This window comes from Coturnix japonica, chromosome 1 (genome assembly GCF_001577835.2).
Source record: "Coturnix japonica isolate 7356 chromosome 1, Coturnix japonica 2.1, whole genome shotgun sequence".
Taxonomy (NCBI): Eukaryota; Metazoa; Chordata; class Aves; order Galliformes; family Phasianidae; genus Coturnix; species Coturnix japonica.
In genome coordinates this window covers 157351503-157494837 of record NC_029516.1, presented here as the reverse complement: position 1 = coordinate 157494837, position 143335 = coordinate 157351503, and the positions used below count along the sequence as shown (strand labels likewise).

The 143335-nt window shown below is 42.2% G+C and overlaps 4 protein-coding genes across 16 annotated transcripts; 2 read left to right on the top strand and 2 right to left on the bottom strand.

The window, feature by feature from the left end:
* Positions 1 to 11033: 11033 nt before the first annotated feature.
* Positions 11034 to 14301, top strand: PDX1 (pancreatic and duodenal homeobox 1). The gene is made up of 2 exons (XM_015852078.2): positions 11034 to 11550; positions 13608 to 14301. The coding sequence occupies exons 1-2, from the start codon at positions 11034 to 11036 to the stop codon at positions 13910 to 13912; spliced, it is 822 nt and encodes a 273-aa protein (XP_015707564.1). The 3' UTR covers positions 13913 to 14301.
* Positions 14302 to 23646: 9345 nt separating this feature from the next.
* On the bottom strand, positions 23647 to 26809 carry CDX2 (caudal type homeobox 2). The gene is made up of 3 exons (XM_015852057.2): positions 26198 to 26809; positions 24386 to 24531; positions 23647 to 24208 (listed from the first exon to the last, which is right to left on the bottom strand). The coding sequence occupies exons 1-3, from the start codon at positions 26721 to 26723 to the stop codon at positions 24038 to 24040; spliced, it is 843 nt and encodes a 280-aa protein (XP_015707543.1). The 5' UTR covers positions 26724 to 26809; the 3' UTR covers positions 23647 to 24037.
* A 5932-nt stretch (positions 26810 to 32741) lies between these two features.
* Positions 32742 to 63559, bottom strand: FLT3 (fms related receptor tyrosine kinase 3). 6 transcript variants are annotated; one of them, XM_015852060.2, is made up of 25 exons: positions 58315 to 63559; positions 58105 to 58205; positions 56896 to 57020; positions 55915 to 56117; positions 55326 to 55441; positions 53278 to 53395; positions 52230 to 52381; positions 51506 to 51645; positions 51273 to 51426; positions 47202 to 47367; positions 43684 to 43790; positions 41382 to 41493; positions 39848 to 40026; positions 38530 to 38642; positions 38302 to 38434; positions 38107 to 38211; positions 37144 to 37254; positions 36033 to 36186; positions 35563 to 35693; positions 35079 to 35203; positions 34578 to 34700; positions 34154 to 34265; positions 33932 to 34031; positions 33685 to 33790; positions 32742 to 33286 (listed from the first exon to the last, which is right to left on the bottom strand). In XM_015852060.2, exons 2-25 carry the CDS (start codon positions 58136 to 58138, stop codon positions 33152 to 33154), a joined length of 3054 nt encoding a protein of 1017 aa, XP_015707546.1. In that variant the 5' UTR covers positions 58139 to 58205; positions 58315 to 63559; the 3' UTR covers positions 32742 to 33151. The 6 variants fall into 6 exon arrangements, with proteins under 6 accessions (XP_015707546.1, XP_032298040.1, XP_015707547.1 ...); XM_032442149.1 differs by having other exon boundaries at positions 58105 to 58445; positions 61490 to 63559; XM_015852061.2 differs by having other exon boundaries at positions 58105 to 63559.
* Positions 63560 to 68228: 4669 nt separating this feature from the next.
* PAN3 (poly(A) specific ribonuclease subunit PAN3) lies at positions 68229 to 139273 on the top strand. Of its 8 annotated transcripts, XM_015852071.2 has the most exons (21): positions 68229 to 68743; positions 80803 to 80924; positions 89824 to 89890; positions 91490 to 91560; positions 93376 to 93438; positions 102053 to 102214; positions 109990 to 110140; positions 114861 to 115108; positions 115659 to 115763; positions 116291 to 116348; positions 117478 to 117639; positions 117983 to 118099; positions 118199 to 118300; positions 123952 to 124117; positions 124576 to 124663; positions 130322 to 130461; positions 131354 to 131483; positions 134470 to 134534; positions 135216 to 135354; positions 137766 to 137836; positions 138523 to 138632. In XM_015852071.2, the coding sequence occupies exons 1-20, from the start codon at positions 68293 to 68295 to the stop codon at positions 137787 to 137789; spliced, it is 2631 nt and encodes an 876-aa protein (XP_015707557.1). In that variant the 5' UTR covers positions 68229 to 68292; the 3' UTR covers positions 137790 to 137836; positions 138523 to 138632. The 8 variants fall into 8 exon arrangements, 6 of the variants coding, with proteins under 6 accessions (XP_015707557.1, XP_015707553.1, XP_015707552.1 ...); XM_015852067.2 differs by lacking the exon at positions 137766 to 137836 and having other exon boundaries at positions 117481 to 117639; positions 138523 to 139273; XM_015852066.2 differs by lacking the exon at positions 137766 to 137836 and having other exon boundaries at positions 138523 to 139273.
* The last annotated feature ends 4062 nt before the right edge of the window (positions 139274 to 143335 follow it).

Below are 143335 nucleotides of genomic sequence, written 5' to 3'. Positions count from 1 at the left end.
CACCTCAGGAAAACATGCTGACCCCCAGCCTGGTTCTCTTTGCACAGGTGGCAGAAAGAACTCTTGGCTTTATCAGAAAAACAACAAAGATAAACCCAACAAAACCCATGGTAGAAAACAGTAGGGATTTCATATCATGTTACTCCAGGTGTCAATGAGATCTGAAGTAGTTGTCCTGGATCTCAGGACAACATTCACCTGAAAATGTCAGGAATTGTATCCCACGTAGCTGCTTCTCTCTGTTGGGTCTGAAGAAGCAAATAGAGCTTAGACTGTGCACATCTTCTGGTCAGATGAATCCCAAGAGATTCATCTGGACAGCTGGTATTACACTTATTTTTTTGGACCCGCAGAAGAAGATGGGCTGTTAAACAGGTAGACAGGACTCAATTATTGCAGTTATACCACTTAGTGTTTCTCTATTTTCAAAATATATACACATATATGTATATATCCATACACACATACGTAAACATCAGTGGTGTGATCGTACATACATAAATATATATATATTGGTAGTACAACTTGTTCCTGCTTTTCATCATCTGTGTCACAGAATAACTGAACTGGCTGTTAGTATTAGTGCCTTCTTTTTTCTTTTCCTAGCAAAAGGGAATTCTTTAGATTCCATAGAGACAACATCTACAGACTGAGCTTTGAACAGCAACGACCACACATTTCTACAATGCAGAATAGTGCCTGGAGGTGTCCCAGATGGCTTCTAGCAAATCTAACCAGGCACACTGAGACCCTCTGCTTTGCCTCTCCAACAAGGATTTTGGAGCACCATGAGCATAAAAATCATAGAAACACAGTCATTGGAGTTAGAAGGGACCTTTAAAGGCCATCTAGTCCAACTCTGCAATGAACAAAGACAAATACAGCTCTATCTTGTTGCTCAGAACCACATCCAGCCTTACCTTGAATGTCTCCAAGACATCATGCCTGCTCCTCGTATGCCCACGTGAACTTCTGGTGACAATGCACTTGCAATTATGGTGCCCACCAAGGCCACATCCCCTTCTTATTATCTTTACTGGAGGCAAACAGCTGAGGGAACTTGTGCAGGTAGCTGATGAGGGATGTGAGCTGAGCAATTCACTGCAGCTCTGGACATCTGGGTGAAAGCCCCCAACACCCCAGATGTTCAGGGTCTGGAGCACAAGTCTTATGAGGAAGGTTGAGGGAGCTGAGATTGTTTAGCGTGGAGGAGGCTCAGGGGACTTCATTGCACTCTACAGCTTCCTAAAGGGAATCCCAATTATTTCCAACTTGTGGTTTGGTGTTCTCCTGGAATCAAAGACATGAGATTTTGGTCTTGTTCCAATTGGCCTGCAGGCCAAGTCTCTGACATCCTTTCTGCAAAGACAGGGAAGGAAGTTAGTATGTCAGTATGGCCCATTCCCTTGGGATCCCACCACTAGCAGGAAACAGGAGTAAGCAGCATGTGTAGCCCTGCCCAAAATGGACTGAAAGAGAATGAGGTTTAGTGGGCTTGATGTGTCTGTAGCAACAGATCAAGGGAAACATCAAATATATGTATGCTCCTGTCTTAAAATAGCATGTGCAAGTAAGTGTTGGATGTAACACTGGAAAGCAAAAGGCTGCAGATGGTGTCCATTTTTCATGGCTAGAGAGAGGATTCTTCTGGTATCTAAATCTTCAGCTGTTTTCTTCTTCCTCTCAAGGGAAGCTGCGACCAGTGAACTGGGACATGGGACTGCATGTCTTGGTGGGATCAGACCCAGACACCTGTAATAGGCATCAGATTGAGCATGGAACAGACTGGCCATGGGTGGAAATAGCCATGGAGTGGACTGGCCATTGGATGGGCTGGCCATGGGTAGGAATGGCCATGGGTGGGACTGGCCATGGGATGGAGTATTTTAGCTTCCCTCCTACTCTGGAAATAGGTGTTATGGGTGTCCCAGAACAGTCTCAGGATCAGCCACCATGTTCTGTACAAACGGTGCCTCCCAAAGAGTTTTGTAAGCAGGGCTGTTCATTTAGAGTCAGTCCAAATAATCTCCAGCCCTTCCTTAGAGAGGAATCTGCTTTACAGGCTATTTTCCTATAACACCTCCAGGTTGACCTCCCTGTCACCTGCAGACACTCAGCCACACTTTCTGCCCTGGCAGTGGCAATTTCATGGGCAACCCTGATGTGTTCATCCTTACTGACAGAACTGAGAACACTCACCTGCCCACCACCTGCAGCCTTCACATTACAGCCCCAGCGTTAGAAATCTCTTGGAGCATTATTGAATCCATGCATCCAAGTACAGTCTTTGCTCTTCTTTGGTCATTAAACACTTTGCAAAAGCATATCTATAATCACTGAGTGGTAATTTCCATTGCCCAACTGGGGATGGATGTTTGAGTGCTAGGCTGCTCATGCTCATGCTGGCGTAGTGTTACATTTGTTGGAAGCATCTTGGAGCATGGGAAGAGCTGCCCAAGTGCTGGTGGCAGACAGCAGAGCAGTGGAGGGGCTGCTGTCAGTAGAGAGCTGGCTCTCCCTGCTCCCACCTCAGTAGCCATGCACTGCAGTATCTGTCAGCTTACACACAGGGATGTTTGCTCTGTAACAGATACAGGAGGTTACCTGGGAGCAATGACCTAAATGAGGGGCTGAAGGAGCATCTGTGCATCACAGCCCAGCCTGCAGCGCAAACACATTCTGCAAAGACCATCCAGATCTGAAGGGAAACTTGTGGTTGAATGCAGTGGGTGATGCCCAACAGATGCCCTGTCTCCAGCAGCATTCTAGGTTGGACTGGACTGGGCTCTGAGCATCTTAATCCAGCTGTAGGTGTCCCTGATCATTTCAGGGGAGTTAGAATAGATGACCTTTAAGGTCCCGTCCAACTCACAGAATTATATGATTCTATGGTCAGAGTCTGGGCTTGATCCCAGAAGCCCATGGGATGGAAACCAGGCAAGACACACAAGGGACACCTGGTCCCAACAAAAAAAGAAAACATGGGCAAATCCTCTGGGAAGAGACAGGGAATGCCTACATCCTCTCCTCCATACGACAGGGTGTCCTTTAATATCCCATCCTTAATTCAGCTCCCAGGGGCACCAGAGAAGAGTGGAACCATGGAAGCCATTTCCACATCCACCTGTAATGCTTCATCTTGGGAAAAGCGTTCAGTCCATCTAGGCTCTGAGAGCACAGTAATATCAAAACCGAATTTGAACCAATTAACACACAGACCATCATAACATTATAATGGGGAAAAATACACAGCCGTTTCAAGCTTGAAGAGTCTAAGTAGTGTTGTTCTGTATAAATGGCTGATATGCTATTTGTTTATTGGGCAATCTACTTCTTTATATTGTTTGTCAGGCTATATAATTTTAGGTGAAAGCTTTTTACCATGGTGCACCTGCCAGAAGAACTTCCTTTATATACAGGCGTCTGCTCCAATGTACATAGAAAATAGACCAATAATTGCCTTCGTACCCCGTCCTGCTCCGCTAACTAGAACCTGACTACTCAGTAAATTAGATGACCATATTAACGCTGCTGTTGCACAAATGAGTTGAACACTAACACAGTTGATTTCATTTGGGACTCACAAGAGGATCATTTAGCTTAAGAGGCTGATTTTGGTAGTTCCTCTCTGTCGAAACCATTTGTTCAATTGGAATCTTCCTAATCTCTATGAGAGGAGTGAATTCTTCATAGAATACCAGACTAAGATGAGAGGCCTGGATTATTTCACTGGGGTTGTTCTGGGGATGGCATATTCCCACCCTTGGTCTGCTATGGGTTTTGCAGCTCTGAGAGGAGGAACCTCCCAGGGTGAGCTGATCCCAGGGCAGTGTGGTCCTGATGGCTCTGGGCTCCTGAAAGCTTCTCTATCAAAGCACTGCCTCCCTCCCCTCGTTGCTATGAAGTTACTCTTGCCAAGGTTTTTGCAGTACCATGCAGTTTTATGGACCATGAAAACTGCTGCAGATGTAACATCTGAGAGCAGCCTTAAATAAAAAGACCTCATGATGATGCCTGGCTACAAACCGGTGGGCTGGTGATGCAACTGAAGCCCATCAGGTTGGCATTTTGAAGTCTGAAGCCCAGCAGGACTCTCACCTCTGGCTGGAGTATTAATCTGCTTCCTGGCAGTGAAGCACCACCTGTGTCAGGAGCCAGGCAGGATACACAGACTCAGGTGAGCTCAGAGCAGACAGACCAGAACTTCTCTTTATTTGTCCATTTCTCAAGCTTACCCATCTCAGCCCTCAGCCCTGGACCGAGGGGGTCCTGTCACTAAACCCCTAACAAATGCAGTGCCATCATGGACTCTTCCCACTTGCCTATCCCAGAGGGCAAGACCAAGCAGTCTGTTGAATTCACCCAGTGTGATTTAACTGCTCCTTCTTCGAAGCCACCTGTTACTCCTAGAGCTTGAATCAAATGTTGAGTTAATGATTGCTGGTGGGTGTTCCACTGACCATTTGGAGGAGACAGACTTCTCCAGCCTCCTGGACACCCCAAGCAGGACATTTAATCAATCTTTATGTCCTTCTCAGCTGATGAATTAAATCAGGTGGTGCTTAGGTACATAAAATCATTTCATGCTCTGACAATGTGCTTTCCAGTGATCAGGGAAGGACCAATAAAACCTGCACGTATCTTTAGGAGACTGAAAATCTAGCTGGGCTTTCTGTGAAACGTACAAATTTGTGCCTGTTGTGTATACAGTTCATTATGGCTCTGTAAAGACATTGATTTTTTGTCAAATCTGTTACGTAACTGTGCTTTTAAATCACAGCTTTTCAAACTTGGGCTGCACATTACCTTCAGGTACAATATAAATGCACAATTACAGAATGGAAATGCCATAAAAATGTATATAAATAGAGGTAAGGAAGTGAAAAATAGCAACCAGGTGGAAATACAGTTTAAAATATTAAGATGGAGAAAGCAAAAGAGAAAGCAAAAGAGAAATAAAGTGAAAGAGAAAGTGGGAAAGAAGGAGAGGAGAGGAGAGGAGAGGAGAGGAGAGGAGAGGAGAGGAGAGGAGAGGAGGGAGGAGAGGAGAGGAGAGGAGAGGAGAGGAGAGGAGAGGAGAGGAGAGGAGAGGAGAGGAGACGATCAGCTCCTCCAGTGGTGAAATTAAGTGCATGCCTCTTTGATATAACCCACTACGAACATGAAGGGAGATGGACAGCACCGATAAGTGAGAGCGATGGAGATTGGAGCGCGACAAGGAGATAGAAGCTAAGCAGGAATCAGGTCCCTCCACGAGAAGGCCGAGAGGACCCCATGACATCAAATCGACCGACGGACCGAGCACGCCACCGGGAGACGCCGGAAGGAGAGGAGAGGAGAGCGCAGAGGCCTAGCAGGGGAAGAGAGAGCCAGCGCGAGAGGGCGACGAGGAGAACGGCAGGACGGCGCAGAACCCGCGAGCGACGACAAGCCGAGGGCAGAGAGAGGAGCAGAGACCAGCAGGCGAGGAGGTGCAGTCTAGGTTCCACTCCCAGCGTAAGACCGCCTGCGTGTTGCCGCTTCCTGAGTCCCAGAGGAAGCGTCTCCCTAACCGTCACCAGCCCGTTTTGAGGGCCATCAACCCCGTCCTCAAAGGCTGATGTTATATTGTTTTTTTCTTGAAAGGAAAACATTCATGCTCTGATTTTAAACTCCTTGCATAATTTCAGGGGAAGGTAAGCATGTAAAGCCCTTCTGAAATCCATACTGAAATAAGCAGGATTGAGTTTACGTTATCTGCTAATCCCAAGTGCCCAGCTGGGGTGGGCAGAAATGCTGCCAGTCCCACCTCCAGGAAAAGCTGACTCAGCCCCTGAATGCCTGGGGAGAGACAGAGGTACAGAATGGAAAATTTCAGCCCAAATGGTTGAAGCCTGGCAAAGCTGTAGTGGACAAACAAGAGGGAGGGCCATGGTGAGAACCACCAGGTGAGCCAACAGCAGCCTGAGCAGCACCTGCATGGCTTGGCCCTACCAGCCAAGGAGTCCAAGGGGGAAATGTGACTAGCAGCGGTTGTGGGGTGTAGAAACCAGATAGATGCACATGTGGGTGTACATGTAGATGTACATGTCAGTGTCAACACGAATGTACTTATCAATGTATATGCAGACAATGCAGATGTTAGTGTTGGTCAACATCAGTGTTGATGTTGATATCAGTGTAGATGTGGATATCACTGTTGATGTCCACACTGATGTCGATGTCAGTGTAGATGTAGATGCAAAAATTAGTGTAGACATACTCCCACATCTCTCCAGCATTCTAACCACAAAGTGGCAAAAAACTGTGCAGAGCAGACAGTGTGAACATGCTTTATTTTCAGTAGAAATGTTAACAGTGTTTGGAAGCAACTGTTCAACTCTTCCTGCATGGCAATGAGGTTGTACTGCTCCCTAGCAGTATTTCCACCAGAAAATGCAATTATGGTAATGAAAAAAATAGGAATTATGAGATGTAAAAGAGAAGATCTAAAATGACAGAAGGCTCTCCTACTCTCAACCTTTGGTAAGACGGATATCCCACATATAATGACCTCAAGTTGTGCCAGGGCAAGTTTAGGTTGGATATTAAGAAACACTTCTTTACAGAAAGGGTAGTTAAGTACTGGAATAGGCTGCCCAGGGAGGTGGTTGAATCGCCATCCCTGGATGTGTTTAAGAGCCGTTTGGATGTGGTGCTCAGGGATATGATTTAGCAGAGGGTTGTTAGAGGGTACTGGTTAGGCTGCGGCCGGACTTGATGATCTTCAAGGTCTTTTCCAACTGGATAATTCTATGATTCTATGATTTTATTTCATGGACAAGCTCTGATTCAAGCTGGCTTACATGAATGTGTACAGGTATACTTCAAGATGCAGCCCATATCCATCATGAAGGAGCTATGTGTGCTGGACAGAGAAAGATTCAGGAGCACTGTGTAAATGTAGAACCTCTCAGAGACTAAAACAGCTTCTCACAAATGAAAATAGAAAAAAAAAAAAAAAGAAAAGCTGGCAAACCAGTGTTGCTTGAAGGCAGCTGGAATAGTTCATGCTCTTGTTTTTATCATCAGTGCTCCGAGGAAAAGACAGCTTTGTTTTCACATGGTTATAGATTATTAACCAGCCCTGTGAAAGGTTACCTTTCTGCTAGATACATGGTGTGGGGGTTTAACAGTCAGGCCCTGGGAACGCTGTTTTGCTGACAGCTCTTCCTTCTCCTGCTGTGGCCCTTGCCATGGGGACAGCTTCACAGTGCTGCTCTGAGTGTGCTCTAGCCACCTTTCACTGCAAAAGATGCAGCTGGACACCGAGAAATCACTGCCCTGGTCAGGCAGCAGGGAGGGGGGTGGTGGAACTGCTTTTGGTCACAGAAGGAAAGTGGGGAAAATTTAGTGGGGGCTCACAATTATTTACACTGAAAGGCAAACAAAATGTTCCTGCCACTTTTCCAAGGGAAAAAAACATCATGTCCAGATGGTTCTATAACCCACTGATCCCAGCAGTGTCTGTTGGACATCACTGGGGAGGAAGCACACAGCACACATGACTTTTAAACTAAGCTCCTAAATTAAGTACTTAAGGTAAAAGCTTTGAAAATTCCACTGAATTTCAGGAGGGTGCCATGTCACTTCTGATGGTACATATATTAAGGCAGATATTTTAAAACCACACAGATACAACATCAGGTACATAGATCACAGTTCACAGGGCACTCAATCCCATTCACAATGCATTGTAAAATGTTTTGGGCTTTGTACTGTAAGGAAAACCATTCCACTGTACAGACAACCTCTTCTTCTCTGGGCAAACACCCAGTAAGGGAATGGCATCAAACCTCAACAAGTTCTTGAAAGACACTTGAATCTGATATAGTGATCCAGGTATTACAGTGTGGTTATTGCATATCTTACAGCATCCATTACCAATATTGGGTAATATGAATCCCTGTTCTGGTGGTGAAGATAATTATGGCACGCCTGCACTGCTTAGTATCGCTATGGTTGCTGTCATCCTTCAAGTGCTTTAAATTAATCTCTTGGAATAACCAACTCACCAAAAGGAATTAACTTCTAGGTGGATCATGGGGATACTCTAGAAAACCACCTTGGAGGAGTGAGGTGCCATCAGAGGAAACTCTTGGACCTGCCAAAATGGTTCTCAGCATAAGCTGTGACTGTGCTATTGATAGTGAGACTACGCTCATGGATCAGACACAACACAGAGCTGAAAGCATGAGCACTCTGTCTTCATGCTGAGGCTGTACAATGTTCCCCAAAGGAGTAAAACCCAGGGTCTCCAGCTGGCCTGCAGCACATGTCCAGCCAGCTGTTAAGATAAAGCAATGGAACCATAGAATATCTGAAGTTGGAAGGGGACCAAAAGGATCATCAAGCACAACACTTGGCTCCACATGTGACCACCCAAAATCAGACCATGACTGAGAGCACTGTCCAGACTCAGTGCCATGAAGTACTGAGTTGAAGGTGAAACCAAGCATCCTCTTTATTCTAGTATCAATGCATCCTTCGCTTTTACTTTCAGTTTTCATTTCTTAGACACAAAATGCTGTTATACACTTATGAGCTGGAATACATATGCTCCCTTTACCAGCAGTCTTTTATTTGCCCAGTTACCTATAGACAGGATGGCCAATATTCTCATCAAGTCACAAACTTGACAAAGCCTTGGGCCTGGGCTATTGGGCATCTTCCTGCTGGGAGATGCCAACAGGTATGCAGGAGTCCTGAAAACCAGTAAGAAACATTTAGGTAAGAAAAGACCTCTAGATCATCCAGTCCAACTGTTGACCCATCCCCTCTACGTCCGTTAACCATGTCCCTCAGTTCTTCATTTCCATGTTTCTTTTGCGGTTTTGGACTTTGTCATCTCTTGAGGTGTCTTCCAACCTCTTCAGTTCTGTGATTCTTGAACACCTCTGGTGATGGTGACTCTACCATCTCCTTGGGCAGCACTTCCCTGGGTTCACTGTACCAAGTATTCAAGAGTCATTTGTACTTTGAGGTCATGTGTCTATACAGGATCAATGCTTCACCTTCTAATTCCTTGCATCATGCCTACACATCTCAAAGCTCTCCCAGCCGGAGAATTAAGGATGATGTTTTAATGTAAGTTTTAGAAGCAAATTGTTGCAGTTCTCACAGGGTAGCAGACAGAATGGGCTCTGGGTGGGTTCAGCTCCCACTGCTACCGGGCGTCACCCCCCCAGGCACAAGCAGGGACCCCATCACAGGCCCTGTTCCTGCACTGCAGCTCTTTGCCTTGTTGTTAGCACGACAAAGCATGCCCTTATCGCCTGCTCACGCAGGCAGAATGAAAGAGAATTAGCTCTAAATTATACGAAATTCATTTGCTTTGGAGGGGCGAAATGTTTGCTCTATTTAGAAATGTTCGTTATAGAGAGAGGACCGCATTAAGACGCCGGGTAATGGTCCTACCTGGAGATGAAATCAATTTGCTCTGGTTTTTATGGCCACGCATTTGTTTGTCCTCTCCGGTTCCCCGTGGAAAATGTGGGGCTGTAAATGCTGTGGGGAGCAGTGTGGAGCCGGGCTCCCTGTGGGCATGAGGATGGAGCTGTGGGGAGCCCCCACCTGCCCCATACCACCACCCAGGATGGGCCCCATCATGCTCTACCCACCACATACCCCCACCCCAAGGTGATTCCCCATGCAACAGGGACAGGCTGAACCCCACTTTCATCACAGAGCTCTGGGTGCTTCCAACCCCACAGCTTCCAGCCAAGGGGAAGATGTGTGAGTAGTCTTCAGAAGGACCGAAGTACACCTGAAGACAACTACACATCCTCTCGGTGGGGGTGGGCACAGAGCTGTGTCCCAAGCATGGTGTGTACCCCGGCCCAACATGCCTGGGGATGTGGGGGAGGGCTCCAGGTTGGGGGGGAGCCGGAGGAGCAGTGATGCCTATCGGTAATTCCCACTAATAAAATACTTTTTCACTATCCGCACTATAATTGGTTTACAGCCTTTTTTGTTTATTTATCCATAAGAGCTGCTGTTAAATGGCTTGGGAAAGCAATTGCTTAATGGCTCAATATTGAATCAAAGGCTCGGTGTGCTTTCTGAGAGATGGGGGGCCCGAATGCATTCATAGCGGAAACTCATTTTCCATGTAATGGACTGGGCGCTTTTATGATCCCGGCTTCTGAGCCAGGTACCGGGGAACCTCCTTCCTCTCCTGGCCACGGACGCATCACCTCCACCGAGCCGGGCCGGGCCGGCCGAACCCTCGGAGACGGAGCGTCCAGTGCGCGCCCCGACGGCTGTAGCCGGCGACAGGCACGGAGCGCCCGGAACCCGGCATGGAGCCGTGGGAAAGGGCGGTGAGAGGAGAAGGAGGAAAGCCGGTCAAAAGAGGAAACGTGCCTGCCTCTGAACCCGAGAAAGCGGCCTGCGGGCCGAGATCAGGGAGGCAGGGAAATGATCTTTGTCCCTTTCGGTAGCTCTCCGCCTCCCCATAGCCTCGTCACCAAGTCAACCGGCACCGACTTGGAGCACATTATCTCCGAGGGTCAACACATTGCAGCCCGGACCGCGGGGAAGGCTCCAAAATTTCCCCTTTCGGCAAACAATCCGCTGCCTATCGCTCGCTCTGCCGATAGCATTGTGGTCCCCCACGGCCGCATCCCCCGGGCAGGGGGCACAGAGAGCTTTTGGCGCACCTCTACTGCGTGGGGTCCCCCCGCGGCTCCCACTTCACATCCCTCCCCGAGAAGCCCCGGCCTCACCTCGAAGCCAGGTCCCCCAGGAGCCTTTAACCACTCCCGAATGTATCTTGGCCCTAGAAAGGATGAGCAGCCCTTGTGCAAAATGGGGGGCACGCGGTTGGGTTTGGGGGCCACCCTGCACTCCGGAGCCCCATCACGGGGCTCATCGAGTTGGGTCAGAGGTATTTGTCCAGCGGGGCGAAAACGGGGAAAACGGTTCTGTGAGGCCGGGGCCACCCCGGTGGCCTCTTATGGGTCCCGCCCCGCCCCGGAGGGCTGCGGGAGGGCTCACGTGGGGGTGCGGCGCCTATGGGGAGGCGGCGGGAGCCGGGCAGGGCGGCGGGGCCCGACGGGGCGGCGAGCTGTCAAAGAGGGATCCCGGCGGCGGGAGCAGCCCGATGTGCCCCTAGCTGCAGGACCCCCCGGCCCGCCGCCATGAACACCGAGGAGCAGTACTACGCCTCGGCGCAGCTCTACAAGGAGCCGTGCGCCTTCCAGAGAGCGCAGGATTACAGCCCCAGCCCCCCCGCCTGCCTCTACGTGGGCAGGCAGCAGCAGGCTCCGTACCCCGGCTCTCTGGGGACGCTGGAACAGGGCAGCCCGTCGGACATCTCTCCCTACGAAGTGCCCCCCATCAGCGAAGATGCCGGGGTCTCCCACCTGCATCACCACCACCACCACCACCCTCACCTTCCTCCCCCCCACCAGGACGCTCTGCCTTTCGCCGACGGGGCGGACCCGGGAGCGATGGAGGAGCCCCGGGTGCAGGTGCCTTTCGCCTGGATGAAGTCCACCAAGTCTCACGCCTGGAAGGGCCAGTGGGCAGGTAAGCCCCGCCGCCTCCTCCCTCTCTGGAGGGACCGAAGGGGCTCCGGTCGCGGGGGTCCCGCAACAGTCTGGCCGCCGGGTCCCCGCCGTCGGGTTGAGCCCGCCCGGGTTAAAGTCCCGTTCACATCAGTCGGGGAGGGGTGGAGGTGCCCAAACTCGGCGCGGATCCCCAGGAATCCCCTTTCCTCAACGAACCTTTCATCGGAATGGGGCAGTCAAAGACTCGCCGTCGGGGAGCTCGGGGGGCTCCCGCGGGGTCCCCGTCCCACGGCGTGCGGGAACGGGGCAGCCTCCGCAGCCCAACGAGGAAACCCCCCCTTACCACTGGCTCCCCGCAGCCCTCCGCCGTGGCTCGGTCGGGATCGCACCTTTACAACCCAGAGCCCGGGGCAGGGGGAACAATGCACAAACGAATCGGAGGTGCCAGCGAGGGGAAGAAACTCTATCGAGGCAGAAAGTTCCGCTGCGGAACAATATTTCTGTCTCTGCCTGCACAATGTTATCGTGTCCTGCGCTTTTGTCACGCCTATACGGCAAATATTATATTAATGGCTTTGTTCAAATAGACAGTTGAAAAGGGACTGGAGGGCTGAAATCACCGTGAAATAGTCTGGGAAGTCCCATTCTCAAAATATGTGTATATATGTATTATTTTTCCCCCCCCCTTATACCCGAAGAATGACCAAAAACTCGACAAAACGAAGCTTTCCACTCTGAAGTCCCAAACCCTTCTTCACTGCTCCCAGTGGAGCTCCAGGCAGCTCTGAGCAGCACATGGCACTGGGGATGAGCTGTGGCCACCCGCATACTCCCCACAAGCATTATTAGGGTTGGAAAAGACCTCTAAGATCACCAAGTCCAACTGCCAGCCCACCCCACCATGCCCACTGACCACGTCCCTCAGTGCCACATCCACACAGCTCTTGAACACATCCAGGGACGGTGACTGCACCACCTCCCTGGCAGCTGTGCCACTGCCTCACCTCTTTTGGAGACGAAATGTTTCCTAGTATCCAACCTGAACCTCCCCTGGCACAACCCGAGGCTGTCACTTCTCGCCCATCTCTGTGCCCCTCACACCCGTGGGGTGCCTGCAGCCAAACCCCGCTGTCAGCACTTAAAATCCTGACCCAAAACATTAATTTTTCAGACCAACAGCGGGGTTCCTCCTTCAGTGCTGCTCGATTGCTTTACCCCAACAGCGCGACTCCTTAATGATAGAGACAAACGTTCGTTTTTACTTAATTTTTCTCTACAATTTTACATATTCTACATATTTTTTTCTGTATTTCTATATATTTTCATACGGATGCGTCCCGGGGACGAAGGGTCAGGCGGCCTTTTCCACATCTAGCCGACCCAATCACTGTTTCAATTGCGACGACCCCGGTCGCACTGCCACCACTCCGACGTGTCCCCTGGGGCTCTGGGGCGCGGATGTCCGCGCTCTGACACCTCCCCCGACTCCCGACCCCTCCAGGCCACAGTAGAAGCCGAGCTGGGAACGGTGTTGTCGCCGCTGTCACCGTTTCCAGGATCACGGAACCAAAGGTCTTTCAGAGCCGGGCGCTCTGGCTGCCCCCGAACGGGGCTCTGTGCTCCCATCCCACATCCCCACTGCCCAATATCGGGACGGAGCCTGTGCAGACCTGAGTGGGTTTTTTCCACTCATTTAACATAGAGAGGTCAGGTTTGATTCTAACTTTTATTATTATTACTATTTTCCTTTTTTTTCCTTTTTTTTTTTTACCCTTTCCCCCTTTATTTTATTTTTCTTTTTATGTATATATATACATATATAAATTATATATATATGTATAAATTATTTTTACCCTTTCGGGCGATTTAGTTCAGTGGATCGATATATTTCCACGTCGATTCATTGAATACTTTGCCCAAACATTTACTAACCGAACCATCAGCGGCCTCAGGAGCCGCACACAGCGTAGCGCAGCCCGGAGCGGCGGGGGGTGATTCGGCTCCTGCCTCTTTCGTCGCCCCCTGCGCTTCCCCGACGGGGCGGCCGCGACCGTGTCTGACAGTGGCTTTTCGCAGGGGGTTCCTACGTGGTGGAGCCGGAGGAGAACAAGAGGACGCGGACGGCCTATACGAGCGCGCAGCTGCTGGAGCTGGAGAAGGAGTTCCACTTCAACAAGTACCTCTGCCGGCCCCGCCGGGTGGAGATGGCCGTCATGCTGAACCTGACCGAGAGGCAGATCAAGATCTGGTTCCAGAACCGGCGGATGAAATGGAAGAAAGAAGAAGACAAAAAGAGGGGGACGGCCAACAGCGCTGATCCCGAGCAGGACTGCGTGGTGTCCTCCGGGAAGCTGCAGAGCAAAGAGGATCTGCAGCCGTGACCGCGGCCTCCAGCAACCCCTCCATATCAGCCCCGGCTTCGCCCCTGGACAGCGGAGGGACCCTCAGGGCCTCGGGGCAGCGCTTCGGGCCCCTTTCTCGGAGGATTCGCTGTTCCTCTCCCCCCGGAGCTCCCCGAGCAGAAGCGGTTTGCGAGGCCGGGACTGCGGTGCCCTGGGGGAGGCGGATCGCGGGTGGCCGACACCGACGGCGGCCGCAGCCCCGGGCACAGCGCGAATGGGAGCGGGGCCGGGAACGGGGCTCTGCGGGCCGCCCCGCCGCTCCGAGGGGCTCCGAGACACCGTTTCTGCAGGGGACTTCCGAAAGGAATCGGACTCGTGCTCGGCTCTTTGGCAGTTTGGTTTGTTTCGTTTTCTTCTGACTTTGGGAAAGGGGGAAAAAAAAGGGGGGGTGGGAGGGAGATGGGAATAAAAACAATTAAAAGAGAAGAAAATAATAGTAATAATAATAAAGCCCGAGCTTCCTGCGGGCAGGATATGGAAGATTTCTCTCCCCGATGACACCGGGCACGCAGGCGGCCGTCGGGGCCCGGCGATGTGGGGCCGCGCTCCTACCCGGGGCTCGTCCCGGGGGTCAGAGACAGCGGCGAGAGGGGATATTTTCCTTCGGAGGAAAAACTCCTTCCCTTCTCCACCGTCTCCCCACCTCCGGACGTAGGGCAGAAGCCTCCACAGCACCGTTTCTTTCCTGCGTGGCTCCGCGCTCGGCGCTGCGCGGTTTTGCTTTCTCGGCGGACAGCGCGTTACATCTCGGAGGGATTCGGGGCCGCGGCTGTTCGGGGCTTCTTTTGGAGCCCGACAGATACGGTTTGGAGCGGGGAAAGGTGACATTTCTCCCTCGTTCCTCAGCCGCTGAGGAAAACCTTCCCTACGCCGACAGCGGAACCGATGGGGATTTCATTGACGCAAAACGAACGGTCCCTAAAACAGCGCTGGAAATCGAATTCGGAGGGAGGAAGGCGGCTCTTAGCATTTTTTCCCCCCATCTTTCATGAAGCGTTTGACTGTAAGCTCCTTACAGGTGGACACCGCTCTGCTGGTGTCATTCTACTGCTTTTCTTTGCTTGGGGGCATTAATACGTGTGCACAACCCAGAACGTTCCTGTACTTTTCCCTTGCACGTTGCATGGGAAGTGCAGCACCAGGCCTGGATCTCTTCGGTCACCCAAATGCCATCAACGAGTGAGAACTTTGCTAATGATTCTACGAGACAACTTGCAATAAAGCTGCTCTGCTGAAGAACCAAACCCAGCAAAGCAATCCAAGTAACACCACCCAGACTTTGCGGAGACCATTTTATACCCCAACACTTCTCCTCACCATTAGTTTCACATCAGCTCACCACTAGAAACACTCCCTGGAACTATTTCCAAATGCCTTCTGTGCTGGTTACTCTAAAGCGGCACTCAGGGAGCTGCTACGAAGGCGGATTCAGCTGCCAACAGGTGATCCTTCATACCGAGGGATGGGGTTTCCTACTAAGATCCCTATGGAGCATTTTGCTGGGTGAGCAGCAGATGTGCCCGTCCATTTCACAGTACAACGCATTTGGTTTCAGTTTTCTCCGGGCGCTGCTGTAAAGATGGAGACTTTCGGAACTGGGCCGGGTTTGCTCCACCTGACCGCGAGGCCAAAGTATTTCTACAAGTGAAAGTAGAACCAGCCCTGCATGATTTAGTTGTAAGGAATAAAATCTTTTTCTTTAACGAATTGACATAGCTGATGGGTTTGGTGCTTCCTTTTTTCCTATCCATCTTTCTTACATATGAACCTATATATATAGTGTTAACTGAGTCTGGACAGCTTTGGGACCATGCAGAGGTAAATATACAGCAACCCTGGCACCACACTCAGCAGGCAGGAGGTAAGAGATGGGAGGTTCATGTGTTGCTTATTTCCTTCTCAGCAGTACTCAGCTCCTTCAGCCATTGCTCTGTGTGCGTTGCTGCTGCCATAGATGAATAACGATGCCCATAAATCAAAACCCAAATCCGCAATTTAACACAAAGTGTGAAAGTTTTTCTGCTGCTGCATCCCATGCTGTGCTCACTGCTGCTGCCGTGGATGTGGCAGAGCATGGCTGAGAGGGGACACAGTGCTTAGGAGGGCTGTGGTGCTTGGAGGGTGCCAGCCCTGCAGCCACCAGCATGGCACTGGGCAATGGTTGGGAGCCAAGCACTGGGTTCAGGGCTGTGCACATTGCTTGCCTTGTGAGCAGAAATACCACTGGGTATGGCTGCTCTCAGATCTGCAACAGCGGTCTATTTTAAAGCCAAGGGAGGACAAGGAAATGTGGAAAACTCTGCATCTCTCTTGTTGGAAGCAGTGGATATCACTGACTTTCATTCACCCACAGCTGATCCCTCTCTGAGGCTTCCCACACCTGGTGCAGTCATGTACTGCATTGGCTGTGAGCATGAGGAATGGGGCAGCAAAGTGCATGCACAGCAGCAGTTTCCCCTGCTCTCTGCCCTTCCACACCTCTTTTCCTCCACCACGCACTGTCTCAATCCTCAGCCCCTTCACACCCAGGTATACCTGGGAGCTCAGTGCGGACTCAAACAGAGGAAAGAAGCTCAGTGCCTCCCTCCCAGTGTACTGCAGGGCTGAGTCATCACAGGGCAGCCCGATGGTGGAGCAGGAAGCCCATGCACGTGGTTCCCCTGTAGCTTGGTCTGACACTCACTACCTTCTACCTTGCTCCAGCAGCAGCACTGCAAGCAGGGGAGGCTGAGGTGGGGCTGCTGCCAACTGCATGCCCACTGATGGAACATCACCTTCACAGGAGCCCTCGGCCTGGCTCCATTTGTCAGCATCCACAGGAGGCAGGTTCCTTTGGGAAACATCCGTAGCCATCAGAAATGACCCAAGCATACACTGTGAATGGCTAAGCTGGAGGGTGAGCTGGAGGTTTCAGCCAAGAGAAGAAGCATCCCAAGCAGGAATGATACATATGAAAGCACAGGCAGTGAAGGGGTTGCAGGGCTTTGTTTCATGGCAGAGATGGACCAGATGCGATAAGCTCAGCTCCTCCATGTCCCTTTCTTCTCAACAAGACCAGGTAGGAAAGGGAGCACACCAAGGCTCATGCCAGCAGACCAGACTGTGCCAGCACCAGGGCTGAGCCAGGGCAGAGACACCCAGTCCTGGCCCATGTTTGAACACTGCTTCCTTGCATTTGAACCCTTCTGCAGGCAAAAAAAAACAGCCACCTGCTTGGAGCACAGGCTGCAGAGCTCCTGCAGAAGGGCTGTGCTGCCCTGTAGCATGGCACTCAGCCTTGAACCACCCTTCAGGATGGCTGCTCGGGTCCACCTGGTTCCAAACATGCATCTTTCGCAGCACTGTGCTGGGCTGTCAACCTCTGTTGTTCTCTCCCTGCTGGTGAGTCAGTATTTGGCCAAAGGTGAGACTGCAGGAGGTGGCATTGCCTGAGATAAGCTGGCAGAAAGGCCAGCTCTGATTTATTTTCCTTCATGATATAGGCTGGATTTTTTGATCCCAAGAATGGAAATCAGGGGAAAAAGAAAAGGAAAAAAAAAAAAAAAAAGGGATTGGGGATAACCCCCTCTGCTTTGAAGGCATCAAATCCACTGCTGCTGCTTCATTGAGGGCTTGGTAATATTCAACCCACTGCCCTTAGTGAGGCAGTTTAACTGCAGATAGAAAGAGGTCTGGCTGCCCTGGGGCAGAGGGAGGGACTGTGGCGAGGATGAGGATGAGGAAGGCTGAGGAAGGGATGGAGGAGAGGAAGCAGAGACTGAAGCTGTTTGCCATGGTGGAGAAGACAGAGAGGCATTTGCAGAGGAAGTGAAGGGAAAGGTAAGTGATGCTGTGCCAGGAGCTCTGCTGCTATGGGACTGTGGTGCCAATGAGCTCATTAGCTGGGAATGCGGCTCTGCTTGGAGGGAGAAAGTCACCGAACAGAAACTTGTGCTCTGTGTGTTTTAGCGAGCTGCTAATTAATTGCAGCTTGCACCTCTCCTGCTGAAGCTTAATCCCTTTGCGATGCAAGGGAGTTGGCTCTCCCACCTCCACAGCCTTCCTGCTCCATGCACTAAGGGAAAGTGATGGGATTCCAGCAGAGATCGCCATGTCTGTGGGTTTCGCTGGGCTGGCACTGAACCCTATTGGGTGCGTGGTGTGTTTCCTGGTCAGCTCACCTCAGGCACACCCACTGCATTTACCCAGGGCTCTACAGAAAGATGTTTTTGGCAAAGCTTCTCACAAAGCTGCCTCACCACGCCTGGAAAATGTCGTCCCAATTGGTTTGGATTCAGGCACTGGAAATCATCAGCAAAACTGCAGAGATGCAGGAGATAACACTCCAGCTGGGTGGCAGATTTATGTCTCACTCCAGCGAAGTCCCATTTACTCCCGTACTTGCTTTCATTCCACCCTCTCTGTTCGGCTCTGGGATGTGCAGTGAGCCACACACCCAAGGAGCTGCTCGGCCAGCCAAGCCCTGGTGATGAGATGCTGGGAGCAGCAATAGTTCCTTGGGAAATCTTCATCTGACTCTATAGAAATCTCACTTCTGGGGTGGCACCACCCTGGGTTTGACACAGGAGATGCACTGGGTGCTCCCATAGGGGAAGCTGCAGGTACGTAGGACTAAAATAGCCACCATCTGGGCTCTCCAGATAGAGCCAGGGACATCTGAAGGGTCTGCTCTATGGAGCTGTTTTACGTAGTGTGCTCTGAAAGTAATGCCTCCTATTTATTTCTATGGAAACTGCAACAGTTAAAAAAGAGCATAATAATAGCGAGTGTGGTTCCATTTCCCCAGTGGGAAGGGGAAGGGGAAGGGGAAGGGGAAGCAGGGGAGGGAAGGGAAGGAAGGGGAAGGAAGGGAAGGTGAAGGGAATGGGGGTAAGGACAGGAAGGGAAGAGGGAAGGGAAGTGGAAGGAAGGGGTAGGAAGGAAGGGCAAGGTAACGACAGGAAGGAGGGAGTGCAAAGGGAAGGAGGTAGGCGAGTGCGGGAGGAAGGAGGAGGGAAGGGAAGGGAAGGGAAGGGAAGGGAAGGGAAGGGAAGACCGTCCGGTCCCTCCCCGTTCCTCCTGCGGCGATGCTGTCACCTACCGGCTGTACCGTGCAGCACAACCCCGAGCCACGGCAGGAGAGCTGGGTGATGCAGGCAGTGAACAGAAGGCATTTGCAGTGTAGGATTGGATGGTGCCCATAGCCAGGTTCTGCTGAGGGCTGGGAATGGCCAGCTGTAACCCCAGACCTTCCCAAATCCCCATGCTTGCTGTTAATGCCTCCCCTCCGGGGGAAAGAAGTGAGGAGCAGCTCTGCTGAGTGCGTGCACAGCTTCGGCTGCACAGCGCTCCTTGCCGATGGAAAGAGGAATGTCCTTGCTGAACCGGCTTTACTTACACTATTCTAATGGTACTAATCTGAACTTGTGCCCACACTGGTTAGCAGAGGGTGGTTCAAAGCACTTCTCAGCAGTGGGGCTGTCACCAAAAGCCTCATATGCAGACACTTGTCTGCTATCCCCAGGACAGGATGGCTGCACCCAAACCCCACTCTGGGGAATGGCCCCTTGCTTGCACTGTCTCTGTGTTAAGCAGTTCCTTGGACAAACAATTGTTGGTCCAAGCCAAGGGCTAGCTGTGCACCATGGCACAATTATATTAGCTCAGCACCCAGGAATAGCCCTTGGCACATTGTAATTAGACAGTTGTAGGAACACAGCTCACCCTTTATGTACTTGGCACAGCAAGCAGGGAACAATCATCTGAGCTGGATGCCACCAAAAAGAATCTGCTGGGAGAGATGCCATGTTGCAGCAAGGCTTTGTGAATCCTGGCTCCTGGCTGCTGGCTCCTGGTGCCATGGTGTAGGGACAGTGCTGGGACAGTGCCAGGAGCTTCTGAGCTCCTGAACTAAATGTAACACTCCTGCAGTGATTCAGCCATGCGCTGCTGGCTTAATCATGTGGGGCCACAGGACTTTGGGCGGCACAGGCTTGAAGATGGCTGTGATGGAACCAAGGGCTGTCCTACTGCCCCAGGCCAGCAGCGTGTCCACAGGCAAGGAGATAACACAGGGCATGTTCTACCAGCAGAGCCACCAGCAGAGATCATGCTCATAAGGATGGAAAACACCTCTGGAGCTGCAATGGGAGCTTCCAAGAGGTCAAAAACTAAGCTGCGGTTCTGAAGCGATGCTGCAGTTTTGTAGTTGTGTCATTGCTGGGAAATGTGCTTAAGTCCTGGAGGAAGGAATATGCTTCTGATAAGAGAAAGTCACCTTTTGTTCTGAGTCACTGCATTCCTGGGAATGGTTGTGCAAGATGTTTTTAGAGACTTCGCTTCAGCTCCCTGTGATTACCTATCCACAAATAGGTGCATATAGGCACAATGGTGAGAATCAGAGTAGATCAAAATAGGAGCTTTTTTGCCTCAGAAACAGCATCCCACATTTACTGTACCAAGAAGAGGAGTGGATTAAGTTTTCTTCTATTCATGTTTCATGTACAGCAGCAATTCTTTATTTTAAGCTAGAACAAAAGCTCTTTGGCATTGCTGATGGGAAGTGATTTTTATTAAGACCTGTGCAAATTTCATCTCATATTCACTAATTTTACACATTTCCTCAGATCAGATTCTACCACTCCTTGATTTCACCTCAATTTGGGAACCCAAACACCTTCGAATGCTGAGGACTCTGGTGTCTGGGTGCTGCCTATCTTCCATGTCAGATGCAACGAAGGCAGAACTGGGACCTTGTGAACCCCGAACCCTGCCTCAAGGTACAGACACCTGGACCATGATCCCAGCTCACAAGGTTTGAGCTTTAGAGCACAATGAACATCGGTCTGCAGTGCTGAGAGCTTGCAGTGTTTGCCCAAGGAGGAAGGGAGGTCCCATGGCAGGAGCATCCCCTCCCAAAGGGGATAATGCTGGAGATAAGGCAGCTTTTCTCCTACAAAAGGTCTTTGAAGGCTCTATGAAAGCTATCCGAGCTTGGAAGCCAACAAGACGTGCCAGGGGAGCAGGATCTGACTCAAAGACAGAACTACTTGCAACAGCTGCCAGAAAATACCTAGGTGACTAAGGAGGCAAGAATGCCTCAAGCAGGACAGGTCCGTGTGCTCCGCTCTTATCCCTCTGCAGCAGTATTTGCTGTTGCAATGCATTCTGTTCGGCTTGGTCTCTTCTTTTGGATTAGTGCTGTGGGAAGGGCTTTTCTTTCCTCCCTGCCCATGTTAGTGGGGTACAGATGTGAGCCCTGGTGTCCTATTGGGCGTATGGCTGACTGGTCTCTATCCAACCCAGCAGGATGGAAATGGGACGTTTGAGAAATAATGATGCTCTTGTTGGAGGAATTGGACCTTAGTCAATGGGTTAGATATTATGTTTCAATATGAGGAAACGCAGAATCAGTCATTGAGTCCCATAATCGTTAAGATGAAGACCTCTTAGATCACCTAGTCCAACCACCAGCCCATCCCATAGGTCGCGCCCACACCTCCCACCCCACTCCTCCCATCCCTCACCCACACCATACTGCACTGTGTGCCCTTCTTTCATCCCACGCTGTCTCCACCCTCCTCGCACTCTGCTGCCTTCCTGGCCATCCTCCAGCCCTGCTCTGCTGGCAGCAGCTCCACTTTTGCTTTCGGCTCCAACCACCTCAGCCTTCAGCACAGAGCCCCACCAATGGGCTGCAGTGTGCTGGGATCTGAGTGAAGAATTGTCACGCATTTGGGGGTGCATCATTTGCACTGATGCATGCAGCAGGGCAGGTTTCTGCAGGCTGCTGCTTGAGGAGATGGACACAATGATCCTTATGGGGTCTCTTCCAACTCTAGATATTCTATGATTCTATGCTTACTGCTGATTTTAAGCTTTTCCCCTCTTTCTATAAAGCTTTGTGGTGCAGACTCCGGGTGCTTTGCTACTGTGCTGAGGACATGCAATGTGCCCTCAGGGGATGCTCTGAGTTAGGTATTTCCCTTAGATCTCATCTGAGCCCTCCGTCTGTGGGCCTTATATCTCCATCCATGGTGTCCTGTGGCATATATGGCCACTTCTTACCCAGAACCCAGAGAACTTGCTTAAGGAAGATCCATTTATGGACAAGCTAAGCCAAGAGAAGGAACTCCAGGTGCTTTCTTATTGTGCTGTGCCAAGAGAGGGCGGCAGGGGACTGAGTTTTCTTTCCACCCTCCTGCACTTTGAGGCCAACCCTTTGGATTCCATGGCTTTTACACAGAGGGGTGGGCAGGGTGGAAATACCACCCCAAATAAACACAATATCCAGTTTGTGCCTTTGCTCACTCCTTTATGGCACACGGGCAATATCAAGGAAGCGGAAGTTTGGAGGATTATTTGCTTGGGGATGGGAGGGGGGAGATGTTTGGAATGGGGTGTGGGTACAATGTGCACAGTTGGTTCCTTTTTAAACCAAGAATTGTGAGTTCTGCATTGCCATCATCAGGGGCTGGAGGGGAGCCCAGAACACGAACATCCACTGGCAAAAAGGGGCAGAGATTGGTTATGGAACTGGACTGGAATGACTGGAACACACCTGGCTGGCTTCTGTCTCTAACAACCATTGGGAGGCATGGGAGTTTTGTACAAGCACATTATGCTGGGCACCTCAAGAGGAGCAATGCTCCTTCTTGAAAATCCTGAGGGCTGCAAAACCTGATGCTTTCAGCACTGGAAACAGTGTATATTACCATCACAGTGTGCCACCTCCATACAGTGTCCTTGGGTTCTGTCACTCCAGCTCCAGAGGCATAAGGACATGCCAGCAAAACCCCATTCTAACACCCACATATCCCCTGTGATCAACATACTCACTGATGGCCCTTCATAACTCTGTGGTCATCCTTTTTCTTTTCCCCTTTCTTTTTTTTTTTTTTCACTGCCATTAATTATTCCTGGAAGCAAATAAAAGGGCCCACCGATATCGCTCCCTCCTGGCCACAGCCGGCTTTTCCTTCGGGAGAAAAAAACTTGTGCTCGTTTGCAGTGGGACAATGCCGACTTTTGAACCTCTAACCACTAACCAAACAAACCTTGCGCTCCGCTCCACAATCCAAACAGCCTTTATTGACAGGCGTATCACAGCAACGCACCACAGCTCGGGCAGCAGCCGGGCTGGGATCGATGTTGCAGGGTGGCCCTGAGCGCCAGAGGGCATCCTCCAAGGGACAGCCCCTCGGACCCATTTGGTGCCTGCAAAGCCCTGCGGATGGGCATCATTGGGGGTGCAGATTGGAATCCTTTAGATGCCACCACTGGGGCATGGTGCATACCAAGCCCAATGAGCACAGACTGAGTGCTGCCCACCCAGCATGAAACCCACATGTGTCACCCCACAATGTGTCTGGGGATGGGCGCAGAGCTCGAGCTGGGACATCCAAAGAGACTTTGAAAACTGAACTCTGGCACGAACTCCAAGCAAGGCAGGCAGCAGGAGGAGTGACAATTAATCAGTGCTGGGACACAGGGGGTGCCTGGCAGCTCTCTGAATGCACGGGATCCTCGCCACAGCACGGCTGGATGCAATTCGAGGCTCCACTCTGCCCATCTCCTTATGGTGACGCTCAGCACTGGGTGTACAGAACTTAGGAGTGTCTGACACCAAACCATTCATTGCTGCGCCCCTAAAACCACCTCACCCGCTCTGCTCTGATCCTTCATGAATTTTGCATATTCACAGTTATGACCAATAATAAAAAGTAAAATATAAATTTAAGAAAAAAATGTGCTTTAATTTTTTCTTCCCCCCCCCTCCTCCCCCCGGATAAAATTCATCGTCAGCCCAAAAAGCATCACTCAGACCTTCACGTCGATCCCTGAGATTCACTGAGGAGTGCCACGCTCCCCTCACACCGAAGGGTAAAAAAAAAAAAAAAAAAAGAAAAGGTAAAATAACAACAAAAGAAAACCATAATAATATTAATAACACCAAAGCCGCGGCCGCGGTTCCCCGAACGAGACGCGCTCACTGTACATCTGTACACACGGCGCTGCAGTGCATTGGGGCCGCTCCCGCTGTGCCCACCGGGTCCCACCGGTCCCGGCCCGGCCCGGCCGTCCCTCCGCGGTCCGTGCAGTCCCTGCGCTCGGCCGGGGTCGCTGTCACTGCGGGGCGGTGGGGCCCAGCCCGGCGGGTGGAGGGGCGGCAGCGGGGCCAGGCAGCGGAGGGGCGGCTGGACTGAGAGGCTCCGCGGCTCCGGGCTGCGCCTGCTGCAGCTTCTTCTTGTTGATCTTCCTCTCCTTCGCCCGACGGTTCTGGAACCAGATTTTCACCTGCCGGGTCGTGGGAGAGTGAAAAAAGGGCAGTAAGTCTCAAAGCTCGGGGATCCGCGGGTGGCCGCGCAACCCGATCCGCGCTTCTCAATCCGCGCGTCCCAACCTGCGCAGCCCGACCCGCGCAACTCAATCCGCGCATCCCAATCCCTCACCAGCCCCCGCCGGACCACAGACCTGCCTCTCCGACAGCCCCAGACTGGAGGCCAGCTCAGCTTTCCTCCGGATGGTGATGTAGCGGCTGTAGTGGAACTCCTTCTCCAGCTCCAGGCGCTGGTGGTCTGTGTAAACCACCCGGTACTTGTCCTTTGTCCTCGTCTTGCCTGCGGAGGACAAAGGCGAGTTGGGAAAGCAAAAGAGAAAGGGCCGAGAGGGGCGAGAAGGACGGGGCCTCTTTCAGACCCTGGACCGCGAACGGCAGACGGAGGGGAGCACCGTCCCTCGGCCCCGGGGCTGTGAAAGCAGCGGGGATGGTGTGACGGCCGCCCCCACCCCGCTGCACCGCCGTTCGTTTTGCTGACGACAACTTTGGTTTGAATTTCTGGTGGCATTCCGGTTCGCTTTGTAGCGAGAATAACGTATTGAGACTTTGGAAGAAGCAAATGTAATAAGAAAGGGGGGAAAATAAGAAGAAAATAGTAAAAATAAATGTGGGAGGAGAGGGGGGGGAAGGGGGAAATATAGGGGAAGAGTGAAGCCCCGCTCAGGGCAGCGCGGATAGGACGGGAGCTCCGTTTCAGAAGGAGAAGGGAGCTGAGATATAGAAAACACCGCGCAGAAATAAAGGCCCGAGGGACTCGAGTGGACGGCGCGGCCCTTCCGTGCTTCCCTCTCTCGCAGAGCTCCGATTGAAGCGCTGCTTCCCGGCCCCTTCCCACGGAGCGGAGCCGCGGGCAGCCCCTACGCCTCCCCCCCCCCCATCCCCCCAGGTGCTCGGGCCGACTCCGTGCAGGTGAAGTACCGCAGAGCACAACAAAAGCACCCCGCGAAGAGACAAGGGTGATCAGAGAGAGCTCCCAGAGCCTCTGAATGGAGAACACAACCCCGAACAATGCGGGACAAGGAGATCTTATCAAAGAAAAACCCTTCTCAAAGCCTTAATGACAGCCACATTCTGTTTGAATTACCACTACTGAGCAAATGGCGGCGGACCCTTTCATCCCCCTGCCCCTCGCATTACCATACGCGCTGTTCCAAAGGCGCAATTTGAATGCGGAGGGCCCGGCCGAGCAGCACCGACCCAGCGAGGGGAAAGCCGCAGCCCCGAGGGCAGCGCCGGGCACAGGGCCGGGGGATGGGGGTGGGGAAGGCACAGTCGGTGGTGGCTGCGGAAGTCACCGCTCCTTTTTAATTTTCATTATTATTATTATTATTATTATTTTCGGCCATAAACTTATCTGGAAATAGAAATGAGAAGGAAAAAAGGAGAAAAAGACAATGGGAGAGGAAGGTGTATATCAAAGCGGGCAGCGCGCTGCTCTGCTCATATAAAAGGGAGAGGGCTCGGCCGGGCCGTGGGGGGATTAACATCACAACGGAGAGCGGCGCCGGCCCAGGGGTACAGGGGTTGGGGGGAACGCCCTCGCACCTCCGGGTCCCACGGAGCGGCCCGTGGGGGCCGCAGCTTCCTCAACGCCCGGTTTCTCGGGCTGAAGCCCAGCGAGCCAGAAGCGAATGCGAAGCGACAGCGGCCGATGATTTATATGACTGTAATTGGTTATAAAAATCTTTTAAGTGGCTCTAAGTGGCCGAGCGGAACGGAGAGCGACGCCGTCCTCTGCATTCCGGATGAGCCCGACGGCGAATCGGTTGCCCACCCGACGGCGCGCCCCGCAGCCCGGCTGGCCCCCGGCCCCGCAGCTCCTCTCCTGGCTGGGGCCCTGCCCTGTTCCCCGTAATACCTCGGGGACGCCGCGGAGGAGCAGCCCCCGAGAGAGCCGGTTTCGGGCCGCCGCCCCCCGCCGCTCCCGTCCAATACTCCCCGCTTACCTTGGCTACCGAGCGGGGCCTGCGCCGGTTTCCTCACCCACTCGCAGAGGCCGCGGCGCTGCCCGCCGGGGGACAGGGACTCGGGGGCGGCGGAGGCGGCGGAGGAGGCGGCGGGGGCGGCGCCGAGAGGCTGCATCCCCCCGGCGGAGCAGTGCGGCGCGGGGCCGGCGTGGTGGTGGGCGTGCGGGTGGTGGTGGTGGTGGTGGTGGTGGAAGTCGGCGGGGCTGTAGGCCATCGCTGCGGCCGGGGAGCCGCCGTTGAGGCCATGCACGGCGGCGGCTGCGGCGGCGGGCGGCGGGGCTCCCTGCCCGTAGGCCCCCCAGTCGTCGCGGAGCGGAGCTGCGTAGGGCGCGGGCCAGGCCGGCCCGGGGGATTGAGCGCCGTCGAGGTTCACATGGTAGCCGCCGTAGTCCGCGTATTGCGCGGCGCCCACGAAGTTCTGCGCCGCCAGGTTGAGCCCCCCCGAGTGGCGAACGGGGCCGGGGTACATGGGCCCGTCCTTGTCCAGGAGGTAGCTCACGTACATGCTGGCGGGGCCCCGGCGGCCGCTCTCGGCATGCTGCTGGGGCCGTCGGAGCGCCGCTGCCGGGGCCGTCGGAGCGCCGCCGCCCGGGGCCGGGCTCCCGCGGCGGGGAGGGGGCAGGCGGAGGGGCCGCGGCCCCGCGCAGTTCGCCGCCGCCGAGCGCTCCCGGTCCGAAGGCGATGGCCGGCAGCGCTTACATGATTAACGATTGTTTACAAGGCTCTATTAGTAATGGCCCAGACACACCAAAGGCAGGTGACGTGGAGAGGCGCTGGGTATATAGCTACTACCCCTAAAAGACGATTTGCATTTAAAAAGATAAGGAGAGGGCAGCGACCTGATCACAGCTAAATATTCAAGCCTTTATTGTTTAAGAGCTTCCTCCTTCCATTGCAACCTGGTGCACTTTAACCTCCAATCACAGGTTCAAAGGATGAAATCGAGAGACTTGCAAAAGACAGAGAAGGAGATCTAAGGGCGAGGGTGGGAAGATGGGAACCGCGGATCGGGCAGCGCCTTCTTCGCCCCTTCGCCTTGTTGGCTCTGGGGGCGAGGAGGGAGGTTTTGATTAAAAATCCCAAAAGCCGTTTTGTCGTCGTCGTTGTTTTAAGCCGCAAACCTCACGGTCGCTTGTCTTTCTAGCGCGATTCCCACCCGCTCCCACTCGATGAACGAGAGGTAAGAGGAGAAACCCCAGCCGAGGGCACGGCTTATTTCGCTGGCAGGCCCGGCGCTGCCCGCCCCGTCCGGGCCTCGACGTGAGCCTTCACCGGCAGCACCCGCAGCCCCTGAGGGACACGGCGGAGATGAGTGTGGACAGCGGGACCCACACGAGACCCACTCTATGCCCGCTTCTCTCCCATCCTCCTCGGTCCACCCTGGGGCCGAGCCGTGCCCTCTCGGCACCCCCGGATTTTCCCACCCCGACGCCTCGGGAACCCTCCCCGGGGAGCATGAGGGCGGCAGCCGGCTCCCCCCGGCCGGGAGCCCCCTTTGAAGAGTCGCCCCCCCCTCAACCTCGGCTCCCTCCGCCGCTTTTATGCTTTAACTTTTCACCCTGAGAGGGGACAATGCCCGAAAACGTTTGCATATTTGCATCTTTTCCCATGGCACAGCGAGGAAACCTTTCACCCTCCGAGAGAGGTGGATGCGGACGGCAGCGTTACCCCGTTTTCCCAGTGCAGCCCCGGCCCAATTCGACGGCTCTCCCGGGAGCTACGGTGCCGTCAGGCAGGACAGGACCCACCAGGGTTTGCCCACGGACCCCACACTCAAGTCCGTGTCCTCCATGTATCTCCCTTTCCCCGGGGTGTGTGACCGTTTTGCAGCCTTCCTCCCGTTTCGACGGGGCGGTCCACATCTCCAAATCCTCAGATCCCTCCAAATTATCTTCTTATCCCTCTTCTGACTGTAGCTCCGGTGCCGAGAGTGGGGCTGCCTCAGAGCTACGGGAATAACTCCTCGAGGCCTCCCGACGTGTCCCCTTTCGCTGCCCGCGGGGATCGAGGCTCTCGGGGAAGGATGGAACCCCGCTCCCGGCCCACCTCTGTAGGGGCACATTTGCTGTGTGCATTGTTCAGTGCCCACGCAGTAAATCCCATTGCCCACGCGCTCTCTTGGCCGTCGCTCATGGCCACGGTTGCGACCCTACAACAACAACAGCACAACGGGACTCGGGGTGGTCGCCTCCTCTCTATGGGATTTCTCTATCCCCTAGTGCTGCTCTGCCCCGGAGAAACAGTGCCGCGTCCCCCCTCGGTGTCACGGCCGGGCTGCCCCGACGGAGTTTGATGGTGCCATAAACGAGAAAGGGGCCATTAAAACGACACAACTCGGAACACAGAGCATTAAAATGCACCGAACTCCGCACAGACCCTCACCCCAATGGGACGCGGTGCTGATTGAAGGTGACCCTCCTGATCCCGGGCTCTCTGCGGGATCCCCGCCCGACCCGGGTCCGGGTGCCTTCCCCTGTCCCACTGCTTCCTGATCTAGGCAGGAGTTTGTGACCCCCCTACAAAGCGACTGAGGCTTCGAGAGGGGCCGGGGCCGCAGGACTGTGTTTCCCAGGCGGTTTTCCCCTCTTCTCTCTCCTCGAGGTTTTGGGGAGGGTACGTGGGGCACGGCCAAGGTGGCAGTCTTGGCTGGAGGGGAGGTTCTCCCTCTTCGTTTCTTTCATTATAGAAGTATTGTTGTTATTTTATCTTTTTATTTCCCTAGATCGTGAACTAGGAAAAGAGACCCTGTCCCTCCCAAGGTGACAAGTGCCGAACAAGCTCCGTTGGGAGTGAAATATCAGCTGGGGGTTTGGGGCTTTGTTTTCATTTTATTGTATTTTTTACACTGTTATTATATATATTTTATTTTATTTTATTTTATTTTATTTTATTTTATTTTATTTTATTTTATTTTATTTTATTTTATTTTATTTTATTTTATTTTATTTTATTTTNTATTTTATTTTATTTTATTTTATTTTATTTTATTTTATTTTATTTTATTTTATTTTATTTTATTTTATTTTTTTTTATTTTATTTTATTTTATTTTATTTTATTTTATTTTATTTTATTTTATTTTATTTATTTTAACCCCGTGTTTCCCCGCCGTGCCGTTTGTTTCTCCCCTCTTTCTTTACATGCAGATCGCCTCTTTCCCCGCTCGGTTCCACCAGCGGCTTTGCCTCAGCTGCTCCCGTGGCCGTGCTCCCTTCGGGCTGCGGCCCTTCGCAGCACCCGCTCCCTTCCACCAGCCCTGACGCTACTTGGATCAGAACATCAACAGTTCCGAGTGGATCCGTCTTAGCACTGTCAGGCAGAAACAGTGACCCTCGACGGCTCTCCTGCTGCTCGTTGGAACGGGGTCCCCGTCGGGGAGCGGCCCTGGAGCTGGATCGTGGGACAACACGGCACGGGGACCCCGTCCGAGCAGCCCATAGGAGCCCCGGGAAAGGCCGAACTTGGCCACCTCTGTCGAGGGGCAGCGGGTGCATTTTTGTTGGGCTCCGACTGCGTTCAGGTTTTCACGGAGCGATTTTTCTGTCTCTCGGGAGAAGATCAGGGTGAGGTGGGTGGGTCCTCCCCTCTCCCCCACCGTAACGGCGCGGCACCGGGAGCTTTGTTTGCAATGGTGAAGAAAAAAAAACCTTCTTGAAATCCCTTTGGTGGCCGAGGAGAGGGAAGGGAAGGAGGAACCGAGGGTTGGTGTGTCCGAGCTGTGGAATTTATGGCTCCCCCTAAGCACAGACATGATAAGGACTTAGAAAACATCTTGGATCTTTTCAAGCCGGCAGCCCCCGAGGCTTTGATGTAGATTACGTTGCAGAATAACCCAATACTTTTATCGTGGGGTTGATACCCGGCTTGTTTAAGCACATGCCTGCAGGAGCGGGCTGGATGCGGAACGCTGCTCTGAGCAGAGCGGTTGCTGGAAAGGAGTGGGGCTGGGGGAGGGGGCACGGAACAGCACGACTCAGCTCGGCACAGCTCTGCCCTTCGGACAGGTGCCATCGGGCCTGAGTTTGGATGGCTGCTGTCATCCCCAGACAAGAAAACACAGCTCATAGAACGGCCACCGCTGCCCATGTTCGTGCTGTGCCCCGAGGAAGGTGCCCAGTCGTGGCTGCAGTATGATCAGCACGTATCCGCCAGCAGCAAGCCCTGTGGCTATCCTTGGTCCTCGGGCAATACAGAGGCCAATGGCCCCTTCAACCTCATAACCATCTCATTCCCTACATGTTGCTTTGAGATGTGCCCTTTGCAAGGCAGCCCACGGCTGTGTCTCACCACGTGCGGTCCATCTCTCCCCCTCAGGGGCTCCATCTCCTCACCCCGCAGCAGCCCGGTGCTGCAGGGCTGTGCACTCAGCCCAGGCATCGTGGGGACACTGTTGTTTACAAGGTCGAAGGTTTCAAAGGCATGGACTGCACACCTTCTTTCAGGGCCCTGAGGCTCTGGGGGTGATGTTATGTACAGGTGGCAATAGCTGTTCTGAGGGGGTGGATGGGGCTCCTGCATGCATGATGGGGCTCCTGCTCCTGCATGGGGTTCCCCCAGCGACTGTCCCAAAAGCCTTCACCAGAGCCAGAGCTTCCCATGCCCCCTCCCCACTGCCATCTCTGAGAACTGGGACTGTAAAGAAGGGAGGAGACAGCGCTTCTGCCAGGGACAAACCCATTCCCTCCAAAGCAAACAAAGCCCAGGGCTCTGGCTCCGAGGAGGAGCTGAGTCTGACTGCTCCCCTCACCGCCCATTCACTCCCAGATCCACCTCCAGGAGATGAGTGAGGCCTCACCCCATGTTCCAGATCACAGAAGTCCCAGGAGCAGGACCCTACCTGGGGCCACACCACCCTCCTCAGACCGCTCCCACCTGGCTGAGCCCGGGGACAATGGGACACTTCAGGCTGTGACAGCTGGTCCTGGTGGCACTCAGGGTTTGGCTCTCTTTCAGATCTCCCATCCCTCTCATACACAGTGGTTTGGCTTCTGTTAGGGAAGCACATCCAGAACCAGGAGAAAGGTCTCCCAGACAGGCAGAGCAGTGTGCCCAAGAGAACCTCATGAGGTTTTGCAAATCCAAGTGCAACATCTTGCACCTGGCTCACAACAACCCTCACTGTTAATACAAAATAGGGGACAAAAGGATAGAGCATAGCCCTGCTGAAAAAGACCTCAGGGTAGTGGTGGATGGCAGTTAGACATGAGCAGCAATGTGCCCTTGCAGCCCGGAAAGCCAACCATATCCTGGGCTGCACGCAAAGCAGCATGGCCAGAAGGGTGAGGGAGTGATCCTGCCCCTCTGCTCTGGGCCGGTGAGGCCTCACCTGGAGCACTGCATCCAGATGTGGAGTCCTCAGTACAGGAGAGACATGGAGCTGTTGGAGTGCATCCAGAGGAGGGTCACAAAATGATCCAAGGGAGGGAGCAGCTCCCTATGAGGACAGGCTGAGAGAGATGGGGATGTTCAGCTTGGAGAAGAGAAGGTTCTGGGGAGACCTGAGAGCAGCCTTTTAGTATCTAAAGGGGAGCTGTAAGAAAGAAGGGAATGGACTCCAGGGGAAATAGTTTCAAACTAAAAGAGGAGAGATTTAGACTGGGAGGAAAACTCTCTAACAAGAATACAAGGAAATAATTTTTTACTATAAGGGTGGTGAGGCACTGGCACAGGCTGCACAGAGAGGTGTTTGTCCCATCCCTGGGGACACTCAAGGTCAGGCTGGACGGGGCTCTGAGCACCCGATGGAGCTGTAGGTGTCCCTGCTCATCACCGGGAGTTGGACTAGATGGCCCTTAAAGGTCACTTCCAGCTCAAACGATTTTATAATCGTGTAGTTTGGTGAGCGCTGCTGGCGACTCAGGGCACAGATTTGGCGGAGAACTCATTACGGGAGGGGCTGCCAACTCGCTGCGCACAGAGCTCCCCGCACCCCGCCGTGCCGTCGGAGCGATCCCCGAGCAGCGCAGGGCGGTCCCCGAGCTCCCCCTAGTGCCGCCGCCAGTCGCCGGGGACGGGGGAAGAAACTTCGGGCCGCTTCTTAGTGTCAGCCTCTTCATTTCTTTCTATAATAAAGGTAGTGAAGCGCTGGAACAGGTTGCCCAGAGAGGTGATGGATGCCCCGTCCATGGAGACTCTCAAGGCAAGGTTGGATCGGGACTAGGGAAACCTGATTGAGCAGCGGCGTCCCTGCTCATTGCAAGGGAGTTGGACTAGGCAGCCTTTAAAGGTCCCTTCCAACACTAAGGACTCTATGATTCTATAAATATACAGTTCATAATTGCTGTATTAAAACATGAATTCTTTCCAGGCAGTGTTAGTAAAGAGCAGCTCAGTTTACATGACATCACATTCTATCCAAACACTCATTAGTTTATAACACTGGAAACCCTATTTGCAGTTGACACTTTGTAAGATATTAAAGAGAGCAAGACTATTAACCAGTATATTCTGACCTTGATTCACTGAGGTACAGACAAATGTATCTCATTAGACACCATGAAAGGCACGTTTACAAATCCCCAGACCCCATCATGACAATAATGTGTATTTTTAGCTGTGTTAACAAAATACTGAGCCTCTTCTTATTGCCCTGGGAATCTGAAGGCAAGTTAAAGAGATGTGCTCTCATCTTAGGCAGCCAAGTTTATGCAGTCAGGCTGGGAGCTGGGTGTTAGATACTGCTTACATAAAACCAGTGAAGACATATCTGGTCACAGAGGGATGGCTAAAAGACAGCTGTACCTGTTTTATTACAGACGTGCTTGTTGAAGTGAAAGAAATGAACTGCTGTGTCTTCTCCTCAAGACAACATGAACATGGACTGTCCCATCAGAAATGTGAATAGAGCAGCAGGTGATAACATCTTAGTGGTGATGTGAAGCACTTATGCTACATGGAGTTCAGGAGAATACTGAGATCAAGTCCAGGACCCAGTTCATTTCTCAGCATGAGAGTTTTCATGTTGGAGCAGAGCTGGGGACAGAAGAGATTCTTCATCCTTACTTGTACGTGGGTTAGTTTTGTTGTTGGATTTGGGTGGAGAAACAGTTTTCTCCATGTTCTGGTAAACCTAGAGATTGGAAAGAGGAAACAAAGGATACCTTCTATTAGAATGCATTGTTCTCAAAGAACTGCTTTTCTCGTGCTGAAGCAGGCACTGGTAGGGTGCAGACCTCCTCCTAGAAGAGACATCCCTGCACACCATGGGAGAGCCATGCTCAGGTCTGTCACATCTCACTGAATCATAGAATCATTACTGTTGGAAAAGACCTCTAAGATCATATAGTCCAACCATCACCACCATGTCCACTAACTATGTCCTTCGGTGCCACATCTACGTGCTTCTTGAACACCTCAAGGACTCCACTGCTTCCCAGGGCAGCCTGTTCCACCACAAAAAGAGAAAACAGATTGTAATCTATAGGGCCCCCCCAAAATAAAGCTTTTCTTCTTCCTGTGTTTACTTACTGCTCCCTCTGCCTCTACCAGCTGACAGGCAAGAGAAGAAACCAGCTGGGAAAATGTGGGTCTTCTTCTGGAGTCCAGTGCCCAGCAGGACTGCATCACATAATAGCTGTGGGAGCAAGGAGATGATAGAAAACATGTGAGCTGTTGGAGTCTGGTAAGGGCCTTCATGGAAATGGACCCCCATTTCCATGAAGGCCACTCAGTGCATGATCCGGAGAAGGAAAAAAGAGCCAACAAGCCCACTTACATGTGTCTTGTGGCATAATAAGGTCGGTCCATTTTAAATCCGCTTTTAATTAGTTTGTAGAAGTTTGCATCAACTTGAATGCCAGGGTAGGGGTTTACACCTGGGAAAATATGGCAGAAAAACTGCACTCAGGACTATGGAGTACACAGAGAGCAGATCCAGCTCAAGTCTGATGAACAGCCAAAGGCAAGCAGTGTTCTTTTGCTACATTACAGAACACACCCAGAGAGAATATTTCCCACAGCAGTATTCCGTAAGACCAAACATCACTCTTCAAGGTGTACATCCCCTCAAATAAGCTTTCAGGAGCCATCCATTTGACGGGTAAGCGAACCTGTGCAGTTGCAGAAAGGAAGGCAGGTCATGCCATGATATAGGCTCACTATGTGCATTGCTGTAGCTCTCACTGCTTAGCTAGAAACAATTCATGTCTGTTAAGTTAAAAGCTTGACCTCTCTCTGAACTACTACCTTATTTTAGCTAACTGCAAACTAAGAATCTGCATTTCTCAAGGGCAGACAAAGTGAGACTTCTGCACTGTTTATGCAGTTATCTACAGTGTTAAAAAGAATCTGAAAATGTAAGGCTTCCCTTTCTTGGTTCCTTATAATTCTTAAAATATCATGAAAAACACTCATGAACTCACATTGCCCCGGACAATGTAATTGGAATCATTCACGACATCTCTGGCAAGGCCAAAATCACATATTTTCATGACTTTCCCATGGGTCACCAGTATATTGCGGGCAGCGAGGTCTCTGTGAATGCACTAAGAGGGATAGGATGGGTTAACACTGCAGCATTCGATATCAGAGGGAAAAATATACCTGGTTTGTGGCTTCACACAGGGCTTGGTGAATTGCTGCCCCTTTCCTCTAAAACTCTATGCAGGGTGAGCAAGCTGGGCAGTCCCTGGTTTGTCCTGGCTGAGGACAGTGTCAGGGTAGGCAGAAGCGTGTGGTGCAGCCTCTGCTTCTTACTCAGGGCTATGCCTACAAGTGCGGGCCAGTTTTTGGTACAGAGCTGGGGAAGGAGGTTTACTTCAAGTCTGCCACTGTGTGGCTCTCTTCCTCTGTCTGTATTTTAATAGGCTGACATGTTTTTGCTGTCTTTTCTATCTAAACGATTTGCTGCCCTTCACCAATACCGATTTGGACTCAAGAAACTCCATTCCTTTGGCAACTTGACAAGCGAAGCATAAAAGGTCTTCAAAAGTGAGCACATTAAAATCCTCTTCTTCATCCATCTGTCTGCTTGCACACTTCATTTCATCTGTAAAAAATAACCAGAATACGTACTTTCCATAGACTCCCTTACTACCTGATTAACACTATTGGCTGTTATAGGGGTTTTCACCTCTCCTACCAGAAACAACATTAAGAAGAGCATTCATCTTTTGCATTCTTTGCTCAGACACAAAATATTTTCACACCGTGTATAGTATGACCAGAAACATAAGCCTGAGCTATTAAATGTTAAATCCTTCTCCAGCAAAATACATTTCTGACAGGAGGGAAGAGAGGCAACAGAGAAGGACCCCTTGTGTTGCTAAGTCTAGCCAAGCTAGATCAATAATATAATAAATACAAGAGTAACAGAATTACTAGAGATAAGAGTGATTAATCTTTTACCCTCCTTAGAACAGAGTGCAATCCCATTTGGTCCAGAGGTCATATTTATGTTTTGGCTTATCTGTGTGACTTTGAGTTCATCCTCTCCATACAGATCCATGTTCACACCATATTTCAGGTGGGTTCCCTTCCTGGCAAGGGTGATAGATTTTTCATGGTTACGCAGTGGAAAACATGATCTACTAAATGCAAACTGTTTTACAGGGAAATATCCTGTTCCATTATGACTAATAAAAACCTGAGCACAGACATGGTTTTCTCAAAACTTAAAGCAGAAACAAGAGATTTCTGGTCCTTTGATAAGTGATAGGAACATTTTAGGCACAATCAAATTTCAGGTCTTTCCAAGGCCTTACTTCTTAAAGGGTGCAGACTCTCAAGAGTTCAGTCATTACACCTGTTCACAGTACAGCTAAGAATGCAGCTAAAAAGAGCTTTACAAAGTATTAAACTATTGCTGAATGTCTTACCTGGAATTTTGGTCCGAACAGATATTGTGATAGAAACTGAAGTTGTGTTGTTTAAAAATATCAGTCAGAGTCCAGTGAAATTTTTCTCTCTTGCTCCTTAAGTAGTTGAGAAGGTCACCATAGCAACAGTATTCAAAAATCAAGTAGATTGGTCCTGAAATATTTGAAATGTAAACATCTTCTGCTATCTATAGCAGTGTTCCCATTAAGCTCTTAGGGATGTCCTATCTTTCCAGGATTGATTTATATTAATTATCCCAATCATCTCCCCTACTTAGGTAAATGAACTGTAGACACGGTGGAAATCCCTTTGGAAAGTGTACGCAACTGAACTTCCCCTGTGGTCCATCTCTCAAGGTGGACTTCAACTCCTGATGAAGACCGTTCCCCATGCCAACAGCACTGGGGCTGGGGGCACAAGTTATAAAGGTGCGCTAGTTCTCAGCAATAAAATGTGACCCCTGCTAATCATCGTGTTAATGAGTATTATGACTTACGGCCTTTCATTTATCTACAAAGAAAGGAAAAATACATTCAATCCCTGGCCCAGGCAGGCCAAGAGGAAAGCCCTTACAAGACTGCAGGAGCAGAATGAATGATGCTTGGAGTAGCCTCGCATCACCCCTGAAGTCTTACACTGGCTCAGAAGGAATGAATACGAATTTATGGACATTTTAATGCCCATATATTTCTATTACGAGCCGTTTGGATGTGGTGCTCAGGGATATGATTTAGTGGAGGGTTTTTAGAGTTAGGGTACTGGTTAGGCTGCAGTTGGACTTGATGATCAAGGTCTTTTCCAACCTGGGTAATTCTATGATTCTGACATGGACAGGTAAAACCCTGAACTTTCTCCTGAGGGGATCTGTCTTCAGCTCCTGTCTATCCTCTGCTCTTCACTGCTGGATTGGCCACAGCTGGACTTCTTGGGACAACAATATCCTTAGCGATATCACTAGCCACTCATTAACTAATTAGTGATAATATAAGTAATTAAATAAGGCTTGGATTTTTTAATACTGCCACCAATTATCAGATTTTAATCTTTCTTTTCTGTTCAGGAGCCTTCATTAGTCTAACAGTTTTAATTGGTACCACAAGAGCAAGTTACCTGACACAGTGCAGGCTCCTAGCAGGTTCACAATATTCTCATGGCTTCCAATGTGAGTCATCATCTTCAGCTCAGACATCAGAGCATCTTTTTCTGAAGTGTCAGACTTTTCTGAGAGAGTAATTACACATATCTGTAAACCTCCAGCCAAGAAGTATAAATGCAAATGGTTGTGATGCTCTGTCACATTCAAATATTCATTTTAAAAGAATTGTATTCAGTTTATTTGAGGACATGCTAAAAAAGTATGGCACGGCAGAGCTAAGCAGGCCATAGTGTATTTCAGCAGGACCTTTAGGTTTGCTTTTCAGGAAGTATTCAGTCCTTGTGGCATCAGAGAATTGGAGATAAGAGCTGGAATAATCAAGACAGATTCCCATAAAGACATCAATAAAGCAGTGGATGGAGCAAACAAAGCAGGTGCATGGATGCAAAGAAGGGACAATGGGCTGGGAGACTGCACTGGCTGTGCAGGCCCATTGGTGAGCTCTGTTGGCTGCCAGGGATACTCACTTCTGGACTCTGCTTTTATGGGAGGAGAGAATAGCCAGAGTAAGCAGCAAGAAGAACCTGAAGTTTAAGATTCTTGTCCTATAGGGAAGGATGAAAATAAGTGGTTTTGTGTCCTCAAGAATGGGTTACAGGAAGATTTGCTGGAGATGTTCTGCAAACAAGCTTGCTCTGATACAGGAGGCAAAGCATATGCAACAGCTCCATTCTTCCCCATACAATACAGATCTTCTCTGCTGTGTTGTACTAAATACAACATGCTGCAGGAAGAAAGCTCCTCAGCAACACCTTCCAAAGATGAAACGTGCTTTTAGAAAGCATTATAGAAAGGTTTAGGAACCAAGCATTTGTGAGGTCTAACTGCTGAAAGTCCATTTAAAGGGATTCCATGCTGCTTCTGCTTTGGAGTCAATAGAATCACTGCTTGCAAAAATCTCCCAGAGTTTATTGTACCTTTTAGCATTTTGACTGCAACCTGCACCGAGTCTCCTGCTTTGCTTATTCCATAAGCTGTAGCATTTACCACTTTCCCAAAAGCCCCAGAGCCGAGAACCTGTCCTACAAGACACAATAGACCCAGTGTTATGAGTAGGTGGTACAGCATGGGCTGCCACTCCAACAGTACGGTTTGCCTTGCAGACTACTCACCAAATTCCAGGTTTTCCCTGGGAAATTCCCATTTGAGGTCATATTCATATTCACGGAAGTCAACGTAGATGTACTCATTATCCAACGGTCCAGTCACCTGAATCATTTGCAACTGGCTTTCATATCTAAATTGCTTGGGAAGGAAAAAAAATGGAGAAAAAGTCTTAGAGAAGAAGAAAGAGCGTGGTAAGAACAAAAGAAGGAGCAGGTACTGATGTTCATTTTTACCTTGTTGTATTTATGACAAATGAGTACACACACAAAAGTGATCAACAGGAAGATAAACCCAGCAAAGACATAGAGTGCAGCGTTGTCTGGCAGAGAAGAAACAGTTCCTGCAACTTTAAAAGAGAAATGTTACTACCAGAGACTGTGATTAGGGCACAAGGAGAGCCGGCAGCAGTTCAGCTTTTACTGTTTGCAGCCATTTCACATCTGAGCTTCCTCTGTGCTGGGAGTGAAATGGAGCCACAAGTAGAGCAAGGAGCTGAGCAGGGAGCTGTGGGTAGTTCTGATATCTGCTTTAATTTAAAGAAACATAGTACATGAACCAATGCATCTCAGGGTGCTGGTATCTTCCATGGGCTGGACTTTGTGAGTATAAGCAGAAGTAAGAAATTCCTTTTCTAGTCTTCCCTCCTCTTTCCTTGCACCTTCCTCCAGCCAGCATCAGTGGATGGACTGCACAAAAACTGCTTCAAAAATTGTTCTGCTGCTCAGAAAGAAACTCCCTTACCTAGCCAAGGTCATACAAATAAGCACTGTTGAGTGAGGAAGTGCTACATGAGGTCTGCCTTCATATTATGGTAGTTTCTAAGAGCACAAGGATTAGGCTTACTTCCTACTGCCATTTCAACAGAAATGCTCAACTTCTATCAGTGGTCACAGCTTATGTCAGCTGTGATCAAAAGCAGCAAACAACTTGCTTGTCCCCAACAAAGGAAATCTTTGTGCTGAGAATACCTGGGTGCTTCAAAACATTCCTCAGATGCCAGAGCATGCTTCCTGGAACTGAAATATTTTGCCCTATGGGATGTGCATGGAGTAACAAATGTTAAGTGGATGGACAAATAATCATATTGATTTCCTTGGTCAATAAGGGAGCAATTTTGCATGGGACCTACATGAAGAGAGATGGCACAGCAGATCCCAAACCAGGGATCTGTTCCTCATGTGCCTGCTCTAGGACAGGAGCAAGAGCCAGCAGCTGCCCCCAGCTACCAGCGTGGCTTCAGCTCTTCCCAAAGCTGATGGTCCAGTTTCAAGGTGGAGGTTACTAAGAGGAAATAAAGAAAGCAGATTCCAACATTGTCATGATTCCATCCTGCACTTCTGATTCTTGTAGGATTTCTGCTCTTTTTAATGGAGGGGGTCTATGCTTTGGGATTAGAGAAGAGACATATGTCTCCCTTTCACCCACCACTCCCCATACAGCATACACACAGTGTTTGTGTTTTCCCTCTTAGTGCTGTTACAGAACAGTCATTTAGCCAGATAAAAAATATCACAGGTGCTACCATGACACTAAAACACTCAGTTCTGGTACCTGACATATTAATGAAGCTCTTTCTGCAGCTGGAGCCAACCAAATTGCTTGCACAGCATTCAACAGAGAACGTTCTTGCTGTCTCCTTTACATCTAGAATACTGCTCGAAATCCATGACCCCAGAGATCTCCTTTCTGGCAGGAAGTTCTGGATCCCTTCCTTGATTTCTTCAGTACAGCTGGAAAACAAAGGAGTCCAGTTCTGATTTTTGGCTTGCACGTACTTTTCCCAGTGGAGAAGCTGGGATGTTTCAAAACAAGTCTTACATCTGCATTGGAAAGGAGGAATATAAGGACAGATGAATTGCTTTATTATTTTTATTTTTATATTTTTGTCACTGCTAGAGAAAGGTTTTCAGTGTCATGTATTTGTGATAAATGTGGCAAGGTAGGCAGGAGATTAAACGGGTCCTCTGCTTCCACACTGGGTTCACACTTTCCTTCTGTTCCTATTGCTTGTGCTTTTACTTTGCCACTTGAGCTGCTACTAAAACAGCCAGTACAGCATGAACTCAAAGCAAAAGTTCTGACTCCTTCCATTCAGAAGATGCAATTTCAGCCACAAGTTTCTCTCACTCAAGGCCTAAAATGGAGAACATCCATTCTACACAAATGGCTTATTTAAGATACAACATGTAGAAATACAGAACCTTATACCTGAGTGAAAGGATAGTCTCCACTTATTACTTTTCTGTCATTCACCAACTCACTGCTTAACTTCCTGTCCACATAAAAGAATAGGTGAGTTAATAAAGCTCAGCATATAGGATTATTTTCTGCTTGTGGAAGTTCTCAAGAAAAGAAAAAACCACAGCACTTTCTTTTTCCAGAAAGCTGTTTTAAGGGGAATCTGAAACTCTCTAGCTGGATGTTTTCTTTCTTCTTCAGTTTCTACACAAACAGATTGATGTTCAGAAGCCTTTGCAGAGATATGGATGAGAAAGTTGTCTACGTAATTCTTTCTTATCTATTTGAAATGCTCAGAGTTTTACACATAATCTTCCAAAAGATGATTTGACCTGGTGCTTTTCTACAACTGTGGGATTATTGGTTTTTGGCACATCCAAAATAAAAGCTACAGAATTCATTAAACAGCTCAATGCTGTCTCAGCTTCTCATGAAATTTTAGGGCCTGACTCATTGCCCTGAATAAATAGAGGAAATGGAAACACTCTCACTGACTTTACTGGAAACACTCACACTGACTTTAGTGGCTACAGGTCATTGCAACAGCTGTATTAACCAAAGCTTAACCAATTAATCAAACCCATACTAACTAGCACATTCTTTGAATGCCCCCCAGCTTTGACTGTAGATATGTGTTTGAGGAGATGGGGGGATTTATTTCAGTATGAAGAGTCTGGGATACATATCCTTACAGATTTTATTCAGTGCCAACAACAACACTGAAAATTCTCCCTAGTTTTGGTGACTGTGATTCCCCTGGAGTGGGCCACAATATCTCATTTTCTTCATTTAAGAATCACTCAGATATACTCTTTGCAACTAATTGAAAAGAGGGAGAACTATTTACTTGGATGAGTTCAGGTCAGGACAGTTCCTCCAAACCCAGGATGAGGCCGGATAGCTGTCAGCAATGCAGTAGATCTGCTTGAACAACAACTGCATTGTTACTTCAGGTTTTCCTGCAACCAGATGACACAAGACAACTGTCAATGGTCTGGTAACTAAAAACTTCATGTGATAAAACTACATCTGCTGAGACCCCAATCTGCTTCTGTGGCTGCAAAATAGCCCACCTGGATGACATCATGGGAGCTCGCTGCAGCCCTCAGCTCTTCCCTTTCCTCTAGCCCCTTCGCCTTGGTGCTGTGGGCAAGGGCAGTAGCCACTTCTCTACATGTGCACAGCCAGACCAAAGCAACAGCAGAGCCAAAACTGGAAATCTTAACTTCTTCTTTTCTTACTAAGAACAAGCATTCAGCCCCAGCATTGCCCTGGCAGCCCACTTCTGGTTCTCTGGCTCAGACAAAATGTGCATGAAGTTGGCTGCTCTGCAGTTTTCCAGTATGGAGCAGTGGTTGAAGCTACAACCAAGGCTCAGAATAGAGATAACCATGTACACCAACCAAGACTGTGCACGCATTTCAGCTGCAGGCAGGTATGTCTGAGGTGCTTCAGCCTTCATGAACCTCTCTAACTCACAAATGTCTTCAGTAAAACAAAACAAAACAAAAAGAAAGACATAAACTAACCACAAAAAGCTACCACCTAATGAGTGTTTCTGGCACTCTCCAGGAGTCATGTATGTTCTGTCTCTGTAGGGTTAAAATACAGCCACTGTATTTCAAAGGGTTCCTAGGTTTTGTGGTTTTCTTTAGAAATGTTGTTCTTTTTTATTTTTTTTTATTTTTTATTTTTAGTATATGACTAATTTCTCTTATTTTGTCCCTTCTGTTGACAGTAAACTAAGCGGAGAAGAAGAGAATAACTTCCTTCTCTGATTTGATTAGTGGACTCTTGGTATTTACCATTTCATTTCCACAGCTTTATTACTAAAAATGGAAGAAAACAAAGCAAAATCATGATCCAGGCACTGAGTGTGGAGAATGTGGAGAAAGGACATATCTTCTCTGTGAGCCTGTATGACCCCAGCATGGTGCTCATGGCTAAGAGGAAATGTAATGGAGAATTCGTCCATCCTTTATGTGAAGATATTTAACTCCACACAATATGTCCACTTGGACTAAAGCTGGGACAAAGCTATCCCCAAGCTGGATGTTCTTTCACCAGCCCTGCAGAACTTAACACTGACCTTTCCTGCTGGTAGTCACCTTTTGCTATGTTGGCTGTGGGGATATTATCAGTGGTTCACTTCTACCCATTAAATTAAGACTCAGGTCATCTTGCGCTCTGTCATGAAATAAAGGAGGCCAAAAACTCTCCCAGATAGTTATTATGGAGAACATGAGGTCGAAATATCTAACTCAAAGCATCTAAATAAGAGACGTACTCTGGCTTTGTGGATCTTGAAATCAGATATTCAAAGACATGCTCAAGTACTCAAGTATATTGATTTCTTTGAAAAGCAAAATACAGTTTAATTCATAGAATCATAGAAGCACCAAGGTTGAAAGAGACCTCAAAGATCATCCAGTCCAACCATCCACCTGCCACCAATATTTCCCACTAACCATATCCCTTAGTATAACATCTTAATATTTCTTGGACACCTCCAGGGGCATTGACTTCACGACCTCCCTGGGCAACCCATTCCAGTGCCTGACCAGTCTCTCTGAGAAGTATTTCCTAATGTCCAACCTGAATCACTTCTGGCACAACTCAAGGCCATTCCCTCTATCCCTATTACTAGTTACATGGGAGAGGAGATCAACACCCACATCACCACAGCATCCCTTCAGATAGTTGTAAAGAGTGATAAGCTTACTCCTGAGCCTCCTCTTCTCCAGACTGAACAATCCCAGCTCTGTCAGCTGCTCCTTATCAGGCCTGTTTTCCAGATCCCTCAGCTTTTTTACCCAGCAAAGAGTGTACCTGTCCAAGCTGTGGGCTGCCAGCTCTCCAGAAGAATACTGTGGGAGACACTGTCAATGGGCTATCCCTCATTCACTAGGAGATCACTAGATCATAGAATTCAATATCTAGGCAGAGATCACTCTGGAATTTAAGCCACCTAAGCTCAAAATGGATGGAGACAATGAATATTTAGTTGTATCTCTTCTACTGTATGCCACAGCAAAAGTGAAAAACAGCATGTAACCTCCATTTGCATCAGTGATAAACCCTGATTGAGAGATCAATGTTCTCCCTCTCAGATTTGGCCACATCGTTACAGGGATTATTTTCTCACTTACTTCTCACGTACAAAGTGAATTTTTTCGTCATGACCGTATCATCATTTTCAGCATAAAATATATAGATCCCAGAACGGTGATGATGGTTGCAGAACTTCGATGAAATGCTGTGGAGCAAAGAAAAGGGGGGAAAAGGACAAAAGGCTGTCTTGAAAACAGGTTCTAGATGCAGCTAATATTAAAAAATATACATCTTTGAAACAATTCAACACCTTCTAATGATGAATACAGACTAAATTGTTTAAATTAATCCAGAAAGAATGTAAATGTCTTGGAATTTCTTTCTCCTTGCAGTACTAATTTCACCTTGCAATTTTTTTTTCACATTTCCTTGTGTGCATCTGGGCTGTAGGGTTGTAATTTTGTGACCATTGGAAGACAAGCTGTATGACACATCCTGGTGCAGATGCTAAGATCAGCAAAGATTCAAGTTCTCTGCTCTCTGAAGGATTTCCATGTGAGTGTTTAGCTGATACAATAAGAACTATTATGAAAGAGAAGTGAGATAGTTAGGATCATACAAGATAAACCTCCCCACACCAGAATGTCTAATGGAAACTCGGAAATGAGTTCATCATCTGAAACTCGGTTTCAATGAGAGAAAGAGTCAAGAAATTTGTGCAGACTTCTGCTAACCACTATGGCCTGTGGCCCAATGGATGGTAAGAAACCAAGACCCAAGACCCAGACCTGCAGGAAAATGCTTGTGACAGTGGAAACAGTGAAGGAGAGCTCTAAGAAGTCCCTGAGAAGAAATTATTAGCAGAGGACTACAGTGAAATAAAGACTGAGGCATGACTGACCAATTGAGTGAGGAAGAGACAGGGAGAGGGGAATATATCACCTTACAATGTTAGTGTCCTATTTTTGTCCTTTTGGTTAGGTTATTTTTATCAGAATGATTGGTAGATTTAAATGTCATCTTTTGCAGATCATCCACATTTGGACAGTGCCCTCAGACACAGAGTTTGGATTTGGGGTGGTGCTGTGTGGAGCCAGTGGTTGATCTCAGTGATTGTGTGGGTTTCTTCCAACTCAGGATATTCTATGATTCTATTTTTCCAGGGAGTTGGAAGTAAACATTAAAAGACCATACTGGCAATAGAAAAAGCAAGACAAAGCAAGATCTTGCTCATTAAACATGATATCAAGCAAGAACTAAGACACCAAGTATCATCACATAATTCTAATGCAAGAAAACTGACACAGAAACTACCAGGAATTTTGCCTTCTGATGAATGCAACATGTCCATATCAAGTTACTGGATTTTGAATGTCTTCATCTGAAATGGCCTCAATGATGTCCCTGGAACTCAAGGGATTTTTCTGAGCTCAGATCCCTTTTAAGCTGCCTCAACGGCAGGTCAAACCACAAACCATTTGGTGCTTTTGAAATCCTAGGTCTGAAGGATTAAACCCTAATGAAATAATGAGAAAATCATTAGAAAAGAATGACTTAGATATCTGAGAGTCTATGGGGACGTGAAATAAATAATATAAATCTAACAGAAGTTATTATGTATGTGAAAACTCATTTGCTCTTAGGAGGGAAGTGAAAATCATCAGTGTGATAGAACACAGGCAACAAAAGCAGATAGAAAATGGGAATTCTGAAGCAATCAGTGAAAACATAAGGGCATTGACAGAGAGATGAATCACTGGGACTTGAAATCAAAAGCTAAAGAAGGGGTCAGAGTTAATTAATACAATTTAATACGGTTTGTAATCAGGAAGAACAGCTTGATAAGGAAATGACAGAAATCAGAAAAGGGAAAAACAGGAAATGAAAAAGGATATGAAAGGAGTAAAGTAGAAGTGTGGGATGGGATTACACAGGAGTTGACTAAAATGAGCAAAGTTAGACTCAGAATACGTTAAGGTATGTGTTGATGTTTTTCATGCTGTTTTGAGAGATCTTCTGCTTTGAAATTACGTTCAGACCTATGGTGTTACAGCTTGTAGGCAGAATTCCCTCACTTCATTCCCCTTACTGCTTCTAGAGACACCAAGCTGAACAAAACCCTCAGCTCTTCCTGGGCAAGCTCCAATGGTGTGGGGCCACAGGTGGGAGCAGTCCCCTAGCCCCACTGGGCCTAGACAACAGAGGTTGTCTGAGGTGACGCATGCATGGAGGCCACCAGCAGCTGCTCTCTTCTGATTAATGGGTTACCTAAGCTACGTCAAATCTCTCAAAGTTGTTATTGTTGGCTCATGCCATAGCACCTTCTTATCTGGATCAAGTTGCACTAGCTGCCAAGAGTCTAAGGAAAAATGAATCCTACTCCTAACAAGTCCATGAGAGCCACTAAGCAAGTAAATCTGGTATTATCGGGCAAAGATGAGCAAATTCTCACGGCTGTCCCATGAGACCTCATTTCCAAAATCAGACCACAAAGAACAGACCTGCCTAGCCCACATCAGGCATGCAGATTAGTCACCGGCATTATCAAAGTTTGATGACAGTCCTCACTTTATCAGCAGGGACAGAGTTCCTGTGGTCACTGCCAGGATATGACAGTTTACTGATCTCCACTGAACTATCTCTGAAACATGCAGAGATCTGACTCCAATATCCTTCTGATGCAACAAATAGGTCAGTCTGTTGTGAAGATGACTTGAGAAGCTAGTGGATATGATCAGATGTATCAAAAATACTTTGGGAATGAAGCAAAAAAAAGGTGAAAATCAAGGCTGTGACAAGGTTTTTAGGAGACGATAGGAATATGTAAGGAAATTGGTGTGGGTAGATTAACATCTGCCTACATCTTGCTTTGTTTTAAAGCTAATGCTTTACAAAGGCAGCGTGGCTTTATTTTCAGTAAGGTGAATAAGAGCTGTTACCTTGAAAGTATGGGACTACTTTGAAAGAAACTCTGAAGGAAATTAGATAATCTTATCAAGAGATTTGAAAGCCTGGGGAATTGAGAAAACATTAGCCTTAAACGGGACTTGTGCCAGAACTTCATTTTAGGAAATAACAGAAAAGGTAGATAAATAACGGGTTTATTCACAACATGTTTTGCAACAATGGAAGAATACATGACCTAGGTAATTAGCAGAACAGTGTGTTTCTGTGGCACAGACAGAGCTGAACAGATCTAAAGGCAGCTTGGGAAACTACAGGGCCCCAGGCTCGATTTGAGCAATAGCAAAGATACTGGGAACATCATTAAGGACAGGATGACAAAAGGGGAACATACAGAACTTGAGATCCAGTGTGAGTACCGCAAAGGTGTTGTAACTGAGAAATTATGTCAGAGAGGAGAATGGCAAAATGTATATAATCTGAAAAGATGCATAACTTACCAATGTGTTTATTATCTCATGGATAATAAGGAGATTCTATAGGTTATCTAAACAAATAGCTGTTGGAAGCCAAATTACCATTGGACTACCATTAGTTAACATGGCTTTATCGCCTGAGAAAGCATATAAAAAATACAAAGAGAGCACAAAATATGGATGATAATAAGACACGAAATGAAAACATTTGAAATGATATCGAAACATTTCAGTACCTTCGTCCATCCTCACTGTAACTTTGCCTACATGGAAATGTTCTCTGGGAAAAAAGCCACACGCATTTAACTGGTGGATACGCTGTGAAGTTAACCTCAAAGCAAAACTCTTCATCACCGATTTCAAAATCTTCTTTAGAATCGGTAATATTTATAAAGCCCTTTTCTGAAAAAAAAACCAAACAAGATAATATTGATACTGTGTTAAAAAGATTGAACTGTTCAATGAATGAGTTCTGACATCTGTGTTTTTGCTTCAGTTGTCACAAGTGAAAAATAAAGTACCCTGTTACATCACAGAAGGCATCCTGTTAATCAAAGGAAGATAAAGCTTCAAAAGTGAAGTGGTGCGGTGATGTCACTGCATTCTGCTCTGAGACTGTGTGATATCTGCTGGAGTTGTGGATATGGTCAGACGAGACCATTTCTGCTCTACCCACCCTACAGAACCTCAGGTCCAGTAACTCCACTATTGTTTCTTTGTTTGCCTTAGTTGTGTGTTACGGGTGCTAACAGCTGTGTCTAACAGAATAAAACCATGTGGCACCACCAGCATAAACAGATGTTAGTAGTTTCTGTGAAATGAGCAGAAAGTTTTGTAAATAAGTCTTATAACTGCTCACTTATTTCTCCATCTAAATTAAAATTATTTTTTAACATGTGAAAGCATTGTGAAGGTGTGCACTGAACATGTACTGCAGGTGCTTTCCTTGCTTGCGTGGGATTGGTCTCACCTAATGGAGCTATCTGAAGTTCAGTGACCCTCCTAAGCGACTTTGGACCTCTGATACATTCAGTGGAAGGGGGTGGGCATTTCTGCATATATCCCATCCTAGAACGGAAGATAACAAAGATATCTTGAAGTGTTCTCTGCAAATACTTGCCTCATGCCACTATCTGCTGGAGGAACCTAAGTCACTGCTGGGGCTAGATGTCTCATGAGCTGCATTGATTTCAACCCCAAGAGACTGAACAGCAGGAATATGTGGGAGGCAACAGTCCAAATGGCATCAGCAGAGCTAGGATCAGCTCTGTGAATATCACAGAATCATAGGCGTTAGTGAGCTCTGGAGATGCTCAGAGGAGGTCCAACAAGACAAGGCTGTCTAGACCTGTGTCCGGTTGAGTTCGGACTTATGGGAAACTCATGCCAGTGTTAAATCATCCACATGGTGAAAAAACTGCACTGTAGAAGTATTAGTCATTAATTATTAGCTTACTACTACTACTACTACTACTATTATTATTATTATTATTATTATTATTATTATTATTATTATTATGGTACATTTAAGGGTATTTCTGCCAGAGAAATAATGAACATGATTTTTAATGATAGAGAGGTGAGCTGACATTTTGGGGGCTGGAATCAAAGTTTTCGTGCCACAGCCTTTATTATGTTTGTTTGTTGCTACTTGAAACTTCATAAGTGTTATAAAACATCTTGCATATTCCCAAATTCAGATTGCATGCTGCTAAAAGTTCTTTACTCAGCACTGGTTGAAACTGAAGATAAGACCTGCAGGAACACAAAGCCTTGCAGCTGCAGCTGTTGGCACAATCTCTGTTTAGCTTTTAGTGTCTAAGCACCCTGCCTGATTTGACCAACTGAGGAGGATGAGATAAGCTGCTGAAGTATCAAGTAGCAAAGAACAAGCAAGATGTGTCTGGCTATGAGGTGTTGGAGACCAGAAGGCCATCCATCAGTATAGTTGTATTAGACAAAATCCCTAGGCAAAAGTGTCCCAACTGCTTGGTAAAGTTACATCACCACCAATCCTAGTGTAGCTATAGGTGCAGATTCATGAGCAGTGACGGTCTGAAAGTAGGACACCAGGCATTTCAGAGGTTGCTACCCTGTCACACATACATGAAATTTCTTTATGTATAACTGCTGAAATTGAACTTGGTGTGCCAGCACCGACCCGCTCTGGCAATGGCTGTCATTAATATATTAAGCTAAAAGCTGTGACACATCAGAAGTGCTACATGTGATGTCCATGTATAACCTTGGAAAGGGAAGTGTGAGGTAAGTAACATCTCCTCTCATTAATCCAACAGATATTTTCAAAGCAAAGCCAAGGAGTCTGCAGAGGTTTCACAAGTATAAAGTGATATTAAGCAGGGTACAACCCCCATAGTTGGGCATACTGGGGTCAAAATGAAATAAAAACAAAATTCAAGTTACAAATTTACAACCTTGAATGGAGAGTGACTCACGTGTTTCCTATCATATGATGCTTAGACCTAAGAGTTTAGGGATCAAAGCTGATATTTCTGAAATGAGCACTGGTACTAGAAAAAGAGGAGAATTTTACCCTACCCAGGTATCACACTCAGTTATTGTAAATCATTGCAGAACTTCCTGTTCAAAAGTAGGCAGAAGCTGAAAAGGGGATATTACACTGGAAAAGACATTTATGAAGACACCAGGGCAAGTAGTCTCACTTCCTACCACCCCAAGCTTAGGCATTGCAAACTCTGACAGTAGCTACATCTAAGATCAGTTATGATGTGTGCTTTGGGGAGTCTGAATCTTGGGGGTGGAGAGCCCAACTCCACACATAGCTGTCACAAAATGGCTCACAGCATTGACTTCAGCAGCACTGCCCAGGCTACAGCTTTCCTTTTTATGCCTTATTTCCAGACCTATGCCTAGTTAGCATATTATCTCCACCTGAGAAATAGGTTTGCTGCTGGAACTGTTATGGGATAATGTCAAGACTGTTGGCTTTTAGATTAACATGTTGCCTAAGTAGGATGAATTTTCCTTTGGTATATTTGAGATTTTTTGAATGTTCAGGCCTTGGGTAGCTCGGTGTTAGGAGAATGGTTCACTTCAGTGCCTGAGAAGCAGAAGACAAACCAGCCAGTAACAAAGCAGCAGTTGTCTCTGGAGCTTCAGGTTTCCCTTCCTACCACCACAGCTGCAGCATGTCTCTTGTGAGGCATTTTGCCAGCTCTGTCATAATGGGTTGTTCATGATCTCTTTGCACACTGTTCACACTTCATGCAAAAGTTTTCATTCTGCTACTAGTTCCACAGGTAACTGAACTAGAATTCTTTTGCAAATTTTCTTTTCCCTAAATAGTTTAGCAAACTGAAATGGCCATTTGTCAGTCATTCCCTTGCCAGAAAATGAAATAGATTTTTCTCTTTTGTTCTGTGTCTTGGGTGAGAATGTCACCTCCAAGAGACTTGCAATTGTTTGGTTGCTTCCTATCAGACCCAGGTCAGACCTGATGCAAACTTTCTATTTGCTTTTTTTCTGTGTTGCAGCAATGAGCCCCTGAAGGGACTGTGCTTGCAGATGAAGTAAGAGACTCCATACCAGGCAGATGCAGATGGAGGATGTGGTGAGGAGACCGAGGTTATGGCTACAACTTTCCAAAACTCAGGATGGAGTCATAATAGAACAATTCTATATCACAGTAGTTAAGACCGTAGTAGTTGAGTAGTTGAGCTGGTGGTCTTCAGACTGTGGCCAAACTCATATACAGAGCACTAATACCTAAACACCGGGACAGGTCATGCTCGTAATACTCTTTGCCAGCTCCAGAAATGGTGTGTTCTGAAAGGCTTTTCTTCTAGTTGTATGCTCTGTATCTGCCTTACTCTGACTTGGTAGCATAAAAGTTCCTATGCCCAGAAGCCCCGGGGGCAAAGCTGCCAGTAGCTTAGTGTCCCCACAAAAAGCTGCCATGGCTTTCTGTCACACTGGTTTGGAGTCTCCTACAACATCATGAGTTGACCCTCAGCCTGTGCATAAAGAAATAACCACGAAACTTCCCAACAGTGCCTGTTCATTTCACCTCTAAAAGTGCTGTCTTTTAATGAGAGTTATTTGGAAAGCAATTTGGAAAGAAAAAAGTATGTTATCGTCAGGGTCCTGAATGACTCAGTTCAGATTAATCTCTTGGCTCTCCTAATCTGTTGCTAAGTGTAAACAGGATTTGTTCTTAGAAATCACCAGGAACATGTGTTACACACCTGCAAGCAAGGAACTACTATACTGAAAACAAAGCAAAACAGCCAGCCCAGGGACAAAATTAACACTGGGGTTAGCATTACCTAAAACAGTAACCAAAGCAGTTTGATTTGGATGAGCTGTAGAAGAGCAGGTATAACGTCCGCTGTCTCCTTTTCTCGCTGCTGAAGTAAACATGTACTGGATCCGAATGGCTGAGCGGTCTGTTTGGTACTCCAACCCCTCAAACCGGTGCTTCTGGATGTCAACAGAGATTTCCTTTTAATCAGTTGATGGTGCCTAGTATTGCTTGTTTTAAAACATACCGGTTTCTTACCTGCTGTGCTTCTTTGTTTTCAGAAGATAAATTGATTCTGAATTTGTAATTCTGATAAGCAGCTCTGCATCTGATCAGCAGTGGCTCCCCAATTTTGAGAAATAACTCAGCTGAAGGTGCTGCTGGTCTTTGACTTAAATCTACAAAACGAAGCATGGTCACAAAACAATGGCTATGATTCTGCCTAGAAAAACACTCATTTAAATCTATATTTGTTCTTCTAATGCTGCATAGACATCCATTATCATATTAGAATGATCATTAGAATTTGAGAAAATTACTCATTAACCATGAAATCAGGAAATCTGGTAGATTAGATATCTCAAACCAAATGCTTGTCATGATCTACAAGCTGTATATATATAGCATGGTTCAGCATGGCGTTTAGCACAAGTCAGGCTTATTAAAAAAAAAAACAAAAGACTAACAAACAAAAATTTTATGCTTTAAGGATATTTTGAAGCACATCCACAACAACAGAGCCTTAAAAGCATGCAGAAATGGATGATAGCTCTTTAGAAAAGGCAAGAGGCTGTTTACAGAGACCACAAAATAGCTGTAATGATTTAGGATTAAATACAAGACAGAGCAATTGCATTCACTGATAGATTTGTTCCAGTGGTTACAAACAACTTAGTCCAGAAAGTGAATTCAGGCAAGCTGTGCAACCAACTCCAGCAGCAGGATCCAGCTCACACATACAAAAACCCTCTGGGAAAGTTACCTATAGTGAAGAGACTGGAGCATTCTCTGCCCAGGTCATTAGCTGCACAGCACCATATGTAAGTTTCAAACAATTCACTCTGATATAATTCATATTGTACCTTCTGTATGCCATCTATTTCTCCATTTTCTTCATGCATTTTATTAAGGCAGCTGTAATTACAAGCACAATTATTCACTGACTTATTTGGTTAACCTCAAGCGAATAAATCTGATAAATCTCCAAGCCATGAGAATATGCAAACAATGGTGGGAAAATTTGATCTTACACAGCAAAATAAAAGGAACTAGGAAAGGCAAAGATAAGAAAATAAAAATGTCACAGCCTAGGCATAAGAATGATCTGAAATCCCCCAAATACTCTGAAAATGGTGCATGAATGGGTAATTCAATAGCTAAACAGAGAAATCATATAGGTTGGGCTTTCACATCACATCCCTGTATTCATGATGATGGAAACTGCTGTAAATCCAGCAGAAATGAAATCCCAGATCCCACATTGCCACACAGCAGAGAAAGGTATTCCCTATGGCCAGGGTACGAGACACACTGAGGTCTGTTTGCTTTGAGCTTATGTGCTGCTTACTTGAGCACATTCATACAGTTGAGGAATCAATCAAATATGTTAATAGAATGAGAAAAAATCATCTAGATAGGAAATGATACGATCCCTTATGACTTCTTCCCAGCTTTAATGCAAGCATATTTCTTTTTAAAGTGAAAAAAAACTAGAGGGAAAGGAGATACTTTAGATTTGTTCTGGTAACATTAAGATGCCAAAATCTGGAACAACATTTCCAAGCCAAGTGCTGGAGGTTTCCAAAAGAGTGCAACAGCCAACATTTCTACGAAATATGTGCTCCAAAGTTCCAACAGTGAGTCATGCAGACACATGGGTGTGCAGCTCTGCAAACATGAACCAAAGTTCTTCTTCATTCTACAGCCAACTCTCCAGGCAGACCCAGCAGAACAAAGCTTCTCCTTTCCTCATCAGAAATTGGTAAGCTCTCAGTCTAGAGGTTCATTATACATAAAAACCTGTGTCATACCTCTTTCCACGTGCTTTGCAAAATGTCCACTTCACAGAGGGCTGGGGGTAGCTCTCTGATACGCACTCTATTACACCCAGTTTTTCAGATATCCTGAAATAGGGTTTGCCCGGTTTACCTGTTAAAAATCATGCAACGGTTTAAAAATGCTGAAATAATTATTATCGAGCAGACATTGCCTTGCTTATCTCACAGTACATGAAGTCACAGAGATGAAACTTACTCCGTGAGGTTTCACTGCTGGGGGAGAATGAAATGATTCAACCCTGAGCATATGGAGGGTTGGTCTCAGGGGCTTTTCTGTCTTTATTTGCTAAATGAACAGATTATTATCAGAGACCTGCACCAGATAATGACCCTGAGGCTGACACCTTGCTGTTATGTTGGTGTTAATGTGCTGGTGTTAATTGGATGTGGCTACCAGTCATCCCATGGGAAGGAGCACAGACACCTTTGGAAACCACATCCCAAGCCCCTGGCCTTTGGTGGAGCAGCTGTTGAGACTACAAAATCTCAGTCCCAGATAGGATTGTTGCATGCAAGTCAGACACAGTGGAGGAACAGCAGGGGACCACGACTCCTTATCAGCAGCAGGGTTCTCCACATAGGTCATCTTACATTACAACTTCCAACCGAGAGACTGACATTTTCTTTAGAGCCATGCTTTCATTTCCGGTAAGGTGACACATTAAGGCGAAACTAATAATTTTGGCTTTTTAATATCTTGTTCATTTCTCTCTTACAAGCTTGGCCCAGAGGGCTTTTTCTTTACCTATAGAGAGTCACATCTCAGTTGAAGGGTTCACATCTAGCGTGAAGGATCTTATGAGAAGTAATTATAGCACTAGGTTCACAGGAGCAGATAGCGCAATCCAAGCCATTGATATGGAAAAGATCTTTACTGAGACAGTTTTGAACTGCTCTCGCTTGTGCAAGTAATAACATTTTTTACCTCTAAAGCCTAATTGACGTGGTACTGAAAGTAAATTTTAATCAAAGTTTAATACCCTGTCCTTTCAATGAAGCTCTTAAAATTATAATTGGGACACCCAATAGGTCTTCAGATAAAATAAGGAGAAACTGGAGGTGACAATTCAGGCATCTGAGAGTGAAAAAAAGAAATATTTTTAAATCAAATAAAGAAGGCATAAAAATGTTGATTAAATGTTGACTAGTCACAGTTTATTAGAAACAAGGCAAGTAATAATGCTTGCTATTTAATCATCCTCTAAAGGGGCTTAGTCTTAACAACTCTGTCAGAGTTTCAGCTCTTTGGATTGATTTTTTTTGCTTTCTTTTCCTTAACACCTTTAAAATCTGTGAGTTTTGCATTTAGATGTGGGCCCTTCCAGACAAAACAAAATGTCATTTCCTGTCTGTTAGAAAAGAAAGAGAAATCATTTCAAGTCTTGAAAAATATTTTCTCGGACAACTCTATTAGGAAATGGAAAACTGAATTCTGTTCCATCCTCGGGGATGTCCCCTGTGTGGACCTTGGGGAAATTCAACCAAATCTGCAAAGCTGCAGCTTGTTTGAGCTCTGCCATGTCTTGCTGGTCTCAGCAGTTACAGTGCCAGCATCTCTGTGCTGAGCAGCTGTAGGGCTGGTGTATCTTACTCTGAGACCACTAAGAACAAATAAATCCACATACAAGAAAAAGGCAGCCCACAAGCTTTGGGAGCACACAACAACCACCCTTTATCCAACTCTTTTGGCACAGAGGGAAATCTCTCAGAGCAGAGAAGAGGGCTGTTGCACATTTACATCTTCATTTGCTCATCTGCTTGTTATCAGCTAGTGAAAGTTAACTTGCATGCAGTAAAGCAGTCTGTGGTTTTGACTTCAACCACTGAAGACAGCTACAAGTTCTGTGCAGACCTCAGAAGGTGCTTGAAACACGTAACGTGAGAGAAGTGGCACCCAGCATGAGCTCAGCAGATGAAAAGAGGCGTTTGGGAAGAGAGATGCCTCCATGCTTTGGGTGATCTCAAGCCTCTCCTCTGAGACCTGCTGATGGAGTGAATCTTGTTGTCTGAGACATACTTACTTCGGATGAGAATAGGAACAATGATGGTGTAATTGCTGTTTTTACTGATGACTGAGATAGTGTATTTTCCAGCTTGTGTTTCTTTTATTTGAGAAAAAGACAAAGAAATAACATACCTACAAAACAGGAGATAAAGTCAACTTTGTTAACTGGAAGGTAATGTGCTTCAGTCACAATAATAGTATATGCTCCATTAGCTCTGTGCTTGACAGCATGAAAAGGTATTCAGATATATCAGTACTCATTATTTACATGGCAGCCTTTACCCCAAAGTGTTTTAATCTATTTTCCTACCCATGCAGCACCACAGGACCTTACAAGCACAAGTACCCAAGTGCGTGACTAAAGCTGAGCACTGGGAAGGATGGACTTAGAACAACTGGAGAGATTCACAGGGAAGTACTCTACCTACAGTCCCATCCCAGAAGCCCTGCACTTGGAGGCAATTACCTTCAACTGATGACAGGATTTTAAAAGTTAATGCATAACATGGAATCATACACAAACAAAGCCATGCACAACGTATGTTTGTATCCTAAGAGAAACAATCCCTACCATGTTCTTTGATTCAGTACATTCCTTGACTTACTGGTTATCTGAATCCAATGTAGGCTCACATGCTTGGACTTCTCTAAAAAAACAGTGGCAGGAAATGATCTCTGAAATGTTCATTATTACTCTTAATTCAATATCTTCAAACACATTCGCTTCCACCTTTTTAGTTGGTTCATATATGTTCTCTGCACCCTGAGAATTCAAATGGCACTCAAGATCTTCCAAAATATTAGAGATCTGCAACACAATAGAACAGACTGTTGTGTATTCAGTGGCAATTAGCTTTGTTTGCTATTTCATATTCAAATGTCATCAAAGGATGGTCTTCTGGGAAAGTCTTCATAAATTAACAGTGCCTCCTAGTTCCCAAATGTAAAGAGATATTGCACTAAAATAACACCTTCAACATACTCCTGTTTTTTTCCTTCTGTCAAACATTCATAAATATGTTGGACTTGATGATCTTTGAGGTCTTTTCCAACCTGAGTAATTCTATGATTCTATGTTGAATTCTACTACACAAAGAAGCCTAATAGGATTCATGTTGCATTAGTTAATTCTGTTCTCTATGAAAGGCCATAACAGAGCAACTTCGGCCAGAAACATTACAGTTTCACATAGTGGCTGTGCTTTGCTCTCATTTTTGCTTCCCTTCTTGTAGAATCCTCTTGGATTCCTCTTGGGAGGACAGATAACTACAATGAAAACTTTATTTTTGAGACTTCAATGCAAAGGTGGGGCCAGAATGTTTTTCACTGTCCCAATACTTGCCATCATGGAATCCAGACAGACCTCAGATGCTCATGGGCTTCACTGGGCAGAGAGTGTTTGGCTTGGGTGACTGCACACCATTCATTTCCTCACTAGTGCATACTGCTAATGGTGAACTGCAAATGGAAAGCTCTGCAGGCACTCAGATAGCTGATGGCAGACTAATGAGTCTTTAAGTTTAGCTAAAGGAAGAGGTGTCAAGTAAGCAGATCCACTGAAGAACCGTCTTAGATGTCTCCCTTACCTTGGAAGATACTGATGTTTCTTCTGTCCTTAAAACTCCGTCCCTTTGTCTGATAAACACGCACATAATCTCAGATGTGCTTTGATTCGTTGCAGAAGTGAAAGTCATGGCTGTCATAACAAGAACTATAAAACAGAAGTAGAAAGCAAAAGTTATTGTCTATCTCTCTGCCCAGGGGTAACCATTTTAATGAAAATAAGACATAACAAAACAGAAAGATTGTGGGATTTTTTGGTTAGAAGGCAGTAGAAATACATAACTATATGTGTGTGCATTTGCAGACTGCCTTTGTGTATCAAGACTAAATGCAGAAGCGATTTGGGGAAGCTTTCAACACCACAGACACTCCACACTTTAAGAGTCTGTCCCAAACGTAGCCGAATGCGGTAGGAGAAATCTGGTTCTCGTTGCAGCCAGCCAGACCTCTTGTTGCCATAAACTGAATTAGGATTTCACAGAGACCTATGCATACGCAGACAGGGAAAAACCTGCCCTTCGCACAGAGCTCTCGCTCGGTGCCCGCGGACTCGCTAAAGCGCAGGGGGGACATGAGACCACGAGGGGGCGCCCCTGCCGCGGCCGGCAGTTTTTTGTCTGTAATTCATGGCTTTAATCTGAAAACAGTTATGCCTTAGCACGAAGCAAATGCTGAAGACTGAAGTTGTCCTGCCTCTTCTGGTTTGTGGTTACCTGAGGAAGAGCTATAGGGTTGTATTCAAATTCTTATTTGCCTCTCATTTCATTAAGAAAACTTTCTATCTACCCACCATGTGAGTTGCAGATAAAAGCTCAGCTCAAACAGCTGAACTGTTCTCTTACTTGTTATTCATTTTGTCTGCTTTGCATGGGACTAGCTGGATCAGTGACAGATAGATATAGCTGGACCTTGACCCCACAGTGACTAATCTGCAGGGAGCCCACTGAAACCCACAGCTTGTGCCATTCCAGCTACTAACAATCCAGTTTACAAAGGGTAACTGGGTCTGCTGAGAATATCCCTTTTTGGTTTTTGGAAGACCTTCCTAAGCCACCTGGACATGGCTCTGGGCACCCTGCTCTGGGTACCCCTGCAGTAGCAGGGATTGGGCCAGGTAGCCCCCAGAGGTCCATTCTCATTTCAGCCATCCTGTGATTCTGTGAATGAAGGGGTAATTCTTTGGGTAAAGAAGCACTGGAGCAACGCAGCCACAGAATTACTCCACTAATTACCAAGTGGTGCTGAGCTGTCCTTGTTCTTGAGCATTTTCTACAGGATGTTTGCTCACAGGGATGGCACATGTTTGTGCTATTAACGAGCTGGATAGACAATGCTGAAGTAAAGCAAACAGAGAGAGAGCTCTGTTAATGACATAAGTAAGTTTGCTTTGTAACTCTTTTTATTTTGAACTACTCTGTGTTTAAGTACTCCAGGCTCATTACCTGACACGCTCCAGCACTTCTACCAGTATCTGTAGAATTACTGCTTTCCTGCAAGCAAGTGCTGCTTTAGTTAAGTACCAAAAGGTAAAGGTATGACATTTCCAGCATCTCATCAATGGTGAGAAAAGGATCTGCCCAGAAGAGAAACGAAAACAGAACACTGCGGAAAGTGAAATGATACCACTTGTCATCCCACTGTTGTAAAACTTCTCTTTTAAATGAAAACAAGGTTCCATAGCAGGCTACAGTACACTGTCTTTTCCTTTCTGGACAGTGGGTGAGGGTGTGAACAGGGACAGCCTGAAGGGCCATTCCTTTGAATGGGAAATAGGCAAAGAACATTTAGTCAGATACCAGTCTAGCTTTGTTAACTTCTTAATCCTCACGGAAGATAGAGGAGTCTAACCTTCAAACACAACGGCATCTTTTAGGGTATTGTCTGTGTTTGAAGGTTTACAGATCCCTTTAGGAAGCATTTGACATTGTATTTCTGCTCAGAATGCCATAGCATGCTCTTAAATGTATTTCAATCATTAGCAGTGGGGTTAAGTCACATGGGAAATAAGGTCTCTCAGCCCACTTGAGAAGTGCTGCTCCTTCTTGTCTCCAAACTCTGATTTTTAGTTCCCACTTTCCTTTTAAAAATGTGAGATCATTGGGATAAAACAATACTGCTGCTAGACGAAACTGGAATTACTTTCTGCCTCTATACTCCCACTCTTCCACATTTCTGCTCTGTGAATGTTTTACTTTCCAAGTTCAGTTCCGTCAGCATTTGCTTTATGTTTTCATCCCTGCCTTTTGCAATGAGCACTTCTATGGTGATACTCAGAAAAACTAGCTCAACGTAGTGACCCTAAGTAGGTTTTCAGTTAAGAGCACAAGATCTTGAACACTACTGAGCTTATGCCATGAACTTTAGTATCTTTCAATAGCTGCATTTTCAGAAATGCAGGAACAAATGAAGGGGAAGCTTGGATTCAGCTCTGTGCTATATTATTTTGGGGTCCTTGCATGCTTCAGGACAGGGATCATAGTTAGGATCCAACTGGATTCCCCCTGCGGTGCTGATCAACTTAATTTCTTTGCTTGTAGCTGAGCTCAGCTTCTGAATGTGCTCTGGACTGCTCACCAGATGGGTGCCAGAGAGCAGAGGGTTGACTGCTGGGACGTGGCCAAATCCTGCCAGCTGCTGGGTCCTATTGCTGGGATTCAGATGCATCCTGCTGGGTGCCACCCATTTTGAAGGTTCCCCTTAAAGAGGAAGAATGTGGTGTCTTATAGTATTGGGGTTCTTTGCCATGTGGAAGGAACAGAGGGTTTTTGTGCAATCAGATACCACCTAATCTAATCCAGAGCCTGTTAGGGCCTGAGTTTGCAGTCTTTGCTCATACAAAATTTCCTCTCATCTGCCAGCCACGCTGAGATCTTAACAGCTCGGAGCTTTGTTTCTTTCAGGTGCTCTGAAATTGCATAAAACTCCATGAGCAGCTCTCACTAGCAGCGGGTGCAACACGAATAAAGGGGGCAGGAGCAGTTGTTAAAAGAAAGATTCCTCTGGTGAGAAAGGTCTCTGAAAGCCTCTGTTTATCACAGAAGTTCTCTTGTGAAACATGAAGCTCTATTACTGCCTCAGTTCCCATCCATCCTCCCACCTCATCCACTAATGCTGTACACCAGATAATATTATCATTAACCACAAACTCTTGTTTAGGATAACCAGAAAACATTAAGAAGATGAGCAACTGGAGTGGTATTTTTAATACATATATCTGCATTTACATATATATTGTACTGTATTTGTTATTTTCTAAAGTTCTTGGTATTACGTTCTTTGCTGCTGGGTATTATTTATTCCAGCAAAAAACACTGACAAGATGCTTCTTCTTTCTTGAATTTTTTTTGCAATTCTGAGTGTATAATTCATAGGCAGATCTGATGCCTTCATTCTGCACATGCTGGGGACATTCTCCTCCAGATGTTACTGCAGTTTGCCTTTCCTTTTGCTGGCTAAGTGTTGCAATTTCTGATGGTTATGGTTCATCATACAGATACAGTCTATGTGTCCACTCAACTTACTATTAGGGCTTATCTCTAGATATTACATGGATTTTTACAGGTAACATACCCATCTTTAAGAAATTACATATAACTCATTAAATGCTTAACAGTTTACCATCAAAATTTCTTGTGAAAAGTCATCTGCTTGAGATCTACCATACCCCAGAAGTTAATTGTTGTTGTTTATTCTGTTATACAGCCAGCAAGATTAGCACAGCTTGGTCAAGAAGCAAACACAGAAATCCATCTTTGACTGCTACTACTTAGTAATAGTATCAGCAATCATGCAAAGCAGGAGATCATAAAATACTCATTTTCATTTTTCTCCACCTTCCCTTCAGTACATCATGCAGAGTGTCAGGCATGAATGAATAACATCTAGGATTTGCTCTTTGAAGTAAATATTACTCCTGTATGTGGAGATCAAAATGGACCTCAAGTTGTTAAATAACTTTCCCAGGAATGCATCAGAGCAGAAGAAACCAGGAAAAAATAATAATAAAAACAACAGAAAAACCAACACTTATTTTTTTGGCCTTGGATTTTGAATCAGCAAGATCAAGTTTGATTGGAACGAGTCATTTATTTTAAAGCCAGAAAGAAATAGTTGGAGGCATTTGAGATAAAAGAAACTGTTATTTTCTTTTCTCTTAGCAGTTGAAATGTTGGCACAATTTCTCTCCAACAAACCAGAAACACTTGCTAGATATTAATATCACACCTTCTATTTAGATGGTTCGACAACAAAACCTGCTGATACAGATGCATATTTCAACATATCTCACTCAGATTATTTACCCAGAAAACTGCAGGTATGTTGTTCAGAGTGATCGTATCAACCTGGTATTAATACATATATGTCAGGAATACAAAAATACCCCACTGCATTTAGGTACTTTTTGCCCCAAGCATGAAATGCATCAGGACAAGAGCCAGGCTGGGAGATCAGAGAGATAAGACAGAGAGGAGGACACACAGAAGACAGAAGAAAAGCAGGATGAAAAGATGCAGGAGAAAAGGAATGGATAAGAAGCCAGGGGAGAAAGAAAGGCAAGGTACGAAGGCATGCAGTGAGAGGTTGGGAGGTTCGAGGAGAGGGTTGAGGAGACCTTACCTTGTAGGTGCAGCAGACACACTGCCATGCTGGTGATGCCCCGCTGTCCCCAGCCCCAGTGTGTGCGACCCAGACATGCAGGTGGTGTCTTCAGGGCACACATCACTGTGAAACTACTTCTTCAAAATCTAGAACCACAGACTTGAGACTGAAGGAAACAGCTGTGTGCCAGGGAGCTGAGGGGCCTCTTTTGGGCTGAGGGATGTTACCAGTGGTGGTAAGGGCTCTGCCCTGGTGGCATCTGGCTTTCTTCCAGACAGGGGAAGCAGCTGCCCAACCTGGGGACTTGTGTCAAGAGTGAGAGTGTGGCGGTGGCCAGGATCTGTGCTTACCCCACAGGGAAGAGAGAACTAGCGCTGCCTGCAGGAAGGCTCAAAGTGAGCTCCAGATGCTCTGAGGCTGCTTCGCAGATGACTTGTTCAGGGGATCAAAAATAAAGGCCTCTGGGGTCACACACAGACACAGGCCTCCAGGGGTACAGCCATCAGTGGCTGCTGGTCCCTACTCTGCTTCACCCAGTGTGCAGCTCTTCAGCATCTGCCTTCTTGTTGCTTATTGTTGGTTGGCATGCAGAAGTCCCCTACAGCAGGAGTTCCTCTTCACTGGATTGTTACTGGACCTGTCCCTCCAAAGGGGCAGTCAGGCTCTGGGCTGCCACATTCATATATTGTGTCCCTTAGAAAGTGGATCCATTTTTATGGGCTAAACTGTTGCATTGCCTTCAGCTTGCTACACCCGCTGAGGTAGTACTTTTACTTGCTAGAAACTAAAAAGTCATTCTGCAGTGTTACGGGAACTGGAAATAAACAATCCTTGCCCAGAAGGCTTGCATGTAAGAAAATAAACTTGATGTCAATAAAGCATTCTTAGAAACCTGCCAGAGATTACATCTTGAATGGATTTGGTTGGTATTGGAAAGTACTTCTTTGGTATTAGGAAGATTAAATAAAAATGTATATGGACCAGAGCTAGACAGGTATATTGCACGTAAAAGAAATCATAGAAAAAAATCCCACAGATAATTGCAGAAGTGGAGGAAAAGTCACTGAGGCTAGCACTATTAATGGAGTTTTGGACATGGCCTCTTACAAAACTGCCTTAGAAATACAGACTGAGTATTCAACCACCTGCACAGCAAAGAAGTGTTTCCTGATGGTTAGGATGACCTCCTGTGTTTCACTGGGCACAACAGAAAAGAGCCCGACTCAATCTTCATTGCTTTCCCCCATCAGATATTGGTACACATTGATGAGATCCCCACTGAGCTCTTCATTCTCCAGGCCAAACAATTCCAGCCTTTTCACTCCTATCTCATCTGCCAAATATCCCAAACTCATGCATCACCCCCCATGCAATGCGAATCAACTCCAAGACCTTTCACTGAACACGCTCCAGTAGGTCCATGTCACTTCTGTTTTTTACATTCCTTTCAATAGCACATCTACATACAGCTTTTGTCTTAAGAAACTGGCTTGCAGACAGTTTGTTCTTCCGAAACAACTAGAAATCTGCCCTAGTCCTTTACTGCTAGTGCTCAGTTGGGTGGCAAGATGACGACCTGACTGAACACCTCCATGTGTGCCAAGAGTGGGTGCCTATCCATTATAATGAAATTTGCAAGTGGGGAAAGAGCTTCATTTTCTCTTACGTATTCACTGGATGCTACTGAGATTCCATTAAATATAGTTGTCTTTTTGTGGTTTAGATGCAAACTGGAATAACTTTCTTAATCGGAAAGCATCACAGTCTTCAAAGAAGAGCAACAGAATTGGTGAAGGATTTGGAACACAAATCTTACGGGAAATGGCTAAGGGAACTGGGATTGTTTAGTCTGGTTGAAAAGGAGGCTCAGGGGAGATCTTATCACTCCCTACAACTGCCTGACTGAAGGTTGTAGCAAAGTGGGGGTCGGCCTATTCACCCAGGTGACAGCAATAGGACAAGATGAAATGGCCCCGAATTGTGCCATTGGGGGCTCAGGTTGGATGTTAGGAAACATTTCTTCTCAGAATGAGTGGTGAGGCATTGGGATATGCTGCCCAGGGAGGTGGTGGAGTCACCATCTCTGGAGGTTTGTAATGTGTAGATGTGGCACAGAGGGATGTGGATTAGTGGGCATGGTTGGGATGGGTTGATGGTTGGACTGGATGACCTCAGTGATCTTCTCCAACCTTAATGATTCTGTGATTCTATGATTAAGTATCAGAAGCTGTTGCTGGTGATACAGTTGCTCTGATATCAGAAGTCTCAAAATGTTTGTGTTGTTTTCAGTTTAAAAGCTTCTGTGGAAGATGTCAGCAACTAGCACAGGACAGTCCATATCTGCTGGATGTAGCCAAAATAAAAGTATAAAATCCATTGTATTTATTTAATTCTAAACACTTTGGACTGTGAGCAGGGGAAACTCAAAAAATGCCATATGCATGTAAATGACCACTAAGAATTTCTCTGAGTCAGCAGGTTTTTTCTTTGTCCCCTTGTAGCACAGTGGCTTCTGTTACCAAGGATTTTATCCATGTTATGTCACACTATGGCTGGCCTTCACTGCAACAGTTAGATAAAGCCAGCTCCAGTGGGAGTTGTCACAAGGTAGGAAACTCCCTTGCTAAACTGTAAGGCTGGATTACCAGCACTAAGCTGGTATGTTTTATCGCTCGTGCTAATATGAATTCTAGCCTAAGGCTAGACCTCCCCCCATACGTAACTGACATACATGTTAGCATACTACATTATTACTGTAGGTGTAAGAAGGAGCACTTCAGGGTCAGCTCCTGACTTGCTGCTTGATTTGAATTCAAAACTTAACTGAGTGAAATGTGAAATGAATGGGAATCTGGTGAGAAGCAAAATTAGGCTTCTTCTATGTACTGATGGTAAAACCAAGTACCACATTAGAGACCCATTGGAACTGCCATGGCGGCCTGGTTCATTCAGTCCAGCATCCCGACTGTCTATGAGTCAGCTGCAAACACTTCAAAGGAAGACCTAGAAAAATGAAGTAACGTTGTGGATTAATCCTCTCAAGAGTGGCAGTTTCCCTTAGAATTCAGACACCAGTTGCTTTATATCCCGAGCTATCAGGCTTAATTACTTAAAAACCAAACCAAAACAAAAACAACAAACCAACAACATAAAACAAAAAACGTATGCTAAATTCCTTTTAATATTACCATGGGCTCTGATTATACACACATTTTCATACATTTTGCTAACTTTCTTTCTTTCTTTTTTTGCCTAATGATATACCACGATAGACTTGAAAGGTTAAAGTCATATTATGCAAAACCATGTTTGAAAAACACGTCCTTTGATGTATTTCAGTAACATTAAGGAAGGGCAGTTTTTTAAGCAGAGATAATATCTCCTAATAGACTTACTCGTACTGTTGAAGAAAAAACACCCCAACAACAGTGCTCAGGCATTATTTTCCCCACTACTTGGTAGGTTTAACAAGATTCCTTCCAACAAAACCTGTCTTGCCCATGCCTTAAAGAAAACAAATAAATAAAAATCACAGCTACTATAACTCTATCACTCAAAAAGTATTGCCATTCATTTCTATTATCTAATGTCAGCCTGCGCTTCAGGATCTGTTTCCACATGGTTTACTAAACATGTTAATTTTGGGTCAACACAAAGAGAAACTGTCTCTCTCAATAGCAGGCAGAGCTTTCTCAACACAGTTTCTGATGCTAAGAGAGAGCTATTTGGCACATGCAACCTGATTTGGCTGGGGAAAAGAACTCTTGGCAGGGTTTTCCTTCCCAAGGATTTCCTTTTTAATATCTCCTCCCCCGTCCCCCTCCCCCCCCTCCCCAATCTATTTTTAATCTCATAATGTTTTGTTCTCTCTCTCATAAAAGCTCTGTCACTTGGCTGTGCCTGTATATGTGCATACAGGAGTATTTCCCCATTTCTGGGTCAAAAAGCACGCTGCAGTTTTAACTTGAAAACAAACTGGGACAAGGCCCAGGGGCATTTATCTGTTTTCCCTTTCTTTCTCCCTGGATATTGTGCAAAATAAATCTGGGTATGTGTCCGAGAGAGGAGCTGCAGTGTTCTCCATAGAGGTATCAGCTTCAATAGACAGGGGACTTGGCTTTGTGAAAATAATGGTAACATCATCACTACTCAGCAGGAGTGCCCAGTGGGCTGCACAAGTTGAAGTTCAAGGATACTGAATGGCTGACGGGACTCCTCACAGTCCTGGCTGGCCACTAGGAACAGGCAGTGGAAATAAAACTGGCTGGGAACACATGATTATGATGAATAAAAAGGTGTCAGGGTCCCAATGGCAACAGGTCAGTCTTCAGTCCCAGACCTTAACAGAAATGATAGGAAACGTGAGAGTTTGCCAGAGCCACAAAAAGAGGCTCATGCCATCTTCCACCTCTTTCCATTACCGGCCCTTTTGCCCCCCCGTCCCCTCAAACCAAACCAAACCAAAAAGACAAAGGTTGCTTCCAAACTGACTTGTTCAGTGGGAGTTTGATGATCACTACCATCAACACAGGTGGAGGAGTATCCAAAGCCCCATGGCATCATACCGTATGCCTCACTGCTATCTGTGCACCCCAGCTGGCAGGGTCATGTGCCACAGCCCACTTCACTATCTCAGCTCTTTCTGCATCCAGGGTGGTTGTTTCCAACCTGAACTACAGCATGGAGGCAGAAATAATGTATGTTGTGTGTGCACAAGCCCATTTGCATCCTCATTCCTAACCTGTATGTATGCAGTTGCAGACAAGTGCATGGATCAGCAGAAGAGCTGTGGGAAAGCAGATTCACAAGACTGAAAACACAGGTTAGAATACACTTCAGCAATGGGAGTGGCTACACAATTGAAGTCTTTGCTTGGACGGACTTATTTCACGTTCAACCAGTTCACCCAGAAAAGGTATTTCCCTATGTGTATCATGAAATCTCTTGTAAGATAACTTGATACCATTAAATCCACAGTACTAAAGCTCTGGATAAAAGATTCGCAGTGCTTGGGAAACCTCGGAGTGAAAGCTGAGATTTTTGTTCTCCCTCTATTAGCATTTTTCTGCTGCCCTCCCAGCCTTCTGACATGCATATATAACTAGTTCACTCAGTCTGATCTTTTAGAAGGGGATTAATGCACTGCCCAGGTGGAGTCACCGACCATGGGAGTGTTCAAGAAACGCTTGGATGTGGTGTTGAGGAATATGATTTAGCTGGGAAGTATTGGTAATGGTTGGACTAGATGATCTTCTAGGTCTTTTCCAACCTTGATAATTCTGTGATTTCTTTCCAGAGGACACCATACCTGGAAAAAGGGCTGATATTCAGACTGTTGATAACAGGACTTTTGCAGGTGCTGTTGGGTTCCTCTCATCTGCCACATGTGAGCACAGAATCACAGAATGACCCGGGTTGGAAGGGACCTCAAGGATCATGTAGTTCCAACCCCCCTGCCTGGCAGGGCCACCAAACATACACATTTACTAGATCAGGTTGCCCAGGGCCCCGTCCAACCTGGTCTTGAACAGCTCCAAGGACGGGGCATCCACAACCTCACTGGGCAGCCTGTTCCAGGGCCTAACCACTCTCCTAGTGAAGAACTTCCCCGTAACATCCAATCTAAATCTTCCCTCTTTTAACTTAAAACCATTTCCCCGTGTCCTGCTATTGTCAGCCCTTTTGAAGAGTTTACTCCCCTCCTGGCAGTAAGTTCCCTTCAGGTATTGAAAGGCTGCAATGAGGTCACCCCACAACCTTCTCTTCTCCAGGCTGAACAAACCCAACTCCCTCAGCCTGTCCTCATAGGGGAGGTGCTCCAGCCCCCTGATCATCTTCGTGGCCCTCCTCTGGACCCTTTCCAAAATCTCCATGTCTTTTTAGTACTGAGGGATCCACACCTGGACACAGTACTCCAGATGGGGCCTCACAAGAGCAGAGTAGAGAGGGACAATCACCTCCCTATCCCTGCTGACCACCCCTCTCCTGATGGAGCCCAGGATCCCATTTGCTTTCCGGGCTGCCAGAGCGCACTGCTGGCTCATGTTGAGTCTTTCGTCCATCAGGACCCCCAGGTCCTTCTCTGCCGAGCTGCTCTCAAGGACCACTCCTCCCAGCCTGTACAGGTGCCTGGGGTTCTTCTGGCCCAAGTGCAAAACCTTGCGCTTTGCTGTGTTGAACTTCTTGAACTTGAGCACCGGACCTTCTAACTCCCATTCTCCTCCATGACCCCATATGTTCCAAAGGCCTTTCCCACCTGAAAGCTCTCCCCATTCTGGGTGAATACACCAACGCGACCGAGGAAAACCGGAGAGCATCCCGAGGGGCTGCCCAGGTGACACAGCGGAGCCTCAAGGAGCTGCTGGGGGGCAAAACCACTTCTCAAAGGCGACACAGCCGGAAAGCTCGGTTGCTGTGAGGGGCAGGACGCACCGCGCTGATCCCGCTCAGGGCCGTGGGGCACCGAGCGCCCCGAGGCCGCCACAACCACCCGCTGCCCCCGCGCCCCGACCGGCGGCGGCAGTTCCCACAATACCCCGCTCCGGCGCAGGCGCGGCCGTGCAGCCGCTCAGGAAGAGGAAAATGGCATAAACAACCCGAGGCGCCGGGACCTCCGAGCGACGCCGCCGCCCCCCACCGCGGGGCCGCCCCAGCGGAGCGGAGTCGCCTCCCCCTCTTTTTTTTTTTTTTTTTTCCCCTCCCCCTCCAGCAGCCGGAGCCCCGGGGTGACGGCGGTCCCCGCGCCCCTTCCTCCTCCTCCCCGCCCCGTCCCTCCCTCCCTCCTTCCCCATGGTGCCGACCCCGGCGGCGGGGCGGCTGCCATGAACCCCAGCGGCCTGCCCTGCTCCTCGCCGTCGCCGGTGCTGGGGCCGCCGGCGGCGGGGGTCGGCGCGGCGGGGCTGGCGGGCGGCGGCGGCGGGGCGGGGGCCGGAGGAGGCGGAGGAGGAGGCGGCGGGGCCGTGAAGCTGAAGTTCTGCCGCTACTACGCCAAGGACAAGACCTGCTTCTACGGCGAGGAGTGCCAGTTCCTGCATGAGGAGCCCGGCGCCGCCCCCGCCGGACCGGGGCCCGCCGCTCCCCTCGGAGCGCTGCCCCTCGGCCTCCCCCCGGCCGCCGCCGCCGCCGCCGGGCCCGGATACCCGGTGCCTCACGGGGCCAGCCCGGGCCCGGCGGCGGCGGTGGTGGGGCCGAAGAAAGCCGAGCTGGGAGCGGGAGGCGGCGGAGGAGGCGGCGGCGGTGGCGGCGCGGGGCTGGATGGCCCGCGGCTGGCGAGTGAGTACGGGGAGGACGCGCTGTTGGTGCCGGGGAGGCGGTTACCGAGCGTGCCGTGCTGCTACCGGAAACAAATAACAACAGCCATGGTGGCTGGGCCGCTCCCCGGGCCGCCCCCGTGAGCTGCTCCATCCGAACCCTGCGGGGACGGGGCGGAGGGGTGGCTCGGAGGGGGGTCTGTGCGGCTGCGGCACCCCGCAGGGCCGGCTCAACTGAGAACGCCGCCCGCAGAGAGGGGAGGCGGTGCCCTGCCCGGCCAGCTGTTGGTAGGGGCAGCCTGGGTCGTGCCTCGTGCACACAACTCCGGCTGAGTCTGAAGTTGGAAGTTTAGAGCGTCCCCGTTGAAATATTATTCCGCACACATTAAAAAAAATAACGCCTGTGGTTTTGTAAATGATGGTTCCGTAGCCATACGTGTGCACGGTGGCTGCAGGAACCGGCTCGGTTTGTGCTCAGCACAGCCCCAGCTCCCTGCGAAGTGTCATGTCTCTTTGCGTGGCTGCGTTATTGATCTGTCATAAAGCTGGTATTTGTTTACGTTAAGTGACTCAGTGTTCACATCCAGGCGCTTCTTTTTATTTATTTATTTATTTATTTATTTGAAAAGCAGATGTAACCATGTTGAACTTCCTTCCTGCCTAGAGCTCTCAGCGTTTGATACATGTGTCAGGAGCCCAGGTGGTGAGCTCATGCCATTGAGAACCCTCTGTGCTCGGGAGAGCTGGGCAGTGCCTTGTCTTAACACAGTGTAGCTGTGTCCGCTCTTTCAGGAGGACCCTGAAACATAGAATTGCTCAGTGCTTTCTATTAAAAGATACCATCTCTAGTCGTTGATCGTTCTATCAAACTTCAGTTGTTTGAACTGAAGTCTGTTGCTTTTCTAATATACGAGCGGATGGGAAAGATTCACTGGTGGTTCTGTCTCTGTTTCTCTTTTGAATGGAATTAGGTGTGGAGTACACTTTTAAAAATGATTTCTTTTTATGTAGATTAAAATCTAAGCTAGTGATTTCAAGCTTGGGGAGAGGATGCAGAGCTGACACAGGGATTAAAGCTTCCATATGAAGGATATTCATTATTTGTTCGCGTACAGAAGAACTCTACAATTTAAGCCCTAAATCTAAGAAGAGAAATAGAACTTGTGTGCTCAGTGATTGATGTTGCTGAGTAGTTAAATTGTTTGGAAATCATGCTTGGATTGAATATGTTTCAGCCCATCAGAGGTTTAAGGCTCTGTAGAGCTGTCTGCAGTTGCTGCTGACGTGAGTGCAGCGAGAATGGACCCCTCCAACGTTATCAGCAATTCCATGCTGGGGGAGCCTCCTCACATGAAGTTACAGGAGGCAAAAGTTTGAGCTGGTAGATGGATGTCTTGTATGAAGTGGTCTGGCTGGGGTAAGAGCAAGGGAATCAAGGAGGGAGAGAGCAATGAAAGGTGAAGAACCATGGAGTGGGCCCAGTCTTGCCTCTGGGCTTTTTGGCTTGATTTCATGAGGATATTTGTTCAAAATCTGGAGTTGATCTGTATAGGTCCTGAAAGCTAATGTCTAAAATTCTTACCTTGTCAATGTCTTGCTGTGTCACCAGTATGATTTCCAAGTGGATGGAATGAAAGCTGTTTTAGAAACGGATGTGAAAAGCAGTATACAAAGTTTCATTTAACCCTGAAGTTCTGAAGTGGAGAATATGAAATTAGAAAGTGCCCTAAGGTAGCCTGCCTATATGGTCCCGTTGTCCATCTTCCCTAATGCAGAAGCATTGTGGCAGTCTCTAGTAACATATGTGTGTGTGCTGACTTCTTTCTTTCTTACTGGACCCCAGCCTCATTCAGTGCATGGAGCAGATAATGCTCATTGAGTAATTAACTGCGTAGTCCTATTTATTATTAAAAGTGGGTCAGTGCCTCATTCTACCATGCGTGTTACTCTAATCCTGCTTTGAGTACAGGATTATTAATTTACTTATAGGTTTTTCTGTGGTAATCATGAGGGTTCCCCAAGTACTGACTTATTTTCACAACATAGGTGATGGGGACATTGAGTGATAAGGAGAGCAGTGAGAAGATGAGAAATATTTCAGTACCAGGCTATCGAGTGAAACAAGCAGGTGACGTGCTCAGAGCTAACCAACAGATATTTCTTCACACAACGTGTGGTTAAACTGTTCTATGCCAGAGATGTTTTAGATACTGACATCTGACAGGAGGTCAGAAAGTCATCGGATACTATTGGAAGGAAGCTCTGTTTGAAGTTATTAAATTCAACAACACAAAATTCATTTCTGAGTCAAACTCATCATCCTCACCCCTATGTTTAGAGCCTTGTGGGAAACTTTGCCTTATCCATGCCTCAAGCTTGTGCTCTCATCTGCTCAGTCACTGCTGTCCAGCCTCAGTGCTGAGTTGGTGGGCTCAGTGTGCATTTAGCCTGACTACTTTGGCTTCTTCTGTTCTTGGGGAGCAAGAGTACCAGTGCTATTAAACTCCATCCACTTTCAGAAGGTGGCATCCGCAGCCCCACAGCATTTGGAGTACAAAGCCATGACAGATATTCAGAGCACTGTGATTGCTCAGTCTTCCATGTGAGGTGTGCAGTTGGTCAGCTGTGAAATAAGAAGCAGAGCTTGTGATTACCTGCCTGGAGGTGTGTTGGTTTTGTTTGCTTGTTTTTTAAACAAAAACCTTTTCATGTAGGACTTTTATCGTAGATATAAAGGAACAAAAGAAGGTGTTGGAAAAAGGTTTCTTCAAGATTTGTTAGTGGCCAAGACCTGCATGCAGTGGTCTTTTAATGGACACAAGTACCAGGTGTCAGCCCAATTGGCAGGTGGAGCAGCAGTGGTGACTTGCCTGGGAAGACTGCAGAAGGAGCAGTGATGTGGGAATTAGTGTTTCTTAGTGTTTTGGGGGAAAGATACGACTGATAGGGTTTTAAGGTGCAGCTCAGGAAAGGGCAGATGAGATGCATGATAGTGTGAGAAACACTCATGTCTGCTCTCTGTTCTGTTTGAACCTTTACGAGCTCTGTAAGGAGCAGTTCAGCGCCTGCATTACTGCGTGCTGATGCTCGAGGGACTGTCTAAAGAAAAGTGTCGTTATGTTAAAATCCAGTTGTAAATTTTGCCATAAAACATAGGATAGGTGGTGGCTGCTGCCAGTGCTCCTGTTTACCTGGTGCTGAGCTCTGTGACAGCAGAGCCAGTGCTGCTGGCCTGGGGACTTGAGGAGCTGACCATGGACACAGTGCTGCTGCTGGCTCTTTCTTGGGCTTTCAAGCCTTATTCTGTACAAAAATCCTTCATCAAGGAAACCTGATTTTAAAACAGATCACTATTTCTATAATGTGCCTGATATACGTCCACCAACAGTGCCACTTCGCTTTTCTCCACAGAGAAAGTCTGGCAGTCCAGGCTTTGTTGTCTGCCCGTGAGAAGAGGGAAAGAAGGATGGAGGCTTGAGTTGTGTTGGGTTGACTTAATTGCCACTTTCTCACCCTGCAAGTTGTATGTTCTGAGGCTGGTGGTAGCCACAGTGGATACTGACTGCTGCTGTAGCAACCTTGTGCAGTCACTTGGCAGTTAGCTTGGTGAGAATTATGACTTAGGCTTGGTTATATCCATAAGGAGGCTAGGTTTGGGGTGGAAAGACAGATTTGTGTATATTCTTCTTTTTTTAATTATTTTTTTAAATGTGTGTAGGCCTTTACTAGTCCATTCTTCTTTAAACAAAATGAAATAGTGGACGTAGAAAAAATGGGAAGATAAGCCATTCAGGAAAATAGATATTAAAGGTAATCTGTTGGATTACGCTTCTTAACACAATGAAACAATAGTCAGGATTATTCTAAATATGGATTTTTATCATCATCTCTGGTAGTGTTTGAGTATTTGCAGCTTGTAGTATTAAGAAACCATCAGTTAGCTCAGACTTTAAAGGTAAATATGGTATGGTATGCAATAGACCAGCTTCTTTTCCCCTGGCTCTTCTTTGCTTGTGTACAGAAAGCAGCTACTGCAGTTGAAGCGCAGAGCTGAGAATTCCTTTTCCAGAGCTGTTTGTACTTCTTGTAAGTGATGCTATATTGGTTGTCATGTTACCTGAATTTTCTTATTAGAGTGATGCTTCATCTTCTGATTTTCCTGATGCCTTTTCCAGGAGCCGGTAGAGAATACAGTTTTGATGCTGTTTTACTCTCAGTGTTTATAAGATGTTGGAGATGATTCTGAGAATGGAATTTAGGATGGTTGGTAGCTGTTCATCTTAGCACATGAAACTTTCAGGGGAAAAAAAGCATGCTACTAATTAGGTTTGAAACTGATTTTTCTCTGTTTATATACTTGGAAGGTTTTCTTTACCGTGGGAGAAATAATTCCAGTCAAAATATTCCCCAGGAATTACAGATACTGTGGAGTACTGGTGATTATTTGTTTCTGGTAGTACCCACTGTGCGTTGGGTATCTGAGTACTTAACAGTTGTTACAGTTTCAATTGCTTTTTTATTTCAAAGTAAAAAATGAAAAGGAGTGTTCGTTGTGGGGGGGATAGTCACAGACCTTGTGGGAGTGAACTCAAAGCTCTTATGTACAGTAACAACTTGAGGTTTTGATGTTTTTTCTTAAGATACTGAGCATCCCCACTTAGTTTCTGTCCAGCTGTTACTAGATAACTGATTTTTTGTAGGTGTCACTGTAGGAGTGGGCCTGCAGGAAGGATTTGAATGCACAGAAAATAGTGACCTTGGGGACCAGCTCAGAAAGAGTTCCCTGTGTAAGGAACCACCTAGAAGCAAATTTAGACTCCTGCGGGAAAAGTGGACAAATGGTAAGTGAGGTTGGGGTGAGAAACATAGGGAGGAGCAGCTCTGCAGGACCTTGAGGTCCAAGAAATCTCTTGGGCAGCTGTTGGAAAGGGGGTCAGTGGAGGGATTTAGGTAGTAAGCTGATGTGGCTGATGTTCTCCTTATCTGTTGTTTTCTAGTAATGATGTAGTACGTTACTCTGCCAGAAAAATGGTGTAGTGAATCCCTGTGTATTGAAGCTGAGTTGGTTTAGATCGTGCTCTGTGCTTGTATGTGTTCCATCAGTCTCTTGGAAGTTAAGTTCTGATGATGTGATTGTTTTGTCTGATCTTCAAAGATAATTGTGTGTTTAGGTCTGATTTGTAGTGTTTTATTTGCTTCCTTGTGACCTTTTACTCTTTTCTTTGAGAACTGAGATACAGAAACAATTCAAACACAGAAGTCCTAGTAAATACGTGCACTGTAGAAGTTGTAGTCAGACCGGTTACAAGACATGAAACTCCTGTCATTCATGGGTAGGTGCTCTCAGCTCTAGTGCTGATGAAATGGGCAGGAAGATCTTTCTTTTTTGTCATCTCTTTCCCACTCCTGTTGAAAATAACCAAGGCAGAACTTCAGAACATCTGCATCCATTTCATATAGATGTTTTTTATATTAGGAAGCTCAATTTTAGGTACCAGGAGGGTGTTAAAATTCAACTTATATTTTGAATAAATAAATAAATAGTGATCTATTGAACAACTTGATGCAATACATCAAGAATAGGGAGAGCTATTAAAGAATGTTTGTTTGAAAGCTTTGATATGAAATGGTTACATTAGCTTGAATTGCTTCTCCCGATAACAGAGTGCTTCTGATGGCTCTTTTTCAGAAGTATCATTTTGGGTTTATGTTATCACTGTGCTTTTGGACTTAGTCCATGAAGGAAAGTCCTGTTTTTCTAGGTGCAGTACAAAGACTGTCATGGAGCGAAAGGATGGTGCCTTTCTCAGGCTTTTTCAGATGCTTCTATGATAAGATAAAGATTTCTTTATTTATTTTTAAAGACAACCCAGCCATTTAATTTTATGGTGAAGATTGCTGTTTTCCTTTGCTTACCCAAGAGTATCTCGTCACTTAGTGGGAGTGTTTGTAAATACAGCAGCGTTTCCCAAACTGTTTTGCTTCCTGTCTGTCTTTCAGCCAGGTTGGTTCGTTTGCACTGTCTGCCCTCTGACCACACTTTCATTTACAGCAGCATAACCCAGTGGTGTGCTTTTACTTCTTGCTCCTCATGCCTGGGGGTTAGTGCACAGTGTCTTTGTCCACTCTGTTTCAGTGGTTATCAGTTGGATTTGGAATGTGGTTGTGTTTGATGAGAGGTGTAAAATAAGACCAGAAAAAGCTACTTGCTGTAGCAAGTTGTAACGGTAATATTGTTGCTTTCTCTACAGTGTCACTAAGATGCATTTACTGTTACATACAGTGCTCGGCATCTGCTCCAGAGGTACACAAGCAGGGTAAGCACATATAGCACCTGGCTATACAAACGTGCCAGTACAAAGCAGAGTAGGAGAAACAGAAGTTCCTCTGACACCACAGTGCTTCAAGGACACTAAACCAATTTTCTGAGTCTTAAGTGACTTGCCATAGTTAGGCTTTGTATACAAAGTTTTATTGTTCTTGTCTCAATATTAGGCTAGCTAACTCTAAAAATCCACCGGAGGTATAGCGCTGTAGTTTTGGCTGCTTTATATCTAGCTGAGATAACAGCTTGGTCTCTGAATACACGTGTGCAGTGAACATGGGAATAAACTTACCCAGGCTGTGTTGAGGTGGAGTGTGCCTGTTATTGTGGCTGCTCTGGGAGTTCCGATCCGGACTGCCTCAAATACAGACATTTCTTGCAGCATAAGGTAATTATAGTAAGATTGTTAGGCAGTGTCAGTAGCAAAACGATTTATTTCAATCTGTTTTATCACCCTGACAGATATCTTCATGTAGTTGTTTTGAAAAAATATGTCAACAAAAATCTTTTGGGGTCTTCAGGCTGTTCATTTTTGGGCCTGTATTTGGACCCCATTATTGTAAAGAACGTTGAGAACAGTTCACTGGATTATCAGTGCTGATGCCAAGGTTGTAAAAGCAGTACAGGGTAGTGGAGTGTTTGCTTACTGTTCGGAATGAAAATAATGGAAGTGCCACGTTTTCAGATAGTGTTAGTATTCAGATAATGCTAGTAAGACAAAACAGTGTTTAACCCACTGAAGCATTCCTGTTGAGTTCACTAAAGTACTACTCAAGTACCTGGGCTGTGATGAGATCCTTTGTGCCTGGTAAAAAATATGACTTTGAAATAGGTAAGGCAAAAATAACCATCTGTTTTACTCCCCCTGCTCTTTGGTGCCTGCATCTGAAGGGAAGCCGACTTTGTGCTAAAATCCTGTGGGTGAAGAATTATGTAAGATGATATTTATTTTTAATTGCAGCTGTCACATTAAGCTGCAGTGTTACTCACCAAGCAAAATGTTATTGGATAATGAGTGTGTAAAATGTAGAAAGTACCTTCTGAATTTCTCAGTGTGTGTGTGTGTATATATAATATATATATGTGTGTGTATGTATGTACATATATTTTTTCCCAGCATTACTAGAATATAATTTCTAGCTTTAATATCAATGGAATTTAGACACCACTTCTTGTTTTCATTTGTGCTTACCCAACATGTTTGCATTTATTTTACCATTGGATTCTTAGTTTGCATAATTATTTTCATATTTTGATGTTACCTGAGAAAGGAGACTAAACTCTTGCTGTTCCTCCCCTCCCCCCCCAGCCATCTCTTCTCCTCAGGTGCACCTGATGGACCTTTCTTCTTTTATAAGGAAGCTGTAGTTCCTCTCCAAGGAAGGGTCTGTTGAAAATGTATATAACTTCAACATGTGGAAAGTACTGTTAAAAAACAAAAACATGTTCCTCTGACAAGAATAGCCAAGCCCAGATTTTCTTTAAATCGTTGTCCAAATTTACTTACAGATATAATTGATGATTTTAAAAAAGAAGAAAACCCAAACCTCGCTAATTTATATCTGTCATTCTAATAGCACTGTTACAGAGTGTGTGCTTATGCCAGGAGAGATCCAGAGAGCCAAATCAAATGCAGGAACTAGTAGAATAAAATAACTTCTGGACTTCTATTTTCCATTTTGTTTTTAGTACCATACTGCTTTTCTGGTGAAGTCCACAGACTTCTGGTTGAAAATCTCCTGTAGGTTATGTATGACAAGTGACTTTTTCTTTTAATGCTCTCAATGCCTTTGTCTTTGAAGAGCAAGGGAGAATTTATGATTTGCCAACTATTTGGCAGAAGGAAGATAAGCACTTTCTACTGCTTATAGAGAAGGCCAAGTGCCAAAACCAGTACAACTGCCTTTGCTGTTTAGGTGTTTGTTTAGTTTTCATTGCTGTAACAGCTGTTTCCCTCCTTTGTGCAGCACTGGAGTAGTGGGGAACGCTCTTGATTGGTTTTATAGCCAGGGCAGGGGTTTACTTACCTATGTTAGATGCACATTTTCTGTTAACATTAATTTTCTTCCTCCCTTCCTTAAGGAAGCGAATGCTTCTGCTCAAGCCAGTAGTTACAGCTTCTCAAGAACTCTGTTGAAAGTAGGAGCTATTGCTGAGAAAGCTCTGCCCTCTGCTCAATCGAGCCTCACTTCTCAATGCTTTTCCTGTGGAATGTATTCTTGTGGTCTTTGTCCTGCTGCTAGAGGTGTTTTTCTGGACTATTTGGATTAGTAGAGTAGGAAGGCAAATAGCTGAAATGCACCTTGGAGTGCAGCAGGTGGATCATCAGCAGAATTCAGTGGTGGATCAGCACTCCATTACAGAAGTCTGAGGGATCCCTGCAAGGAGGCTGGCTGCACAACCATGCCGTTGGACTTGAGGGCCTTCACACAGCTAGACAGTGGCAAATGTTCTGGAGTAGCTTTTTCTATCTGGTATATCCTGCATGTCAATATAAAGCCTAGACTTTAGTATGAAACAGCTTGGAGTGGTACGGATTGGCTTGTGTAGCAAATACTGCTGGTATTTGAGCAGCGCTAGAGATCAACATTATGCTGTACAGCAGCGTCTTCCGCATTGCTCAGCTTGGGATTGCTGCAGGAAACTTGCTGCTGTTTGCAGCTTGAGCTGCTTGGCACTGTGGGAACTGCATCTGGGTGAGGAGAAGAGCAGCTGGTCCTGCCTGCTTGCTTCTGCCCTGCGTTGGCTCCGGTGATTTATTTGGATAATGGATGACAGCAGCTATAGCAGCTTGCTGGATTACTGCAGTAGAGCTGTGGGGTTTATTTCATGCAAATGGGGCCTTTCACTTGCTTTGCTGAATATGGTAAAATCTTCACTTGAAGGTTTTCTACTTTCCTTTTTCCAGTTCTAATGATTTTGTGTATTAACTGTATCTGTCCAAGGGAGAAATTAAGCTAAATGGTTTATTGTGTTGATGTAGTAAAGAGCAGTTGAGCCAACTGGCTGTTCGTTAAGCGTTCAACAGACTGGAGCATCTCATAACTGATGCTGTTATTTAAAGGAGTCACTTCCTCTAGTTTGTTTAAAAATTGGATATAATCTGAATTTTGATGGGATTGTAAGATGAAAAGGAAGACAGTGCATATAGTATACCTTGAAATGATACTTATTGCTCAAAATTGAAGTTATTTGTGGTCTTTCACAGTCAAGATGTTCTTGGTAATGGCTGAAAAGCAGGCAGATAGGTAGTTAAGAACAGTGTGGGCACTAAATAACTTCATGACAATGAAACTTCCCATTGCTACACATGGATTTGCTATATTACAGCTTTCTTGTGAGAAAAATATTAGGCCTTTGCCAGAAAACAGTTGTGTTAATATGCTGTCCTCCATAGTATGAGTTAGGTACTGAAAGAGAAAGTAAGATAACACTAACTGGTGTTCTGCACATGTTAATTTCCATGATGCAGTAGTTCAATAGTAATAACTTTTATATTCTTTATCCTCGTTTAGAAAATTTACATTCAAAAAAGGTATGTCTTTTTTTACCTGAACCATGGCTTTATCTTTGTTTTTTGTTTTAGGGCTGGAGAAGGAGGGGTTGTGAAGTTTGTTTGTCTGCTCTTCAGAATTAAAAGGAGGAAATAGGCCATGGGTGATGGAGACAGCTTTATTTTACTGTTTTAAGGCAGATGAGAATATATATGTATATATAAACTTGTTATACTTCTAATCAGCATCTTTAGAGTCCTTTAGGTGTATTCTTCAACTCTTCAGAGTATACAAATAGTGTTGTAACTTTGGCAGCGATGCTTCAAAAACTTGTTTTGGCTGCAAAGCTTGTGTGTGTTGCAACGGAAGTGTTGTGCTTTTTTTTTGATCTCTCCCCCCGTTCAGCTCTTCATTGGTGGTGCTGTTGGTGTTAAGCCCGGCTGGTTAGTTCATATAGCTGCAGGCTTTGAGTGCATCTGCCTGGAGTGTGGATGCTGCTCCTTGTGGTTCTGGTCCTCAAGTCCTCCCTGTGATTTCTTCTGACTGTAGTTCTTTTGCTCTTCAGTGTACCTGTACTGTGGAAATGGCTTTGTGGTTTACATAGTCTCTTTCGGAGTGGAAATTCCCATTCTGGTGAGACTGCAGGGGATATAAGGAGCGTGCCATTAGCTCTGCTATAAAATTCCAGCTGATTTCCCTTGAGAATTCAGGGCAGGAAGCTGTTTCAGTGTCACCGGTTGGCTGAAAGTCCACACAGAAGTTTAAGTTGGGTAGTTTGGTACAGGATGTTCTTCTGAGTTGGATGTGTGCCTTTCTACCTTAGAGCTACCAATTACTCATGTCTGTTGGCTTGCGCTGGCCCAGCCATACAGATTAGTGTCCTTATAATTTGCTGTGGGTGTTTTTGTGGAAGCTTAATTTGAACTGCAACTTGTATACAACTGTAAAAGTCTTCTGTTATCTGAGTAATGCCTGCGTGAGTGTTTTGTGTTAATTATGACTGCTCTTGTTGTTCTCCTTAGTCTCACAGTGGCAAATTCATTTATTTGCAGTCAAAGTGCAGTGCTTGCATGTATGTCGGGGCCATTACTTCCAGACACACAATTTAGTGAGATTAATTTCTTCATTTACATCCTTAACATTTAATTTCAGTCCAAATAATCTTTAGTTGCTTCTAATACGACAGTTGCTGCTTGGTGAAGTACAAGATAATGAGAACGGCAGTATGCTCGGGAAGCTTTTGAAGTGCTTGTATGTTGTGTGAGAGGACTTGAGGTGTTTTAAAATACATCTTCTGTGCTATGTTTTAAAAGAACGAGTCCATTCCTTTTAAAACTCCTTTTGATACGTACATTTTAAAGATGCATATGCAAGAACATAGATTAAATAACCATCTATTTTTCAGTTTTATTTGTTTCTGTTTTTGTTCCATGCCTTGTTGTTATTGTTTATAAGATTCCTTCAAAATCTGTCATGTTTCTGCCTCTCTGCATTCATGTTGTAACTCTGTGCTATGTATGCTGTCATTTAGTATCTGCATTCATAATTTTTTATGCACTTCCATTCTGTGTTTGTTTTGCTGATAAGATGGGCTTGAAGCACTCTGTTACCAACAGAATCACAGAATGACCCGGGTTGGAAGGGACCTCAAGGATCATGTAGTTCCAACCCCCCTGCCTGGCAGGGCCACCAAACATACACATTTACTAGTTCAGGTTGCCCAGGGCCCCGTCCAACCTGGCCTTGAACACCTCCAAGGACGGGGCATCCACAACCTCCCTGGGCAGCCTGTTCCAGGGCCTAACCACTCTCCTAGTGAAGGACTTCCCTCTAACATCCAATCTAAATCTTCCCTTTTAACTTAAAGCCATTTCCCTGTGTCCTACTATTGTCAGCCCTTTCAAAGAGTTTACTCCCCTCCTGGGTGTAGGTTCCCTTCAGGTATTGAAAGGCTGCAATGAGGTCACCCCGCAACCTTCTCTTCTCCAGGCTGAACAAACCCAACTCCCTCAGCCTGTCCTCATAGGGGAGGTGCTCCAGCCCCCTGATCATCGTGTCCCTCCTCTGGACCCTTTCCAAAATCTCCATGTCTTTCTTGTACCGAGGGCTCCAAACCTGGACACAGTACTCCAGAGTACCAACCTCCTATTGCTTTACTTTCCACACCTCAAATGTTTTTAAAAGATGTCATCACATAAACCAATGATTGTCTACATTTGTCTGAAACTATTTTCCTTTTTTTTTGTTTTGTTTCTCTTGTAGTTCCTGGAATTGATGGCGGTGGGTTAGCTGATGCTAGTCTCACAGATTCTTACTTTAGCACCAGCTTCATTGGCGTTAATGGATTTGGAAGTCCTGCTGAATCCAAGTATCCCATGATGCAGGTAATAGCAGAGAATTGCGTGGTGTTTCATTAGTTTGGGCTGGCATTACACCAAGAAGTGTTAAGTGTCCATGAGTCAGGAAAAGTGCATTGCTCTGGTATGTCATTTTGCAGAGTGTACTATGTATACTTTAATTTTGTGGACAGGAATGAAACTATATTGTTGTTTTAAAATTATCTTGTTTTTATTGGCACTTATTTCAGCTGTTTGGCTGTTGCTACATATGTTAACTCTGTGTTTCTTGATCTTTTTAATCTCATATCTAATTTGGTAATCTTTTACAAGATTTTGAGATACTGCAAAAAGCAAAAGTCACTGAAGCAAGGTGTGAACTGAAATCAGTCAGTTGCCAAGAAGAAAAAAACAGAGCTTATAAACGGTCTCTGGTGGCATTCAGTGTTGTTGATTTATATATTCAAGTCATCTGAAATTTTGTTTTTCTATTTATGCTGCTTCTGCAGATGTTGACACAAGAGTTTCCATGAAGCGGAATTATGGTATAGGTGGCAGTTTGTCAGATTTAAAACCTAAATGAGCAGTGATTGAATTAACACATGCAGTAGTGTAATTCCCTCAAAATTGCTTTTAAAAGCTGAGAAGGTTGTTTCTCCCTGTACTCAGGGGTTTAAGGGTTTAGAAACTAGCTTTAGTTTCTGTTAAATGAAAGAGAGTGCAAGTCAAATAGTTCCCACTGAGTCCTGACAGCAACTCTCTTCTTTTGTATCAAGGAAACTCTCCTTATGAGCTTACTTTGATCTCAGTTGTGGCTGTGTATTATGGATTGAAAAATAACTCAGCAAAAGGTGGGAAATAGGTGTGTTCCCTTTTTTTTTTTTTTACTGCATGTTTTCAAGAAAACCGGATTTTTCTCATTCAACAGAATTGCAAAATTATCGAAACGTATATTACTGATGCATGATTTAAAGAGAGCATATTTAACCTCTGATCCCAGAGTGCACTGATGAATCTAGATATATCTTGTCCCTTTAGTAGCAAGTCATTGTTTGTGTTGTTAAAGTGAATTCTGCAGCAACTTTCTAAGCACAAAGTTTTAATCAATCATAGTTTTTTCTAGAAATATGATGAATCTAATGTGAATGTTCACAGAAGTTTGAAATGCTAATGCCTGGCATATTATAGCCAAGACATTGCGTTTCTTTTTGAGAAAACAGAAGAACTCTCTGTGCCTCTTACCTATTGGAGGCTAAGGAAAAGTACTGCTGGAGGTGAATTGCATTATTGTTGGAAAAAGAAGTGCTGAGAGGCATTAAGCTATAGTTTAAACAAGTGCATTCTTATGTGTATTTGTTTGATCTTTTTTTAAGTAATGTAGTTTAACTTCTTATTTTCATAGGTAAAGCTGTCAATGCTGTTTTGGTTATCTGTCAGCTTCTGAGTTGAGACCATGCTGCCAAAGTTACTCACTTTGCTATGATTTTTTCATGTCATTCATCTTTCTGGAGAACAAGGCAAGGGGAAAATCTGACTTCCATTTCAATGAAACAAGTGCTCTGCAGTTTAGAACAGAGGATTTAAGCCTGATGAATCAGTGGTTGCATCAAGGATATATCTATTGCTGCCTTTATGCAAATTTGCCCAGATTTGGTGTCTTGATAAAACCTTCCAAACTGGTTTATTTAGCCCCACTGGAGGCTTACTAGGAGCTAGATAATTTAACAAAGATACAGCCTGCACTGGCATGTTCCAACATGAGTTCATTCCTGTTGCTACAGTGTTGGCCTGATCTAGGCCTTGGTTGAATGCTGATCAGGAATGCTGATCTTCCTTTACCTTTTTCTTTTCATCCGCTTTATACTGAAGCAGCGCAGAAGAGAGTATTTGGTAAAAAAAAAAAAAAGAGTTGCATCTTGGTTAATTGGTGTGGAAGGGCAGAGAGACGTGCTGTGGGCTTAGAGAAACTGAGTTGAAGATGAGTAAAAAAGATGCTGGGAGGACAGAGCCACAAAGTGTAAGAGCAGAGAGGCTTACAGAATGATGAGTGGACTTGTGTGAGGGAGGTGCATACAGTTCCTGATGAAGGAACAAGGTGGCACGTTGCAGACCTGAGTTGCTGTAGCATATGAACAGGACAGATCTGTGTGTGTGTGTTCTTTTCTGAACCCTAAAATCAAACTAAGATACTGCAAATTTAGCATTCTGCCTGTCATTGAAACAAAAATCTGCTGCAAAATGTCTAATTAGCCTCTGCTTTGCTTGTGCAGATGAAAGTGTCTATTCCATCCCTGAGCTACTTAGTCATCTGTGATGGATCTGTGCAGTTCACGGATAGATACATCAGTGATCCAGTATGAGGAAACTTTTCAGCTTATTTATTTTTTTACTGGGGAAATAGCACAAACAGGCAAATAAATACGCAACGATAAGAAATGCTAGTAAGGTACGGTTAGACGTTAAGAAAGGGTCAGTTTAGTTTGCCAGTGCAACTTTGAGTATATATATTGAGATGTATTCCCCTTAACACTGTGTAATTTTTCAGTAGGAGAATTATGAGGACTTATTCAGAACACAGATTGCATGGTGTATACCTGATGAGCATCCATTTAATAGTCAGTGAAGTGTGCATCTTATAGTTCTATGCCTCACTTTTGCATGCTATTCAAATTGTTTTCTTGAAGGCTACTAGTTGGCATTCTGCTTCAGGTTGCTTTTGTTGTATCTGATGTTTACATTTCCTTTCTAAAGTAAAGGAATGCTTTCCTTAATAAAGAAGAAAGCTGTCTGCATTTTATGGAGGCATGGGAAGAAAAAGATGACCAAAAAAACCCAAACAACAGCAATGCTACCTGTGCCAGAGACACCAGAATTTTTGAATTTAACCTATATGACTGGAAGGTGAGGAATGGAGTTAGTGACTCTGTGTAGAAGACTTGGTTGAAGTAGCTTAGCTGGTCTCAGTCTGGTGAGGATAATAATAGTTGGTCTGTTGTGGGTAACGCTCATTTTCTTTCACTATGAGATAGTGAATAAAGCATGGAATGCAGACTAAATGCCTTCCAACGTTATTACCAGGAGTTCAATAGATAAGTCTAAGACTTGATAAGGCTATTCCTAATTAATCTTAAGAATGCATTTGTTACCTGAAGCAAATAGAACAAGTTTGATGAAAACAACTGTGGTTGTGTGCAGTGTGGTTATCGTAACACATTTGTAATAGAGCCAAACTGCCTCAAGCAAAGTTACTATCCAAATTTTGCAGTAATGTTCTTGCATGCAGTACAACAATGTTAAGTAAGCAGCACAAGGAAGGAAAATGAAAGTAAACAGTATCATGATGAATTGAGGAAATACAGTCTTTGAATAAATACTACAGCTAGTTAGTGATGAATATTTCTTCAGAACTGATCTTTCTGACTCTGAGATCTCATTTGGATGCATGAAGAATATTTCAGGAGGTCCGGAAACTTATTATTGAGATTCGACCAGTGGTAACGGTGCAGCTGATGATGATACCCAGTTTGCAGAGGGGAAAAAAAGATGAGGGTAAGAATCCCGAGAACTGCTAAGAAGAGGCAGGACTTTTAAAGTGGCCGTTGTTCTAATTCTTTGTAGTTCCTTTCTAAAAATAGGAACTCTTTGCATCATTCTTCTGCTCTTCCTGTTGCATCAAAATTATGTGCTGTTAGCCAGCCTTTCATTGCCTTCTGTCAAAATTGTATGCCAACCTTTCATCGCCTCCTGTTGGTCCCTTCTATTGTTTCTAGCAAGTTTAATATTGATTAATAGTCTCCTGTCATCATCGGTTTGCATTTTCCTGTTTTACAGTTCTGTTTCATGTGTCTTTTCTTCTCTAAATCTGCATGTGCTTTTATATACACTGTATTTGCAGTATTGGCTTCCAGCTTACCATAGTGTGTATTTTCTGTTTTCTCCATCTCTAATAACAGAGCAGGCCTGCTCTGCACATGGCTCATAGGCTGCATGCTGTCCCCAAAGCTGTTCTTTTTCCTTTTGGCTTACAAGCAGCCAAGAGACACTCTGAGATGTGGCTCAAGAAGCAGCTCATTCCTTTTGGCTCTCCCAGTAGCAAGGAGGCAGGAGCTGGCTGAGTGCCTGTAGTGCTTGGCTGCTTGGTCAGTCACTCTGCTTTTACCCTCGTGCTCCACTGAACCAACCACATTAGTACTGCCTCTTTCCTAGCTGTGGACTGATTGAGGTGGTGTGGGAAGGAGTCTCAATAGTGTTATGCTGGGATCATGAAAGGATATGTGAATAATCTGGGAGAATATAGGCCTAGTAGTACCTTGTCAAAACTTCTGATATCGTATTGATTGAATAACTTGCTTGCAAGAGCATAAAGCAGCAGAAGATGTCTTCACATATGCTGCTTCACAGAAATGTGTTTTTCTGTGTTTTGGTATGATGAGCTTTATAACTACGTGCCTTTCATTGGTCTGCAGGTTACATGTAAAGTAAAAAAGCACATTTTATCAAGTAATAGCTGTAAGTGAGATAAGAAAGAGGGGGTAATAGTCTTCAGCACCTAAGCTGGCAAGGCTGTGTAATGCAGAAGAATCAATCTTGCTTTTGCCATGCTAATATTGGTGCACTAAGAGTTCTTGAAAAGCCTGAGAAGTAGAAATCTCCCTCACTTCAAAGCCTTGCAGCTGAGTAAACACAAAGGCCTTTGTTCCCATTGTTGCATCTGCCAAGAACTGAGTAATAAAACGCTCCGTATAGTACAGAGGCTTGTAAACGTCTTCAGTTTTTAACTATAGAGGACTGAGTGGAAATATAGAAATACTCTTAAATATGGAATTATGCGATTGTTTACATAATGCCTTTTGAAGAAATCTAGTTGTTTTAGTTCAAACAGTTCAGTGGGATATGCTGTAGGTGGTGTCAAATACGCTTGCTACCCAAGACAAGTTCAGGATGGCTTAGAAACAAAAGCAAAAGGTGTCACCATTTGTAGGTCACAGAATTTGACAGCTAAACAATGGCTTGTTTGGTTGTGACAATCTTATTCTTTTTTGCAGGATGAAGTCTATTATAGTTGAACTAACATTATTCTAAAAATTACAAAAAAATATACCCTGAAATACAATTCCAATAGAAGAGTATTAAGGTGATGAGAATAATTTGTGATATTGTGAGCAGACAGTGGGAAGCAAAAACTCCCTTTAATGTAAAATATGTCTTGTAACATAGATTGTAAAACTGGCTCTAACTGTATGCTAGTGCTTTATTCATCCTCTATCTTGATTAAAATTTTGCAACTACATACTTCTGGGTAGAGTGAAATAAAAGCGAAACAGTCTTGGTCCAAGTGCAGGATAGAGGCAAGATGATGTGAATTTAGAAAAGGCTGCAATTTTTTTTCTTAATATTTCTTTTTTTTTCGCTAGCATACTGCACCAAGGAGATATTGAGAAGTGTCTAATCCTCAAACATATTATTAAAATAGCAATTTAACATAGAATTGATACAGTGATGTTGTCATCTTAGTCTGTCAAAATACTTGTTTATTTTAAAGGCACATTAACTTGCAGCAGTTCTGAACTGGAAACTTTAACCAACAGATTATCTTATGTCTAGATGAAGGAATGATTCACTTCAACCTAAGGGTCTTTTTTAAAACAGTACAGTTTCACACAGTCTTTTCTGGGGGGAATAAAGTACTTCTGAGTGAGCATATTCGCTCTCCTGTATTGCTTGAATATTCAGGCATTGACATTGTAATCTGAAACTTTTTCTCAATTATTTTTTTTCCCTTGTGAAGTAAGGGATTATATTTTGTCACTGATAGAAACTTCAACAGTGCAAGCTGAAGCTTCAAGTGAAATCCTTGGACGGGGCTGAATGTGACAGTTTTGTTCTGTAGCAGCTCTCTTTTGAGATGTGAACAGAAACAACTTTTTAGTTCCTTTAAAGGGAGAGGGGTGGAATGTATGCCAGTCAGCCTAGTTGAATTTTAACTACGGCTTAAGGAACCTCAATAAATCATAGCACCAAGCAGGCGAAGGGGAGGAATTTTTATGGACCTGAGTGACATTGGAGTGGCACGCAGTTGTGCCAAAGTTCTTTCCATATGAACTTCGATGTGGTGAAAGTCATGATGTATTAATACAGGTTAGAAACTGATACGTGTGTGCTTGCTTTGCCTGGCAGGCTTAATAGGAATGAATAATTCTCTTTCTTCTGCCCGTAGTCATTGCTCTTACCTTTCTGGAGCTTTCTTCTTTTGGGCTTGAGTTTCTTGTGGTTGGATTATTCTTGAAATTGAATTTGAATGAAAAATAGTTGAATGCTACTAAGAGACAGAGTGTTATTTGGAAATAAAAACCTGTTGTCCAGAAAACATTAATAACAAATAATGCTTGCTGTAATTTATAATTTATTTGTTGCTTAAGACATTCACAAGTAGACTTAGTAAAAATGATGTACAGAAACAAGCTTAATTAAGACTAAATGCTTTTGGATGTGGTAGAAAACTCTGATATTAAAACATCTTTTAAGTCCTTTACTTGATTATGTGCAGGACTTCCATGGATAATGTTAAGGAGCTTGTGCATGTGTAATAAATGGTGAGGAAGATGAAAAATTAATGGAAATGGCTGTTGAAGTGTTGTTTTTTTAACCTCATTCAAGGTGCAGCTTACAAACAATTACAGCAAGAGGTGCACAACATCAGTAAGCTGTTTTTGGAACCATGGTTCATATGAAATGTTTAGACCTTGAATAAGCCTTTTGACATTTGTAGGTTCAGTAAGTTCTTTGCACAGTGCTATTAGGATACTAAACAATGTGTTCTGCTGCAGTGTCTCCAGTGTGCATACTATGTTTTTATTGATCATATTGGCACTGATTTTCATCACTGCAGTCACATTCACATCCCAAGCCTGTTGATTGAATGCTTAATTCCTCTACTTGAAGAAGAAAAATATTGATGGCAGAGAAGAGCTTGGTTCCCAGTTTAAGCCATTTGCTCAATGATTTTTTTGATACCAGCCTAGATATCAATATCTTATGTATCACCATTATGATGGGCCATTACAGTTTGCATTAAAATCATTATAAAAATCTGAGTGTCAGAAGTAGACATAAACACTATTTTTAATCAATGCCTGGACAATTTGCAAATCTGAAAGGTTTCCATTGGATTCCTAAATCACTCCCTAAAAGGAACAGTGTTCACGTACCAAATGCTAAGAGCAAATACACTGTAGAGATCCTTTACAAATACAGTTTTGGAGTAGAGTGAATGCAATCTCTATGGATGCGAGGTGGGTGGCATCAAAATAGGGACAGCACATAAGACAAATACTGTTTCTCATTTCAAATTTCTCATCTGCATGTACTCTAGTACTGCATCATATCAAGCTACGTTCTTATACTGAATGAAGAGTTGTTGGGGAAAACCCAGTGGTGGTATCAGGCTTGCTGTAGATTGGAGCACAGATCATAGAATCATGGAATCACCAAGGTTGGAGAAGACCTACACGATCATCCAGTCTAACTGTCCACCTGTCACAGATAGTTCTCACAACACCCTCAACATAATGTCCAAATGTTCCTTGAACAGCCCCAGGGTTGGTGACTCCACCACCTCCCTGGGCAGCCCATTCTGGCACCTGACCACTCTTTCAGAAAAGTAGTATTTCCTAATGTAGTAGAGAAGGCAGTAAAGGAGACTAGCATGTCAGTTGACAGTAGTATATAGATTGAATATGCTATTGAGAGGATAACATTAAGATACATGTTTAGGATACCTAGGTTTTATAAAAACTTTCTTAAAGTTCCTTTTCTGGTAGTGCATATTGCTTTGCTATGTTGTTTTATTTCCCCATCTAGTCAAGAATTGGGTGACATAGTATTGACGTGTTATGCAGTAGGCTATTTTTGCCATCTGCCACCAGAATTCAGATTGGCAGTGGAAAAATGAGAGCATGAAGAACAACTTCAGTGACCAGTTTTGAGTCTTAGTCTGTGTCTAGACTATTGAGTGAGACATGCCTGGAAACTTTCCTTGGCACAAGGGGCCAGCTGGCATGGAATGATCTGTTTGTGCTGGTGTACACTCACCCACGAAAGCAGCTGTTGTGTGCAGACTGTCTACTTGAAGGGATCTCAGAATTTCTCATTGACTGAAGTTTGGCTGGGAGACTCCTAGCTGGTGTAGGCCAAAAGTACTGCAGGGAGTATGTTAACAAATTATAGGTGGCATCTCTTGGAGAGGATGCTTCTTGACATTGCTCCGCTGTTCTTTGTGCATTTTTTCCTCCAGCTGGGAGACTGGACAAAGAAGACAATAAGTAGGAGTAAATGGCTGCTGCTTAATATCTGTGTCAAAGCAGTTGGAACTCTTAGTGCAGCACTGCCTCATTTAGTCCAGGTGGCACCTCCAGAGGAGTGCTGTAGAAGCACATAGGACCTAGGAGGAATGTTGAGCAGGTTTTGTGCATCCTGCTGGCTAACAAGAATCATGTGATTTTGCTGAAAGGTCCCGTTCTTTTGTTGAAAAAAGAACCAACCAGGAGACCACAAACCAACACGAACAGCTTCCTCCCCATCAAATATGATACTAATTTGAGTATTTTGGTTAGAAAAGTTTCACAGGGTGATGATGGTGTGAAATAAGTGAAGGAGCGTAGCGAGTGTACATTTAAAAGAAATTACAACGGAATAACTGACTTATCTTAACACTGTTGTACAGAAAGAAAACTGTAGGTTTTATAAAGCCTCCCAAGCTAGAGAACAGTGTTTTGGTTTAGTATGTAGTCATTTCTGGCCTTCATTGTTCTCACTTGAAATGTTTTACTAAACGCTTCTCTCAACAACAGACGACTCTTTCTAAAACTTTCTAAATACCGCTCTCAGCTCTCTCACCTAATTTCTGTAGCTTTATTTTATGTGCAATTTTATTTTCTTGTTTTTTCAGAGGATGACAAATAGCAGCAGCTCTCCTAGCCTTCTCAATGACAGTGCCAAGCAATATGCAGGCCATGGTAAGTATCTATAAAGTAACACATACAAAAGTATGTGTAGGAGTTTAAGTAATTTTCCTTTAGTAAAAGTGAGCTGTAAGACAGGTTTTCTCCTCTTATCTGATTTGAGATGCAGGAGAACTTTATGTCCTGTGGTATATAGTACATAAGTATTTCCTGTAGTCTGAAACTCATGTGCTGCAGAATTCATAAATTTTCAGCCTTCTTTTTCTGCAATGGGGAAAACCTAAGTAACAAAACAAATAAATTACTTCAAAACAAACAAACAACAACAACAAAAAAAAACAGCCTACTGCAAACATTATCTATTTATCTATTTTCTCACATCAAATGAGATGCTAGTTTAGATATCCACTATAAAGCACTGATAGCTTAAGTAAGTGCTTATGTTGGTCCACAATAATATCCCTTTTTATTGTGCTTTTCATGGTAGTTACTCTATGGAATGAATATACAGGTTTTTAACTTTAAGGGAGTACATTACATGTGTTTCAACCAAACAGTACATCTCCACAGTGTAGGCTTATGAGTTCACTAAACTACTGTGAAAAGTGTATTGAACTTCCGTAACATGCTTTTAAGATTTCCATTCCAAATTATAACAGGCACTGCAGATGATTGCAGCTGTAGCTGTCAAACCAACTTCTTTCAATAAGAGAGTAGTGTTTAAATATTCTGTGCTGAAAATTGCTGTATAAATGATATGGAACTCTATTTGTGTTTCCAATGCTATTTATATTATGCTAAAAAAAAAAAAAAAAAAAGAAAGAAAAAAGTATGGTAGTATCTACTCCTAAGAAAATTAATTTGAAAGTCAAAATTTGTTCTTGTTTTCCTTCCTCCTGTTTCATTTCCAGTAGGTTTTGTGCTTTGTGCCGCTAAACAATTAGCTATTCAGTGCCGTGAAGTTCTACTGCCAGTGTGACAGGCCAAATAGTGATGTTGATGCAAGCGAAGGAGAAAAACCAGACTGAGTTCTGGAAGGAACATTAAATTCTGTTATGTCTGTGGTCCTTTGTTCTCCTTTATTTGTAGTACTAACCTTTAAAGGAGTATTGATTAATACCGAAGAGTGTTTCGTTAAAATGTTACTGTTTTAACAGGTGATGTTAATGTCTTAATTTGATAGTTATATTTAGTATGGACTTTTGTGTTTAAGTTGCATCTGTGATTGTTGTTATATATACATATATATATATTTTGGTGCTTCAATTTGGCGTAGGGGCAAAGAAAAAGCAATAAAGAAGCTGCTAGAAGAATGTGGACTTTTGCTATCTTTAGTTGTGGTTGAAATTAGTATGTGACAAATAGCATCCATATTATTTGGTATAGAGAAGATAATTTCAGGTAGCTGGAGATAAAGGATTTGAAACATTGGATGGACTTTAAATAGTGTTGAACAACTGAATGTAATAAATTCTGTTAATAAGCACCATTTCATTTGTGCTGTTGCATGAAATCTAACAAATACTGCAATTTTTCTGTGTAGTTGTTAAACATAATTTTGTGTGATGTATTTCTTCCATTCAAACATAAAAAATTGTAAGCTTTCTTTTTAATCTTGGAAGTATGTAACGTTGTTTGGCATTCTTTCTACAGATCCACTAACTTCACCAAATTCATCCTTGTTTAATGACTTTGCTGCCCTCAGTGTTTCACAGAGGAGAAAGGTAGGCAGTAACTAAATCTTAAGCAGAATGTTTGTATATTGATTTATGAGAGAATAAGATTGGGAATAAATTGAAATACTGGGTGAGATAAGAATGAATCTTCTAATACTACTAGGCTAACATGAGATCTTTTTTAACTTCTGCTATGCATGATCAGACTGCTGCTATTGCAAAATGTTCCAAGCATGAATTTTATATGAATGCTTTAAATGTAAAACTTAAGGCATAGTCCTTTAAATTTGAGAACAAATAATTTTTATTAATCTGAGTCTTGGAGGTGATTTATCTTGTGCCTTCACAGTAACAAGTTTTGAATACATGAATCACTCCCACCATTTATTTATCCAGGATGTTTAAGTAATTCTTAGCTTGAAATGCATTCACTTTGAAGGTCATTTTATGATGATAACATTGGGAACTTGGGGCTTGGTAGTTTCCCCTTTCTGAAAGTGTGCTATATCAGCATGCTTATGACTTTTCATATAACCTTATTTATATGTTGGCAAATAAGCTTTTTATTGTTCCTCCAGGTGAAGCTTAAAGATAATGGCCATAGTTGGCCCATGAAACTCTTTTTTTCTTGAAGTAAAATAAAGTTGTAGAATATCATTTCCTAATGTTATGCATCAAAACTACATGGAATCGCTGAATTGCACCTTTCTTTAATGCCAGCTAGAGTGCACTGGAAGTTTCATTCAAATAACTTGACTAGTGTTTACCTACTTACTGAGGAGAGTAAGAATGAAATTGTATTTCCTTTTTAAACTTGGTCTGCAATCACTATGTATGTGTGGGTATGTATTTGTATGTATGTAAAGCATAAATGCAATAGAAAATGACTTATAGTACAAAAGTGTGCTAAAAGAACCACTGTTCCTAATACTGAAGAACTTGGAAATTAATTAGTACAAAATTTAAGCAAACAGAAAGCTCAAATAACATAAAGCTCAAATACAAAAGAAGAGTCTTTTCTGACTTAGTTTATTTTTCCCAAGAAAGAATCAGCTATTAAATGACTTGCTACAAAAGTAGTACAAAGAGATTATGAAAACTGATTGACTTGGGTTTTTTCCCCAATTAATATTTCAGACATAACTGGCATTAACTGAAAGAGGCCTTGCTTTGCTTTCAATATTAATCATTTATTGTTGATTGTTAATTCTATCTTGTAATGTATATCAGTGCAAATGTTGATGAATAACGTTGGTAATAGGGAGGTTTTTGTCTTATATGACCTGAACTGTCTTAAAATCTAGGCATCCAGGCTCCCTCTGTAGTCAGGAGAGAGAGATAAGCAGCTTCAATGAGCACTTGGCTGATACTGAGAAAAGCATGCTACATAAGACCCATGTCACTGTCTGATTTAAGTGGTTAATACTTGATTTATAGAGCCCCAAGAAATTAATCTCAGTTCTGTTGGGGCTGTCTGACTTTGACCACCAGAAGATAGTTTGCAAACCATTTCTCAATATTTTTAGTACATATTGAGCATCACATTCAAATGTGTTAAATAATTTCCTTGAATCAAATGCTTGAGTGCTGGGTATTTGAAAACTTACATGATTTGTCCCTGTACCTCAGTAGCTTGATTTTATTTAGAGCTTGAGCAATATGCCTTAACTGGCCAGCGTTTGCGACCAGCTGTAACACAAGCCACCTAGGAGTGCACGTTTCTGTTCATTGACTTTAAAGGGAGCCTTGGTGACTGGCTGAAATGTAGGTGTTTATAACATCTACTGTTTAAAAAAACCAAAAAACAACTTTCCATTTTCTTGCTAAGAGCCCAGGGCTAAGGTTTTGTTTGTTCTGAACTAGCTGGCAAAACCAGCATTTCCTTCGTTTATCACTGACTTGGAGGACAGATATAATACAGTCCTGGTAAGTGAATAAAGAGTAATTGTTTTGCTTTACAAATTAGAATTGTGATATTTTAAATATATAGAACTAAGTTATTTGCAATTGTGTAAAACCTGAATGTTTGTGTTATATAAAACTGTATTACACGTTTTTATGGAAACTATTTAAGTGGATGTCTTTAATGAATTTAAATTTATTAACTTTCATCTCTGAATATTACTGATCGTGTTATCCTGGCAACCCTCTAATAGTGGGCAAACCGTGTGAATTTACATTTCATAATAAAATTAAAAAAATAATGATTATAATTTTGAATATACTTGCTTTTTAATTAGTTAGGTTCTTTGAAACTAGTCAGTGTGGTTGGGCTATTGAAATTGCTTATGATTGTTCTTATGCTTAAAAACGTTGGATACAGCTTTTAGAAGCCTTTAATCTTTTTTTATTAATTTTTTTTAGTTTAAAAGTTAAAATAATTCTTTAACCTTGAGAATGTTCGTATACATTGTTTTCTCTGTTTAGAAATTATTAAATTGCATTTCAATTTTAGATTCCAGGAAAGATAAGATTACTATTTAAAGACATTTTATAGGATACTTAAAATGAAATCAAAGGAGCTAAGTATTTCTATAGATGGAGCCTTGGTGGAGGTTCTGTCAACTGTAAACCCTGCTGGATTTACTGTCCGGTTGTTGTAACTCTACATGCAGTAAGACAAGCAACCTTAAAGTGAATTTCCTATAAGAGATTTTCAGGTAAGTATTAACTTACAATGCACAAATAGGATTTGTGAAGCATGGAACAACAGCTAGAGTTAGTGATAGACTAACCCGCTCTCCTGAGAGTAATGTCACACTTCTTATTTTGTTTTTTATTCAAATAAGTTTTATGTTTGGAAAAAAATATATATATATATATATAGATTAGCATTTTGAAGTTCTTGGGTGTTTTTTTTCCAAAATTGACTTTTGGTTTTTATCTAGAAAAATGTTCTTCTAGAAACCTGGAAATAATCTTGGAATGAGTTGGAAAACTCATTTGATTGCATTCATTTTGGTTCTGGTAAACAGTTCATTAAAAATACATGCAGCATAACTGATGAGTATCTGATGCTAAGGGAATGGCCACTTGATACTCAAAAATATCAGAAATATGTGATGAAATTTTTTGCTTAAATTTGTTCTGAGACTGTTACCACCAATCTGGACTAAAGAGTTCTACTGCTAGCCACTGGTCAGCCTTATGGGATAATAAAAAACATTGTTTACTTATGTTTTATTTTCATATATACCTTCAATCCTCATGGAAACTCAACTCTTCAGAAAAGTTCCTCGTTTATTTCCGTTGTGTAATGGCTCTGAACGCCTAGAGGAGGAGAGCCCCTAACGTGGGGATTGCTGTTATGTTAGTTCCCAATCTGCAAGGAAAGAGCTGGTTTGCTGCAGTGAACTTCAGTGCAATTTTAATGTTAATTGTATGTGTTTTGCAGAATTTGTTTTTAGAACTCCTTCCACTGGTTTTAGCTGACTACAAGCCAAGACTGACAGACTCCAAATTAGATTGAAGTGGAAAGTGTAGGAGAGATTGTTTGGACTGAAGTTTTCTGAGAACAGGCTGCTATTTGTGTTCTTTCTAGCGATCCATACTTTGATCAGAAGTAACAAATACTCAGAGAGCAAAGTTTTGAAACAAAACACTGCCCATAATACTGATCAGTGTAAATGCAAACTCTTCTTAAAGAGTGCAAGAGCTTCTCTGTAAGATCTAAACTATATCTCAGAGTGTTCTTCCCTCCATCTAGTCTTGTTACCATTTGGGAAGCTGTATTTTTTCCAGCACCCCATCTCCAGCTCTGTCTTGATGCTTCTGGTTACTTTGTCTGCATATTATTCTGTAGTGTTTATTGAAGAGTCAAGCATGCTGTGTTTGGTTTTGCTTTATGTACGTATAATGAAAATTGTTCCATGTTCCACAGCCTCTTGAATACCACTTCAAAGACATGAAGCATATTCCTTGTAGCTGAGGTCATTGCCAAATGCCACCATATATCACTGTGCAGAATTATGGCTGCAAACTCCTCATAGTCACGTGGGTTGAACTTAGAGTTGGAGGAATATAGCAAAACAGGTTATGATGTAAAGAAAACTAATAAATATTTGCAGGTAGTACAAAATTCTCTATTTAAAATGTGTTTTAAGGGTATGATGTCTGACCTGCTTTGCTATTTTCTTTGGAACTTTCACTTACTGAAATTGTTCTGTATAATGTTATTGTCTTAGTAAATACTACACATGTCACAATCAAAAATATGATACTGAGTGGATTCTTCACTTACCTTGAGTTTTGTGTGTGGATTAGTGATTGTCATGTGAGAACTCTTGTTATTAAGGCACTTTATTATGGGAGTGCTTAATGCTTCTCATATTGATGAGTTCTTATGTTTTTGTTGTCTCACCCTATTGTGTATTTGAAAGAAATAAACAGAGTAAGATGATTTAATAGTGTAGCACTTGATTAGCTACAATAACAAGAGCTTTGCTGGTTTTGTTTTTATGTCTGAGTGTGTCAGATATACTGTATGGACCCACAGACACAAGCAGCAAGAAAAATATACAAATCATATGCTTAGTAAATAAAACTACATCAAAGTCTTTAGTCCTTTTCCCTGTGCTTTTAGTTGTGAACTTGTATTTTGAGATGGTGGTACTCTGGCAAGTCTTTTCCACATAGAAGTATTTTCTGTAGCAAAGGAAAGCCAGCTTATTTGGTTCATCAGATGGTTTTAATTTCTTAGTAGGGAGCTTTGTTGTATATCTAAATGTGTTCTAGCTCTCAGCCATTTTTGTTTCACACCTTACCCAACCTAATTAACCTGCAAAATTTGAGAGTAGGGACTAAATTTTGTCAATTTTCCATAGGTCCTTCTGAACTTTTCAGGATTTTCGTGTCTTCAGCTTACATACTCCTGAAATACACTGGGTTTAGTATGCGCTCCTCAAAAGTTTTCCTTTGCTATAGATTAAAATACTTGGTGTAGCACCCTGTTTATTGGAGCTTTCATCTTTAAATTTGGTTGAAACAAGATTTACATGTTGCAGTGAATATTGCTGTGGAGTGAGAGTTGTTTCCATGCCATGCTGCACATTTAGATTTAATTTGGGCAGAAGAATATTTATTTATTTACTATCTCTTCATGACACTTTTCACCTAGTTTGAAGTTCTGTCCCGGGTAAAGATCAAGGTTTTATGAACAATTGAAAGAAAAAAAGTGAGGAGGCTAGAGATTACGGATGGAATTGTGCATGAAATCTCAATACGTAACATAAACATTAAAACGGTAAACAGGAAATATTTTCAATGTTTATATACTTCCAATTTTTTAAGCATACAAGAAGTCACCAACCAGGCACTGAGTTTTGACTTTTGATCAAAAGTCTCCTCTTTTTTATTTATTTATTTTATGGTGGATTTCATACTAGAAAAAAAAAAAAAGAAAAAAAGAAAAGCTTCAACCTTCAGATGTTGAGGAAAGGAAAATAAGCATAGGCTGCCTGTGTGCCAATAAGAAACTGTAATGAAATAGGAAGTGGGAGAGTGTCGTGCTTAGCAAAATTCTAAACCACATAAAAGACTTGTAGCTATACTAGCTGCAAGGCTTACGAAGTAATGGTAAGACAGCTTCTCTTATTCATATTACCAGCTTGCACATCTTATGGGCGTGGTTGCAAAGAGTAACCTAATATTCAGATGTAATACTTTGTAGAATTTACAACTCATGTTGTGGCTGTTGGATGAAAATACCGCTGATGAGAGCAGCTGGAAGGAAGGACGAAGTAGCTCCTGAGCTAGCTGTTCAGGAGTCCTTTGCAAGCTCTGTGAGGGAGTTCTTGGTTTATAGTTAGCTTTCATGCTCTTATTTTTTTAAGAAAGAATATAAAAATGCTTGTTCAGTTTCAGTAGTCTGGCAAAATAGCAATATTGCAAAATTAAGATATAGTATACTTAAATTTTCCTGTTGGACAGCATGTGTTTGTGCACAAGACACAAATCAACTCACTGTACATGAATCCTGGTTAATGTTACTGCAATAACTTTTAAAATGTGTTAATATAAAGTAGTGCTAGTTGATTCATCCTGAGATAGAGAAGGTTGAAGTGTTTGCTTCAGTATATACACGTAGACTTACCAGAGCTCGTGTGGCTTTAAAACACCGTGGTCTGCTCACATGTTTGTGTGTTAAACTGTATATTTTTTAATATAGAAATTGTCTTGTAAATCTAATGTTTAAAGCCCATAGCAGATAAGTGCATTTTTAAGCAAAAAAAAAAAAAAGCCGTAATTTGGAACATGAGTGATCCTGAATAGTCTGTCTTCAGTAGTTCATAACTTTGAAATTATTTAGTTTGATTTGCTTATTTATCCAGACTTAAATATTACGTAAAAATTATTAGACAGGAGGAGTCTTTACAGTTGGGATCATATTGAGCCTTTTCTTTAGTTTTCTTATTCTTTAGGATAGCCTGATAATGCTGGTATATCCAATCCCTGAACTGGAAGGAGGAAGTGCAACATTGCCTACCACGTTTCTTGCTTTGCTTTCTCTATGAAACAGGAGAAACTAGGGGTGAGGCTTAGCTTTTTTGAAGCAGACTGTAGGAAGAAAATAGACCTGCTAAACACGTTTCCAGGCTCCATTTTGAATGAATGGGAGGCAAGTAATTAAGCTGACTTGAGGAAAATTCTCTAGCATGGGTTAATTAAAGTTACTCATCTGTAGTAGTGTTCTGATGTGAAGAATGCTACACAGGTCCTTATTGGTTTTAGAGTAGATTTCCTGTTTGAGTGTATTGTTTCTAAGACTTTGGGGGTTTATCTTTCCCAGTATAACACTTTCCCTCTAATCATGGGAACCAATAGCTTTCTGCCATTAATTGCTGGCAGCAGCTTGGTTTTAACAGGGCAAGGATTATAATTATTAGCTGTGGTTGAAAATGCTTACCCGTCTCACCCTGGGGATCCGAGGTGTTGCTAGCAATTAGATGTAGTTAGCTGTTCCCTTCCTCATGTAAACGCTTGCAACCAGAAATTACTACTACTACTACTTGTTTCTGTGCCTGGGAGGAGCTAAACTCTGAATATTGCCTTGTAATAATTTGATTTTGTTGTTTTTTTCCTCTTAAACTACAATATAAAATGTTACCTTATTTTTCGTTTTTAAGCAAGGGTGACATTTTATAGACCTTTTCTAACTTTTCTGGAATATGTAACCATCTTGAGAGCTGCAAATTAGTTTGAGAAATATATGCTTAGAGATTAAGTATTCAAATGCTATTACCACCTTCCTAAGGAAAGAAAGAAAAAGTGATGAAATTTGTATGGTTGAACAGATTTGTTTGTATTTTGCATTATAGAAGGAGTTTATGAAAGCAAAAGTGCAATTTCTTTTGTAACTTTCCAAAAGAGTTGTCCTCATGCCAATAAATTGGGCTTGTTTGTGTAGATGGTTATGCTTGTTTTTCATGTAGATGTATCAGTTCAGAAATTATCTGTGCATGTTGATTTCTAAGGTGCAGTGCTCTGTTTCTGCTTTTTTAATTGCCCTGTGTAGGAGGCAGGGATATAGAAAACTTGATATTCTTTTCTGAACTGCTCAGTCTCTTGTTCTTTCATTTCTATAGAATCTCTCCTTTTGGCAGACAGTTTGTTTTGTACTCTTACGTAAGCTCAGATTGGGTTTCTTGTTCAAATGCAATTCTTCATATTGAAAATCATTATAATTTAGAATGATTCCAGTGCAAACAGTTTTTCTCCAAATGTTGATGTTGTATTGTCCATCTTTTAGTATCTTTCTTTTTTAACAATGGAATCCCGGCCTTGTAATCTTCTGATAATGTTTTGTAATGGATAATGAAATCAATCTTCAGTTTCATCTCATCCAGTCATCTTTGACTTTTTAGGTTATTTTTTTCCAGTAAGGCTGTGAGAGTTCACATTTGTTTAACATTGCTTTATGGCATAGAATTAACTGTTGTTTTTCTCTCTCAGCCTCCTAACATATTCCCTCGAAGCCTAAAATAGTTTCATTCTGTTGCCAGGAATCTGAATTCCACTGAAAAGGAAATAATCTCTTTCCACATTGGCTCAGTTCCTCTTTTGTTTTGTTTCTCCTTTTCCAAACATTTGTAGATCACCTTTTATTACTAAGAAGTCAAAAACCCTTTGTGAATAAGAATGTGATGGAGCACCAGATTGTGGTCCTGAAATCTGGGTCAGGCGATGCCTTGCACTTGAGGGAACATTGTGAGAGAGATGGGGAAACCATGATGGAAATGTCAGGAGATTTCCTTCATGACACTATTATTTCCAAAGTCAAACTAAGAAAATAACATGCTACACTCAAACTTCCCTCTAAAGTTCAATATTATTTGTATGTCTAGTTTCTCAGACCTTAAAACTTTTACCGTTCAAGATATTACTAGTCTTCTTTTAATTACTAAGATGCCAAGTTGCTCAACAGTAGAGTGATCCTCCCCATAAACAACCTATATTTAGCTCTACTGTTAGCAGTTTATATTGGAATTACAAGAGGACGTTGCACCTACCCATCACAACTTAGCAGATTTCTTATTGTAACTGAAATTCAATCATTTTAATTGTTATGGAAGTTCATTAACTTGATCATTATTCAGTTTATTGCCTTTGTAGCTCATGGTCAGTGTTGGGCTTCTTCTTCTTTTATGGGCAAATGAGCTACTACTGACTGGTCCCAGCATTAATTATTTCCAAAGCTTTCAGCCTAGAAGACTTCAGGGAATTGGACCGGTAGATCGGTTTTGGGTTTTCATCCATTTCATGCCAGTCTTGTCCTGTATTTTATATAGGTTGCTCTGAAGGTAATGCTTCTTATTTGTCTCCATGAAAACTACAACAGATACAAAGAGCACAATAACACTATCTGATAGAGCAAATTCTCAGCTACAAAACTCTGTCTTTCAGTGTAGTCACCATCATTAGATGTATGTCTTTCCCAGTCATGAATCAAGAGTCTGCATGGTGCACTTTTTATTTATTTTTATTTAATTCTTTAAAAAAAAAAAAAAAAAAAAAGAAATCTGCATGGACATCTGGAACGGGGCTTGTCTTTTGTCATCATCACTGCTAAAATGCACCACTCATCACTTCACTGTGCTCACATCTCCTATTTGGTCTCCATAAATGCTGAACAAGCATCAGTGAATGTCAGTGGGCGCCATTTTTTTTCACATGGAGGAGTTCAGTGACATACCTTTGCTTCATATGATCTTCCACAGTCTATGCTGTTTTGTCAGACTGCTTCTCTGCTGCCATCTGTTGCACGGTAACAGAATGTAATGGAGTGTTGGTGGGAATGTATTACTGTCATGCTGACATCAGCCTCTGATGTTGTGGGCCAATGTGATAACAAAAGAGGCATTACTTTCAGAGTAGTCCTTATACAGATTGTATGTGAGTGAGGAATCTTTTCCAATTAGAATGTCATCTTGTTTCCTGAAAGACTGTTTTTAAAATGATTATCAAGGTACTTCTTGCTAAGATTTCTAAGTTGCCAGATGAAGTAGATACCTGAATAAAGAGGTAAGTTAAGCTTTGATTGATGAAACCATATATCTTGATGGTGATAGTTGCGCTTTCACATCAAAAAGTAAAAGAAAAACAAACCAGCCCCTGCAATTCAGTCTGATTTTTTTATCTAATACATATATTTAGACTAAGATTTTGTTTCTGTATGCATTCTGAAATATTTATTCTGGCTGTATTCGCTATTGAAGAAAGTACACGTTGGTTTGAAGAACCCTAGAGAAACTAGGATAACTTACCTACTTCACTTGCATGAAAGTCTTTAACAGATTTTTTTTCTAGTGTGTTTTGAATATAATGTTAATCTCAAGCTTTTTTAGGTAGTTTCATGTTTAGAAATCATTATAAATATGATACAAATTTGAGTCCTGCAGAGGCATAACTATCTCCTGCATCTTCATAAGTCACATTTCTCAAGTTCAAGACAGTTTCCTATGCATTTATTATGGTAGTTCTCATTTCTCAGAAGAGAGGCCATAACTGTAGTTAGTTCTTTGAACATGAACTTGAGCATAAATGTTTTTTCCATTGAGTTCTTGTGTCATTAGTTGTACCTGTTTTTGTTGGTTTTATTTTTTATTCTTCTTGAAATCTTGGCAAATTTAAACTTAAAAAAGAAGCATCTAAAAGTCAGTGATAACTTGTTTTTTGTTTAGAAAGAAATATCAAAGGAAGAACTGGAGTTCTGTATTATGATGTGGTTGAAGGTATCTGGAAATACAGATTATTTTTAAAAACATCTTACTTTACTGAATTTCTGAATATATATATACACTTGTATTTCAGTTGGCTGACACTTGGTGGAAAGATTTGCATACGAATAATTAATCCCTGAAGTGGTGTGGCTTATTGAAACCAAATAGTAAGGATTGAAAGGAAACAGTCTCAGAAAAATTACAAATTTTACCTGCAAATTGTTTCCTTTTCCACCATTCCAGAAATTGTATCACAGTGAAGTAGTGTAGCTTTAGATGAGGGTTGCTAGGAGTGGCCTGGTTTCTCTCCTTCTTTTTCATAGCCCAGGAAGTATCGACTGGGGATGCTGGATGAGAGGATAGTTCCGGTGGGATCAAAAGCAAGAAAATCAAAGAACCCTATTGGCTGTCTGACTGACAGGTGTAAAACAGGAGTACCCATCAATATGGTTTGGTGGAACAGAGTCACAGAAAACAATTTACAGGTAATTTATTTATTTTTTTAAGCTAGTCACTTTTTCTGTATTTTGGATGATTTATTTTAAATTCTAGAAAATGTTAGAAACAGTTACTCTAAATAAGAGTTGGAATTGGATAAAATGTTTTCCAAACAGGCATACTGACCCCCTTCAGGGAGAGTGACTCAGATTTTATTTTGTTATCTTCCCCTTCTCATGTGTTATGTACTTGCTTGATTGTTATACTCTATGGAGGAGAAGCAAAAATAATGTTTAAATGTGTTTTAAAAGCAGACAAATGCAACCACTGCTTTCTGTTTCAGGCAAGTTCTTACTGTGAAAATTAGTGACCTTTGTTAAAACGATTGACAGACTGCAACAAAAATCCTTTAGTGTAGAATGTAACTATCATGATCAGAAAGTGTAAATATCTGTGGTTGAAATAGTTTAAGTTTTGTGTTGGAAACTCTAGTTTTACATTCTTCATTCTCCTAAGGAGCTGGACTTGAGCGTATCTTACTCAGAAGCAGCAGGTTATCTTTGATGTGATAATGAAGAATGATTCTTTTCTGGGAAGAATCTGCTCAGCATCCCTTGAGACAGGGTTTAGATGAAAGTTATTGTAGTTGTCATAATTACAACACTGCTGCTACTACTATTTTGCACTGAAGTGGTGCTTCAGAGGTGGTTACTCCAGTCTTTGTGTAGATTTGTTTTCTTTTTTGTGTTTTTAAGTATTTGCAATAGGTAAATCAGCAGCAGACTTACTGATAACTAGAGTTGGTGGCCTCTGAAACTTCTTTCGGTTCACTAAATCTTTGTCATATTAGGGTTCATGTGAAGCTCACACTGGAGCCCTGTAATGCCAGTACTAATTTTGCATTACTTAATGGCTGGATACTTTTTTAACTACTGAGATTGAATGCAGCAAACTGCTAATCAGTCCCAAACTGATAATACTTCATGCAGTCACTTAGCCCTAAGTCTTGTCTTGGCCCTTTGTTGCTGGCGAAGCAGCAGAACCACTGGCAGAAAGAAATGAAGCACTGGTAGAAGGACCAAGTAAGGCTGCAGATGAATGGTTGGAGCCAGTGAAGAAGCACAGTTTTTTACTTCATTAAAGAAGAGAAAAACTTTTTCTTAAGTGAAAGACTGGCAGATTGATTTACCTGTGTTTATCTAAAGGACTGTCAGCCTTGATTAGGAGAGGTGCTGGAACAGGTTGACTGGAGAGGTTGTGGGTTCCTAAATGCATTCAAGGCCAGGCTGGATGGGGCCCTGGACGGCCTGAGCTAGTGGGGTGGCAGCCCTGTCCATGGCAGGGGGGTTGGACATAGATGATCTTTAAGATTCCTTCAACTTAAGCCATTCTGTGATTCCATGTGTATTATTTGCCCTGAGAAGATTGAAAGAAAATTATTTTTCAAATTTCAATTGGATATTGAAAGAATAGAAAAAGCCCCTGTTTTCTCTTGCAGTTTCTGTGTTATGTCAAGGTTTGTCATTGATCTATTCTGTTTAGCAGTAAAATGGAACATCTTAGCATTATTTGGAAGTTGAAGAGCCAGTGAGATTTGGAGCTTTTGGCCAGGAACAGTTGTATTCAGTGTTTATATCCTCCGAAGCTATGCTGAAATTGTAGCAGATGAAAGCCCAAGGTCACCACGCTTTCTTTGGTTGGTGGCATTGCTGCAATTCCATACTTCAGTATTCCGTACCAATAACATAAATAACTGTAATACAGAATCTTATATTATAGGTTCACAGAGCAATTACATAGTTTACTGTGGAGATCTGGGGCTTTAAATAGCATGTTTGTGCACATCCGTTGGAAATAAAAAGAAAGGGATGTTTCAGCTCAAGGAAATAAGGAAGAGATTGCATAGTAATAATAGATTTTAGCAAGAGTGAATGGAAGAAGGTGTGGAAAACAGGCTGTAGATGAGATTATGAGGATATGTACAGCTTTATATGGACGAATAAGTTTTACTTGGATATTGTTGTTCTGATCATTGTAAGTCTTTGTTTTCATGTGAACGTTAGCCAAATCATTACTAAATCAAAGCTCAAGAATGTTAAAAGTTTTAAATATTAATTGTAAAAGAGGAAAAAAAAAAAAAAAGGCTGTGATTATTGGAAAAAAGTTTGTTTGTGAAATTACCTTAAGAAAAAAATAGGCACCGCCAAAAGAAAACCAGTCTCCAAAAACCAAACCACGGTAGTTTCATATTGAGATTTCAGATTGACCTGAAGTAGAAAAACAGTCATGCAGAATCTACATCAAAAAACAAGCTGTTCAGAGGATTTTGTGGGTGTGAATATAGATTATAGCAACTAAATCTAGGCTGATAGTGAGTGCTAAGCAATCGTAAGTAGAAAAGTTAAAATGTAGTGAATGCAACTGTTTGAGGCAGTTTTTTCTTCATTAAAGATGAGAAAGCACATTTATGTGTCAAAACTGAATGTCTACTCTTGTAAATGTGTGATTTAAAATGTGGGAATGCACTGTTTCATGGTGCAATGTTAAGTAATGTTTTTAAGTGTGTATAGATGCTTGTCTGCAAAATGAGTTGTTTACCAAACAAGGTAGTTCTCAAGGTACACTGTAAAACAATATAGTTGTTTCTCAGGCATAGTTACAGATTTTAATACAGATTGTTTTATTATTATTATTATTAATTTTTTTTACTTTAATCGCGTAAACATAACACAGTATTTAAAAGTGGAGTTCAGAAAGAATGCTGTTCCTGGTTCTGCATTTAAAAATTAATAAGACAAAAAGCAAATCCATTCCTTTGCGGTCTGTCCTGCCCTGTGTTAGGAAACCAATGCAATGCCATAAGATGCATATTGTATTACCAAAGTGTGTATAATATAGCAGGAATGGATGTAACTTTTCTTACACAGATCATTGTTAAGCATCATGAACAGCTGATTTTGTTTTCTTGCTTCTTGAGTTGAATACAGTTTTATAAATAATTTTAAAAGTATTTTGCATCAAAAACACCGACTTCTAAAAGTTTATAGTTTTAATACTCTTAAAAATACTGCTTAGTATTTTAACTAAAGGAATGTGTAGCAAACATGTTTTGTCCATGCTAAACTCAGCAAAATTGTTTGGCTTTATTGAAACTGTCTTTAACTTTTGAAGAGTGGAATTGAAATCTAGTTAGTAATGTTGGGGAAATATTTTTTTAGATTTAACCATGTGGGTAATGTGATGTTGTGTCACATTATTTGAAATAAGGAAGCATGTTGCACAAATTCAGTAGTGAGAGGGAAGGAGATCTGTGTTCAAGTCCTTAGTAACCTCCAACATCTGATGGGCTGCTCTGACATTCCAGAATGTGTCCTTTTCTGATGTCACGGGCATCAGGGAATCCTTTTGGAGAGAGGATTGTTGCTATGCTCTCTGCGTAGACTGAAGCTACTTCTATTGCACATCTGCCCATACAAAAACCAACACAAAAAAAACTGTCTTGCATGTTTTTTGAATTAAGAAAACATTCTGAGATCTATGCCACATTGTAGGGTGGCAGAGAACTGCCCTGCTCATAGCTTGGGTACAGTTCAGTGGTGGTTTTCTGTAACCATTACAGGATTATGCAATTCTGGATGTCAGAACAGATCAACATGAATTGGGAGGTGAAGGACAACGTAAAAAGAGGAAAAAAAGGCTTGATTCCAGTTTTTAGCATGGTAAGTACATTAGCACATTCTTCTGAAATGAAATTTGCTTAAATTTTGCTTCAGGTAGCTGGCTTTTATAGTGCAACTAGAAATAACCGAGTGATGTTACAGCTACAGAAATGGGCTCAGATGGTGGGCACTGAACTGGAAATGAGGGAAAGGAGCAGTCCGCTACTTCTGTAGGCTCCTCGCACAACCTTTAAAAAGTCTTGGTTTCAGACCCCTCCTGTTTTACAGGGTGTTTCTATCCTTCATGGCACTTTGGGGATTAGTTTATTAATGAATGCACTGGATCCTTAGGAGCTCATTGTAGAGGAGCGCAGAGAAAAATTATACGTATTGGAATTGACAGTCAATGAAACGGGAATTGTCATCTTCCTAGACTACAGAAATCTGTTGATCTGTAAAACCCCAAAACATACAGTGAAGTTGTAGTGATGCTGTGTGGTTCTGCCAGCTTTGGTGAGAAGCTGAGATCCTTCATTCTCTACCCTTTTCTTTCAGCTGACATCAGCTTAATATGTAATTCATTGCATGTCCTCTTGAATCCTCTGTGCATCTCCTTTCCTTGAATCACCCACAATATTTAAGTCTTCAGTACTTATTTTCTCTATCACGAGGTCCTGATTTTCTCAGACTTAAAACTTTAAGCCTAGTCTAGCATGAAGAAATTTGTTATTATTTCTTCGTCTTAACCTAACTAAGTGAAATCTGTCACAAAATTGAGCATGTATTGAATTTAAGCATAATGCCGAATGATGAAAATGTTTTTTCATTAATAACATATAAATTAGCTTGTTCATCTTTTAGACTGATGTTTTCAAGTCTACTGCTGATTGAAATGTGAAACTAACACTAGGATTTAAGCTTTATAGTGTCAGACTGGGATATTCTTCAGAACCAGGAATATCACTTATAGGTTTGTTGGCCATTGTGAACACTACTTAGTGGCTTTTGCATGTTTGTATGTTCATTGATGCAAAATGTTGTGTATGGTGTTTGAAAAGTAATGAAAAGATGGAACAGTTAGCTTGGTTATATTCCATCCTCTGTTGTAATGTATTTGGGATATGTTTCATTTTGTTGGGAGCAAAGTGCTGGAAAATGTGGTTTAGTTCATATGAAAACTAATGTGCTTTTAGAGGTTTTTTTTAAGAGCTGGAACTACCAATAAATACAGTGTGCATCTAAACATGGCCTAGGGCATAAGCTTTAAATTTTGATAAAGCACACTATTTTTGACCACAAATTATTAAAATTTTATTGTACTACTTGGAATATTTTGTTTTGAATGATGGCTCTGAATCTCTGATATTTCTTTCTGTATTTAGAAAACAGTTTGAATGTGGAAAATTTTTACAGTTTTTAACAATAAATTAATATTTAAACAATTTATTAAATAATTTTTAAAAGTTTTGGGTTGCAACTTCATGTTTGTAACTTCACAGGGAAGTAAGTAGGCTTTTGTCCTGAAGAATCTGGCTGTACAAACCAAAGCTGTTTTCAGTGAGAACATTTAATTAAGTAGTTATGTAGAAATAAGTCAATTTTATCCAGCAATATTTCTGATGCTGAATTTTGACACTAAATAATGCAACGCAAACTGAATCTCCATCAGATTTCTAAACCACAGCAATAGTGTGTCCAGGCGTGGGGTCCCTAGTATAGGAAGGATGTAGAGCTGGTGGAGTGCATCATGAGGAGAGCCACAAAGATGATCAACTCCCTTACAAACAAAGACTGAGGGAGCTGGGCTTGTTCTGTTTGGAGAAAGCTCTGGGGAGGACTCATTGCAACCTTCCAGTACTTAAAGGGAGCTTGTGAAAAAGGTACTTTTTACATGGCTTGATGATGAAAGGACAGGGGGAAGTGGCTTTAAACTAAAAGATGGAAGATCAGGTTAGATGTTAGGAGAAAATTTTTCCCTTAGATGTGGGAAAAATGATGAGTCACTGGCATGGGATGCCCAGAGAAGCTGTGGATGTCCCATTCATGGAGGTGTTCAAGGCCAGATTGGATGGGATCCTGGGCAGCCTGGTGGCAGCCAGTCCATGGCAGGGGGTTGGGGCTGGGTGGGTTATAAGGTCCCTTCCAACTCAAACCTTTCTACGACCTGCCACTTGAAGTATGGTTATCAAGTTCTTCCACTGTGAAATGATGAAGAATATGTAGGTGACTGTTTTACAGAACAAAACTGCAAGTGTGTATGAGCACTTAATGCATTTAGAAGTTCTGTTCTATAGGCATCAATTGAATTGATTTAGTTAAGGTAGTGACAGTTTAGCCAGAGTGGTACGCTTGGGATCTTGGAAACTCTCTCAGTTGCTCTATTAAAGGCTGAGAGTGTCTTCCAGAGGGTGTCCTTCCTTCTCCAATTGCACGTTCTGAATTGTTTATCATCTCCTGCTCCTGTTGTTTAGTTGTGGGTTTTTTATATATGGTAGATTTGTGGATGTTTCAGATCTAGTTTTAACAGTGAAAATCTTAAGTTTCATATAATTGTGTGAATTACCATGTTTTTGGTAAGATACTACAAATTCTGTCCCTCGCTGTTGCAGTTGCTTTGTTTGATGAATATTCAGTGTGTCCCTATGTGGACAAAGTATGCTCAACTCTGCCACTTGCGCCATCTTCTCCAGTTTCAGTGTAGAATTTGCTCAACTGTTGCAGAGCAGATCTCTCTCTTTTTTTTTTTTTTTTTTTTTTCCCCCTAGAGGAAAGTAATTCTCTTAGTTATCTGAACTCTGTGTACAGGATATATTACCTTTTGGTTTCAAACATATTAGTTCCTTGATTTAAGTCCTAAGTGTTTTAATTCAGTAGTCTGCATAATTGGTTATGGCTGTTCTTTAATATGTAGAAAGGTGCCCATTTAGAATGATCGTTATGTGACATAATGAGGTGGCCAATGGCTGTGTGACCCAAGGTGAAATGTTCTTACTATTTGCTTTTAAACCTGAGCAATCCCCTTCAGTTTTACAGCTTTTAGAATCCTCTTTTCCGATTATTTGAAATACATTAGTATTACATTTGACTGTCGTTTTGAAATGAAGATGTTAAAACAAAAACACCACAAAAAATATTTTCAGATGTTTTCCTACACTGTCTAAATTAGTGTTTCATAATACCACTCTTCTAATTTGGCTCTAACTTAAGTTCTAACACTTATTTCGTATTGGTGAAATTGGAATTTAAACTTTTGAGTTATTTGGTTATTTAAATCTGCTTAAAACAACGATGACCCTATACGATTTGCTTTAGAAAACCACTATGGATTATTAGCAAAATCTTTTTGTATACTTAAAATGATTAGTCTTCTATTTTACCTTATTTTGTTATGGTGGTATTGAGAGGAATGCTAAAGTGATTCCGTAAACAGAATTTTGACCTTTAGTGTTTAATTACAAAGTAATTTTCATGTAATATTTTATTTCTTGTCTTATATTTTCTTCCACTAATGTTTAGCATAATCTGCTGTTCAATAGTAAGCTTTTTGCCTTTTGAGCTGTAATTTGTATTTTTTTCTCCTTAAGTCCTCATACCTCCTTCCCTGCCCAGCATCTCCCCTATTTTTTTATGTACTAGTAAATAACAAATGGTTGACAGTTACTTTCTTTCTATTTGTTTCTGCTGTACCAAATTTAAACTCATTATTAAAGGTGCTGCGCAAGTGAAATATGTCATTAAAACCAACCATAGAAAAGGAATATGGTGGGTTCTTCTATTACTTTAGGTTGGAATTGCTGCTTATTTTTCAGTGGATTTTCTAAAGTCACCTAAGGATAGGTGCAGTAGTGGTGAGGCCTTCTCACTGTCAAATCAGTTCTCCAGCGTTATAGTATAATGCTAATGGAAAGCCTTTTTACACAGTGTTTGTGTTAAATCAGCTCTTCATATGGAAGTCTTGCTAACTGTACTTCATGTAATGTAGAAAAACATTTATAATCATTCATGCAGACCAGCTTCCTGTGTCTGCAGTTCTTGTCAGCAATTTGTAGATAGTTTAAATATCCTCTGCCTTTGGTAGGTTGCTTAGAAAGTGTTTTCTACCAAGTAGGCATTGTCTGTCTCTTCATGTTTAAAATAAACAATTTACATTTGTTTTCATACAGACACCAAACCCCACTGCAAATGAATTTATTCCTAAAGGAGGATCAACCTCCAGGCTGAGTAACGTATCCCAGTCTAGTATGTCTGCCTTCTCTCAAGCCTTGTTTTCTCATCCCTCCATGGGAAGTCCTGCCGCTGCTGGGCTAGCACCAGGTAAGCTGAGAGTAATGATTTACAGTACAGTTGCTTCTTTTAACTTTTAATTATGCCAAACATAATCTTGTTAAACTTATAATCAGGTTTATTGTGTGCAAGTCTGGCCACCTTCTACTTTAGCTCTTAATTTTGAGCAAGTCTTCAGGCACGTAAAAGTGAAAGGAACTTGAGATGAATCTAGTAGAATGAAACTGAAGAAGCTGACAGGACTAGGGGAAATGTTTCAAACTAAAGGACGGGGAAATTTAGACTGGATACAAGGAAAAGAAGTTTTCTACAGAGGGCAGTGAGGCACTGGCACTGGTTGCCCAGAGAGCATGTGGAAGTCCCATCCCTGGAGACATTCAAAGTCAAGCTGAACAGGGTTCTGAGCAACCTGATAGAGCTGTAGGCGTCCCTGTTCATTGCAGGGAGGTTGGACCTTAAAGGGTCCCAATTTGAATGATTGTATGATTCTATGAAAATCAGACTGCAGGCTGTGAAATTCATTCAGGCACAGCAGCACTGAGATTACCTCAGACTAATTTACTCTTCTCTTAGAGGTGCTGAATTATAGCACCGTCTGCTCTGTGCTGTCCATGATAGAGCAGTACCTGGTGTAGCTTTAAATTAGCTGTGGTCTAGAGACACACTGCAGCAAATATGTATGCTGATTACCATCCATTGGTTTGCCCTACTGATTTATTTTTAGAGGATGTAAACTAGACACAATTATTTTCAGTGTTACTGATATACATGTGGGCTTAAATTTTGCTCAATAACAAAAGTAGAACATTAGCTTATACCAAAATAACTTGCCTTGCAAAGTATCCATTAACTCTTACTATGTCTGTCATATCATGCCATTTCACTTTCAGGACTGACTTCTAAATGTTCTGTGCATAGAATTTTGACAAAGTTCAAATTGTTCATGGATTTGTTAACTGCTTGAGATCAGAAATTCCTAATACTTACTCTGTAGTAAAATGAAATAGTTGCAAGATGCGAAGATGAGCAGAGCTGGATGTTACATATCTCAGATTCTCTAGCAAAATTCTTTATGTTCTTAAACCTGTGGCAAGGAACAAACAGCATTAGGACAAAACTTCCAAAATTCAAAGGGCAAATACTGTAATTTTTTTCTTTTTTAAAAACTAGTACTGACAGTTGCCCTCCATTCAGTGGAACTTCAGGCTTTCCTGATAATAGGGAATAGAAATCAGTGTCAATATCAAATAAGTCTGCATTTAATTAGTGCAGTGGTGCAACATTTGAACCAGGCTGAGAAGGTGATTGATGCTTCTGCTGACCGAATGAATATAATGCAGTACTGTGTCTGATTTCATCCTGTATTGTGCTGCGCAGTCTTACTGGAAAATGTTGTGTTTATATGCCTCTCAGCCTTGTCACCTGGATTGAAAAGTATATAAAGGATTTAATAGAATACAGTAAAATGGTCCACTTTTGGAAAGTGTCCAGTGGGATCTCAGAGGGATCCTTCACAGTCCAATTTCTTTACTATCTGTAAGTAATACTTGAAAGGATAAGTAATGCTGTTGATGAAAGAAGTTCTTACAACAGTTTGAGGTCCTTGAAATGCACATGCCAATGTGAAAAATGATCTAGGCTCAAATAATAATGTTTGTTCAGGAGAAGAGGGATGGGGGAATCCTTGTAAAAACTTACTTCAGTCAAGATTGGCTTCTTTTCTTGTTATTTCTGTATAGCTACCAAGAATATGAGTTTAAAGCAGGAGTATGAGTTGGGTGCTTTGAATTTCTATAGAAACTTCTTTCTCTACACTGAGTGCAGAATGTTCTGAACTTAAGTATTCAGTGTAAATAGTACCCACAGATATATTTTTTTTATTTAAGAAGTTTAGCTCTCAATAATATATACCCTCCAGAAATAAATAAAACATATTTCTGCTACCTTCAGGTGAGATAGGAGCTGATCTTTCTAGAGGATTAGGTTCTTAAATAAGAAAATGGTATTTATGTATGGGGAAATGTCACACTTGTCTACTTTATGTCTAGGTCATAGTAGATAACAAAGTAAAGAATTAAAGATGTTTGAAAATTGCCATTAAAGTGTTTGGTTTTGGTTTAGTTTGATTTTGATTACCAGTATTAAGAGTTTGCAAGAGCTCTCCTTTAAATAAAGAGAATTCTCCTTCCAGTTAAATGGTGCGTATTCTCCAGTAGAACATAACTTTTGTGGAACATGCAAGACTTCAGCTTTTGCATGAAATTCTTCCTGTATTCTGTAAGGAATTAATATTTTTCCTTAAATAAGGAAATGTAGTAGAAATAACTGTTCTAGAAGAGCCATGGTTTAATTAATCTATTACAAAACAGGGAACAATTATTTTATTTCCCTCTTGAGGATAATGAAAAAAAATTAAATTCTCATCTATCTAATCTCTGAGGAAGGTAGGTATAAAACAAAAACATTCTTTGCCACCTAGTATTTCATAGGTAACTCTTCACAAAATTGAGTGGCCCTGGAATAGATTTTTTTCCACCTGTCTCATTAGGTGGAAAAAATATACTGCAGAAATACTGTTGGAAATGACAACCAGAAGCTAACCTATTGTAATAGGTAACTTGTATCAACACCTGACACATTTATTAGGACACAGCACATAAGAAGGCTATGCATTCTACATATGTAACTTCACATTTCTTACACAAATGCTTTCAAGTCTCAACAATCAGTCTTCATCTCATTGTCCAGATTTTAGTAGAATAGTAATTTACTCTCTATTTTAAGATTCACCAGCAGAAGGAACTGAGAGCCATCTAGTAGTAGATTAAACTCGGGAAGAGCAATTTGACATGCCTGTTTTAGTGTTTGTCCTAGTAATCCTATTGGCATTTGAATTTTGATGCAGGGAACTTTCAAGTCATACAGAAAACTTAAAAATGTTACTTCTTTTGGTCAGGATCATGGTGCAATTATATAGAATGCAATTTTAATTAGAAATATAATTGAAATTAGATTAAATCCTCTCTCTCTCTTTTTTTTTTTCTGATACGCTTGTATGATTATATACTTACTTAAAACTCCACTACTGAAGACAGCTGATCTAATTCCATTGAGGCATTCTCCACACTGACCACAATTTTACCACTGTGCTCAGTACTGTCTTTTTCCTTCAGTGTGAGTCAGTAGGAATATGTGTTTATCTTTTAATGCAGCTGTTTTCATTTTCTTTCCTGCAGTAATTTCCACCTGCTGCCTTCCCTGGGTGTTTAGACTGTGCTCTGTTATCTCATCCTGTTTTGTTTGGGTTAAATATTAATATAAGTAAGGTTTTAACTGGTTGAAATCCTCATGAAGCTGATGAGATCTGCTTGAGTTTGCGCACCTTATTATTCCCATAAATACTTAGCTCTGCATCAGCTCCACTATAAGATTGTGTGTGTGTGTTTGACAAAGGGTTTTAATTGTTAATTCCTATGTACTCAGACCACAGAATTTTATGCGGCTCTCGAAGGTATCTATCATCTTGGATATTTGCTGCCTCTGCCTGCTGAAACCTACTAAATAGCAGCAAATTTATTGTAATGCAGTGGTCCTGTCTTGCAGTGGTCTTCTAGTAGTATGAAAACAAAATGTTATCAAATTTGTTTCATATCTTGAACTGTTTATATATGGATATATATGGACAGCCCGTATGTTCTGTCTGCCTGATGACTTTCATTAAACTTTCAAGGTCCTTCCAAAATGACACTTACATGAGCAAACGTACAGTCTAATCTGAAGGGAGCAACAGAATATTTGGGAAGTGCTCCCCTTTGTATTAATTGAAGCACCATTAAAACTGGTATCTTCTGCTAATAATGTCACAAGTTTTCTAAAGGCTGGTCTCTTCAGCGGCTCAGAAACTATTATAAATAGCTGTATCTGAGAATTTTTTATACTATAACTCTTGCAAGACACAACCAGTTTTTGTGACTAAAAAGCATTTATGTAGTGCATGTTGCACTTTTTTTCCCTCACTGATACACTATGCTTAGAATCTAAACTGAAGCTTCAGTTTGGTTGCCTGTCTTTCACTAAACTTACTGTAACCAGCAATTAAGAAAAGAATTTTGAGAACATTTTCAAATGCCTGTATGAATACCTTGCAGATCTCATTCTGACAAGTTACCTGTCCTTATATATCAAATAGTACTTGAGGAGACTGGATTTTTGATTATGACAGGAAAATAGGTTTCCCTGAAATGATTAGTAGTAGCTTATTTCTTATTGCTTATTTGTGTGCTGTAATTATCAGAGATCTAACTCTCATTGTAGTCATTCGTGAGAGTACTTCTAGTAGGAGGAACATATAATTGAGTTAAATGAATTATAGGTTAGCAAGCTTCACTTCACTTACCGCAGTGTTATTAATATTTTGTCCATGTAGTTTAATAAACTTTCTTTTTCCAGACAAAGCATTGATTTGGCTCTTCGCTTCTCTTTCTACCTGTATTTTTCCAGTTCTTAATATGAAGGTTGTATGTTCTCAAGCCTTTTCTCTCTAAACTGAAAACCTTCTCAAGAAAATGTCTGTTCCAGTCTTGCTATTAGTTTTACCTTTAACTCTCGTAAAGATGTAAGCATCCGTAAACCTCTCATCTGCACAGAATATTGTTCAATTCTGGAGTGTGTGTATTAAAGGATTTTTTCAAATTAAAAAAAAAGCAACAACAGAGATTTGATCAAGAATATCTTTTTGTTTTTCTCTAAGGAATGTCGTTATCAGCAGGATCTTCTCCTCTTCATTCCCCCAAAATAACTCCTCATACATCTCCTGCTCCTCGACGAAGAAGTCATACTCCTAACCCAGCAAACTATATGGTGCCTACTAGTGCCTCTGCTTCTGTTGCTAACGCTGTCTCTCAGCCTCCATCTACTGGCCAGGTGATCCAGAAGGAAACAGTGGGTGGAACAACGTACTTCTATACTGATACAACTCCAGCACCTCTCACAGGAATGGTATGTTTGCTTTTAGTGCAAAAATACATGGAATTTACAAAGACAGAATTGATTAAGATTGATTAATTGACTAGTTATTCATAATATTCAGAAACCCTTTTTCTATGTGAAGATTTGGACTTTTGAATGTTGAGATAGATTTCAGTGATCTTGGAAAACAAAGGACTAAAAATTTTTTGTTCTCCATTTACCTTGTTGAGAATTCTGTTTTTATACAAAATTAGAGAACGTTTTATGTATGTCTCAGTGAATTCATACATAGAAAACATCAATGATTATTTCTAATTGCTTTCATGTTTGATAGGTTAAAGAAATTTTGCAATTAGAGTGAAGGGAAAAGAGAGTAATAAAAACGTTATGTATGTTCTTACACGCCCCTTTGCAATCATTGGTGTTGAGTAAGGAAAATGTGATGCACCTGACAGTGTATTTGTAACATGCATTGTGCCTGAAGACTTTATAGTTCAGTAGCTTAAACTAATAAGATGGCAAAACTCTATTTTCCTTATGCATAAGGATTTTATGCTGCTTAATATCTTTTAACTTTCAGGTATTTCCAAACTACCACATTTACCATCCAGCTGCACCTCATGTTGCATATATGCAGCCAAAAGCAAATGCACCTTCCTTCTTCATGGCGGATGAGCTCAGACAGGTAGTATAAAAAAGAATTTAAAATGAAATCACGTATCTTGGAGAAAAGTAGGAAACTAGCAGTAGCGGAAGAGAAATCATGACTAAACAGCTGTGCAGTCAGTTTTCCCTATGGAGAATTTAAAAAACTTAATGCTGTGGTGGATAGAGCACAAAAGAGGGTTGTGATGTGCGTTTCAGCATATGTGATTGTAGTCTAATCTGCATGCCACGATTGCCTGTTTGAGTACATACTCTTGCTTTTTGTGTACTACATACTATCATGCATGAGTTTATATGTAGAATTCTTTTAAACTGTAATCCTATTCAGTTTTGAAACCTTTAACTGAAAGGAAGGATATTAGTTAATAGGCCCTTCTTGTGGGGCATGGCTGTGACTACTATTCACTTCAGCCTTAATGTAGTAGGTACCTCTGTCAATGCTGGTTCTGGCTATTGTCTTTTGCAGCTCCTCCATTGAAGAGTTTAACTTTTAAGTCATTAACTTTTCAGGCTAGTGTTCAAAACTTGACCTAATTTGTTCTTCAGGAACTCATCAATAGACACCTAATAACGATGGCCCAGGTTGATCAGGCTGATATTCCTGGTAAGTATTTTTTATAATTTAAATGGTGATCATGTTGTTCTGTGGTCTTGTGTTTACAACAGTAGTTACCAGTGGTTTGAAACAAACCATCATCACCACCAAAATAAAAAAGCCATAATTTTTTTATTGAAGACTGGGTTGTGGATAACCAAAACCAAAGTATTTTGGAAATATTACATTTATTTCTTGTTTCTGTTTACTTTTTTCAATTGATTTTATTCTGTTTTGAAACACTGTAATGGTTGGGAATATTTAAAATAGTGAAAAAAGAAAGATCTCTAAGAAAATAGAGCCATGTGCAAAACAGTATTGCATCATTTTCTATGTGAATCCTCTTAAAGGAATACCTAATAAGTGTTTTCATTTGAAAACATTAACAAACTTGTTTGTTTTAATATGAATTGGCTGGTATATCACAGAGAGGGTTTGTACTAGTTGGCAGGTGAGAGAAATGTACTACTCATAATTTCATTTTTGAAGAATTTATAATCAACTCTGTTTTTAAACAGATTGTGTGTTTGGTTGCAACATTCTTCTTAGTTGTGTGCTTGTTAAGAATATGATACGGTCTAAAATGTAGTTAAGGTTACTAACCCAGATAGATGACATACAAGTGTATCTCTTCTTGGGAGTGTAATTTCTTAACCTGATTTGTAAGCCTTCAGTGCCTCTGTTTTCTAAACCAGTATGTTACAACACAAGATTCAGGTTTGTTTTGTGTGAGGAAATAGGGTTTTTAAAGTGATATGAAGTCTGTATAGAAGTGGGTGCTTATCTATGCGTCTGTGCAGGAAAAAAATACCACAGACACAACAGAGGAATGTTGTTCAGAAGGATGAGTTTTTAAGACGGGTGAGAAAATAGCAGATAAAATCAACAGAAGAGTTGCTATGTTCTACTTTGTGTAACTGTCTTTATGAGGACATTTATTTTAGCTTTCTGGAATCCCTCCCAGGAACCTATGTATCAGTATTAAAGCAGAAGTAGTGAATTTTTACTTAACGTGCATATGAAGAAAATGATGCATGGAATTTACATGTTAGTGACACAGCGGATTTCATTTTCTCTGCTCTTGTAATAATTCCTTCAAAATATACTTAATATGTTTCCTGTGCATGTACTGATCTAGCAGTTCCAGCAGAAGTGGACAGCTACCACAGTCTCTTTCCTTTAGAACCATTGCCACCACCCAATCGCATACAGAAAACAAGCAACTTTGGGTACATTACGTCATGCTATAAAGCTGTAAATAGTAAAGATGACCTGCCATATTGCCTTCGGAGGATACATGGTGAGAAAAACTGAGTAGTCTTTTGGTTTTTTTTATATACCGGGGTATTTTTTGTTTAAATAAATATTTTTATATTCTATGTGTAGAGCTTGAAACAGCTTTGATAGTGGGTGTAAAGAGAGCAAGTGGTTCCCACAGACCTGGCACTCTTAAGCATGCTGGTCTTATTTTAGTGTTTGGTGACTTTTCAGTATTTTTAGAAGACAAAATAGTAAAAAAACAAAAACAAAACAAAAAAAACCAACAAACCACAACCAAAGTAACCAAATAGCAACAACAACAAAAAAATGCCCCCATTAACATTCCCCAAACATCTTAAAGTATGTTTTTTGATCTTTTCCAGGTTTTCGTCTTGTTAACACGAAGTGCATGGTGTTGGTTGACATGTGGAAAAAAATTCAGCACTCAAATATAGTAACCTTACGTGAAGTGTTTACCACTAAAGCATTTGGAGAACATTGTGAGTTTATATCTTTTTTTTCCCCCATCCAGTTAATGTGTTGTGACTTTTTTCTAAATATGCTGGAGTTAGTAATTGTCACATGTCTCTATTTTTAAGCTCTTGTTTTTGCATATGATTTTCATGCTGGAGGAGAGACTATGATGAGCAGACACTTCAATGACCCTAGTGCTGATGCCTATTTCACAAAAAGAAAATGGGGTAAGGAAAAGGCATTTTCATAAAATACCTCTGTAAGCTATTTCCAATACTTGATCAATTAAGTAGTGGATTATAAGAGACTTCTTATTTTTTTAGCTAATCAATTTCATCATCCCTTTAACTGATTGGATCAGAACTTTCTTCCTTTTTTTTGTTTCTCAATGAAATTGCTGAATATAGTTTTTTTTTTTTTTTTTTTTTTTTGTATTTTTTCTTTGTTTTTCTGAAATAACTTCTTACTTGAGCTACATTTTTCAGTTTGCAAGTGAATTAAAATTCTTTGCCTACAGGAAAGCAAATTTACACAGGGAGGATCAAGAGCCAAGAGCTGTGGGGTTCTAATTGCAGATCTGTCACAGGGTAACATCTGATGCATCGATGTGATGCTTCTTGTTCAGGTTCTCTGTACGTACAGAGTGGTGTGTAGGTTTTTTTGTTCATTTTCCCTGGAAAGTATTATGAGGACTAAGTAGGCAGTGTTAAGTACTAGTTGAAGACAAAGAACGGATTGGAAAAAAATTCTAACATTAATTTTTTACAAATTTCATGTATTTCATATATATATTTCAGATTTATGCTCTGAGGATTAAGGCTACACCACTAGTAAAATCTATCAGAGCATGTTAAGTTACCAGTAGGACTCACATCTATGTGGCTAAACTCTTTCCCTTCAAAACAGTGTACTGTCTCTTCGTGCCTTTTAGAACCAGCTCTTGGCCCATATGATCCTGAAAACCGCATTCAGATGTTGTCACTCAGGATCACAGCAGGCCAAAACTGAGCATGAACCAGTGTCATACTTAGAAAGAAGAACACTAACAATTGAATGGTATCACAGAATGATAGGAAAGTAGCCTTGGAGTTTGCTTGTCCCAGCTTCCAGCTCAGTACAGGACCAACCTTGAAAGTAGATCCTGCATAGGGGTGAACAGCAGACAGTAATAAGGCCTGTGAGCTGGGCTTACTTATTTTATTGATGTAGGTACTGCCTACAAGCCTTCAGGTGACCAGTGGTTAAAGAGAAACAGAAACTGAAGTTTTTTCTTTCTTTTGCCTTTTAAAATTAGAGCCTTTAATTGTGAATTCAGTCTCTTTTAAAGTGTCTCTTTGACAATGATCAGAACATAACAGATTGTTACTGAGTGAATGCATTCAGAACCTTGTAGGTTCCCTTAACAATGAATAGTTCATGCTACTCAGTTGTGCTGAACTGACGAGTATAAGTAAGGTTGAAGTTCCACTGCTGGTTTTGGTGATAATACCTCATGATAGAAGAACCCCTTCACTCACTTATTATATCTTATGGCAAGTTGAAGATCATAATTACAGATTCAGTGAACTTGATGTGAAACTCACTTCATACAGCAAATGTGGAAGATCTGCTGCTAGGTTAATTGTGATTTTCTGCAGGACTAGTATTCTGAGTGTCTCCCACCTGTGGTTTTTGAATTTCCATTTAAATCAGTCCTTGTATGTTTTTACACCTCTCTATTATGTACAGAAGATTGGTGTCTGTTCTAGATAAATTAGTAGAAGGCATAATAAATATTTCGGGGACATGTTCATTTGTTACACTGGGAAAGAATAATTTTCTGATTTTAGTGCATACGTTATTGAGGCAGGCTACAGGGCTACCTAGGTCTTTTATTTGACCCAGTGCAGCCTTTTAGACAGAGACGGGTTTTGGAGCTGAAAGAAAGATATTAGCTTCTGTTTAGCCAGAACAAATTGTTTAACTAAAGTGAATGATTGTGGCAGATCTCAGTGCTGTTTGAGGAGAATAGTTCTCTCCTTACTGTGACTCTTCTAGTCTTTTTATTATATAAATTAGAAGGAAAAAATAAGTAACCTGCTATTGACCAGTTCTGCCAAACCTTTCTGCAAATCTTTGCTCTGACCTTACTTTTTTGGTAACTATTGCTTTCAAATCTGCTTCTCTGTTGAAGGAGCAATTTAGAAGAGAAAATAGGATTTTTTACCTATAACTTGATTTCTCAAAAATGCCTGCCTTCGTGGATCCTTTTTCCACCCCCTCACAGAGATTTTTGGCCACCTGCCTGCATTGAGGAGGCTTCCAAGAGAAGCAGGGGAATGGATGAAGTTAGGTACCATGCAGCATGAGGGCCAGATTAGTGCTTTTAAAGTTTTAGGTGGCATGACACTGTCAACCTGATCAGTGAACTCAGAGTTTGATTTCAGATACGTGATCTTATTTATATTGAATGTTCATGTTGGCAGCACTAGATTTCGACAGTTAAAGCTGAAGATTATGTTTTATGTAGCTGTCACTTCTGATGACTATGTGGTCAGCAGAGATGAGGTTTTTTTTTTCTTTTGCCATGCTATTTGCAGATACTATTACTTTATAGGTAAGGTAGTGGGGGGAAAAAATCAGGTGCTTACATTTATTTCTATTGCAGGAACTTGCAAGCATATGCCTTTGTTGCTTCTGAAACCTGTGGAATTTATTCCTTGTATTGTTCTTTATGCAGTGAAATATTCTTTCTTGAAGTGGTACAATGTGATAATTTGATGTTGTTCTGTCAATTAAATATTCACAAGTTCTAAAGTTAGAATCTGCCTTTCAGTTACCTTGGAATATATTTATTTAAATTATCCTTATTTCGTAGAATCTTAGAATTACCCAGGTTGGAAAAGACCTTGAAGATCATCAAGTCCAACCACAGCCTAACTATAGTACCCTAACTTTAACAACCCTCTGCAAAATCATATCCCTGAGCACCAGATCCAGACGGCTCTTAAACGCATCCAGGGATGGCGATTCAACCGCCTCCCTGGGGAGTCTTTGTTGGATCCTTGTATTTCTTCAATACTTGCATTTTGACAAACTTAACATTCTGTTAAAGCAGTTTTAACATTTGCATGTTTTTTTCCACTGTTCCAATGCTATTCAGGTTCAGATTATGGTATACATTAGGACATTTATCTCTGCAGACATGATTTTTTTAAATTAGTGAGTTAGCCCAAAGTACTGAAAATCTATTCTCTTAACATCCCAATGATTTACTTAAATGGTAGACCACGTTCTAAATGGACTTATTTTAAAACTGCCAGCTAGAAATCCTGGCAGATAACAATAACTCCCATGTTGCTGTCGGTTGTTTCTTTTTATCCTTGTCCTAATGAATTTTTGTGAGGGTTAATGTTAGAGATGAGCATGCCTTTGGTATTGCCTTTGATCTGTATATTGAAAATACTCTCAGGAATTAGATGTGGTGTACAAGCACTTAATGGTAGCTCTGAGCACCACAGATTCTGTTTCATAGCAAATTAATATTTCTAATAAACGTAGACAAGCTTCCTGGACATTGATTTCCTTTGGATGCATCAGTAATAGTAGTATTTAATCCAGAAAAGTGGACATTGTTGTTGACTTTGTAGTTTTTGTATTCCTCAGTCACTGAGTGCATTTTTCAGAAGAAATCTTTTCCATTTAAAATGAATGAAGTTATGTGCCCGAACTGTGATGAGCAGGAGAAACTGATAAATATTTAAAGTCAGCACAATGATTCTCTGTCTATGGATGTTCTGAAGTCAAAGATGATTAAATATTTAAATTTCCTATTGAGACCTTAAAGCAACTCTGAAATCTAGAAGCAGTAGTTAGTCCATCTCAGGAGAAACCCTGGCTTTGTCCTTGCATGGGAGAGATGAACTGAGTTGAAAGCTGTTGGGGAAGAAAAGGAGAAGGGAAGAAAAAAGACACAGCGGTGCAAAGAGCGCAGTTCTTTCTCATCTAAGAACATCATAGCACAGAATTAAGAAATGAAAAAAGGCAACAACAAGAAAACCCCTATTGAGTTCATTTTAATGTAGCAAGAAAAATAATGGACTACTCATGTTTCTGGAGTGGAAGTTCTTACATTTTTAATCTTCTCCATTATTATTTATGTACTGTGTCTCAGATGAAAGCACTAATAGGGGCGAGTCTATCCTGCACCAGAGGAAGAATCTATTACAAAACTCTGCATGGATTCAACCTGTGCTAGAAATTTATTTCAACTCAAATACGAACCTATAAAACATTGCTTCTTAGACTAATGTAACTTTGATCACTTTTTAACTTTTCTGAAAAATTCTTTGTATGTTTTTCAACACACTAAGCAATCTTTAGAAAGCTTTCTTCAGTGTGCTTCACCTGCATAGAGAGCTTATGAGTCTCGTTTCCTTGGATCCTTGCTCTTGGGCCATCTGGAGCAGGCCTGGTAGGCCTTCAGGGAATGTGTTTCATAACCAGCATAGCAGCAAACTGAACTGCTTTTAACCTTAGATGTTTTGAACAAGAAGATATGTAAGAGGGCACTTCACTTGTGATTCTTTCAGTGTCTGAGCTTGCACCTATGAGAGAACATGGGCTGCAGCCGGAAAGCAGCGGCTTGTATTTGGCTGTAGCCTCAAGCAAATCTTTCCAGTAGTAAACAGTGCTGCTGCTTGATTTAGATTTTCTGATAGAGAAGGAGAAGCTGCGATCATTCAACCTTTTGATTTTTTTTTTTTTCCTGGTATATCCTCTTGGTTATGATGCCTTTAATTTGGAAATCAAAGGGCAAGCGTTCTGAAATCATAAGCAGAAAAATAACCCCTGAGTTCTTGCTCTTTTTCTCTTTGGGATGTCATAGAACACTTCTCTTCTGGACATTTATTTTGTACATATGTAATGGTTATATGTGTATAATCATCTTACGTAATCCATACGCACTGCTGTTAAATGCATCTCACACAGTGCTATTTACCAAAAATGTACTGTATAACAAGTAATGACTGGGAGAAGAACCTTGATACAGGAACTTAGATCTCCCCAGTCATTTGATACTGTCATCATTTTTCTCATGATGAAGAGCAGAGAAGCATGGTGGTGGGGGTAGAGCTTGCTACATGAGATTCCTGGTATGCTGGCTTGTGGGAAGTGATTTGCATAACAATTCATCAGGAAGCCAGAAAAAACAAGGAATACCTCATTACATTCAACCTTCAGTTGATGTGCCAAGCTTGATGCTATTTAAAGGAGGCAGTGTCTTGGCCTTTATAATCTAAACCAAAGCAACTAAACCTTGCAAAATTAACTAGTATTCTGGGTTTTTTTTTGTTTTTTTTTTTTGTCATCATTTTGTCAGACTGGGAATGTCCCCTACCTATCTCACTCACTCCAAATCAGTACATTTTGAAGTAAAGCTTTCAATAATATTTCATTTTTCATCCTTTGTGTGTGTATACATGCAGAGGCATGTGAATGCTTACTTTGAGCAAATGTATAGATATAAATGCATTGGATGCTGTGGAAGAAACACAAGAAATGAATGTTTCTCTGGGTGTAGTTTCTTCTCTTGCGTGTTGTGCCTTGAAGAGAGTAGCACCTGTGTGTTGAAGACATCAAACAGAAAGTGACATTTATCTATGTCTCACTGTGTTCATCTATCACTATGAGTGGATATAATAATACCTGGGAAATTGGCAGTGTTTTAAAGTTTACCTCAAGAAATAAAACAAAAATCTTTAAAATAATATATAATTTATTTTGATAGCTGTTGATTAAGAAATCAGTGAAAGGAGTAACTTTATATTGCAAAAAGTTTTAACTTCAATTTTTTTTTAGTAGCCATCTGTTGATACTAAGAATATTTTCCTACTAGGTCAGCATGATGGACCTTTACCACGACAGCATGCGGGTTTGCTTCCAGAGTCGTTGATATGGGCATATATCGTGCAGCTCAGCTCTGCCTTACGGACCATTCATACAGCAGGACTAGCATGCAGAGTTATGGATCCAACAAAGATTCTAGTAACTGGCAAGACAAGGTAATGGAATCATTGATTCTCATTGTATGCCATGGTTCATGGTGGTGTATACATGGGTTCATGGTGGCTACTGACCATGAACTTTTGTTAGGCAAGTAACAAATCTAATTAGAAAGATCTATTACTTTTAACTGATATGAGACAATGTGCTTAATTTGTTAAGATTTTTTCCCCCAAGTTCTATTTAAACATCTTTCAGGAAGGCTTATGCACTGTCCCCACAATACTGTTCAAGTCCTCTACTGCCAGTTCAGTAACTTCTTGATTTATTTGTAGATTGAAGGCTGTCTGTCTGAATTACAAAACATTAAAATCAGTATTTCTGGCTTCACAGTACTATGATGCCTTTTTTGTCACATTAAAGCATTCAGCAAAGGCATTCAATGGTATGAATATTAGGGAAAATAAACAACAAAACATACTGACACTTGTTATTTTTTGTTGTTGTTGTTCCAAAGGTTACGAGTAAATTGTGTTGGAATCTTTGACGTTTTAACATTTGACAACAGTCAAAATAATCCACTGGCGTTAATGGCTCAGTTTCAGGTAAGACAACAGTGCTGTAGTGAGGTTGGTGACTTGGCCCACAGAGTACAGAAAACAATGTGATTCCTTCTGGAAGACTAATATTTTAATTGAATTGTAGTCTGATATATCTGTCTCTAAATAGCTGTGTCTTTCATTCCTGATTTGATCTTAGCTTAAATTTGTTGGTAATTTAGAAAAATGAAAGTTCATTTTACTGTCTTCTGCTTCTGAAATTTCAGCAAACTTGCAGAACAGGTCAAACTTCTAGTATTTAACAAAATATTTCAGAAATTATTGGAATCACAGATTTTTAATGAAAGAGAAGGGGAAATCTTGCATTTAGTGATAGAGATCAGAAAATGTTTTAGTAGCAGTTTTTGCTCTTTCTCATGTGTTTTAACAAAAATAATTGTGACAAATGCCTGTTCACAGAGGAGTAAGAGATCTTTTTAAGTAATTGCATTTAGGCCTTCTCCTCACTCCTAAAAGGTTCGAGTGTATCTTTATTTTAGGCTCCTAGTTTTTCCGTGTTCTCCTGACGTTCTCTGAAGTGTGGACTCTGCATAATTCCTGAATTAAGAAGAATCCCTTTAGACTTAACAAAAACTGTTCCACAGTCATCTGGAGCATCACTGTGTACAGAAGTGCCTCTTTCCCTAACTTCCCCTCAGGGTAAAGTACATTACTTCAGCAGTCATCACGTACCCTGTCCATACTGGGAGTGAAAGACTACAGTAGGGAGTTGAATTTAATTTATTTTCATTAATTGAGATTATTCACTGTGAGAAAATTGCTCATTCGGAGACTTCCAGTAATAAATGAAATGTTTGAACTTTGGCCAGGCAGAAACTAGCTTATTGGAGACCTTGTCCTAGAACGCTGCAACTATTTTTTTTTCTTGGAATAATACAGTAAAGCAATTGTCAGTGTGTTTTGAGTAGGTCTTCAAAGGACCCCCCCCCATTCCCCAATAACTACGTATCAATGGGCTTGTGGTAGGCAAAGAATGGAAAACAGTAAGGAGAATACTGGGATACATGGGAGAGTTCCCAATCCTACAACTATAATGAGATTATGATTAAATACTTATGGAAGTTTACTTGAATAACTGCAGGAAAAAAAGACATCATAATCAAATGTCATAATATCTCTGAAATTTTAAAGCAGAATATTTAGTGTGCTTGGAAGTACAAATCTATGAATACTTGCAGGTGCATCAATCTGTCAAAAGCTTTTAGAACTGTAAGAGCCCAACATTTGGCAACTAACTTGCTTGGTGTATTGCCTAGTTTTGTTTAAATATGGGCTTTGTTTACTTGTACTATACATGCTTAGTATTTAAGTCATTCAAGTATTGCTGTTAAAGGAGAAGTACTCTATAAGTGTGGAAGGTGTATGCTGGAGTTAGAAAACACAGTATTGCTTCCTTTTTGCTGCTTCTTCAGGACAGGCTAGGCTCTCACAATCAATTTTATTCCTTCAGAGATTCTGGATGGAATGAATTCCTTGAAATTCAGGGGTCATATATCATGTCCTACCTTTTGTTTGACCTAGCCAGATAGCACTACAAAATAACAGCTGCAGCTTGTCCTTCTTCCTCTCAATCCATGACCCAGTTCCTGAATTCCTCTGGGACTCTTGTGACTGTTAAAAGTGTAGGTTATCTGTTGGTTTACTGCCCAGCTTATATGCATTTCCTTGTTGTTGTCTTCAGTGCAGGAAGGTATTTTTGTTAGCATTTTTCTCTTTCTGGCTATTTCCCATTGTTAACATAGATAGGAAAGAATGTGACCAGAACAGAGAGGAGCTATGCAAAAGGAATGCAATTGTTCATGGTCTGTTTTTCAGAACCTGTGTTAAATGCTTTAGCTTACATGATCATTTAAGAGTTAAGTAAAGGCAAAAATATGGGAAGCTAAAAATACATGAATAGTGACTTAGGTTAAAAACAAGATGCTTAGATCTATATTCATCATCTTCCCCCACTTCACACCCAGTCTTATAAATCATTTGTCAGTCAGTTACTAAATTCAAGTAGAAATACGGTAAATGGTGATGTAGAAAGTTTTAATAAATATTTCTGTATTTTGAATAAAATGAAAGTTAGTCCTCCCCATGTGAAATGAAGAGAAAACACGAACGTTATTGATTTAGCAAAGCCTGCAAGGTAACTTTTACTCAAAGTGAATATTTTTAATGTGTTAAACCAAAATAACTTTGACACGCACCTCCCTGAATTTCAAGAAACTAACTGAAGAGGCATCTTTACTATTAATGTTGACCTTAATAATAATAATAATTAAAAAAAAAAAAAAAACTAACCTAGGAACTTGGAGGGACTTCTAAGTACAATTCCAGATCTTAAAAGGATGAACAGATCCACAGACTTGTAGAGTAGATCATAGAACTTGAGCTGTTACCGATCCAAGCATAGCAGTGAAGTAGGATAAATAAAGAGTAATGTCAGTTTCAAAGAACTTAGAAAAATGGATCTTGTCAAAAGTCTGATTTATTTGACTTGCTGACGTGTTTAGCTAATAAAGCCAGCTGTATAAAATGCTTGGATATCTTGAGGGCTTTCTGCTTAGTAGCACATCATCTTCTTTAACATCAAAATTGCAGAGGGGTACCTATTCAATTAATTTTCAAATTCCTCATATTTAAAATTCATTTGATAACAGGGAAACATTAGTGATGAAGGCTCTTTCTGAAGGTGTCTCCTAGAGGCTGGTTTTTAGCTGTATGCTACTTCATATTTCCAACCAAGATGGTTGTGATAAAATCTTTACTAGCAAATTCTTTCAGGAGATAGAGGTTGTTACAGGCTAATTTTTATTAATTGAATTGCTATTTAAATGGTTATTAGCTGCACAAAAGATAGATTTCTGGAGGAAAGAGACCTTGTACTTAAAACGTATAAAAGTTTTCTTTTGAAGTTGTGAATCACCTTAGTATGACTTAATAGTCAGTGTTGATTATTACCATAGTAAATGTTTGGTAAGCTGGTGTGATCCTTAAATATGTGAAAAGCATAATACTGTGTGTAAGCAGATGAATGATTGTACTTGATGACCTGTCCCTTGAACTGGCAAAGCTACTGCAAGAATAATGTTTACTTCTGGTGTCCTTGCTCCAAGAAGATCTGTCATTTATTGTGTGCCTCCTTTAAACTTCCTCTGCCTTGAAGCTGAAGAGGCCGAATGAATGAATGAATTTTTCAGTGAGGAAGGTTAAGGTTTAGCAGGAATGTGTAAGTTACTCTCCTTTTAGAAAGGCGGTGTACTCCAATTCCTAGGAAGTTTTTACCTTGTTTGGTGAGATAGAGTTGGTCAGAAGGTGGTAGTTTGATCCCTTATGAAATGGGAATCTGATTTCCGTAAGTTCTCGTGTTTGTTCCACTATCTAGCCAGACACAAGAGGAAAAAAACATTTCAGTTCCTAAAATTAGCTGGATGAATCCAAGCCAGTTTTGCAATCAAAACATAAGTCAAGCACTGGCTGTAGCTTGAATTATGCATCTTTGAGGGTGCATTGGTGTGTTGCATCATCTTTGCCAAGTTTTGTATTAGATGTACTTTGTGAAACAAATGCTAATTTATATTGCAAGTCAAATGGTTTTTAAAAAAAGTGCCTGAATTCAGAATTTCCTGCCTGAAGTTAATGTAGACTTTTTTCTCAAGCACTTTAAAATCAAATGCAATCTGCATTATGAAGGTGTCTGTGCAAAGAAGGATGGTATTTACATAGGTTTAAGTTTTATGTTTTGGGTATATCAGTCAAGGTTGGGTGATAATGAAGAATTTATACATGATACTGCCTCGTCGATTATTAAATGTTGGAAGTTTTTAAGTAGGAGACTTGATAAAAAACAAAATCATTTTAAGATTATTACAAACATTTACTTTCCCTAAATCTTTTGGAAATAAACCTAAAAAACAAACAAAGAAAAAAAAAAAACAGAAAAAAAAAACCACATTATGCTGAGTGAAGATGTATTGGTGCAGATAACTCTTCAGCAATTTGTTTGTTTACTACTATAGCAGTGTCTTCTGCTGCTCAACTTGACTGTACTTGGTAGCGAAAGTAAACAGGATCCCACCAAGATGGGATTTGTTGGTCTCGTTCATTTCTCTTTGCCAAAGTACAAAGCAATGCCAATGCACAGGAATTCTTGGTTACTTAGGAAAGAAAGTCTAGCAAATGCCAGTCCCATCTCCTCCATTTGTTGTCCTTGTTTCTGTTCTGTTTGCCACATCTGGTTTCTGTCTTCATTAGTGAGTGCCCTGTACCATGCTTTTTAACTTCTGTCACATTGCTTATCCATTTAAATTGTGCTGCTTAATCATACTTTAGCAGTTGATACAGAAACAGCAGGGATGTTCATAGACCTGGAAACATGTTCTTTACTTTGTGCCTCAACACCTGGAAGATGTGGCCAAAAGGGAAAGCTCCCTTCAGCTGCTGCAGCCAAAGGAAGAGCAAAGACTGCTACCCCTCTGGGTGGAACAGCTTTGAGGGGCTGTGACACATCCACCATCTCAGCAGTTTCCCAAAGTTTTAGCTCCAGAATTCTGAACAGAACTTTTAATGTTATCTGACTACCAAATTTTTGGCCTTTCTAAAAGAAATGACAGAAGCTCTGTTCCTTGTATGATTATATGTTCTGCCAAACATCGTATCCTTCCTCCAGAATATGGAACTGACATTCACAGTGAATAATAGCGTTCACTTCCTTACTTTTCACAGAAGTATCTTTTCTAAGAAAAAAAGTCAGCAAGTCTCTGTAGCTGATTATTAAATTCAGTCTGAAGAACTCACCCAGTGCAGTTTCAAGTTTGGCCAAGTTATAAGCACTTGAAATACTTTGTATGGGAAGAATTGAGCAGCTTCTGCAATGAATATTACTGTTCCCTACTAAATTGGGGTCCTGCTTTTAGGGTGAGCTTCAAAAGCCTGATGTTGCTTTTCACAATAACTTGTGGTAGCTGTTGCTTAAGTGAGTAAAACTGGCAGAAGTTTCTGTTGCAACTGAATCTGTATAGTGTGTTCATCTTTTAAGAAGAGTTCTACTCTTAAGGAAAATGGTTAGTAATACTAAGGATTTCTTCACAAATGGGGTTCTGTTCCATTTGTTAGCTGCACAGGTCTGTTCCTGTTTAGCTTCTTCAGGCAGTTTTTATCTTTTCACACAGGCCATAAGAGATTAAAATCTTTAAGTTGTTTTATTAAAACAGAAATATTGACCTGCTGGATTCCAGTAGGTCTTGTTTCTGGTTTAACAAATAATCCTTGATAGATATTTTTGTGTCTTGTATCAAGAAGATGTGCAATTTACTATCAGCTACTTGATTCCTCAGGACTGAGTGCATGCGTGGTTAGGAGAACCTCTTCTGTAGAGAGCAGAAGCTCTACAAAGTTTTCACTCTAGTATTATCCTTAAGATAAAGATGGGTAAATTTGAAGCTCTCAAAGATAAATATATTACCCTGAAATTGTTAGGTACTGAAATTCTCCTGTGGATGTTTTAACTACGCGGACAGCTGTATAGCACAGCTGTAACATTTAGTTGTTCAAATTCTTCAAAGGTTACTGAAGAACTGTCTTAAATGCCCTCTAGTACTGTATGTAATATTTATCTGTACTACGAATCTTATCTGTGCATGTTTTCCCTGTTAGCAAACAGATCTGATCTCCCTGGGGAAAGTTGTGTTGGCTTTGGCTTGCAATTCTTTATCAGGAATTCAGAGAGAGAATTTGCAGAAAGCGATGGAACTGGTGACAATCAACTATTCCTCTGATCTGAAGAATCTGATCTTGTAAGTTTGCTAACACACTTGTTTGCTGTTGTTTTTGTTTATTTTCCTGTAAAATGTTATTGAAAACAATGATAACTCTTTTAAATGTACAGTTGACATAACACTTTCAGATGCAAATAAGGATATGGTTTACTCTCATTAACTGATAATGCTTAATAACGTGCTGTCTGTGCAAACATCCAAAGTTAATTCATATGCGTATTTTTACAATGTAACTAATAGAAATCAATGCCCTGTTAAAGCTCCTAATAAAAGTTTATTAATGTTTTAGCAAATATACAAAGCAAGTTTACGTCCCAAAAAGCAACACAACAAAACAAACACAAAACAAAAACAACATAAAAATAAACAACACCCAAGCCTTTTAAGTAATCTTCCATACTGGGATTTATTGCTTATTATTTATCATAGCAGTGTCCTTGTCTTACACCATAGTAATGGAAGGAGTTAAGGAATAGGCATGTTGCTTTTTTGACCAAAGACTTCAGTGCTAGTTTTTCTCAGTTGTATATTATTTTGTGGTGTTCTTGAGTATAGTCAATGTTTCTACTCTTACAGCCTAAGTAGTAAAAGTAGGTTTCTCTGTCCCTTCTCTCATTTGAAAAGCAATTGCATCATAATCTGAATCTTTGCATCTTCCCTTACTGTTGGAGCGGGATGAGCTAGGAAGTCCCATGAAAGCCCTCCCCTAGTTAATATAAGTAACTGACTGGAAGTAGGCAAGTGAATTAGCACAAATGTTTTCTCTGTTAATGTCTCGTTCCAAAATACAAAGGCTGTCAAATCATAATTAAGCAAACATCGGGGTTAAGTAAAATCATAATAGGATGAACTCTTTGGCACTTGCAGTTTGTGTAAGTAATCTTTTTGGGGGGTGGGGATATTTTGGCAGGTATTTGCTGACTGACCAAAACAGGCTTCGCAGTGTAAATGATATCATGCCTATGATTGGTGCGCGATTCTATACTCAATTGGATGCTGCTCAAATGAGAAATGATGTTATTGAGGAAGACCTTGCAAAGGTAAATCGTTAAGTAATCTGCACAGGAAGACCTATAGTACGTATTCCTACAGCTGTACCTTAAGAGGGAATGTTTTGTAGATTCAGGTTTCATTGTTTGTTTACTTTGTTTAGCAACCCAAGTAAGCTGCCTACAGACATTGAGAACTCGGTTGAAAGTACTGAACGTCCTAAAGCTCCAAGAACTACTAGTTTTACAGTGTGCTTGGCTGGGCTTTAAATTAGATAGCATTCTCATGTCCAACCAACAGTCTTAAGGAAATATTCTCTATATTGAATGATTAAAAGTAGTATTCGGAATAAATAATGCAATGTCACCTCACGCTAGATCATGTAGCTTATATTCAAGATCATAAAAAAAAACAAATACTTTCTTTATATTCTTGGATAGATTTAGATTTCAGTGCCACTTATCTCATGCATTTTTATTCTTTCCAAATGAATGCTAGATTATGCAGATGAAGGTCTTGATAGTCATCTTCAGTTTCCCTAAAATGTGCACATTTTGCTGTGTGAGTCAGGCTGGTCTATCAAGTTCAGTCAAGGTATCAGGTGTGAGCTACAAACGAAATGTGCACTCTGTCCAGTGCAAGTGTGTATTGGTTGAGCAGGAAAGGGTTTGAGCCTCATCTTATCTGTTCTTCAGAAGCCACTGATCACCGAATTTTTGAACGAGACTGAAGTACATTGTAAAGGCTTTTTATATATGGCTGAGGATGGCTGAGTAGGGTAGGCTATTGAGTTTCTTTGGATTAAATCAAGACTTGTGACTCATTTTCCTTGCATGCAATCACTGAGCATGTTTAAATAGACAACAAATGGTATTCTGGTACTGTTAGTTTCTCTACCATTGGTGTGTTGGATAACCCACTGTTTTTCACTTCTTTATGAAAGATAATGAAATCTTTCATGGCTAAGAACAGCAGAAGAGCATGATGGTGCCTACTCTGGATGCAGAGCTCTACATGATAGTTGTTCGCTCTTCTTACTGTAGTCAACTACAACTCCTGCTCTAAATGTTTAAGATCACTTCTTGTTAAGGTGGCCCACTGTACTACTCAAATTTGGATGGGTGAACGTTTTCCTATAATAAAAATGGGAGGTTGTCCTATAACCACATAAAGCATTCTGCATTTTCAGTCAGGTTTTTTAATAGCAGTTGCTTTTCACTGGCAGGTGAGAAGAGCCACTGCAAACCCAAACTGTTGCATAGCTGCAAGTTCATCAGTAGCTGTTTATCTAGCAGTGATAAATATCAGTGTCATCAGAGCTACAGTATCACTTAAGTCCAGCCTGATATCCTTTCTTTGTTATTGCCCCAAAGCAGATGCTTAGGGGAGAAAGTTAGAACAGCAGTAGCATGTATGTTATTTTTCTGCATGTTCTCCAAGCATGCAGTCATCCACAGCTTAGGGGCTTATGATATTGGAAGTGGTTTGTGTGTAGATAATAATGTTGGTGTTCTCTTGAAGCCATGGATATTGTTGCTCACATTTCACACAGTAGCGACCCTGTTACTCTGTCCTTTTCCTTCCTCACCTTAATATTCCCATTATCTACGTGTCACAACATTCAAGCATGCAAAACCTCTGTTTTCAAGTCCTTTAATCCACTCTAGGAGAATTCCCTGCCTTACATGCTACCAAGCCTGCAGAGAGGCCACCTGGAGGCTTAGAGCCAGCGTTGTTGCTCAACTCTCTGTTGCCACTGACAGGGAATCTATGAGGCTGTAGCACTCACATAGATGTGGTTTTGGCTTTTGTGTTTTTGGCACATGCAAAAAAATTATTTTGAGGTTGTATAGACCTTTGCTAGCTGGAGAAGGTAAGTCTTTACTGTTGATCTCCAAATGCAGCTTTAATTGAAGTACAAGCTGTTCCGCTGTGTGTTCTTTAGACCGGTAATAAAAAATCTTGCTACCCCATAAGTTGTTTGAGGTCAAGCTGTTATCACCTTGACCTACTTTATTTACTGTGCACAGCTGGGTAATCTACTCCAGACTGAATTAATTTGAAATCAATATGATCATGCATGGAGTGAGATGCAGCTTAGCATGAATAACATCTGAGAGCTGGGCCACTGGAGAGTATGAGTAATGTCAGGAGAGAGTCTTTTTTTTCGTGTCAGCTTTGAGCAGCTTTACTTAAACAGAAGGTTAATCCATGGTGTAATGCAAGCTAGCGTAAGATATAACACTTTTTATTGTAGCTTAAATGATAATGAAGGATGTAAGAAATCAATTTTTCAATTGATTGCATGTATTTTAAGCATCTTAAAATGCTAATGTTCTGTCTTTTGTATGAGTTTGTTCTGATTACTTTGCCTCTGTCATTACTCGGAGTACTTCGAGTTTATACTGCATTAAAATAAAAAACTATATTTCTGGATTTTTTGGAAGAACTTGTTTCAAAATATTTGGGCTAGACTGTATTTCCAATTTCAGTGTGATGTTATTGCTATGCAGCATTTACTAATGATCTGCAAAACGTTTTTCAAGAGCATGTGTAGCAGATAATGTTTCTTCTCCTATATGCTTGAAATCAGCTATTTATACTATTTACTTCTACAGTCTAGCTATGCATATGTACATATGTATGTACAAACACGCACAGGTGTGTTAACATATTCTTCTTGTTTAAAATAACTGTATTTTAATTTACTTCTGAATGTAGGCTGACAAGAGAGGCTAGACTAGTTTCCACATAGTGATAGGTTGCCTGATCCAGTTCTTGCTAGGGCAGCAAGTTGTCACTGGTTATTAAATTTCCTCACTTAAATGTGAAGTGTGAAAATTACAACCAGGCTGCCAGTATACAATATAGTGTATTGGATCTAGATCTCTTTCTGAAGAAACTATACCATCTTCTTAGAATAAATCAATTATTGTAGTTCATAGCACTTCATTCACATTACTATGGTATATCTTTGGCAAATAAGTGTCTTAATTTTATGTTTCAGAAACTTGAATAATCTTTCTTGTTTTCTAGGAGGTCCAAAATGGAAGGTTGTTTAGGCTTCTAGCAAAATTGGGAACAATCAATGAGAGGCCAGAGTAAGAAATTCTTGTTTTTGTGGTGTAGAGCATGTAAAACCCAGTTTGCAACATAAAATTTCTTCCCTTGTAAATTTTAAGCTGAACATTTCCCCCCCACCTTTGCCTCTTCAGAGGTTAGTTGTTAACTTTTGAAAAAAGGAAGATAAGCAACTTTGACAAAAATATTAAATAAATGATTGGATTCTCCTTGTTCGTTGTGAGCAATAATGGCTTTTGAGGAAAAGGGTAGCTCTTTTGAACTGCAGCTGATTATGTAGATATCTGTTTTAAACCTGTTAATTGTCAGCTTGTTTTTTTATGAGGTAATGCATAAAAATTAAGTGCTCCTGTTTGGTTTTCTGTTGATTATTGTTTTCTGAATAGACTTGGCTGCAAGAGTTGTGTTTGCAAAGCTAATTTCTAACATTTACACAGTAAACTCGTTAAAGAAGGCCACTGTTTCCCTCCATTGCTTTTCTGTGGGCCTTTCATAGACATTAACTTCAGGTACTTCAGAGAAGCTTTGAATGTGTCATCTTCTGACAGTGTGGCAGGAGATACTAATGTAATTGCAGATCTTAACAGGAAGCTCAGCAGAACAGCGGGGTGACTCAATCAGATAGCACAGTAGTGTGTATACATGACCTTTGCTTTGTCCTATCTTCCTGAATTTTAATATGAGCCTTTGTTTTACACCAGGTTTCAGAAAGACCCAACGTGGTCAGAAACTGGAGACAGGTATTTACTAAAGCTCTTTCGAGATCACCTTTTCCATCAGGTGACAGAAGCGGGTACTCCTTGGATTGACCTCAGTCACATTATCTCATGTCTTAACAAGGTACACTGTATTTGGGTTAGCTTTTAAAAACTGCATGGGTTGAATTTCTTTAGAATGATATTCCAATTCAGAGCAAGTTGTTATTGGCAGGTTAATTCTGCCGATTTAGCTGATGGTTATTTTTCCCCCTATTTTGGTTGAAAACAATGTATTCTTGAAGCTAATGCTCAAACAATTATGGATATTGTAAATAAACTTAGTAGTACATTAATGTTAATACTTGGAATTCAGTAATACAGCATGAGATTACATATTAATCCTAGAACGCATTGAATACTGTGGATAAGCAATGCTGGTCCCTTTATGCTACTCTGGTCTTTTCAATACAGCATAAAGGATCCGTAAAACTTTTACAGGGAGAGGTTTCTCTTGATATAGTTATCATATAAGATGGTCATAAAGTGAGAGGGTCCATTCCTAAACTGTGCTGACCAGAGTGGAAGGCAGGAGGACATATCAGGAGGGGAACTGCAATAGAAGTTTGAGCAAAATCCATCACTGACCTGGACAGTGAGGAAAATTTCTGTTGCATACTATGTTAAGCCTGTTTCTGGTAAAAACTCATAGTCTTGCAGTCTAAGAGCTGCACCACTCACAAAATTTAGCTGAATGCTTTTACAGTTAATAGTGGGAGATGGAAGGTAGACTAAAAGATCTTCAGTGATTATGGAGCAAAACAAGCAGCTTTACAAACTGATTTATTTATTTGGGTCAGATCAGCTTTCAACTTATGGTGTTTTATCAAACTTCAATAACATATAGGAGAATAAGATGCTACTTGTCTTTGTAGCCTCCTGGTCATTCCACTCCCTACATCAAGAGTGGCAGTGCAGACAGTGACAATGTATAGTTTGTGGCTTGTATTTTCCTTTCTAGGATTAGGTAACCAACTTTCTTTTCCACAAACATTTGTACATACTCAGACCCATTGGTATGAAACAGCTGAGTAATTACAGTTAAAACTCTTTCTACACTGTCAGTTTTTTATCTGTTGTTAGACCACTGCTGTGCGTATTTTTAACCATTTTTATCTGGTTGGTGTCTGTAATCGCTCTAAGAGGGGCAGTAAAGGAATTGACATCAATCAACAGCATGTTGCTATTCAAATGGTGAAATGTCATCATGATTTGAAAGCAGTAACCAGTATAGCTCTGTAACAAATGGTGAACAGCCCTGAATTTGTAGGTAGGAGACTGTGTCAAAGAATGCCTTATTCTGTAAATGCTCATGGCTTATCTTTTTTTAAACAGAGGCTCTTCTCTTCTGTGGTTGTGTGCTCAACACACAAAAAATGTAAGGCTTTGTGGAACGTTGCTTCAGAAAAACACTCTACAAAGCATTTCTGAAATCATAGTGTTCACTACTAGAAGTGGTTATTTGGGCTTTCCCGCTGTGCTCCACAAGCATTCTTTTTGAATGAAACTCACTCCAGTGTTTCAAAAGTGCTTGGGGTTTTTGTTTTTTGTTTTTTTATTTTTTTTTCCAAAACAATGTTTTTGAGATCTTTTTTTGCTAAGATGCTGATTTATGTATCCAAAGGAAAACAAAAAGAAAGTCATAAACCTTTCTAGTCGGCTGTGTGGCTTTCTTAATATGGGTCTTCCAAATGCTAAGCTTACTAAGATGTTTTACCAGTTTTGTGAGAGACAGTGTGAACAGTAGACAGTTTCTCACACAGCCTGAACATGATAACATTTTGTAACGGGTGTTGGAAGGGAAGTGTAGTTTTATCCCACTCTACAAGAATTAAAAGCTAATTGGCTTTCTTTTGTCCTCCTAAGCTATTCACAAAGTAGAAGCTTTACATCTGGGAGGTTACAGCTCTTAAGGTTATGATCAGAATGTTATTTTTAGAAGATAAATGTAAGCAGTTTCTAATTTGCTGTGTTGCTTCAGACAGCAGCCAACATCTCAGTGCCAAATGTAATTGTCTTTCTGCCAGTCAGTACAACATTACATTTATTTAATCCTGCCGGGGCTGTATTTCCAAAGATCATCTCAGTGATATAATACCCTACTTGCCTCTGCCTCACCATCCATATGGGAGCTGGAAAGTTTGTAGTATCAGAATTTGGAAATATCAACATATCAAGCCACAAAGCTTTTCATTACAAGAGTCAGTTCTCCATTGCTAGAGGTGTCTTGCAAATTGAGATCATAAGAAAGTGTCAGAAGGGACTGCCAGCACATGAACTACCATGGTTCTCTGCTCTGAATTAAGACTCTGTGATATATCTCTAATGTAAGTAGCGTAACACACATGCATCCCAATTTGCTACTTCTCTGCTATGTTCCTGAAACTTCCTAGTGTAAGGAATCCAGCAGCCTCCTTAAGGGAGAATGTGCCATTTGTGGAGCTTCATGTTTTCTAAATAGATTTCATTACAGAAGTGTTTCTGCATCTATTACAGGCAATTGTCATCAAATATTGGTGACAGGAGTTGCATGGAGGTTGCTTGGAAGATCATGCAACTCAGTTCTGGTATTACTTTAATATTGTATTTGAGAAGTCAGAACAAAACATGAAAACAAATGTGGAACAAATTTTAATCTTTAAGCCTGAATTATCCTTTCATTTATGGACTGTAAGTAGGTAATGTTTTTCTTAGAATAAGGGAAGAAGTGTACTCTACAGAAGGCTTGAACTAGTTTGTGTCCACTATGGAAAAAAAAACTGTGAGATTTGGGTTTTTGCTGTTATTCAGAGTACTTGGGGTTGGTCCGTCCATTAACTCACTTCTAGAATGGGCAAGAGGTAATTTACCTACTCTACTAGGAGGCATGTGGATCTTATGTGTAAATATAGTGGATGATGTGCAAATGTTATGTCAAACGTTCTGTTCATCAGGAGTTCTCTGAAAATTATACTAGATGTTCTGTACAGGGGGAAGTAGTATTGCAGGATTACTTGTTTTATGGACAGGGAAGAAAACAATGGTAACTTAGTCCACAGGTTTGGGATGTCCATCATGTTAAGACCAAAATGTCTTGATTTCTTGGCAAGTATGTTGTTCTTGTGGAGCTCAGCTGTGTTAACAAAGAAAGGAAGGATCTGAGTTGCACCGAAATAACATACTTGCGAAGAAATCGATTGCTTTTGTTATTGGGGAAATGTTTTGCCATTTATTTCACGCTTCTTTTATTTTATCTTTTGCATTCTTGTTACAGTTAGATGCTGGTGTGCCAGAAAAAATAAGCCTCATTTCCAGAGATGAGAAGAGTGTACTTGTGGTAACTTACAGCGATTTAAAACGCTGCTTTGAAAATACTTTTCAAGAACTGATTGCAGCCGCAAATGGTCAGTTGTAGTATTTGCTGAAAGCATGCAGGACATTGCTGAGGAACTTAACCAATAGCAAATTGCACTACAGCTGAATTGTTGTTGTCATCTCATTTCACATTTGGGAAACAAACAGGAGATGAGCAAAGCTGCTTGCACTTCAGTCAGGTACACTGTTACTTGAAGGGAAGAATGTTTCACTTATCCTAGAGCTAAGGCTGCCATTGGAGGCTTTATCTGTGAAGAATTTATTTTAGATTAAGGAACACATCAGGTGCATGATGTTCCTGCTTTTATTTTTTCCACTTGTATATGCACTAATTTTAATTTTTTTAAGACTTTTCTGATCTCTGAAGTTTTGCCACATTGTATACTTAAGGGAAACTCTTTGCAAGGACGTTTCTGGGATACATTTTTGTCACTGAGGATAAAGCAAATTTATTCATTTTTGATATTATTTGCACCCAGAATAGCATAAAGGACCAGGTAAATAATTTAATAGAGATTGTGTTCTATTAATTACCATTTAGTTCGTAACCTCTGTAAAAGTGCGTTGTATGCAAGCTCTGTATGCCACCCACTGTTAGCTCGGAAAAAAAAAAAGAAGATGGAAACTTTAAAATGGATCAGCTTGAAGTATCACTGAATTGACCAAAAGCAAAAAAAGGAAAAGAAAGTTCCCTATTATTTGGATTAAACTTTGTCTAAGCGAAGTGACGAAAATAGCATCATGGGAAACATCTGTAATTTAAGGAGCATATCAAATTTGCTCAAAACACAACCATCGCCTTTTAAGAAATGTTTGTATGTTTTCCTGCTAGTCAGAAGCATTTACATTTATGCAATTTTTTAATAGATTTTTTTTTAAAAAAAGAAATTGTGTTTAAATGCCTGAAGTTTCAGGAGTGTATTACTTTAGGTTATTTACAGTATAATTTTTGTATAAAGTTCTGTTCTTTGAACCACAGCTTTATTATGGTACGCTACACTGGATACAGATACAAAGACACTGTTAAAAGAAGATTAACTAAACACAGCAGTTGTCTGGCATCAAGAGCTTTTCAAGTTTTACAGCCTGAATCTGGAGGGATAATGATCTGCTGTGCCTTTGCAGTCACTGCTTAGCCCAAAGTAATATTACTTTTGATAATACTCAATACATTGAATATTCCTGAAGTAATTCAGTCTCAAAAGTCTGGAATTTTCCTCCTCAATTACCTTTCTAATATTTGGACATGCAGTTGTCTCCAAACTTGGGTATTCGTGGGATTTCTAGTTAAACACCTACACTTTGATACTGAAGACTGCCAAATACGTAGGAATTTTCTTTCTTAAAGCAGTAGTGAAGACTGTATCGATCCTTTCCCAGCACTGAATGTTTTAATAGCACTGGGTGCTCACCATGGAGAAAATGTGGAAACTCAAAAGGTCAGGACAGACTCTTAAGCACTTGCAACTGATGTTACTGGCATCAATTTTAATAATTCCCAATATTTGTAGTTTTCAGAGAAGTTTTTAATATTTCTCTGTCCACTTTTGTAAGCTTTAAAGTGATTCTCCGCCTTGAGACTTGCATCAAGGAAAGCAACTCTCGTCACATCGAAAGCTTTGAAGACTAGGGACATGCTTTACTCGTTTTAGAGAACGTGGTTGAATCCACGTGAGGTAGCATCAGTTGTTGAGTTTAAAGATCGATTATTGTTGCATTTGATCAAATGAATTTTAAAAGGAACATAATGTTTAATATTCAAACGATAACAGTTGCCAGAATGTTCTTTTTAATGTAAAAGGAACAGGAACTTTGAAAAGTGAACACGAAAAAACAGTCTTTTATCATTAGCTCATGTATTTGAGGAAGAGCAGCTGTCTTTTATATGTTTTTTGACAAATCATATTGTAATTCTTTTGTACAAAAAAGAAGTACTTGTATTCTAGAAGAAATATGAAATGCTTAATTTATAAGCGGGCTGACGTTTTTTCCAGTATTGTTTTCTTTGAAAATGAAAGGGGATCATCTGTTCAGTTGTGGGGTTTGGGAACCTTTGAAAATTTAATTTGTGGACCAATATTTTGTGCAAGTGTAAGGCAGGGGTCAAATAGGGCTTCAATTCTCATCCTTTTTAGACCAGCAAACCGCCCTCTGCAAGATGTGTCTAAATTGCAAACCTGTGTGTATTTGCATAATGTCAGTTTGCTTCAGCCCCTATTAACCTCAGGACTTGGTTTAAAAACTAAAAGGTAGACAGCTAATAAGTTTTCATACGTAAATAATGTCAGCCAGAAAATATTTGGTGTCAGGTAATACATAAAAGGATATTTAAAGAAAAAAAAAAAAGTTGCTTTTTTTTTTCTTGGTTTTTTTTTTTCTTTTTTTTCTTTTTTTTTTTTTTTTCCTATTTATTTCATTTGGTTTTTATTTGGGAATGATTTTAAACAGTCTGAAGTTCAGCTTGGGTGTTTTTTGGGGGGAGAGTCCTTCTACCCCATTTTAATTCCATTTAGAAGGTTGTCCTGAAGTTGTAGTTTGGTCCATTCATAGGAAGAATTATATATGTCTGTATTTATAAAGCAGAGCCACCAGGATGTGTCCTCCTAGATGGGAAATTTTAATCCTAACCTTCCTATTCTTACAGCTAAAAGCACAGACGGGGCAACCTTTGAAATCATGTGATGTTGGTCATTTTAATTTTTGTACTGGTTTTAAATTCTGTTGCTGTATTTACTATATTGTAAATATTTTGTTGAGGGTACCTATATATTTTTTGATTTGCCCTTGTTTCGGTAATTCAGGTGTCAACTGCTTCCCCTAAAAAGCACCAGTACGTTAAGTTCTGATGTCATGATCCCAATATGTGTTACTCATCTTTAATCCTGTTTTCATTCTTCATGTGTACAGCAGTATTTTTAATAAAGAATACCAGAAACAACGTGGCCTTTTTTTTTATGACAAAGTGAAGTACTGAATTTACATGTGAGACTTTTCAGCTCTTATGCTAGAATTGTATTGTGTTCAGATGCATTACTTCTGTGCTTTGTTTCCAGTGCAAAGTTTAAACAGCTGCAGTTCTCAAATAGGTTTTAGTGCTTACCACATAGAGTGCACGAGTTATTCTAAAACATATAGACACTGATTACCCAAGTCATGTTTGTACACACTTCCATAACACTGAGTCACATCAATGGCAAAGTATATTAATTTCTCTTGAGAATTTGCATGTCAAGTAATTGACAGCTTCATTTACCAAAATTTCTTTGCTGTAGTGTTAATGTGCAATGGTGAGATGACTTACTCTTTAATTGATGTAGATGATCTTATTCCAATCCTGGCTATGTTTATGCAATATGAAACTTTGTGCAATATATATGAAATAATTGGTAATTAGTATTCTAAATGTATATTACATTTAGTATACAATTAGTATACTAAATGTAAGGAGTTCTTATCCCTTAAATTGCATTGTTTCTAGAAATTTTATTATCTGGAGACTTGATGACCAGGCTGCTCTTCATCATATTTGGAAAGTTGTGGCTGTCATGCAATGTCCCTGGTGACTGGAAGAAGGTAAACACATAATTCACGTTTTTACTAAAGGGAGAAAGGAGGACCTGGGGAACTACAGGCTGGTGAGCCTCATCTCTGTGCCTGGGAAGATCATGGAACAGATCCTCCTGGAAGAGACGTTAAGGCACATGAGGAAGGAGCAGGTGATCCAAGACAGCCAGCATGGCTTCACCAATGGGGGAAGGTCATGTCTGACCAACTTGGTGGCCTTCTGTGATGGAATGACTGCATTTATGGACAAAGGAAAGAGAGGAAAGGCAAGTGATGGCATCTACTTGGACTTCTTCAAGGTCTTTGACATGGTCCACCACCACATTCTTATCTCTAAAGTGGAGAGAGATAGATTTGAAGGTTGCATTGATCAATAGATAAGGAATTTATTGGATGATCTCAGCCAGAGGATTGTTGTCAATAGCTCTATGTGCAGGTGGAGGCCAGTGAGTGGTGTCTACCAGGGATCCATCTTGGGACTGGTACTCTTTCAAATGTTTATCAGTGACACAGATAATGGGATTGAGTGCACTCAGCAGATTTGCTGATGACACCAAGTTGAGTGGAGCAACTGATATGGCAGAATGAAGGGATGGCATCCAGAGGGATGAGTTCCTGGATGTTCACTGAGCATCCCTGTTGAAATGAACGTGGGCATAACAGTGGCCTTCTGGTACTTAAAGGGAGCTTATGAGGAGGAGGGAGACCAACTGTTTACAGAAGAAGATAGTGATAGGACAAGGGGAATGGTTTTTAATCTAGGTCTTCTCCTTCTTTAGTTTGATGTCGGGGAAGTTATTCACTGACAGAGCGGTGAGGTGCTGGCACAGGTTGCCCAGAGAAGCTTTGGATGCCCTATCTCTGGAAGTGTTCAAGGCCAAACTGGCTGGGGCCCTGGATTTAGTGGTTGGCAACCTTGCCAGTGGCAGGGGGAGTGGAACTACATGATCTGACTAGATGATCTTAAAACCCAAGTCATACGTATAACACTGTGCTAAGCTCAATGGGAGCTCCTTTCCTCTAGTTTTTCTTAGTGATGCGCAGCAAGAGCTGCAGAATGCCTACAGCAGTAGGTTAACACCACTGTGTTCTGTCTCCAGAGAAGATACCATCTCAACCTCCTTTCAGCATGGTTTGGAGATGTAGTT

Coding starts and splice junctions, on each gene's coding strand:
- PDX1 (XM_015852078.2), top strand. CDS start 11,034: ATGGGGAGGCGGCGGGAGCCGGGCAGGGCGGCGGGGCCCGACGGGGCG. Junction 11,551..13,607: donor CTGGAAGGGCCAGTGGGCAG/GTAAGCCCCGCC, acceptor GGCTTTTCGCAG/GGGGTTCCTACGTGGTGGAG.
- CDX2 (XM_015852057.2), bottom strand. CDS start 26,723: ATGTACGTGAGCTACCTCCTGGACAAGGACGGGCCCATGTACCCCGGC. Junction 24,532..26,197: donor GGCCCCGCTCGGTAGCCAAG/GTAAGCGGGGAG, acceptor TGTCCTCCGCAG/GCAAGACGAGGACAAAGGAC. Junction 24,209..24,385: donor TGGGGCTGTCGGAGAGGCAG/GTCTGTGGTCCG, acceptor ACGACCCGGCAG/GTGAAAATCTGGTTCCAGAA.
- FLT3 (XM_015852058.2), bottom strand. CDS start 61,592: ATGTGTGCCCTGAAGACACCACCTGCATGTCTGGGTCGCACACACTGG. Junction 51,427..51,505: donor AAAACAAAGAAGCACAGCAG/GTAAGAAACCGG, acceptor GTTGACATCCAG/AAGCACCGGTTTGAGGGGTT. Junction 35,694..36,032: donor TGTTCGGACCAAAATTCCAG/GTAAGACATTCA, acceptor CACCCTTGCCAG/GAAGGGAACCCACCTGAAAT.
- PAN3 (XM_015852066.2), top strand. CDS start 68,293: ATGAACCCCAGCGGCCTGCCCTGCTCCTCGCCGTCGCCGGTGCTGGGG. Junction 115,109..115,658: donor CAGCACCTCTCACAGGAATG/GTATGTTTGCTT, acceptor TTTAACTTTCAG/GTATTTCCAAACTACCACAT. Junction 134,535..135,215: donor ACAATCAATGAGAGGCCAGA/GTAAGAAATTCT, acceptor GTTTTACACCAG/GTTTCAGAAAGACCCAACGT.